Here is a 121,896-nt window from a genome sequence, read left to right as displayed (position 1 = left end):
AGAATTATAGATGCTAAAATAAGATAGGTGAAAGTTCAATTCTATTCTGGACCTAAAATGTCTATTTATTTCAGGCCACCAACATTGAAGAGGCATGTACAAATGTGGCACAGTATCAGAGGAAGAGGAGCCAATGCAGAGAGGTCATCTGATTGTTCTCGCGACTTTTCTCAACTGCCTGATAGAAGTATTCTGTAAGATTCTGAGCCCAGCTGACACCACGTATCAATTGGATAATTGTAGAATCTGAGGCAAATTTCTTCACTGTCATTGTCCCAATGATTATTATCAGTCATTAATTTCCCAAATCTATATAACTTTCTCAGACCTTTCGCTGAGCTTCAGATGCTCAAATGCCTGTTGAGTATCTCTGCCTGATTATCTTACAGAGACCTCAAAAGCAGGACTTTTTCCCAATGCAGCGTTCCATTTACAGCAGTGCTGTTCACCCACTAACAAATCAAAAACTGAAGAGATTTGTGTCTTAATCCATTTGGGCTACTATAACAAAATATTACAAACTGGATAATTTATTCACAGTAGAAATTTGTTTCTCACATTACTGGAGACTGGGAAGTCCAAAATCAAGATGCTGACAAGTTTCGTGTCTGGTAAAGGACAAATCTCTACTCTAAGGTGGCACCTAGAATACTCTGTCCTCACCTGGCAGAAGGTGGAGGAGCAAAAAGAGGCCTAGTTAGTTCCATTCCACACTTTTAATAAGACTTTCCATGAAGTTGGAGCCCTAAATGCCCAATCACCTTCTAAAGGACGCATCTCTTACTACTGTTGCATGGGAAGTTAAAGTCCAACGTGAATTTTGGAGGACACACAAACATTCGAACAATAGCAAGATCTTAGCTGCTTCTTTCTCGGTCCCCAAACCTACAGAAGTAATTACTTATTTTTCACTTCCTTGGAGCACACCTGTCTCTAATGCCACCTTCTCTTACCCAGCTATCACTTCCTAAGGTTTAGAAAAGCAGAGGATTAAGTTGTCTGGATTTTCTAGAAAATAACAGGTAATTAGAATGTGAATGGGGCTCTCTGGATTCTCCCACGGTTTTGTAGTACAGCTTACAACAATAAATTTAGTCATGTTCATTTTGTTTGCTTTATTACAGTTTCTATCAGACCAAGCTATTTCATGCCATCATGCTTTTACTTACGTTGTTTCCTTCTCCTGTAATACCCTCCTAACCCCACTAAATCTCTTTGTGTAGAAAGTTTCCACTCATCTTTTAGGATTCATCCAAATCACACATATAAATATTATCTTTGAATGTAAATTATCTAAATGCTCCACTTAAAGTACACAGAGTTGCAAGTTGGATTAAAAAAATAAGATCCATCTCTGTTAGTCTGCCCTGCAGATATTGAGTTTTCCAAGCCTCACAATCACGTGTGCCAATTCCTCAAAATATTTCTATATATATATGTATACACACACACATACACACACACACACACACACACACACATATGTCTGTATATATAAGTGTATGGTGTGTAAGTATATCTTTTCATATAACATATGTATCTTTATGTAATATTATTTTATATAATATTTATATATGTATAATTTTTATATTTTTTGTAGAGATGGGATCTCACTATATTTCCCAGGCTGGTCTTGAACTCCTGGGCTCAAGTGATCCTCCAGCCTTGGCCTCCAAAAGTGCTGGGATTACAGACATGAGCCACCTTCCCTGGCCTATAATAATGTTAGATTTTAGGAATAAGGCCAGGTTGTGTGCTCTTGCCACTCACTTTTGGTCCTGGGTAGCACAGTAAACCGTGAATTAGTGAATGAATGAATGAATGAATGAATGATATTGGAATTGAATATTTAAAATTATGACAGCACATATGATTTTCATATAGATATTTATTTCAATTTACACATTTATTATCATTAATAAGAATTTCACAAGACTGATAATTAAAAATTAAATATCCACATAGCAATAAATAGAAAACAAATTTTAAAAATTACAATTTCATTAAAAAGTATGCAGAAATTAAACACAAGTAAGACCTTCATACAGAAAACTTGAATACTTAGTTTATAGGCATAAAAGCAAACCCTAGTAGAGTGACAAATGAGCCAAGTTTTTAGATTAGATACGATGTTCAAATATATTTTATTCTAATATAGATACATCAGTCTTCTCTATTAGAATATCAGCAATGTTTTCAAGAATTTGACAGATTGATTAGAAGCCTCCTATGATCACCCTATTTAGAATTCAAACTTTTCTACCACACCATCTCAATCCCACATAGCCTTATCTATAATTTTTATAGCCCTTTTACCTTCAGGTATTATTTATAATATAATTTATTTCTTATTACTGTTTGTACCTATTCTTCCCCACACACATTAATTTGTAAGCTTCACAAGGATGGGAAGTTTGGTCTGTTTACTGCATGATGCAGCCAAGTACCTGCTGCATAGTAGTTGGTTGGCAATAATTGGTTGGATGATCTTTAAAACCAATGTAGCTGAGTATGGTGGCTCATGACTGTAATCCCAGCACTTTGGAAGGCTGAGGCAGGAGGATCACTTGAGCCTAGGAATTAAAGACCAGCCTGGGCAACACAGGAAGACCCTATCTCTGAAAAAATAATAATTAAAAATTAGCCAGGCATGGTGGCACACACCTGTGGTCCCAGCTACTTAGGAGACTGAGGCAGAAGGATCACTTGAGCCTAGGAGGTTGAGGCTGCAGTGAGCCATGATCACACCACTGGACTCCAGCCTGGCCAACAAAGCAAGACCCTGTTTCAAAATAAGATAACTGAAAAAAAAAATAAGTGAAAATGTGTATTAGGTTCCAACACAATTGGAAAATAATAGCAAAGTTACTGTTGAATAAAAATTAGAAAGATATCCTCCAGGCTTATAGGATTATACTAACTAGGATAGTGCAGTGTTTGGATAGGTAGAAATAAACTAGTGGAAGATGAAGGAGAAACTAAAATGGATTCAATTTATACATGTATGTGCACCCCTGATGTATTGCAGAAATGCCATCAGAGAGTGTTGGGCAAAAGAAGAGTCTTTAAAATAAATGGAGCTGGAACAACAAATTAAAAAACAAACAAAGACTTATTCAAATCCATTGTCTCTAAGAATGTCTTCTCTAATTATCTGATCTGACTAACCTTTCTTCATTTGTGACTGCCCAGCTCCCTGGGCATGTAGCTGTTGTGACATATGTGAAGCTGTGTTCTAATGGTTTGTCAAACCTGGTCAACTCCAAAATACCAAGCCTTTCCATTAACATAGAATTGAAATATAATGTTCTGGGGTAAATTCAAGGGCCTTGTCAATATTTCCAAAAATTTTGGGAAGGTAGGGAGGGGTGTTACATTTTGCTGGTCCCATCACAAGGAAATGTATCAAATTCGATGATAAAAATTTAAAATTTTTCAAAACTTATGCACACAAACACTCACAGACAAACACGGCGCCACTTGCAGTTGAGAGAAATTTAAACACACATAAAGATGCAGTATTAAATCATAACTGAATAATATGAACACTAGCACCTACTATACTACTGTAATAATTTCACAGCTACCTCCTCTTGCTGTTGTGGTGAGCTTGTGTTGCAGGTATTTGTTCAAAACACCATGTGATGTTAATCATCTCCTTATGATGGCACTATGAGATATGTATCATTATTAGCTCCATTTTACAAATGAGAAAACTGAGACTCAGAAAGTTTGGGTATTTGATTAATTTTAAAATAATCATTAAATGACACAGTCAAGAATTAAACCAAGACAACTTGACTCTGAAGCCTGTGGTTTAACTATTACACTGTACAAATAAATGTGTGTACCAGTTTTATCACATAGAATGGTTGCTAAAATAAATTGGCAAACTCCAGTGTTTCTAAAGACATTATATGAAAGGTCTGTTAGCCCATATCTAATACAGAATAAGTTAATAAAAATCTATAATGGAAACTTAAAATCTCTAAGAAACTAATCAATGCTTTTAATCATTCTCTGACAAATATATTAGTGAATTAAACTCCATATGCATGCTCAGAAGAAAGAAGAAAATTGCTCAAAATGTCATTTTGTCATCTTTTTGCTTAGACACATGAAATCACCTTATTATGATTTACAATGGAGACTTGCAAAGATAAACACAAATCTTCCTTTCCCCGTTTATTTACTGGAGAAGCAGCGATATTCTAGCCTTTTGCTGATTGGGTGGGCACAGTCAATGAGCCAGCTTCTAAAATCTGAATGGTAGTCAGCAAATTATAAGATAGGTTAGCAATTTAGGTAATGTACTTTGGAAATTATAGTATATAATACATGTAACATACAAAATATGTGTTAACCAACTGTGTTATCAGTAAAGCTTAAGCTTTTTGAGATCAAAGACAAGAGAAGAGGAATAAAACCACACCCACACACACACACACACACACACACACACACACACACACACTAGGCCGAATTCTTGATTTTGATAATGTATGCTACACTGTGGATTTTAAAAGTCCTGTTCAGAAAAATTATCTTGAAATTTCACTGGTGAAAAGTCAGCATAAGGAAGGGTGACAGATGACAGAGCTTTAGTGAAGTACACAAATGAAGAGAAAAAATCATGCAGTTTGGGAGCCTAGATCCTTCTCTGAAAAGTATGAATCTTTCAAAAAGGCATAGCTAGACCTTGAAGATCATCTACACCAACAACCCTCCTTTTTTTCCCAAGATGCAATATGGTACCCATTCAAGGGTTTTATATTGTGTGGAGGCAAAGCAACTTCATCTTGGATGCTAATCCACCATGTTGACTTCTGATCAACTCCAGTTCTGGGAATGTCTCTAAGATTTCTACTTTCACATACTTACTGTAAATCCAGCCCTTAAGTCAAAACAACTTTGATGTTATTATAAACGCATACTTATCATCAACTCTGCCCTTAAGCAAATTCCCTATGGTATATAAGCCCTGGGTCTGTGGGTAACTGGGTGGGGATCCAACATCTTATCCTTCGGCTTTTTGTTTGTAGGTCTTTATTTAATGTTTCTTTCAAAGAAACTGAATGTGTCAGCCTCTTTCTTCAACCTCTCAGTCCCCTGGGCCTTGGGAAGAAGGTGTGCATATCCCTGCCTACTGCAAAACACACTAGAATCTCAGTTGTACCATGGTCTACCCTTGTACCTTGTGTAATGATTTTTGTGAACTTTAAGCCTCTGGCAGAATTAAGTGGGACATTCAGGAGATATGCACAAAACACCTTAGGTGATGCTATTTCCCTTCTTCATCACTATGGGTGAAAAAAACTAAGACTTCTGTGGTAAGCACTCAACAATGTTGCCTCTTTACTATCTAAAATGTATGTTTCCTTTCAGTCACAGCTCTGGTTTAAAGGAAGCATTTCCACAAAGGGTTATTGCTGTGATCTTCCTGGGCTTATCTTACCTTATCTCTCCAGCTAACATCTGTCCCCTTCATTCAGTGTTCAATACATTCCTTTCATCCTTTCCATTCCATTGAAATTTTTCTCTTCGACTTCACAAAACAAAACCACCACTCTCAAGCTTCAGATATTTTAAGGGTTTACAATAAAATCATAGCTTATATTTCTAGCATTATCTTCCATAAGCCTTCCTTTCACTTTCAACCCTCCAGTCATAGTAGCCTTTCCCCTACTAAAATATGTCAGATTCTCTCCAACTCCAGGGCCTTTGCACATGCTATTTCTGCTGCCTGGGCTGTATTCATCCTCACTTATTTAATTCCTATTCCCATCCTCAGTTAGTTAATCCATATTACCTTTCAGTTTTCAGTGGTAAAGTCTGCTTATTCTGTGTTCTCATGGGCACCATACACTCCTGTTTTGAAAACATTCCTCATGATCATCACTCTGTACTTTGATCAATGCCTGTCCCAATGGACAATGTGAGCTATAAGGGTGGGGATTCTCTGCTTCTGCTAATCATGGTAGGTACTAAAACTATAGCTGATGTTTTAACTCACCAGTATCTGGGCAAAATGTAGCATTGCACTTCCCTGCACCCTCTAAGTTAGGAAAGGCCATGCAACTTGTTGTGGCCAATGGCAGGTAAGTAGTGATGAGGTATACCACTTCCTGTAGCATGGTCAGTGCAGGAGTCACTGTGTTTATTTCAGTTTTCTACTGCCTATCGTAAATGCCCTAACATTACTCCAAAATCTGATCCCCATCAGCCCTATCGGAACACTATTTAAGAGCTCAGTTACTTCAGCTGTGGCAAAATAGTTATGGCCCAGGTAAACAGAAGAAGATAGACTGCACAGTAACAAATTTAGTTAACAGGAAGCAATCCCAAATCTACAGGCACAGAGAAGAATAAGAGAGAAACTTCACCCTAATGAAATTTAGACTTGAGTTTTAGAAGATTTTCCTGGAAAGACTAAGTAGAGTCAAGAGTTAAGGTAAAGTGAAGGCATGAAAAGCAGAATGGTGTGGAATTTAAAAGATGAAGAACTGTAAAAGTTTAATTTAATTACGTACGATCTCTCAAAGACAGATCCACTGCAATCACGAAGAAGAATCACCCTTTTCTACACAGGGCCATTTTTCCACGATGCTACATTGGCCATCACAGAGCACAGTAAATTCATGATGAGATAATGCTGGAAAACAAATGACAGTAAAATCTTTGAAATGTCCATCTGTGTCTGTGGGGGAAACGAGCAGCAAACTTATGGAAAAGGAAGCCAGCTAAGGAGATAAGACTTCGACTTGAGAGGCTTTGTGATGATACAAAGATTCCTGGAAGGAGTAACGGGTAAGTCATTGCATCAGATTCAATATGTGTTGTGGAGCATGTGGAAGGAAAGGTAAAATAGTAAAAAAAAAAAAAAAAAAATGATTGCAGCTGAAAAGGTTAACAGATTGTAAATAGAAGTTTTTTGTTTTGTTTTTTAAGCTCTTTAGTGGAGCTTGAAAGTTAAATGTCATAGGCAATAAAATTAAAAAGCCAACAAAACCTACAAATTCTATAGGGACTGTGTGACCCAAAATGCAAATTATGCTCATGGTTTGCAGACAGCTTGAGTCCATCACAATCACCAGGTAAATGGATTTTAGAGGAGGAACAAAAATCCAAATAGGTACATTGTTAAGTATGGATCTTTCACAATTCAAGGATGCTGTATACATTACTCATCTCATTCCTCCCAAATCTTCACATGCATGAGGTTGTACATGATCTATCTAACCTTACCTTACTTATGTCAGCTAGTGCCATTAACCCACTGAGGCTTCATGATCCAGACACTGTAGCCTTGTTCAGTTCTTCAGATTCATGTTCCCTGCCTTAGAGTTGCACATGTGGTTTCCTCTGCTGAGAATGCTGCACTTCACCCATATCCCTCTGGATTAGTTGTTCTCCTCAGGGGACATTTGAAAATGTCTAGAGGCATTTTTATTTGCCACAGTTGGGCAAAAGTCCCACCAGTATCCAGTAAGTAAAGGCCAGAGATGTTTCTCTTTAAACATACTACAGTGCACAGAACAAATCCCCACAATAAAGAATTATGCAGTCCCAAGAATCAGTGCCAAGGCTGAGGCACTCTGCTCTATATAACTCATAGTTATCTGTCTTTCAGGTTTCACTTCTCCTGGGACGCCTTCCTTGATCTCCATGATTAGATTAGGAAGTTCAAGTCACCTTACATTTCTACTTTGTAGCAATTATTGCAATTGAAATTAATCAATTTTCTGTTTAAGTATGTATGTAATCCAGTCAAAAGAATAGCTGGAAGGACATAAAGAAAGACATTGTAATTCCAAGAGTTTGGGAGGCCTAGGTGGGTGGATCACGAAGTCAAGAGATCCAGACCATTCTGGCCAACATGGTGAAATCCTGTCTCTACTACAAATACAGAAATTAGCTGGGCGTGGTGTTGTGCCTATAGTCCCAGTTACTGGGGAGGCTGAGGAGCAAGAATTGCTTGAGCCCCAGAGGCGGAGGTTGCGGAGAGCTGAGATCACAGCACTGCACTCTAGCCTAGTGACAGAGCAAGATTCCGTCTACTGATAACTGAACAGGAAAATGATCAAATTCCAGGGAATAATGGAAACATTTTTATCATTTCCCTTAGTCAGTGCTATCATCTTTCAATGGATTCCCCAGTTCTTCCTTCCTTTACTTTTCTCCTTAAGAATCCAGATTCACTCAGAATGCCCTTGTCACTTACTCCCATTTCATTTTGAGGCTTCTTAAATCCAAGGCCCAAGACGGACATTTCAGTTTGTCCCTGGTCCTCCTGACATGACCCACAAACTCTTTTTAAAAATATTTCGCTAATAACAGTCACAACTTATGGATTGTCGTGGATGTGTTTCCATGGCCCTTAAACTTCCTATTTGAACAGGGATGAGAACAGAAATGAATGAAGTTCCAACAACAGTTCTTGCTGCCACATCCACTGGGAAGAAATAGATAAGATAAATTAGGGAGAAAGAAGAGTTCCTGTACCTGGAAGTCAACACACATGTTCAATCTTCACTCCCAAGTCCTAAATCCTACCTCACAATTTTCTTGCTTTCTCCCTTCACTCCAAATTACCATAGTACTGCTTTCTTATCTTATTCTATTTGGGCTCCTATACCAAAATATTATAGATTGGGTACTATAAAGAGAAATATATTCTTATAGTTCTGGAGAGTGGGAGGTCCAAGATCAAGGTGCCAGCAGATTTACTCTCTGGTGAGGGTCCCAGTTCCTCTTTCATAGATAGCCATCGTTTTCCTGTTCCTTCACATGGTGGAAGGGGTGAGGGATCTTTTGGGGGTCTCCTTTCCAGGGCATTAATCTCTTTTATGAGGGTGTTTCCCTAAAGTCCCACACTAACTAATCACCTCCCAAAAGTCCCACATCCCAAAACTCATGCTGGGGATTCAGTTTCGACATATAAATTTTGGTGGGAACCCAAACCTTCAGGCTATAGCACTTATTCTGAGCCTTATCCTTTCTTATTGCTACATATTTTACTTAGATGAACTTTCTCTAGGCTCCACAGCACAATGTGTCCACTCTATCCCAGCACCTATCATAATATGCTGTAATTGATATTTCTGGTGTTTCTTCCTATGAAATTGTGAGCTCCTGGAGTTGAGGAACCATGTTTTGACTATCTTTACGTACAACATATGAGCAAAATGGCCTTGTTTCTATTCTGAAAGGGCAAATATTTATTAGAGAAACTCACTCTATTTTAAAGCTGTAAGTAATAATCTTACTCATTTGTATTACAGTGAAACTCTGGTACATTTTGAGAAATTCTTTAGTTTTAAATCTCCAAAGACAATGATCTAACTATAGCACTAAAACTTATTTCATTCTTTGAATGAACATTCATAAAATTGGAAAAACAGTTGGTTAAGAAAGATATGGAAAAATACTTAACCTCATGAGTAATCAAATAAATACAACTTTAAAACAATTAAATACAATCTTTAGGTTTTTTTTAAATAAGATGAGACTATCTAGTGTTGGCAAGAGTGTAGTCACATAGCTATTCTTATTCATCTTCAAAGTGTAAATTGCTAAAAAGTCTTCTTAAAGGCAATTCAGCAGTAAGTACCAACATAACTGAAATACAACTGATATCAACAATAGAAATGGGTTTGTTGTGATTTTCAAAAAGTAATTCCGAAGTATCGCAGCTCTTCCTCATTTCCTTCCTTTCCCATTCCCTCTTCACTTTCCCTTTCCTCTCTTGTAGATGACATCACTAGAAACCAAGAAGATGGTAAGGCCTGGAGGTGGCAGAGCTGAAGAGTTCAGAGAAGGAAGCCTGATGAAGAAATACAATTCTAATGGTAAACCTAGGGAATCAGGAAATCAATTTAACTAAGCCAGCTTCAGTTATGGCTTCTGTACAATCCAGTATTGTAAACCCATTAAATAGAAAGTCATCATAAGAAACCATTGGGAATAGAGGTTAATTAAATACATAATTAGAATCTGGTTTCTCACAAAGTCCTGGGAGAGACTAAAACTAAAAATTTTTCACTTGCACAAAAAGTGGTCATTTGCTTTGCTTTGGGTATTCTAATACCCTCCAAATTTATCTTTTAAAACCCAACATAAGATCATTTTTTAAAAATCATTTTTTATTATTTAATAATTGCTGGAGACAATTCAGAATCTTTCTTACGTTTTACACAGTCATTGCCAGCTACTCTTTATCTCTGTGGCTCTTGATTCAATTCAATTTGGCAGGCATTTATGGAGTGCCTACTGTGTACCAGGCACCATGCTAGGTACAGTATGTAAACATGAGTGTGACACCATCTCTGTTCTTACAGAGTACATGACCCCGCAGAAGAAACAGGCACAAATACAAATGTTGACAGAAAAATAAGATGTATCACAATTGACTTAGATACCAACTCCCACAATGGCACAGAGGAGGAAGCGAGGCAGTGCTCCCTGGAATGACACAAACAAAAACAACAGTATCTGAGCTTGTTCTTGAAGGACTAGTAGTTTACCAAGCAAAATGGAAAACAGAAATTGAGTCCAGGTCTAGATATCAAGAAGCACAAAGAGACCCAGAAAAGACCATGGAGAATTCAAAGACCAGCAACAGGCTTCAAAAGCCTTACGTGAATAGGGCATGCAGGGATTTGTTGGAGGCAAGGGTGGGTTTGAGAGCTGGAGATGAGATTAGTGAACACCATGCCTCTCTCTTGTATTAAAGAGGCCACAGGGAAGACAAAGCTCAGTTGTATTCAACAAAGTCCACTCAGGTAGCACCATGAAGGAAGGGATGTAACAGAGACAGGGGAGTAGTGGAATCGGTCAAGAGGGAATTTCAAAGGTCAAAGATGAAAGGATGGCCCGGTGCGGTGGCTCACGCCTGTAATCCCAGCACTTTGGGAGGCTGAGGTGGGCGGATCACGAGGTCAGGAGATAGAGACCATCCTGGTCAACATGGTAAAGCCCCATCTCTACTAAAATACAAAAAATTAGCCGGGCATGGTGGTGTGCGCCTGTAGTCCCAGCTACTCCAGAGCCTGAGGCAGGGGAATCTCTTGAACCTGGGAGGCAGAGATTGCAATGAGCTGAGATCTCGCCACTGCACTCCAGCCTAGAGACAGAGCGACAGTCCGTCTCAAAAAAAAAAAAAAAAAAAAAAAAGAAAGAAAGAAAGGATGTGGGTCAAAAAGGAGTTTGGCATGAAGCATCAACAGGAAGCTGCTTCTATAGCAAATCTTAGGATTTGCTCAGAGAATCTGAGGGTCTGGGTGGAGGGTCTTAGTTTCATTTCATACTTGATATGCATGGACCCTTCTCCTCTCACCCCCAGCACATATGAAGGGGATGGACAGTGTTGGAACAAGATGGTCTTGGATTCAGAAATAAAAGGAGTCAGAAGCTGAAGACCTAAGGGTAACACAAGACGTCCAGGTTCTGAAAGCAGTGCAACTTGGAATTTTTGGAAAGTGAATTGACTTTCTGTCGCTGATTCTTTTTTATTTTAGGAAAATAAAAATTATTACTTTTTCTTTAAATGACAAAATTATATATATGTATTATGTACAGCATAATATTTTAAATATATATACATTTTGGAATAAGTAAGTTGAGCTAATTGACAGTACTTAATTTTTATTTTTAGTGGTGAGAATGCTTAAACTCTATTCTGTTAGTATTTTTTAAAAATACATATGTTGTTACTAACAATAGTCGTCATGTTATACAATAGACCTTTTGAACGTATACCTCTTCTCTAACTGAAAGTTTGTGTCCTTTGACCAACATCTTTCTAACATTCCCCCACCCACACTTCCCCAGTCCCCAGTAACCACCATTCTATGCAATTTCTATGAATTTAACTTCTTTAGATTCTACATATAACTGACATGGCAATATTTGTCTTTCTATGCTTGGCTTATTTCACTTAACAAAATGTCCTCCAGTTCCATCTGTGTTGTTGCAAATAGCAAGATTTCCTTCTTGTTTATGGTTGAAGAGTATTCCCTTGTGTATATATACCACAATTTTTAAAATTTATTCATTCGTTGATGGACACTTAGGTTGATTCCACATCTTGGCTACTGTAATGCTGCAGTGAAAGTGCAGGCATCTCTTTGGACATACTGATTTCATTTCCTTTGTAATATACGCCCAATAGTAGGGTTGCTGGATCATATGGTGGCCCTATTTTTAACTTTTCGAGGAATCCCGTAACTGATTCTAAGTTAGTAGGGTAAAATTAAGAACAGGTGTTTAATTTGTGTTCCTACAGAGATGTTTCTAGTAGTATGATTGTCACACGCAGCTGCTGGGGTCTGTGAAAGCACAGTTATAAGAGCTTGGGCATCAGCATCAGGCAATGAGAATCTGATTCCTGCTTCTTCCCTCACCAACTGTGTCATTTCCAGCATGCTATCTAACCTGTGTGAACCTCAGTTTTCTCCTCTATAAAATGGAGACGTGCATTAATTAAGTGTTGTTGAAGGCACAAATGTATAGCATTCATGAAGGTCTTAGTCTTCTACTTGGCATGTGGTATGCAATAAATATTGACTGGTTGATTTGGCCCACAAGTATTACAGTTCCTGATACTTGGAAAACTGATGTTTACCTTTTCAGTAGCTCTGATACCCATAGTTGATCCCCCTGATCCCCTGAATCCACAGTGATCCAATGAGTGAAATCAGACAAAGATGTTTATCTCCACTTTTACAAATAAGGAGGCAGGCTTAGGGGGCTACACAGAAATTCCAAAAGTTGCACAGTGAATACAGAATAAAACTGAGAATAGATTCCAAGTATTTAGACTAAGTTTTAATTGCCTTATAATGTATCGCCCATCCTTTGATATTTGTCTTCTTCCACAAATATTATTGAGTTACTGTGATGAGCTGATGCCTGTGGTGAATAGAGTATTCCATGTCCTGAGAGTGGAGGCTTAAGTATCTCACAATCCTGCGCTTCAAATCTCGCCCTCCTCCCATTTTATGATAAGAAATGTGTTGTATTCAACTCTCTCAGTGGAAACTAGTAGAGATCATGGCACAAAGTAAGTGCTCGTTAAATAGTCAATGAGATTATCGATCAATGGATTATTCTAATACAATCTGTTCTATGACAACTGTCTCTAGAATCGCAGGTACTGAGCAGAAGGAGGAAGCTTTTCTCTGCAGTGCCCCATAGGTGTGCAGTAATGCATGGGCTTTGAAGACAAATAGACCAGTTTTAAATCCCAGCACTGTGTGACTTTGGGCAGCATGAAACTCAGTGAACTTGATCTGGAATAAACTTTATTTGAAGTTCATTCGGAACTTCAATGTCTTTATCTGGAAAATGCAGCCAATAACACTTGCCTGGCAAACTTGTTTTGAGAATTAAATGAGTTTGCCAGTTGAAAGTGCCTAGGTTAGTAAGCTGTCACGCAGGAAGTGCCAGATCAATGGTAGTGATTATTACTTGTGCAAGGTACAAGAGGTGGCATCAACTTGAGATTCACAAATATACTAGGTATATAGTGGGACCATCACCCTAACCTGAATTATGGCTGGAATATCCCATTGGGTTAAGCCACACTCTGAACACAGGGTTCCTTCTCACATTGAGAAACCCTTTGTGAGCGTTCTCTTCACCACTGTACATGGGAAGGTAGGGACAAGTGCTGGCCTTCCACCACTGCTTCCTCTCACCTGGGGGGGTGGCTGAGTCATGCTGACTTGCACCCAGTACAGCTTGTGCCTGTGTCATTACAGTGCAGAGGTCTGCAGGCGCCACCAAAGTGAGTTCTGGCTTTTTATCCTCCTTGTTACAAAGGCCAGAGTCACACATACAACAGAAATGTAAACAAATTTTCCAAGCCTCTGTTTGTTCTCAAATTGGTCAATGTTTCCTGTCCCACTGCCCCCGAATTCCAACCCTCCACTCTAAACCTCAAAGACTAAAAATGCAAATAAGTGAAATCTTCAATAGTTATTGATTTGAAGAGAAACTTTGAGCTTGAAACCTTGAATTTTTTTTTTTTTTAGATTATTTGTAACACTTTAAGTAAAAACTTGGACAACAATTTAATTTCTGCCTATTTTTGAAAACGTTCATAGAATAATTGAACCCAGAAATATGAAGGATTAAAACCTAGAAATCCAATAAATAAAAAATGGAAACAATCTTAATGATAAATAAGAGGAAAATAATCAACTAAAATTGTGAAATTGTGACACACTTATATATTGTAATATTATCCCTAAAACAATGCTAGTTTTAGTGACATTAGAAAAATGTTTAAAATATAATGTTTAAAACAAAGACAGAAAACTCTGCATACAGCAGGATTCCAATTGTTAAATATGTTTAAAATGTACCAAGACTACTTCTATATATGATTATAATGATTATTATTTTTACCTGTTCTTTATGCATATCCACCTTTATACAACAAATGCTTAAAATCACATATATTCAAAAATGTTTGAAAAATGTAATAGTATAACTAATTTTCAATCGTCTTTGCCCTTGAAAGGGAGTTCTAAGACCAATCACTTCAGTAAGAACTTAACTAGTAAACACTTGTCTCTCATGAAGTTCTAGTCATTCTCATTGACATGAACAAGTTAAAGACTGGGCAACAAATGTGCTCATGAAGAGTCAAGTGCTGTCTGAGTTGCCGAATTTCTGGAGAACAGTATTGTATGGAATAAAATGAAAATAAAATCCTGGATTGAGAGTTAGGAAATCAAAGTGTTAATACTAGCTGTGCCACTAAATGGCTGTAGAGCTGGACTAGCTTACTTCCCCTCTTTGTTTTTGACTTGTTTCATTTGTAAAATGAGAAAAAATCATTCCTTCACTCATTCATTTATTCACTGCTTTAAGAAATGTTTCTCAAGGTTATCTTGTAGCTTGAGTACTGTTGTAGACACTGAGAACAGATCAGTGGAAAAAAACAAATGTAGCTCTTACCTTCAGAGAACTTATGGTCCAGTGGGGAAGACAAACCATGGATTACTAAGTAAGTATGTGTAATAGTGTCAGGTGCTGTGAAGGAAAATGAAGCCAGGTAAGGAGAAAGAGAGCAGCCTGCAAGGTCCCTAAGGAGGTGATTTGTAAGTAGATAACTGAGTGAAACATAGAAGCAAATCTTGCTGCAATCCAGAGGGGAGGGTGTCCCAAGCAGAGGGAACAGACTATGCAATATATGGGAAATGGAAGTGTGGCTGGAGTCGACACATTCAGGCAGAGAGTGAAGAAAATGAAAGTCAATTCTTTTCCCCTGCCGTTTAACCAAATAGAATCCATGGGAGAGCCTGTCAGCGGGCTCAAAATGCTCCCGGCGCACGTGAGCTCTAAAGTCCAAGGCCTTCACACAGGGAGTGCATTACAGGAACTTCATCAGTTCTGCCGTGATGCTTTGAAGGCCCGCTGTGCAACTATTAGCTGATCACATTTAACAAACAGTGACGCAGTCACCAGGCATGTTTGTGCCCAAGCAGGTGATGATTTTCTCTCCACTGACTCCAGTCAAGGACTTTTCGCTTCCAGGTTTCAGGCTCCAGGTGACGTTGGGCACAGAGGGTCAGGAGGAAAGTGAACAGGTCACGCACCGAGCAGGTGACATGATCAGTGCTCAGCTCACATTTCAAAGAGCCCACTTTTCCTCCTATGTGTCAAGCACACAGTTACTTTGAATGCTGCAGAGTAGGATGATTCATCAATTTCCAAACCCTTGAGAAAGGAATCATTGTTTAGATATTTTAAATGTTTTCCTACCCCTTACAGAGGTAGCTATAGCTCAGGAAGATGAACTGAAATGAAGGTAAGAACAAAAAAAGAAGCAATTGGTCTCATCTATAATTATAAGCCTTATCATTTATTGTGCACTAATAGTCGCATTTCCAAGCAGACATTATTAATTAGTGAAATAACGAGGCAATTTGCATTCACCCTGATTCAGAAAAATTCAAACTACTTCAACCGACCAAACATAGGTAACTCAGACTAATTGCTTTTTGCTTTTTTATTAGATGGGGAAACTGAGGCATAGAAATGGAATAGATCATGAAATGAAGTAAAGTAAAAGAAGTTTTAGTCAAAGCTTCATAGAAATCAGATTTTCATCAAGGATGAAAGTGAATTGGGATTATTTGTAGAGATGTATTAGAGTAGAAGAAGGTTAATCACTTTCTGATTAGGTTAACCTCTGAGTATCACCATCAGCTTTGACAGGTTATTTAAGCTCTCTGAGTCAGTTTTTCTTCCCATAAAATGGAGCTGTCAGTACTCGTCTGATATGCATGATTGTTCTGCAGAATAAATGATAAACCTGTGTGCTTGCAAAACAAAAGTGGGTTGTCATGTGAATGGATAGATATTGCCCAGAGCCCAGAAGAAACACCATTTCAGGAGCGGGGTGGGGAGGAGGCTCTGCATTAACCTAGAGTGTGTTGGGCTACATAGTTCTGGAAGAACTTCTATCCAGCAATCTGGGACCACACAACAGAAGGAAATTAAAATCAGCTTAAGAAAAGTGTGTGATGTCTAGTTGGGTTTCTAGTCTGAGGCATACGGAAGAATGCTGGCAGGTCTGTTTTCCACAAAAAAAAAAAAAGAAAAAAAAAAAAAGAAAGAAAGAAAAGAATACAGCCAGGAGGGTTTGGAACCAAGTGGTTCCAACCATATAGCCAACCATCCAATGAACTCATTCTGAAATGAGTTGATTTGTGAGAGCATTTGTAGGCCTGCTTTAACAGGATGGTAGGTTTGTGACACAGAGAAGCTCTCATGGCTAAAATGTTTAGCTCTGTGCAATTAGAACTGACAGCATATATCTAAAAAAATGGCATTCACAAGTACTTCATGCACTTTAGGAAAACATGTGTATTGGATAAATATAAATAGCACAGGTGGCCAGGAGTGTTTTCCTATGTTAGTTTCTTTTTGTTTTGTTTTGTTTAAACAAGGGTCAACCAGTCTTCTGAGGTAAAAGAGAAGAAACAATAAATAATCAGAGACACAATCTCATGAAGGCTCTTTGTTTTTTAAACTCAAAGAAACAGAAGCTGAGAGGTTTAGTCACTTCACTCAGATTACAAAGTGTAGACAGTGTTAAATCAGAATCCTGAGTCAGGGATCTTCCCTTCCAAGCAAGGTGTTTTCTTACTTCACCCAACATGGCTCTTCATGGATGCACCTTCCTGAGTTGCAGCCAGCTCCTCGGAGGGTAGGATGAATGTCACTTCTGAGTCTTAAGATCAGGCCATGATGTGGTTTGGCTATGTCTCCACCCACATCTCATCTTCAATTGTAGCTTCCATAATTCCCACGTGTTGTGGAAGGAAACTGGTGGGAGTTAACTGAATCATAGGGGCGGTTTCACCCATACTGTTTTAGTGGTAGTGAAAAAGTCTCACAAGATCTGATGGTTTTATAGGGGAAAGCAAAGCCTTTTTCCTTGGTTCTCATTCTCTCTTGCCTGCTGCCATGTAAGACGTGCTTTTCGCCTTCCAGCATGATTGTGAGGCCTCCCCAGTCATGTGGAACTGTGAGTCCATTAAACCTCTTTTTCTTTATAAATCACCCAGTCTCAGGTATGTCTTTATTGGCAGTATGAGAAAAGACTAATGCAGGTCACTCAGGATTCTCACCCCAACGAGAATAAAATGAAAAGCAAAGTGGTTAAGCAAAAGCAATATGCTGTTTGGACTTGGGGATCTGGCTGTGATCTCAGATAAGTCAATGAACTTCACTGAGTGTCAATTTCCTCATCTGTTAAATATGGATAATGGAGGCTACCTTGCTGATTTGTCTGAGCATCGAATGTTAAAAGAAAATAAGTGAAATACGTTAATAAAGAAGAAAACAGCAAAGAAACATCCCTGTTCTTTCTCGTTCTGTTTCACTTTCTTCTCTTCAATGCTATTATTTTATCATTTTACCCTCGTTCAATGGCATGAAAATAGCTTCTCATTTCATCTAGATCTTCATCACATATATTTGATTTGATTTGATTTTCTTTATTGGGCTCTAGGAGCATGAACACAGTACAGACTGCCTTATATTGGCCTTATCTTTCTTCAAGCCACACTCATCTTTCTGAATAACCTGAATGAAGGCAGGAAGCAGGATGACAAGAGGCTCTGCATCTTTCCCTATTTATCAGTCGGTAGGAATAATGTAAGGATTATATGTTTTTCTCCACCATGGACTGTAATATTCTATTCTATTGCCTTGAATTGCTTGTGATAAGGAGGGAGTGTTTGTTAAATATTATCTAGCTAATAGTACCCTTATTTGTATAGGGCACCTGTTATCCCAAGGTTTCACTTTACCCTACAAATATCTCATTATCTAAACGATACATCCCAGTGCCGCCAATAACCAAATCTCCTCCACAACCTTAGTTTCTAAAAGAACTAAAAGTTCTAGAAAGAATTCTTTGGTTGTGTTTCTAGGCTGTTTTCCCGCCCCTTGGAAAATATTGTGTCACATGTTGAAAGGAGACTTTATTTTTCTGTTGAGACCCAGGAAGCAATAAGGTCTGAGGTACTGGCTTGGGAGACAGGAGGTCCATGCTTTGATGGTGATTGTGGTGGTTATTTTGATGGTAACATACTTGATCACTTACCACATGGCTTGCGATTCTTATGTTTTAATTGATTTAATTCTAACCAAAATACAGGTTAGGGTATTTTTGATATAGGTAACACAAGAATCAACTAAGAATGGTATAAATAAAAGAGAATATTATTATCTCACTTAAAACACTCGTGATGGTAGGATGCTTTCAGGATTGGTTCCACACCTTGGGATTCTCCCCTCTTCACCCTGTTGGATTTTGCCTTCAGATGATTTCTCTCAATGAACACAAGGTGGCTATTGTAGCTCCGGGCATCATCATAACATGCAAAATTTAAAAAGGGAAATGAATATCTGTTTTTGAGCCCCTTTTTAAGAACAAGGAAAATTTCCTAAAAGCCCACTAGAGAACTTTTCTCCATGTGTCATTGAACCCATGTCCATTATTAAGACATTCACAGGCAAGAGAGGAAAGCTGCTGCACTTGGCTTAAATTGGCCAGTGTATGCCCACATGTGCGCGTGCACACAGACACACACACACACCCCATTCCACAGATAGCACACAGACTCTCATAAAGCAAAAGAATGCCAATTAACTCATCAAGATTAAGGTTCTATTAGCAGGCAAAAGCGGAAAGAACAACCATCAGCTAAGTAGCTATTGCTAGCCTGAGAAGCAGAGGTTCAGAGTAGTTATTAACTATATCAGTCAGGGTAAATTGACAACTGTGACAAAGGACTTTAAAATATTAGTGGACTAATAGAATGAAAATTTCTATCCTCCCATTCAGCTGGCAATAGAGAAAGAGAGGGAAAATTGTCCGTGGAAAGTTCTGGGTCAGGCCTAAAAGTGCTGCGTATCACTCAGCTCACATCCCATTGGGTATAACTCAGACCCCCGGCCACACAACTGCAAGGGAGAGAAAGAAAGGGGAGCACTCTCCCATGGTCACAGAGCAGGTGGCCCAGCAGAGATGTCATGCCAAGTAGGTCTTATGCATGGGTGAAGCCACGCTGCCTGTCATCCTGATAGTCCTCCTACCTGTGTGGCACTTTTAGCTATCAATGAATTTAATTTTCCTATCAACACATTTCCTGCTGAAACCATCTATGATAATTCCTGCCCTTATCATGGTACCTAAATTGTCCTTTTAAAACTCACTCCAGATCTTGCCTGAGGTCTCAATTTCCTTGACCTCTTGGATATTAGATATTATTGGCTCCCTGTTCTAGAACCATGACCTTTCCTCAGTTCTCAGACATTAACTATTCCTGTCTTTCTGCCAGTCCATCCTTTCCCATTACAGTTTTTTTTTTTCTCCTTCTTTCTGATCCCAGTTCTTTTCCCTCTACCCATCTCCCTGTGGACAACTCTGCCCATGATGATGGCTCCATTCTGATCTTTGTATTCACATCTGCAAAATGCACATTATTATTCTGAGCCTGTCACCTGACCATAGGCAGTAATTCAGATGCTAACATTATTACAATGACTACTGTTACCTATATTCACACTATCATTATTATTACTCCTACAAATGTCTTGGTACATATCAGATATTATGGTAAGTACTTTTCTCATTTTATCTTTTAAACCTCTCATAAATCCTAGGGATTTTTTCCCCACCCCTCACTTTTGTTTTAGGAAAGAAAGCTGAGGTTTATAGAGAAAAATAAAATGCTACTAAGTGGAAGAACAGGATTTCAAAACTAGACAGTCTGACTCCAAAACCAAAACTGTTAGCCCGTATGTGCAATTGCTTCTCAGACCTACAGGACTCTGCAAAAGATACTTAAGTTCCCTTCAAGTATCTCTGAGCTTGACCCAAAGCTAAGCACATAGTAAGTGTAGACAAGTGCTAAATACAAACTCATCACACCCAACAGCAAGTAGATCCTCTTCTGACAAAATCTGCATCTCCTAAATTCTTCTTTTCACTATTTTTTCTCTAATTATGTTTATATTGTTTCATCCTTGTTGATACATGCTCTTAGAGACATGGACAATGGCATCAGCTACAATTTATCAAACACTTATCCTGTTCCAGACAATGCTCTTCACACTCTAACCCTATGAGATTAGTCTCATTATTATTCCCATTTTACAGATGGGAAACAAGCTTAAAGACTGAATGGATGAGATGGGGTAATCACATAGAAGTTCAACTCTACCATCCACATTCCTATCCTTTAAGTTCTATTGCCTGTGGCAATGCCACTAACTCCAGTACATTTGTTTCATAGAGTCTCTTGAGGCTGTGTTTGTTCCTTCTTAGTCCTCTTGCCAAGACCCAGAGTAAATTCTCAAGTATCTGATTACAGAAACAGCCTCCTTGCTAAGCTATAACTAGTCCCCTCACCCTTTTAAATTAATGTTAGTAGATACCATTATTTTAATTGACCCCATTATCTGCTCTCCTGGTGTCTATTAATAGCATTTTCCAAAATCTTCACTCTGTATTAGTCAAATGATTACTTGTGTCTACATAGGACATATTTATCATTCTCTCCATTATTTAAGCTTAGTAAGGAATATTGGGTGGGGCTTTCAAAGCACCCTGCACATCAGACTATGAGGAATCCAGGCATCATCTCCCAGGATTATTCTCTTTGTTTCCTCAATCACTTTCTACTTTGTTGACTCTTAAGGGGCACCCAGTCAGTGTTTATGTGAAGTACTTAATCAGTAAAAAGAACACAGACTTTGCATTTATCCATTCATCCAACAACCGCCACCCAATAAATTGACCACCTGCTAAGTGCTAGGCTCTATCACATTACCTGGATGGATATCATCAGAATTAAATGAGGTAATAGTCAAGTCTTGGCTGGGCACAATGGTTCATACCTGTAATCCCAGCAGTTTGGGAGGCCAAGGCGGGAGGATGACTTGAGGTCAGGAGTTCGAGACCAGCCTGGTCAACATGGCGAAACCCTGTCTCTACTAAAAATACAAAAATTAGCCAGGTGTAGTGGGGCACACCTGTAGTCCCAGCTACTCGGGATGCTGAGGCGTGAGAATCACTTGAACCCAGGAGGTGGAGGTTTCAGTGAGCCGAGGTCATGTCACTACACTCCAGCCTGGGTGACAGAGCAAGACTCTGTCTGAAAAGAAAAGGAAAGGAAAGGGGAGGGGAGGGGAGGGGAGGGAAAGAAAAGAAAGGAAGGAAGAAGAAAGAAGGAAGGAAGAGAAAGAAAGAGAAGGAAAGAAAGAAAGAAAAAGAAAGGAAGAAAGGAAGAAAAGAAAGAAAGAGAGAGAAAGAAAAGAAAGAAAGAAAGAAAGAAAAGAAAGAAAGAAAGAAAGAAAGAAAGAAAGAAAGAAAGAAAGAAAGAAAGAAAGAAAGAAGAAAGAAAGAGAAAGAAAGAAAGAGAAAGAAAAAGAAAGGCGGGAGGGAGGGAGGGAAGGAAGGAAGGAAGAAGGAAAGAGAAAAAAGCCTTTAGAATAGTTCCAGGCACATAGTAAGTGAACTATACATATATAAGTATGAATCCCCATTTCCTCTGGAATAAATGAATATGTCAATGAATTCTCAAACTTACTGTTTCTTATCGTGTTGTTAAGCTGTGTCTCTTCACCTGGTACTTTGCACTGGCTAGTCCCCCAAACCTGCCGCTTGGTGCATGGAATGATTGTGATACCCAGCCAGTTTTTCTCCAGTATGGATCCTGCCAACTTTTGGTTTAGATTCTGCCTACCAGCCCTGCATTATTTTTACCTAACATCGATCCAACAAATATTTATCAAGTGTCTACGATATTCCTGGCACTGGGCTGGGCTCTGTAGATACAATGGTAAGCAAGATGCTTATGACCCCGAAAAGAAAGAAGCAGTAACAATTAGGTGTAAAAAAGAATATGCTTGTGAAGTCTAGGGTACAATGAAAGAACACACTCAAAGCAAAGCACAATCTATCCATAAAACAGTATTTGTCTTTCCTATTTGCCTGAGGAAACCTTTCCTTTTCCTTACACCAGTTCAATCCTACCCATTTTAGGATGCTACTGGGTATAGCTACAGAACACAACCCAAAACAAAACCTAAAATGACTTCAGTAGCATAAGACAAAGTTCGTTTTTGTTTTTGTTTTTGTTTAGTTCATGTGATTGCATAGTCCAGGGATAATTGATTTTAGGAGAAGCTTCATCTTATAACTCAAGGTAGGACCTAGAATTGCTTTCTCTCCATTTCTCAGCTCTAATTGTTCTGCATTTACTCCATTTTGGAAACCTCCTTCTCTACTGGTCTCGAAATTATTGTTATTGTCTGCCAAGGATGCACGCTTCCTGGTTCACAAACAGCAAGGAGGAGTGTATCAAATAAAAGTGCTGCGTTTTGTCTAATTAGCACTGCCCACCCCCATAAGTACTGTAGCTACTGTATGGGTAGACAGAAGAATGTATGTTGAGTAGGTAGTACTGAGCCACATGCCCCACCTCTAGACCCAGGGATGAGGTCAGCTTACCTAAATTATATGGTCTGCCTGAGAGAGGAGTCATGTATAGGAATCATGCACATTTCTTCATATTTAAACTTATTGCAAAATTGCCATACAATTTGAATTTCAATCTTAACCCCCACCAACAGCAAATGAAGGTTGTCATTTCTCCACATTCTCATTAACACTTGGTATCTTTTGAACCGTATTAATGCTAATACTTAAAGAAGTGAAATGGAATCTTACTGTATGTGGGTTATTCTTGTCTCCTTTGTCATAAATTGCCAGTTTAAATAATTTGACTATTCTAAAATTAGGTTTTCCCCCATCATATTTATTTTGCACACTTGTTTTATTTCTCTGTTGCTTTTTTTGCAAATAATTTTTATCAGTCTGTGTCTTTCCGCTTTGATGTTAATGCATTTATCATACAGATGCTTTGAATTTCAAGGTATCCAAAGTTATTAATCCTTTTCTTCACGATGTGGTCTTTTTGTGCCCTATCTAAAAACTTCTTTTCTTGCCAAAGACAGTAAAAATAATTTTCTATATATTTGCTTATAAGTTTTAAGGTTGTTTTGTTAGTCACCTCTAGTTTCTTCATTCACCTGGAATTCATTTTTGTGAATAATGTGGAGTAAGGACCTTATTTATTTGCTTATTCACTACAATTTGCATAGTCAATTTTTCTAGTCCTATTTATTGGCAGGTCTATTCATTCCTGATTTTTTTAATGTACTAAGTCTTTGCTTCTAAATGAGTCTAATTCTGGGTTCTATATCTATTAACATTATTTTGTGTTTTCTAACTTACTTTCTTCTTTCATGCTTTTTTTTTCCTCCTTCCCTTTTTTCACATTGGTCAGATTGTCTTTATTTCTTCCCCTTTCCTCATGCTCTACTGATCTACATTCTGTTCTTTAGAGCCATTCTTAACATCACACTTAACCTTGATTTAGCAATGTCAAAGTTCACAGCAGATATACCTATCCCCCAGGGCAATAATAATAATAATAATAACATTTTAGAACACTTTAACACCTATCATCCCCTTTTATCTTTCATGGTGTTGGTAACTAGTATTCTAGTTCCATCCTTTTTGCAACACTTTAGTAATCATTTTGCTGTTTTCTACAATAAGCCTTATTTAGATTTATCTATAGACTTCCCAATTTATTGGCACATAATTGCTACTTGAATTCTTCTTGTTCATCTTTTCAGCACTTTGCAAGCATTTTTTCACTGGTTTCTAATGTCCATTGCTACTGTCAGTCTAATCGTTGCTCTTTACTCTATGCTTACTTTTACAGTAATCTCTGTGTGTGTGGCATTCTTTATTTCTCCATGGTATGTCTAATTGAGGTTTGTGTTTGCTTTATCTTCCACAGAATTCAGTATGTTTCTTTATTCTGAAGACTCATATATATCTTCAAGTTGAGGAACTTCTAAGGCATAATTTTTCAAATGTTACTTTTCCCCCACTCTCTCTACTCTTTCTCTCTCTTTGACAACCTACTGGATACATATTGAACAAACTTATTCTGTTCTCAATATGGATTAGCTTTTCTTTGATCTTTTCTGTCTTCATTTTTGCTGAACCATGTTCTTTTAATCTCTTTAGGTCTATTTTGACTAATTCTTTATTCTTTTGTATCTACATGTTGTGTAACTCTTCCATTGAGTTTCTCCCTGCTGCCACAACTACATATTTTTCATCTTTAGAAATTATCTTTTATTTTCTTTTTACAATATGCATCTGTGTTTTTGCTCACAGTATATATTTTTTTTCATTTTGGTTATAATCCTTTTTTATTTATCTTTAATACATTTAAATAATCTTTACTTTATAGCCCCTCTCTGATTGTTCTATTATATTGAATTATTGAAGTACTATCGCCCCAGTGAGTTGTGTCTGCTGGCTTGTCCTCATGGAGCATCATTTCCTTAAATGGTTTATAATTTGTGATTTTGAGCTCATGTTCAGTAGAGATTGTTTCTTTCACCATTAGGATCACACAGGCTGAGAGAAACAGCTGGGAGGAAGGTGAGGGAACTGGTGACATGTAGCCTTGAGAACAGATTGGAAAGAGACATGGCAAACATTCACTCATGACCATACAGTGGAAGTAGACATTTTCTGTGATGCTTCCGAAATGCAAAACATATGCCATCAATTATTTAGCATTTTATATTTTCTTACATAGTGATAGCCAGTTGTTTCATGGGTCTAAACTAGTTTTTATTTCAGTAATTCTGTTTAGAACTTCTATACCTATGGAAACTGTAAATTTAGGCCCTTAACCTCAAGTGGTATAGCCTTGTGTTTTGATTTCTCTTGAGAGACATTTCTTTTCCATCCAGGGAACTGGGGAGAGAAAAATCTTTTGTTGTTTCTGTACATCAGCGTTTAGTTTTTCTAGTATCTTTCTAATGTAAGTGGAACTCCTTATAAGATCTTGTATCTGCAAGAATATGTTTCACCTCTGCACTGTACTCAGGCTCTAGCTTTCATCTTTTTGATCCCATAGAGACATTTAAATCTCAGCTATCAATCATGAAAGCCTATGTCTGTGCCTAGTATTCATTAACAAGTTGCCACAATGCCAACTCAGATACTTCCCACTGTGACCAATTTAAATTTCTTCTAAATTTTGGGTATTTTGAAATGTACACTTCTTTAGAACTTGGCTTTGTTTCTTTAAAAATGCTTATTTTAACCACATTTATATGAATTTTGTGTGAGGCTATATTACTATACTTCATTTTTATGTTATTAAATGTTAAATCTGAAGGTACATCTATCTATCTCTCTATCTTATCTATTTATCATCTACCCATCCACTTATCTATATCACTCAGGAGACTGTGAGTTCCTTATGGGCCTGAATTTTACCTTTTTTAAGCTAGTTAACAAACACAAATATTGCTAACTTCTTACTCTCCCACAATTAGGAGTATTATTAAGCAATAAACATTCTGCATTCCAATTTTCTTATCTAAAAATGGTGATACTAATACCTACTTTTTAGAAGTGTTACGCAAATGAAAGAACAAATTCATGAAAAAAATTGGCACAATGTCTAATATGTAGCAAAACAAAACAATAAACAGAAATGGAAAGAAAAAACTTCAATAAATGCTAATTTGTATTATTAGGAAGTTTGTTAAATGGGTAGATGAATAAATAAAAGGGTCTTAACAATTCACATACTAAGAGCTATGCATCCCAGATTCTACAAAGCAGACTTTTTTCTCAGTAGGGAGAAATGTGATTTCATTCTACAACCAAAGGCATGTCAGCCTCCCCTGGTATCCAAGTCCTAGAAAGCACTGAGGCCAAGTTGCCTGGCCTTGAGATCCAGGTAGCATTCCCTGGCTTCCCTCCACCCCATTATTGAGCAACTACTCTTTGATACTTTCTTGCTTGTCTTGCACTTCTTGCAAGTGTGCTAGAATTACAGAAATAATAACCTCCCACTCTCCTTTGGGAATATTGTCACCCCGATATAATTTGCCATGCTACTGATACGTAATCACAATGTCAACTTTTTCTTTTATTGGAAGAAAAGGAGTAATTTGGGTTAACAGGTCTCAGCGTAGAGAAATGAAGCTGAAGAGTAAAAGAATTTGAAGGAGGCAGCTCTTCTGGGGAGATCTAAAAACCCACTTCCCATTGCATATGCAAGGTGCTTAGGTTGCATTCTAGGTGTTACCTGCTCATCAAATGTTTCCACGCCGTGGCCTCATCCAGGTTAAATCTTTCGGTTTAAATCTTTAAAGTTGTCTCTTCTTAAAAGAGAGGGGAAAATCAGAGTCGTATCTCATAAAGGGTGTCTCATTTGGGAAATGGAAATGAGGCTTTGTGACCAGGGGGTGGGGGCAGTCAGGGCTTGGAACAGGCCTGTGACTTTCTCCTTTGGGTTTTTCCCACAATGACCCCGGCAGCCACTCCATGTGACCTCTGGCTAAAGACATGAGAAACAGCTGGGAGGAAGGTGAGGAAACTGGTGACATGTAGCCTTGAGAACAGATTGGAAAGAGACAGGACAAACATTCACTCACAACCGTACGGTGGAAGTAGACATTTTCTGTGATGCTCCCCAAATGCAAAACATATGCCATCAATTATTTAGCAAGCATTTACTGAACACTTTCTCTGAACGAGGCTCTGTGCCAGCAATGGAAATACTAGAGAAAATGTAATACGAAGTGAATATTATATGCCCAGTGTGCAAAGCGTTTTATTTTTACTCTGTCACTTAATTTTCACAATACTGCAAAGACAATATTGTCTCATATAGGTAAGAACTGTATTATGCTGCTTTCCAGTTGCCAGAAAACCAAGTTTTGCCCTGTGTGGAAGTTACCGTGATTTAATTGAAGACAGTTCAGCATTGTAGCTAGATAAGCATAGGTTTGTTGCCCCCCTCTCCTACTTATTAGTTTTGTTACCATCGTCAACTTAGTTCCAATTCTTCTAGGCTCAATCGGCTCATGCATAAAATAAGGAAGATAATAACTATTTTGGAGGATACTCACAGGATTAAAATAAGATATATTAATACATAAGCATATTAAAGGTTAGCATTTATTGACCACTTTCTTTAAGTCAGACATGTGCTAAACCCGTTATAAACATCTTATTTAATCCAGCACTTCTAAAGTACAAATAATTCCAATTTCTTTTAAAGAAACTAAGGTTCATAAAAATTAGTTTTTTGCCAAAAGCCATAGTGCCATAGCTGGCATCCCAAGCTCATCTGCCGTATGCTACTGTGTCCTTACCACTGTCCTCCAAAGGACTAGAAAAGCCTGAAAAGTAGTGAAAATATTCACCATTTCTTGAGGTTTTGTACAAGTGGTTCTTGCATTGTAAAGGAAGTTAGATGAGGTAGTTTCAAAAGTCCCTTTCAACTGTGAATCATGTTTCTATAAAACAGATTTCCCAAACCACTAGGTTAGAAATAAGCATGTGTTGGCCAAATTTGTCTTGGTATGAGTTAAAAACCACAGAGTGCTGCATTGCTTATGACAGAGACATATTGGTACTAAGTCTTCATAAAAAAGATGTCTCGGCCCAATCTCTAGACCTGCTTCTTAGACCTTTGCATTTCCATTCCTGACCCATCACTAATCTCTGCCCACACTTGTAAGCACAGCCTCCTGGAAAGCTCCAGCATGCTTAACACACAGTGTCTAAGTTCTCAGCCAGGGGTCCACACTGGCCCTGGACACTGCCTCTTCCAAAACTCCACCCTTGAGTCACTAGGAATTTGGTCTCATTCACTGACCATTATTACTTCTTATCCATCCAGGCACCCCATGTCACTCACCTCTATGCCTGTATCATTAGAGTAGGAGGAGTTAACAATAGAGAATACATAGTTCTCCCAACCCCAGTCACCACTCAAGAAATGCATCCTAGGAAGACATGCTCACCACAAAATAACTTTGTTTCAAGCCACAGGCTTCCCTATAGAGTAGGCACCTGGAAGCCATGTCTATATTATAAGTGACCCACCTGATTTTCTTGCAGATTTGAGTTGGCTTCAAGAGAAACAAGGATCTTTAAGCATAAGTGAATGATGGGGAAAGGAAAACAGTCACTGCCTTCACATAGAGAACATTGGAAATTCTATATCCAAAACTTTCATTTTACACTTGTAGAAACTGAGAGCCAGAGAAAGAAGAACATACTTGTCTAAGTGTGTCACCCTTATTTCCTACTTATTTTGTTTTTTTCTCTGCCCTACACACTGATAGACACACATTCTTGCACATGCACTCAAAGATTCACATACACACAACTTGAAATTATACTGTCTAAAGAATCACTTGGGTAAGTAAGCCTCAAGTATTAAAATGTGATTATTTTATATCAGGTTAAACTGCCCATCAAATATATATTTTTAATTAGATGAACTTCCTCCTTACAGCACATTGCAGTTGGGAAAAAAAGGAGAATTTTGAGCCTATCTGATTTTGGTTTGAATTGACATTGCTGTATTCATTCACTGTGACCTTGGGTGACTTATTTAATGTCATTGGGTGTCATTTAGGACTGTTGAGAGGATTAAACAAGTTTCTATAGGTGAAAGTGCCTATCCTCTGGCTAACACATAGCAGAGTATGCAACAAATATAAGTGTCTTTCCCTGAACAGAGGTTCAGGACTCTCAGGAAATAGGGTTTTGGTAAGTGCTGCGGTGAGGTGAGTTGAAGTAAACAGACAAGAGACCAACAAACCCTCGACAACAGACCCATATTTGGGCTAACCACACCCGAATTCACAGCAGCATACAAGTAAAACACACGAAAGGAACAAAAACATAGCTTGTTGACCTGCAGGTGATGGATATATTTCTAGAAATCCAAAGTAGAAGGCTCTCTAGGCTCCAAAATGTGGAAAGGTATCCATAGAGGGTATTAGACACAGGCTGCCACACGTATCTGACCCCTTCAGCTCTGCAACTACGGCTCTTAGAGATGCAGAAACCCCAGGACCTTCCTTAAGGCTGAAAAAGAGCAGGAGTCCCCATTGTCTTGTAGAACCTGGGAATCCAGGGGTCACTAGTAGCCTTTGCCAGGGTGATCTGAGTTGGGATGAACAATGATATTGAGTTCCAGTAAAACCCACAAAATGTTCTGAACTTGTGACTAAACCTGAGCTACATAAACAACCCCCGACATTCACCTCAAGAAGGTTCGCTCTGTGTGGTGTGGCCTAGTAATCTCTTTTCTCAAAAAAATGTAAAAAAGAAAGAAAGGAAGAAAAAAAACCAAGAGGTTCTACTTTGTAATTTTCAACATTCTTTCAACAGTGAAATGTTCAGTCCCTATTTCATACCAGTCATTATGTTACGAGCTCTGCCTAATAGGAACAGTATTAGCTGTGCTCTCTGAAGCCCGGGGCCTCTTCAGAACCACTGTGGGGCTGTGGGTGCAGCTGAGCAGAGAGTGAGCCTGCCTGCTACTCCACTGAGTAAACCAGAACAGCTTCTCATTTATTGATTTTATCGTATCAGATTTCCTCATATTTTATTTTCAAAAAATATGAAAGGGTCCCACTTCCATTTTTTTAAGTACAGAAAGAATCTAGGGCAATGATATTAAGTTAAAAGAATGAAAGCTATAGCATTGAATGCTGAAGGAGAGGGGAAAAAGCCCGGCTGATATTTGCTATTTGTTTTGTGCTACACACTGTTTTCGATTAATCCTCACATGACCCTAGACGTGAGTACTATTATTAGCCCCGTTTCAGAGAAGAGTGAACTGAGATCCAGGGAATTTGAGCAACCTTCTTCGTCAGACAGCCACTAAAGAACCTGGTAGATATTTAGTCCCAGGGGCATTGATGTCAGAGCAGGTGTTCTTATCTGCCACACAGTGCTGACGCTTTCCCTGCATCTCACTTTGTGTTTGTATTATCTAATGCAACCACTGGGGGCCTTTGTCACTTCCCACCTCTATCCCTGGACTTCAGCCTCTGATCAAACATTATCCCTCAGAAGGGCCTTCCCTGGTAACCCTATCTAAACTAGCTGTTCTAGTCAGTCTGTTCTCCTTTACTTGGCTTCATTTTCCTTCTTAGTGCTAATACAAAACAGATAAATATCAGATATATATTTGTTTATGGTCTTCAGTCTATGGAGCCCTAGCATATTAGATTCTCGAAGTTGGGGGCTTTGCAAGCTGCCAGGTTGTTGTACATCCCTGAGAGCCAGATGAGAACAAGGCCCGTGGAATTAAGTGTGGAAGGTGGTGCAACAGTTGAAGAGGGAGGAAAAAAATCTGGGTTGAAAAAGACAACACGGCATAGGGTGATAATCCTAAATGTGCATCAGGCAGCTAGAACGGGAATCATAGCTCTGCCACCCATCAGCTCATGAGACCATATGCAAGTTTTGCTTTCCTCATTTGTAATAGGGATAATGACCTCAGACTCACAGTGCCATTGTGAGGATTAAATGAGGTAGTATGCATCAATAAACAGTTCTTCATTGTCTACATAATGCATTTTTTCCCAGAATTTGTCCCGAAAACATAGCTAAGCACATAGTAAGCACTCAGTAAATCAACTGGATAATAGAATGCTTGGTCAGAGTTAATAATTAGAGAGACCATGTAGTATTATGAAAAAAAGCACATACAAAACTCTCAACGGATGCCCTGGGACAAAGTTGCCTCATCTCTTGGGTCTGTATTTCCCCCTGGGTTAAAGAAAGCAGTATGGTAAGATGACATACAAGTTGCCTTTCATCTCCGAGATCTGTACAATTGAAAACAACATCCCATAGTTAATCTAGCTTCCCTTAGATTTCCAGTAGCAAATTAGCCCACACTGATGGTTGTCAGGAAGCTGAGATGATCTATTATGTTTGTTATTTGTTTTCTAGGTTCCAGTTCAAATAAAAATTCTTAGTACTACTCACGTTAGAAAATAACGGTTGGTAGCTTGGCCAAAGGATACCGATATTTACAATGGACAATTAATTCTCTCTCTTATCTTGGTTTCTGAGGGTCGTTCTGGATTGGTAAGCCTCTTGACTGACTGAGTTGAAGGAATTCCATCACCCCTTGTACTTGCCTTCAGTGAATGGGAAGGAAATAAGATGTATCGAGGTTGTTTTGGAGACTTCTGTTCCAATTCTACATTGGAAAGTTGAGTGGTTTTGTTCCTCTCCTAGAGGGAAGGGTCATTGTTTCTTCTGACATGCTGATTTATTGGAAGAGGCTGTTGCCAAGGATTTTCCTGGCTTAGGAAGGCTATGGTGACCAGATGTGAAAGTTCTGTGTTCTTTAACCATCATTTCCTTAGCCATCATTTCAAACAAATATTTTACCTTTGCCCTGTATTCAAAAATTGACATAGCCATAATAATACTCAAGTATTCAACAGATTATCAGTTTTGTGAATTAGTGCCCTATGGCCAGTAAACTATCGAATAGATCTCATTCATAAAATATGGATTATCTGAACACTTATTATAAGCCTCACCTTTGGTGTTGCATACCAATACAGGAATATGTGTAGCACTTTTCAGTTTTCAAAGCATTTTCCCATGTACTGTTTGATCCTTATGAAAGCTGCATGAAACTGGCATTATTACAACCCCATTTTTCACGTGAAGAAGCTGAATCTTAGAATGCCTTTAAGACTTCCCTAAAGACACAGATTAAAAGCTGGATTTGCTAATTTAAATCCTTGATTCAGAGTTGAAGGAGAGCAAAGGAGTTTGGAAAAGAACCAAGGTAGATATCTCTACGTAGAACAAAAAAAGAAACAATGCTGTTTGCAGCATCCCCCCAACTCTCTCCCCTCCACAAGGACACAGAAAATCCCCAGGAAAGGAGAGTTGTCCACAGTAACAAACAATCCAATAGCAAAAGTATCAGGGAGTAAAGCCTGAGCTGCTTTCTCACCCTGTGGAATCAAGAGGTAAGAAGGAGAGGCGACTAAGGGACTCTGAAGACACCTGCTGAGGATCAGCTGAACCCGGATATCAAGACTCAGCCGTGCCACCTGAGAACTGTGTGACTTTAGGAGAACCACTTCCTCTCTTAGTACCCCAGTTTACTCAGGGATAACTAAGAATATCTCCCTCATAAAGTTATTATAAGAATCAAAATAGTAATTCATGTAGAATGGTGGGCAGAGCCCCTGGAACAAAACGGTAGCTACACTTATGTGTGATTGTGTACAAATCACTTCACCTCATTGGGTTTCAATCTACTTGTTTATAAAACTAAGGTGGTTGGACTAGATGAATTCTGTTGCTTTTTTCTTCGAGCTCAACATATGATTTATGACTATAATCCATGGTATAGAGAAAGATAGGGTTGTGATGGATTGATAGAATGACATGTCACAGATATATGTTAAGATAAGGAACAGGCCCTTATGACTGAGTGGAAGGTGGCTGTGGTTATTTATTATATCTTGTTGATAATAAGGATAATAAAAGCCATCTTTTATTAAGCACCTGCTGAAATATATATTATCTCATTAATTCCTCATGAAAACCCTATTAAGCAGAAAATATTAGCTCATTTTACATATGTAGAGAAATCAAAGCTTAAGCAGGCCGACCAACTTGTTCAAGGTCACCTGTATCATCAATGGTAGATAAAACCTGGTTCTGTCTGACTCTGGCTGTCATGCTCTTTGGAGTATCCTGTGCTGGCTCTATTCATTAAAGTCGTTATTTAATCTCTATCTGACCTTTGTTTTTCTTATTCCATGTCGACTTCGCTTTCTGTGTTCATCCTTCTACCTAATAACAATATAATGCATATTTTAAAAATGTACCCTCTGCCACATGGTGTGCTTTTGTAAGTATGTGATCTATTATTATCTACTTAAATCTATGTCTTTATTGCATAATTCAGCATTTTAATATTCACTTTGAAAAGTGTTTTGAGTCACTTCCATGCAAAGGTGCTGTATTAAATTACATTCATTATTCTTGCTAAATGTAGACAAGTCATGGTTCAGGTGAACTAGAAAGTAACTCCCATTATCCTCAGCACATTCCATCACATTCATTATTCTATGTGACATTTATCAACACAGCATTTAGACATTTTAAAGAAAGAAAAAAAAATCACTTTAAATTCCAAAGCATTTAATGAACACTGAGCCAAATTCCTCAGGTGAAAAAGTCACTTCCTTGCTACAAGTTCCACACGTTGCCTTAATGCTTCTGGAGCATAAGAAGAAGATGTAAAAGCCCATGCTAACTATTAAACTTACCTACTGAGATTTATGTGTGAACTATTAAACTTACCTGCTGGGATTTATGTTGCATCATGCTTATAACTATGCTCACGTTATTCATAATATAAACAGCTCCTTGTGTATCAAGGACACAGAGGTTATGTTGACATTCCTCCAAAGCTTCCCTTTGCCACCTTCACATGTTATTCTTCCATTCTTGTCTCTTTGTCTTCTAAGGGACGTACCATGTAGGCTATATTACCTTTCAGCCATACCCTTGGCTGGCATTTAGGCCAACCTCACTTCCTATTTTGAAGGAGAAATTGCTGACTTACTATCTACTCCAACTTTAGCCACTGTGGGTGCTGAGAGGAGAGTCAGCACCCATAATAAGGGTCTCCCAGAAGCAGATCTAAGATGAGAATTCAGGTGCAAATGACTTACGAAAGCACTGCTCCTGGGAGAATCTGATAAGGGAATGGAAGACGCAGGGCAAGAGGGAGATCTTGGATGATGTCCTGAGAAAGGGAGCTTCATCTTTATAGTGCAAGGGATCTCTTGAGGGTAGGTTCCACCTCAGAGACCAGAAAGTGGGCGAGTTCTACTCCTGTACCCTTCAGTCATTGGTCAAAGGCCACTGGGCATTGGAAGGGAGGTTGTAAACTTCAAAGGACTGTCTGCAAGTAAGAGAAAAGTTGCTCCTTTCTGAACGGCTGTCATCCAGAAAGAAGACAAAGCCCAGAGAGGCTCATAGAAATGGTAAAAGGCATCCAAGGGAATAAGTGCAAGGCACCAACAGTAGCAACTAGCGGCAGCCACATGGATCAACCCTCCGAAGCCTAACATCGTAATTCCTTGACATTTGTATTCGTTTTCTATGACTTCCAGAGCAAACAACCACAAACTTGGAGGCTTAAACAACAGAAGTTTATTGTCTCACAGTTCTGGAGGCCAGAAGTTCAAAATCAAGGTGCCAGCAGGGTTGGTTCCTTCTGAGGACTGTGAGGGAAAGATTTGTTCCAGGCCTCACTCCTTGTCTTACAGATGGCCACCTTCTCCCTGTGTCTGTTCACATCATTTTCTTTTCATACATACCTGCCTGTGTCCAAATTTCTCATTTTTAGAGGGGTGCAAATCATATTGGATAAGGGGCCTACCCCACTCCAGTGTGAACTCAATTTTACTCATTATATTTGTGATGATATATTTCCAAGAAGCATTGAAGTACTGGGGAATAGGACTTAAACATGTGATTTATGAAGGGACACAATTCAACCTATCACAATATTTTTCCATTAAAAAAACTTCATTATTATTATTATATAAGAATAATAATAAAAAATAAAAATTAAAAAAAGAAAACTTTATTAAACCTCAGTTTAGTACCTGATATGGTTTGCCTGTGTCCCCACCCAAATCTCGTCTTGAATTGTAGTTCCCATAATCCCCACGTGTTGTGGGAGGGACCCAGCAGGAGGTCACTGAATCATGGGGATGGTTACCTCCATGATGTTCTCGTGATAGTGAGAGAGTTCTCATGCAATCTGATAGTTCTATAAGGGTTTTTTTTTTTTTTTCCACTTCACTCTACACTTCTCGTTGCTGCCACCATGTGAAGAAGGACGTGTTTGCTTCCCCTTCCACCATGACTGCAAGTTTCCTGAGGCCTCAGCCCTGTGGAACTACCAGTCAATTAAACCTCTTGCCTTTATAAATTACCCAGTCTCGGGTATTTCTTCTTAGCAGTGTGAGAATGGAACTAATATAGTACCCAACTTGTATGTTCACAGTCAATATTTTAGCTCCTGATATTGCTCTCTGGATTCATTAACACTTTACTCTCTATTCCTATTACATCTGTTTTTTGGGTTTTTTTTATTATTATTATTATTTTTGGTCGTTCTTAAACATTTTAGTCTTATACTTTTTAGTCCTTGATGAACACAGCAAAAAAGACAATAACTATAAATTTAAGAGGTATAAGAAAATGTTCTGTCAATTGTAAACTCTTATATGAGTTTTTAATTGCCATTTATTAATATTTCTTTAAGAAATATATATTGAGCTCCTAGTCTTATATTTAGCACACATTCCCTGGTATTTCTGATTTTAGAAAGCTGTATAAATGAAGGATGGATTATATAAAGGAGAGAGTAATTGTGAAGCCTCTGGAGTGATGAGAATTCAAAAGGATGGGAGTTTAGATTAGGGAACCACAGAAGAGATGAAGGAAATAAATAAATGTGAGACACAACCCCAAGGGTAATTGTATAGACTTGATAACTCGTGTACTATTGACAGGAACATCATGTACAGAAAAGGAAGGTCTTGATAGATATTTTTGTGTGTGCATCAAATGCATGAATGTGTCACATAATGATGGGGATATGTCCTGAGAAATGCATCATTAGGTGATTCCATTGTTGTGCACACATTGCAGAGTGGACTTACACAAACCTAGGTGTTATAGACTACTGCATACCTAGGTGATATGGTGTACCCTTATGCTCCTAGGTTACAACCCTGCACAGCACTTTATTGTACTGAATGCAAGGGGTAATTATAATGCAATGATAAGAATTTGTGTATTTAGACATAGAAAATGTACAGTAAAAATATGGTGTAAAGGATAAAAAATGGTCTGAGGCACTTACCACGCATGGAGCCTGCAGGACTAGAGGTTGCTCTGGGTGAGTCAGTGAATGAGTGGTGAGTGAATGTGAAGGCCTAGGATACTTATCACTGTACACTACTGTAGACTTTATAAACACTGTACATTTAGGCTACCCTAAATTTACTTTAAATGCTATTTCTTCAATAATAAATTAATCTTAACTTACTGTAACTTTTTACTTAATAAACTTTTAATGTTTTTAAACTTTTTGACTCTTTTGTAATAAACATTTACCTTAAATCACAGATTGTACAGCTGTACAAAAATATTTGCTTTCTTTATATCCTTATTTTATAAGCCTTTATTATATTTAATTTTTTTTTACTTTTAAAATTTTTGATTAAAAATGAAAACACAAGCACACCCATTAGCCTAGGCTTACACAGAGTCAGGGTTATTCCTACCACTGTCTTCCACCTACACTTCTTGTCCTACTAGAATGCCTTCAGGGACAATAACACGCATGGAGCTGTCATCTCCTGGGATAACAGTGCTTTCTTCTGAAATACCTTCCGAAGGACCTGTCAGAGGCTGTTTTACAGTTAACCCTCTTTATAACTAGAAAGAGTATACTCCAAAATAATGATAAAATATATAATACAATAAATTTATGAACCAGGAATTATCATTATGAAGTATTATGTACTGTACCTCATTAAACTTGCTATACTTTCATACAACTGGCAACACAGTAGGTTTATTTACACCAGGATCACCACCACCACAAGTAATGTGTTGTGCAATGACTTAAGATGGCTAGGACATCACATCACTAGGCCATGGGAATTCCTTAGCTCTGTTCTAATCTTATGGGACCACAATTCTATATGTGGTCAGTTGTTGACCGAAACGTCATTATGAGGTGCATGACTGTATTGTGGTGCATCCAAATAACACATACTGTTTGCTGCTATGAGTTCTTTATTAACTGCCAAATAAAAGGGGAACTATTCAGCAAAATCCCTTTCTGATCTTGCCCCTGCCTACTCTCCAGGCTTAAATTTCTCCCCACAACCTTGTTCATGCCTTGCCAAACTACTTGGAGCTGAGCTTCTTACCTTTGTTTCTTACTTTCCACCTGTGATCCTCTATTCCTGCATAGGTTTCCTTTTTTTTTTTTTTTTTTTTTGAGACGGAGTCTCACGCTGTTGCCCAGGCTGGAGTGCAGTGGCGCGATCTCGGCTCACTGCAAGCTCCGCCTCCTGGGTTCACGCCATTCTCCTGCCTCAGCCTCCTGAGTAGCTAGGACTACAGGCGCCCGCCACCGCGCCCGGCTAATTTTTTGTATTTTTAGTAGAGACGGGGTTTCACTGTGGTCTCTATCTCCTGACCTTGTGATCCGCCCGCCTCGGCCTCCCAAAGTGCTGGGATTACAGGCTTGAGCCACCGCGCCCGGCCTCCTGCATAGGTTTCTTGATGCACACTTGACGAATGGCCAAACCACTGCTTAAATAGTCCCTGGAGGAGATTCAGCATCTCTTGCCTTAACCTATCTTTGCACCTTGTAAACTCTTCTATCATTGTTCTTTCCACAGTTCATTGCAATCCTTTCTTACGTAAGTGTCTTCTTCATTAAATCAGAATCTCTTTGAAGACAATAACACATTAGATTTGTCTTTGTGTCCAGTTTTTAGCACAATGTATTAGCCTTGAATTGAGTCAATGAGTGTTTTAAAATGACTAAATGAATATAAACACAGACTAAATCAAATGCTGCATAATGCATACTTAGGTAGGAAACTTACAATGTCCCTGGTCACCACCGTGGATGCCCATGGTCATCTCCATTGTATATTCAACCAGCTCTGAGAGATGTGGCTCCCAGGATAGAAAAGGCTGGTTATTACTATTAGCAAGACAAACTGCCTGCCAGCTAAGGAGCAGCTTTTCACATGGCTTCGGCAGCTAAATTCAACAATTGTCCCATAAATTAGCTATTTTTCTCTAACCAACTTAAATATTTCTGTTCAAATTATGATATGGGCATCTTGACTTACCCCTAGTTTTCCATTTTTCAGAAAGACTTGAACACTAGTAGCTGGATGCTTGTAATCAAGGAAGCAGAGTGTAGCAAAGAGAGTATTAATTTTAGAGACAGTAATCTGTTCATTGAAACCTGAGCAATACCTACCCATAGCATTTTGACGTTGGGCAAGTTATTGAAAATTTCAGTTTCCCCATCTGTGAATTAGGGGTAATAATTACTGGCTTCATAGCATCTTTAGTAATGATTAAAAATTATGCAACCAACAATATAGTACCTAGTTGTGTTTCTCAACAAGGGAAACATAGGGGGTACATTCCCTTTGTGCTAGCCTGATGCATACACTATAAAATATTAAGCATTTCAGGAAGCTGAGCTCAAAATGTCAGCATAGTGCCCCCAGTCATTGAGGCAGTCAAGAATGCTCCCACACACATTGCAAATAAGCCCCATCATAATAAAAATTAAAACTTTTCGAGTGCTACTACATGCTAGGAAGTATTCTAAGAACTTTAATGGACTAATTTCATTTAATCCTCATAAAAATTATATGATGCACTGGAAGGTTAAATAGATTGCTAGCTTATATAACTGGAAAGTCCAGGAGCTGGGTGTGTAGGCTTGTGAGTTTGGCACCTGAGCAATACCGATGGAAGCATAGGAGGCTTTTCCTTTCTTCCTCCCAGTGTGGTTTCATTGCCAATGCCTTTGGCTAAAAGCTACAAGTAGATCTTGTCCCCAAACATTTGTCTCAGGAGACCCCAGATATGCAGACTTCATTGGTTTAAGTCCAATCTTGACAAGATGAAAGCCACCTTTTTCTTTTTCTAGAAGTGACAGATATATGAAAGCCAAATTTGTCTTGCTCTAACATGGCATATTCCACTAAGGGTTTTCACTGGGGACAAATGTGGAAAATATTAGCCCACATATTTTTCCTCTCACTTGATTCTCCTTTTCCTTCCTTTTCCTCAGGGCCTTGCTCTGCTTTGGGGAACACTCAGTTGATTTTTGTTACCATCGCATTTGGCTGGAGAAGCTTTCCGAGTAGAGCCAGAGTCATAAAACCTTGTAAATATATCAGAAATTTATATCCCAGCAGCTTACTAGCCCATCTGATATAATTCAGAAATCACCCAATCAACTGTAATATCTTTAGACAGCCATGCTCATTGCCACCTGCCCCCTGCAGGGAATAGGTGCTGCAAAGGTGTTCGAAGTAGTGAGAGTAAGCGATGGGTAGCCTCCCCTAAAAAGGGTGCTGGGTTGTGAAGAACCTTGCACTTCAGGAAAGAAAAAGCTTTCTCTGCTATCCACTCACTTCATGAATTCAGGCTCCTTCTTGTAACAAAAAAAAAAGCCTTCAAATAAATGTTTCTTAAGAGCTTCTGCTTCAAGATTTTGGTAAGTTCCAAAAGGTAGGCTTAAAGTCAATAAAGAGGCTATAAAGACAAGAGCTAAGAAGGGTATTGGAAACAAGAGATGAATGGTGTACAAGGAAAGCTCCATTCAAGGTAGCATGCATTGAGTGCCTGCCTGTGCCTCATGGTTGCCAGACATAGGGAGTACAAAGGTGAGTGACCTCATCCTCCCCAAAAAGGTCAATGTGTAGTTAATTATTGGGTTAAATTCATAAGACAAGTTATATTGTAGGGTTTTGTTTGTTTTTGTTTTTGTTTTTGTTTTTTTTGGTCTGTGTTTGTCTAGACTCCAGAAGACTTGGGCTAAGAAGACAGTGTTGGAATAATTGAGGGGCTGGCAGGAGAATCAAGGTGCCTTAGGAGGGCCCCAAACATTCCCATATACTCCATTGTGGTTGTATCCCTGCAACCATGAACTGTTCAGTGGATCCACATGGTGTCTTGGTGGTCTCCCAGATCAGGTTCGCATCCCAGCAGTTCTGCCTTTCAGTGTTGTGACCTTGAATGACTGTTTGCTCTCTCCCGACCTTAACTCCTTCCTCAGTAAGTGAAGATGATATTATCTAATTCCCAGGGCAAAGTAAATATTAAATGGGGTAATATGGGTTGGGCACAGTGGCTCGGGCCTGTATTCCCAACACCTTGGGAGGCCAAGGTGGGAGGGTGACTTGAGGCCAGGAGTCCAAGAACAGCCTGGCCAACATGGTGAAACCTTGTCTCTACTAAAAATACAAAAATTAGCTGGGCGTGGTAGCACACACCTGTAGGCCCAGCTATTCAGGAGGCTGAGGCAGGAGAATTGCTTGAACCTGGGAGGCGGAGGCTGCAGTGAGCCCAGATTGCACCACTGCACTCCATCCTGGGCGACTTCTGGGTCCAGGGCTTCCTGGACACAGAAGGCAATGATCCTTAAAAGTCAGAAATGAATGGGCTTTAAAAATGTGAATGAGACTCCATCTAAAAATATATACGTGTGTGTGTATATATATATGTATAAAATAAATGTATATACATACACACATATATATAAAGTACTTTGCATATAATTTGTATATAATTACTACTATTTTAAGGACTTTCAGAAATCATTTAATCTAAGTTTCTCAGAATACAGGTGCAGGAACTTGGGTACAGTCATTTGCCCGTTGATGATGCAGAGGTGTGGTTATCTGCCCGATATTCTACTTATTCAAAGTTTATTCAACTAAAGTCCAATTTCCAAAAGAGTCAGACCCAGGCTGAAATAACATCATGAACCAACTTGTGCCACTGACTGTGCTAGTTCTCTTCACAGTTAACCTCTGAGGCTAAGGATTTTCATCTTCTTTTTCAAATAAAACTGAGTCTTAGGGGGGTGAGGAAGGGCCTGCCTCTCCAAGGTCACACAAATAGGAAACGGTAGTGACAGAGCAGAACCTGTTCTTCCAGCCTCTGTGCCTGTGCCTGTGCCTTTTATTTATACAAATGACCTTTTATTTATAAGTTCGATTATTTGTCTGCCCAAACAGACACATCCTCAATTTAAAGAGATAAACTGATTTTGTTCATTTGTGTAGGTGGATTTTTCAAAAGCCTTCAGGGAGGCTCCGGCTCATCCTAGACCCATATTTCTGTTAATTGCTCTTGTTGCAGTTTCAGGGTCATGGAAACTAAATTTTATCCCCATTGCATTAAAATGCCCGGAAAATAATTAGAAAAATGGTGGTTTTCTTTATTTGCTTAGCTTACACAGAGTTATCTTTGTTTTAGATAAGCCCCTTGGAAACATGAATGGCCATTGAGATTGCATTTATCTATGAGAAGGCAGATAGTTTTCTGAAGGAGGAAGCTGGATCCTCAAAACTTCTTCAGGGAGCAGAAAGCAGTAGAGGACAGTAGAGTCAACTTCCAACTCTGTGAATAGAGATCTAAGTTTTTAATATTTTGTCAAACCAGGAGGCTCTGGAAAGGTTTTAAAGCCCATGTAGGAGAAACTTGTATCTGTCAGCCAGGGCTTCCTGGACCCAGAAGTCAATGATCCTTAAAAGTCAGAAATGAATGGGCTTTAAAAACCATCCTTTTCTAGAATGTCTAGAATGGACACTCAGGTGCATCTTGTCTTTCCTAACAACAATGACAGGATAACTCACACTCAGTAAGGTGGGCACTTAGTTGCCAGAAATGGAAATGAACTCACTCATTCAATCAGCCCATGCATTATTAGGCCTATTGCAAGTTTCAGGCACCATGCACAGTTTTCGTCTTCTGAGTGACCATTTTCACCTTTGCGCATATTTACAAAATGAAAGTCAATGGCTGCAAAGCTGAGCAAATTGTGTGACCATAGGCATGGCGGTTCCCCAATGCGGGTTCAGTTTTCTCATCTGCAGTATCATGAGGTTGGACTAGGTGACTTCAGACCTCTTCCGGCTCTGACATTTAAGGATATACAACATGGTAGCCAGGGGAGAATAAAAGCATGACCATAACATTAGGTGCTGTGGTCTAGGTCAATGACAAATACATGGCTCCCATCTATCCATCAGTTCCTCTTTTTCATACTCTGATGGCAGACATGTACCAAGTATCTCCTTGGTGTGTCTTAGGTATCAGAGAGCACCTGGGCTACTCAGCAAGACAGAGCTGTATGCAGATACTAGCAATCTAGGGAGCTGCAGTATCCTAGAGCACTCAAAACGGCCAGAGGCTGAAAAGAATAGAGACCATCTTTGTCCAGATAAAATAAAATAAGCTGTTCAGTGAAGAAAGCTGCCAAGGAGATAATGAGCCTAGCAGAGAACTGGGATTGAGGCAAATCTCAGCTATCTCACTTACTAAGAGTATCTGAATGTGTTTCTTATCTCACTAAGCCTGTTTCCCCAACTACTCTATGAGGGTGGTGATAATATTACTTTAAAACAATCATATCTGCTGTGTTTGGGAGTACTCAATAAGGCAATCAATGAGGAGATACTTGTTAGACTGTAAGGAAGTCTGAAAAACTTTTTTGTTTCATGTCCACTTCCCTCTTTTCCTGATCATTAGCACAAAATGCAATACTCACCAAGTGTATATACTTAGAAACCCTGAGTTGACATTCTTTCTTCCCAATTGTAATGCTCATCTCCAGCCCCAAATAGTGAAATTGCTGGGAGATTGCAAAATCTCCCTACTTTTTTAGGCATCCCTTTTACAACCTCCCAGGGTGTACGGGAGGATTAGATTTTATCTATGACCACCAATGAGCCTGCACATTTGGAAGGCTGAAGCTGATAGAGCAAATCCACAGCAATTGATTTTCTTCCCAACTTGAAATTCACAGTGCTCTATCTTCCCCACCCTTGTGCTCTATCTTTCCCACTTCTCTGCATCATCTTACAAAATACTTCCTCATGATAATTTAATACCTGTGGCAGAAAAGGACAACAGAGCTGAAATTAGCATAAGGTGTTCTCAAGAAATCAGGAAAGAAAGAGGAAAGAAAGAAAAAAGAAAGAGGAAAGAAAGAAAAAAGAAAGAGGAAAGAAAGAAAAAAGAAAAAGAGAAAGAAAGAAAGGGAAAGAAAAAAGAAAGGAAAAAGAAAGAAAGGAAAAAGAAAGAAAGGAAGGAAGGAAGGAAGGAAGGAGGGAGGGAAGGAGGGAGGGAGGGAGGGAGGGAAGGAAGGAAGGAAGGAAGGAAGGAAGGAAGGAAGGAAGGAAGGAAGGAAGGAAGGAAGGAAGGAAGGGGAGAGAAACCAGGAGTCAGAACTGGGGAACCAGGTTCAAGATTCAGTTCCAGCCACTGATGAGCTGTGTAAATTTGGCTAAGGTCCTTAGTGTCATTGAGCCTCAGTTTCTTCATCCAGTTTTTTAAGAATGCAGTGAGGATCAGATGAAAAGAGGTGATCAATATAAAAATATTTTAAAATGCTAAAACCCAATACAAATATTAGCTGCATAGATAATTAATATTAACATTAATAATAAAATATATTAACACTAAGCTGTATCAAGCAAAAACACCAAAATAAATTTTCTTCATTCATTCCCTAGGACAAATCTATGGGATAATATGGAAGACAGTGAGCATGCTTACTGATGCTCCCATTGTAGAAACAGAACACAGGGAAATCTGGACCACACAGGCTCCTCCCACAATCTGATGATATAAAAGAAAGCAAGTCCCCTGTTTCAGTGCTTTTCTAACCTGTTGGGGCATTCATGTTTTGCAGATGGCATTGATCCTTGAACTTCTTAATACCTCCATGGGAACCAGAGAAGCATTTACATTGCTTATTTACTGGTTCATGGATAAACTATAACTGAAAACAACTCAAGCTGAATCTCAGTTGCCATCATTTCCCCAGCACTGGGATGTCAGTTAGCCCTAAATTCTGAGCTAACCCAGATAGACATTTCTTCCCTCCTCTGCTCTTCCTCTATGTACTTTATATAAACTTCTGTCATGATACCCACAAGATGTCACTGCATTTATTAATTACTTGTTAATCCCATGATGTTAGACCCTGAGTCCCTCGAAGGCACAGGCCTGTAATGCAAGTCTTTGACTCATAGTGAATTATTAATATTTACTATGTGAATATATAAATGAATGAATAGGTGAGGGGGTAGAGAAAACACAATGGGGGTGGAGATAATATGCATGACTTGGATCCTGGATAAATGGATGAATGTGTTCTGTCTGCTTAGGACACAGGGAAAAGAAGCATATGACATCTTTTGATGTAATTTGACTTTGGTGTCAGAGAAGAGAGTTAGGATGACTTCTACCTCCAAATTGACCCCTAAAGCCCCACCACACACCACTACCACCATGGTCCTTTGTTATTTTCTCTTCTCTTCCATGTTTGTTCAACCCAGTATTCTGACTGAACCAGGTTCTGACCTTTACCACTGAGATCCATCCCTGGGGTTCTCTCTAGATTTAGCTCCACAAAGGAAGTTGGTCTTGACTCTGGTTACGGTCTTCACCAATGAGCATCCTTTGTGTCACATAACACAAAGATCAGAGAATCTGGAACTCTCTAGTGACTCTAACGCCAATCAGATGTTTCCCCAGGCAGTTTCTTTTCTTTTGTCCTATCTGCCACAATCTGTGGGGAGACGCCAGATTAGGTGCTTAACACTGAAGGTATTCTAGTACGTAGGTCAGCAAATCTTGACCCACAGGTCAAGTCTGGCCTACGTCTTGCATTTGTAAGTAATATTTTATTGGAACATAGCCTTGCTTCCTTGTTTGTGGGTTGTCCATGGCTGCTTTCACAGACAAACTGCAACTGAAAACAATTTAAGCTGAATCAACACTGCAGAGTTGAACAGTTGTAAGAGACTGTGTGGCCCACAAAGCCTAAAATATTTACTATCTGTCCCTCTCCAGAAAAGGTTAACCAAAGTCTGCTTTAGCAGATCCTCCTTTGTAAATCAGTGCAGATGTGTAAGTTATTTGGGTAACATGCTGTGATGACGTGCTTGGCTCTGGATTTGGTGTTGAATGGACCACCACATTTTTCATCACCCTCACTTCAAATCCTGACACCAACAAAAAAGAATGACTGTGTTGCACTGGCTAACTATCAAGTAGCAGTCAGACAATTCTTAATTCTGAAAGGACATTCATAAAAAGAAAAGAGGAAAAAATCAAGGGAGGGAAGGAAGGAAGGAAGGAGGGAGGGAGGGAGGGAGGGAGGGAGGGAGGGAAGGAAAGAAGGAAGGAAGGAAGGAAGGAAGGAAGGAAGGAAGGAAGGAAGGAAGGAAGGAAGGAAGGAAGGACGGGGAAAGGAAATGAGAATGAGAAGAGAATGCAGTCAACACTCCTGACACTAAAATATCAATTCAGGGCTCATGAGACCAGCCTAGGAGAATGACAAAAATATGGACAGACTTGGATTCTCTGCCCAGTTTTTATACTGCCTGAGTGGCTGTGTGCAAGTTCCATGCCCATGTCTCAGTTTCCTCACCTGCGGAATGGTTACAATGATATTTACATATAGACAGTATTTGAAGTGAATGTGTGTGAGGCAAAGAGGAGAGGATATATATGCCTTGGATCCTGAGCAGAGGCCTTCCTAAGGTATTTTTTCCAGGGCAACCTGACTTCTTCAGGCCCCACACTCACAAGGAGTTTTCACTACGGGCACTTCCTATTTTATGACATTTTGATGTCAGAATGACACCAGTCACTGCAAGTTAGATGCCAGTATGTGTTGTTACCAGCCTGAAAATGTGTGGATTAAGAGTGGCAGAGAGTAAATCACTGCATGGCAGGCACAAATCACAGCTGGAGTACAGCAGAGGCTGGAAACCTAATTGAACTGAATGGCATTCACACAAAGGGAAATCTGGGAATCCTGCCAGCATCTTCCCAGAATAGTAATTTTTCATTTACATTCACCCCAATTCCCCCTCTCCCTCAAGGCAGACCTTCTATATCATCAACTTAACTCCCTAACTTTTCCTCCCCTCCCATCCGTGTGGCAGAAACAACTGGATTCTTCCTGGGCCCAGAGATATTATTTGTAGGCACCTACAAATCAACGTGCTGAGCACTGTCCCATCTACTTCACAGAGAGAGGCCAGAAAAATAGTCCTGGGTCAGGAACATGGAGAGTTTTACCTAAGCTGTCAGGGTGTCATCAGGCCCTTAGGGCCAAGGAAGAATAGAGAAGGTTTTTATGCAATATGGCCCTAGTGTTTCTAAGATAGACTGGTTGATCTAAGCTCAGTGATGAAATAATCCCTACAAGAGAGGAAAGGAGACTTATCCTCACTACCATTGATCTAGTACAGAGTGAGTACAACTGTGTTTCACAGTTTTCAGCATTTAGACACAGAACATCATCCATTAGGATTAGAAAGTTTGCCTGAAGTTTAAAAGCCTAAAATACCATTTAAATTAAAAAGAAAATATAATTGAGACTTTGGACAATAATGAATTTAACCCATAGTTGACTACTAAGCAACACATATAGTACCATGTTGTACAAGCCTAGATATTTGCCAACAATCCTAGAGGTATGATCTTTGAATTAATTCGTTCTGCAAACACATTTTGAGTGTGTGGTATGAGTCTTAACGATAATAATAAAAAAATAACATTTGTGTGAAGCTTTAAGATTTATAGAGTACCTTATCTCATTGAGTCTCACAAAAATTCTTTGAAGGAGAATTATTTCAATTCTTATTTTACAGATTAAGAAAACAATTCTTCACAAGCAAGGTCATTTGTTCCAAGTTACATGTCTTGAAAGTGATAGACCTATGGGAAAAAAATGTATGCCTTTTGATCCCAAGTCCTTGAATTCATGCCTATCTTTTTCTCCTTGCCTTTACTAATTTTACTGGAATTGCATCTTAGTTCTAGATCTTCAGACTATTTTTTCTCACATTCTGATGGAAAATGGTACTTTGTTTATTGTTTTCTCAAGTCTAATTTATTTCCACAAAAATACTTCTAAGTTCAGACTTTCAGGGATTTGTCCCATAAAGTTGTCTCAAGAGATTAACTCTTTAGATCGATGTCAGCTAACATTTTCTATAAATATTTTAGACTTTGTGGGCCATACAGTCTGTTGCAACTACTCAACACTGACACTGTATTGGAAAAACATCTATAGACAATGCATAAACAAATGGGTGTGGCCAGTTCCAATAAAACTTGATTTACAAAACCTGGCAATGGATCACATTCGGCCTGCAGGTTTGCCAATCCCTGCTTTAGATTCATATTTCTTTCCAGTAACCTTGCAAACTAGTAAATGTCCTCAAACTAGGATTTTTATTATCTGTCAAGTGTCCTAGGCATTTATGGGAAATGTTCAAGTTTTCCACCCTTTAGGTCAAAGAAAGCCCATGTCAATTAGAGGAAATAAAAAGCCACACAAGCTGACAAGATAAGTGGCTACCAGCACACAAGCAGAACATGAGCTCAGTACATTCACAGCATAATGTAGAAAAAGGACTTCATGAGTACTTTTCTGTCTTGAGTAAGAAGTTTAGGGTGTAAGGAAGTAAAGCAAGGAAAAAAATATCATTTTAAGTGCTTATTACAAGCCAAGCACTGTGCAAGATATTTTATACATATTTAATTCCCAGACCATGTCTATACAACTTTTATAGATGGAGAAACAGATCTGCAGATTACTGAGCATCTTGCCCAAGTTCATACAACTGGCAAGAGGTAAAACTAGAATTCAAACTCACTCTTGTCTAATTCCAAAATGAGCATTATTTTGAGTGTCTATGGGGTCCACCCAGGAATGAGCTAACATTCCTCACTGATATGAATGGTATTCTTATACATCCCCAGCCATGAGCACAGAAGAGTTACTAGGGGCAAGGTTCTTAAACATATCATTGGATTAATTAACATTTTGCTCAACTTTTACCATGAAATGAAAGATAGAGATAAATATGTAAATTCCAGAATCATTTATTGAAAGCCATTGTCTCTTCTGCTGTTGACCAACTCAATTAAAAAGACTTTACAGTCATTAATGGGGGAAAATACATCATTGACCCATGTGATTAATGAGTTAGTAAAACCAATGTCATGAAACTGTGAGTCAGCTCTGAACTATATCAGAAGGCAAAGCAGGTTCCAGGACAAGTAACACATTCCCCAAAGCTAATAAATAACGACGTATGGCTTTATAACTTTGAGTAGGATGTGGGGAAGATGTCAGTGACATCCCTATTGCACAGTATCTCTATATCTTCTATAATCTGGAAAACAAAGAGTTCACAGGGCAGGAGGTGGTAGACTCTTTTCTGAAGCAGCCGTTCTTTCTGATGAATTTTTATAATTATATTTCTTTCTTATAGTGGTGTGGGAACCTTGATCTGAAAAAAATCATTTGTCTAAAGAGTGTCTATTAATATGATGCTGAATAAAAGACAATAAACCAAGCTCTTTGGGGCTTTAATTCAAGATCAGGATAGAAACAAAATTTTCATTTATTATTATTTAGTTTGAACTGTTAGGGAGATTCTATTATTTAATATCTTATACCATTATTTCTCAAACTGTATTGACTGGAGAGATGGCATCTTGAAAGAAGAAAATAGGTGACCCATTGCGGGGTGGGGAGGGTGTTATGAAGTGAGGGTGCAAAGTGACTTCAAGGGTTGAATATTTGAGGAAGTTGTATTAATTACCTATTACCGTGTAACATATGGCTCCAATGCTTAGCAACATAAGGCCACAAATGTTTACTGCCTCACAGATTCTGTGAGTCAGGGATCTAGTCTCGGCTTAGCAGCATGCCTCTGTCTTAGGGGCTCTCGTGAGGCTCTCAGTCATGGCTATAGTCATCTCAAAATCAACTGCGGCTGGAGAATTTGTTTTGAAGCTCACGTACATGGCTGTTGGCAGCCTCAGAATCTCCCTTTTAAACTGTACTCATGTGGCTGCACATCTTGGATCCTCACCACTCAGGTTTCACTAGATGCTTCCTGAGTGTGTTCACAACATGGCAGTCAGTGATCTTAGAGCAAGAGAGAACCAAAGAGTGTCCCAAACAAAAATGTAGATTTTTTTATAATCCAATGTCTAAAGTGACATCCCATTATTTCTGCCGCATTCTATTCATTAGAAAGAAAATTATTCAGCCCAACCTCTACTCAGAGGGAGAGGAATGAGTACACAAGGCCGTGAATAGCCAGAGGTAGGAGTCATTAAAGGCCATCTTAGAAACTGCCTACCACAGAAGTTCTGGATTAAACAAAATTCAAAGATGTGTTGAGTACTAAACTTCTCAGAGTTTTTAGCATACAAATGTATTTTGAGTCTCTCTAAAAGAGCATTAGAGTAGGGAACACTGAACTTCTTAGAGAATCAGATGGTAAATATTTTAGGCTATGGATCTCAAGATATCTGTCCAAACTATTTGATCCTGCTGTTCTGAAAGCAGATCATCCATAAGCAAGTTGATATGGCTGTGTTCCCATAAAACTTCATTAACAAAAATACCACATTTTTCAGACCTCTAAATTAGAGGATACAGCCTTAGCTGATAATATTTAACCACGCTGACATTTTGTCATGCAATCCCTATCCTCCAAATAGAGTGAACGGCTGCCACCCATGCATCTGCAATTTTGTCAGTAAAGGCAAAAATGTCAGCAACCATGAAATGCTTTAAGCACACTTGCTGAAATATTGTTGTTTTTTCTTGCTTGTTTAGAATCATGGCACATTTCAGGGTCTCTAGGATTCTTGATTATACAGATTATTGATTTCGTGACTGTGGAATCCATGTCTGCCGCTACCACCGTATTTGCCAAGTCTACCAGAGTTGGAGTCTTAATAGGCTCTTAATATCTTTGAAGGAATAGGTGGATGATTGAACGAATCCCAACATTCTATGTTTCTATTTCCTTCTTCTTTGTCGTTATCTACATTGTACCTCCCCAAATGCCCACATTCCAGAAAACAAAGTGCTTTGACCTGTAGTTGACATCATCCCATGGAATCTACCTGCTTTTCTGCCCTCAGTCATGCCTGAGTCTGCAGGTCAGAGTTATAGTAATGGCCCCAGATGAACTCAGCATGGGACTGCTCACCCTTAGCCTTGGCTCTACCACCAGAAAACTTGAGAAAGGCAGGCTGGCAGGAAGAAAGGACCAGAAGAAAGAGATGAGAAAGGGATAAAACCAACATGTTTGACAAGACCTCAAGGTATCGTGACTGAGTTAGGAACTTCATATACATTATATTATTCAGTACATAAAACACAACTTTGAAAGTGGTATTACTAATTACATTTTGCAAATGAAGAAAGAGATTTAGAGAGGTTCTGTGACTTGCCCAGAGTGACAAATCAAATGGCCAAAGGAGAAACCTCCTCTACACCGACTCTAAAGCTCATTCTTTTATAGCTAGTCTGACCACACATCCCAGTTTGCCTTGGACAGTCTTATACACCTGTTGTTTTGAAACAGTTTTCAAAATCATCCTTTGTACTCTCTAAAGTGTCCCGTTTTAGATAATAAATTATCTCATCATCTGCCTATGATCTTTTGTTTCTCTGGCGGTAGCTCTGGCTTCTACCATGGAAACAACTACTACTTTTGGTTAGAGGCCATGGCTGGGAATTTTACCCCAGAGCCAGGGGCATTCCAGTGGGCAGAATAGCAATTGCCCAAAATAGTGTGTAGAACTCTTGCCAGGCCACTGGGTGTTATATTGTACATGTTGGGGGACAGAGGGCATGTAGCATGAATACCATCAAAAAGGAACACACAGGTGTGGGTAGACAGACACAGGCATGTGGCATTTATTTTTAAGCCATCTTCCAAAATATTTTGCTTTCATTTGCCTCGTGGAAAGAATTTCAAATGCAGTCGTTTTTCCATATGGATTTTTATAAAATAAAATTTTCTGCCTTTCTGTCTTAAAGTCCTCATTACTTCTTTTGTTTTGAGTTAATTCCATCTGCTTGCAAGTTCACATAACAGATTCCTCATCTGGACTTGGCTTAAGGAGTCCACCCTTCCTTGGCACTTAATGTGTACTTATTATTCAGTCTAACAATCTTAGCATGTTGTTAATAATTCTCTTCATATTGGTCACTTTCTATCTACATTTGTGATCCTCCTCTCTCCTCTAATCAAGATGCCTAACATTCTTAGGATACTTCAGAGTTTGCGCAGAGCATCACATACATTATCGTGTTTGATCCTTACAACAACGCTGTATGATTGCTGAATTGATCCACGTTTTAGAGATTTAAAAATCTGAGATTCAGAAACATTCAACAACTCAATCAAAATCTTATAGTTCCTAAAAGTTGACAAAGCTGGAACAACTTGCAAAAAACGATCATGTCTGATTCATCTCTATATCTTGTAGAATGCCTTGCTTATAGCAGGTAAGCAAGATATTTATATGTGATGACTAACTGATTTAATGAGCAAGTATTTAACATTTAGCTTTCCTAATAAAATATAGTCTCCGTCCTAAGACAGTGTTCGAACTCATGTCATGTGAGAAATGATGGAAGAATATGTTTAGACTGGGGAGAAGTACCTTAAAGAAGACAGTCGAGAAGAATTGAGAGTTCTCATGTAGAAGAACTATTGAATTTGGGTACTGCATCAATGGGGATTGTTGTATGGAGGTTACCAAGATTTCAAGTCATTATAGAAACACACATTCCAGCAGGTAGAATTTTCTAGATTTTAGAAGATTTTCATGAGGAAGAGAGATTCCTATCCCAAAGGATATTTCAAACAGGAGCTTGGCACATTCTTGGCTTGAAGATGGTAGACAGGATTCAACATTGCATGTGGCAGTTGAAGTGACTGATTGTTATTGAATTATCCTGGCTGTAGGTGTCTGCTACATTCTATTCAGATTCATTTTGATTTCTGAATTCTATTGAACTGTCTCCCTAATGTGCCCAAAAGCTGTTTGAGTTGACACGCTGCTGAGCATTCTGCAATACTGACACAAGTGTCCATGAATGCTACATCTTTGTTCTGTCTCCCAGCAACCATTCTTGTTTTCATGTCAAGGCATCCAAGCCTTAACCACACATATAGTAACAACAGGTGTAAACCATTTAAAGATGGCTGCATCATGCTACAAAAAAATGAGGTTGATGTCACTGTGACATGCAGCCCAAAGACTACTCACTGCAAGGGGGCTTGGTCCCTTCCTCAGGTCCAGAGTCAAGGGATCACACACTCTGCAAAACACTTTTCCAATATGAGGCCCATAGGGGAAAAGCTGACGTTAACCCCCAGTATATCTGTATTCAGGACACCTGAACACATAAACCAGCTCATTGATTATTAAATGAGTAGTCGAAAAGATAGAGTTTATAGGTTTTTCGCTTCCACTACATAGGAGGTAAGATATGAGTGACTCAAGAAACAAAGTGAGGTAAAACTTTTAAGACATTTAGAAATTTAGAAAAAATTATTAATTTTACAGATGAGGGAACTGAAGCACAAACAGAGTAATTGACTGGTTCAAGTCACACAGGGTAAGTGTTAGAACATGAACTCCTCATTCCTATGCTCTCCTGTCTCCCACTTGTCTATGTAAAAGTGGAAAGTACAAGGTACAGGAGTTTACCTAAGTCAGGTCCCAAGAACTGCACTGCTTATCATAGTGGCATGCACCCCAAACCACAGAACTTGGGAGGATTCTGCAATTTCCCAATATCACATATGCTCGTTTGTCTTTCCTAAATCGAATTTTCTTTCTCTGCAAAAGCAAGGCTTAATAGTGATCTCAGTAAACTCACATTTACTAAAAACCTATAGAAGGCATAAGGTTCTGTGATGAACAGGGCCACTGAAGCCAAAGTGCTGCGTCTACACCACGTACACAGGAGTTTTCCTTGCAGCAGCCTCTAAGGCTTGCTGAGCCTCAGTTTGTTCCTGAATGCTCACCATGTGCGAGACTGTGTTCTAAGCACTTTGTGTGTATTTTTTTTCTTATTAAACCATGCCCATGCTCTGAGATAGTTCTGCAATTTTCTAGATTTTACATAATCAGAAACAGAAACACAAAAGTTAGGTAGTGTGCTGAAAATTGCAGTGGCTATCTCAGAATATGAATATTAAATCACTTAACTCAATCAAATCCCTAAACAGAGAGCAAGTTTTCAGTAAATATTACCTTCTCCTATTAATATTCCTTCTTCCTCTGCCACCAGCACCATCAAGACCACAGCTCTACCGCAGTATTTCTCATCCACTGCCAGGTGCTAGGGATATGAAAGGAATTATCCTCCTTACCCTCAGGAGTTCACATGCTACCAGAGAGGGAAAACAGTTCCCCCAGCGAGAATGACGGTGTGATGTATAGTCTCAAAGTGAGTCTGTCTGCAGATTTTCTTAGAGGAATTGGGACCTGTGGTTCATTTACCCAGCCTGCTCATACTGACCACCAAAGCCAACAACAGTGACAATCACATATCCTGCAGAAATAAGTGCTACCTGCTGTGTTTCTCAGAGTCATCAACTAAGAAGGACTGTTCCTCAACTAGAAGTAATGATGTTATCATTATTATTAGGATTCATTAGAAACATTCTAGAAGTTGATTATCTGCTAGGTCCTCTCTTTAGTCCTTTGGGGCTGCTAGAACAAAATACCATAAACTGTGTGACTTCTAAACAATGGAAATTTATTTTTTTATAGCTCTGGAGACTGGAAGTCCAAGATCAAGTCACCAGCAGATTCTATTGCTATAGGAATGGACATGGTTTCTGGTCCAGATAGCTGTTTTCTCTCCATGCTCTCATGTAACAGAATGAGCAGGTAGCTCTCTGAGGCTTCTTTCATAAGGGCACTAATCCCATTCATGAGAGCTTCACCCTCATAACCTATCACTTCACAAAAGCCCTAACACCAGTACCGTCACATTGGGGATTCGATTTTGATGTATAAATTTGATGAGGGCACAGAAATTTAGTCTATTGCAGTCCTCTTTAGGATTGGCTAATGTAAGTGTTATGATTCTTTGAGGCAACTAGACTTGCCATGATTAAATAAATGGGAAAAAGTCCAACTTCACTATGCTAGCAGCAGATCCCAAATTTGAACCAAAATTTGTCTGTCTCCAAAACCACCATACTTACCTCAAAAATAAATATTAAACGTTATTGCTAATGAATGCTAAAAATAAATTATATGCTATTCAGTAAATAATATTATCATATAATCAAATTAGTCATCAAATAATAATTGATATGGTTTGGCTGTGTCCCAACTCAAATGTCATCTTGAATTGTAGTTCTCATAATCCCCATGCATCATAGAAGGAACCTGGTGGGAGGTAATTTAATCGCAGGGGCAATTACTTCATGCTGTTCTTGTCATAGTGAGTGAGTTCTTACTAGATCTGATGGTTTTATAAGGGGCTGTTCCCCCTTTTGCTCAGCACTTCTCCTTGCAGCTGTCATGTGAAGAAGAATATGTTTGCTTTGCCTTCCACCACGATTGTAAGTTTCCTGAGGCCTCCCAAACCCTGAAGAACTGTGAGTCAATTAAATCTCTTTCCTTTATAAATCACCCAGTCTCAGGTATGTCTTTATTAGCAGCATGAGAATAGCCTAATACAATAATATTAATATGTCATAATAATGTATACTATAGAATATGATTAACCTATTTTTAAAAAGTAGTGTAAATTTACTATTAATACTAATATAAAGAAGTAAATTAATATAAATTTAGAGAAAATAACCTATGTAGATAAATTAAGCAAAAAAGTAGAGAGCAACTATAATAAATGAATACATTTATTTCAAAAGAAGATATATGCTGATTTAAGCATATTTATACACTGCACTTTTCTACAAAGGTGTACGTGAGACTTCCATTTGTGTATACTTCCAAGGAGTGGAACACAGGCATCAGGGGCAGGTAAGGAGGGATTTATTTTTTACCATATATGTGTCTGTTTAGTTTCAGAAATGAAGGCGTATTATTGTACAATAAAAATAAATGTGTATTTAAAAATTAGATACATTTTTAATAAATAGATTTCATTTCATTAACTAACAAATAAGTACATTTTTGGCCCAATCACCGTAACGACTAACAATACAGGAAAATGTGCCACAGCTCATTAAGATGCCCTTGGACATATAAAGGAATGGAAGTGAGGTTTACTGAACACTCACAAGCTAGGCAGCTTTCGTCACCCACAGAAGTGGATGTGATGACTTGGATCTGATGTATGAGGCCATTGAAAAACTGAAAGCTTAAGAAATACGCCCATGGACACACAGCTGGAAATTTAAAACTGAGCTTGAATCCTAGATCCTTCTCATCCTGAAATGTGTACTGCTTCCACCTCTCTACCAGTGATAATTCCATAAGCACTTTGAAAACCACTTTTTCTTACTCTTGGCAATACCATGTAAAGAAACAAGCTGTTGGTGAGGCTCTCCACTGGCAAAGAATAAATGAAACATGGATGCACTGAAAAGGTATCGTTATTACTAACAATAAAAAGTTTAAAGTGTTTTAGGAGGCATTGAGGTGCTTGAAAGTCATCAGTATTATTCATTTTAAGGAAAGATTCATTCCCTTGTGTTTCTGGGCAGGGAGCCCATATGAATAAGATCACAAGTGCTGCGGCTACTCTGAGGTCACTGTGAAAAAATAACAGACCTTGATGATAAAGGAACTAGTTAGTCATCAATTCCATCCCCTTTGCCAACAAAAGAGACAATATTTAAAGAGTAGTAATCATTTGTATTTAACTCAGGCTCAATTCTTCTTTGGAAGCAGGCCTCCAAACACTCTGGCTACTAACATTATGTGAATTCTTATAGTTTTTAGAGAAATGGAAGCCCCATAACTATTGTTTCATAATTTTAAAAAATGATTATCTACAAAGTGGAACCTATCCTTTTGCACATCACTCTAAGGGAGCTGAATGAGAATATGGGTGAGAGAATTAGCTGGAAGTGGTAAGATTTCTGGTTCTTCCACATACAGTGTATGCCTAAGAAAAACCACAGATAGCTGGTTTGAATCCCAAGACTGCTAAGAATGTTGCCTGGAACTTAGGTCAAAGTTGCTTTCACTACTAAAGAAGCAAACAATCCTTGTGAAGGGCACACAAGACAAAGATACAGATGAACAGACATAATTCCTTGTGCTTCCTAGTTATCCATGGAAATGGGCCTGAGATTGAGTGGTTGTGTGGGAGAAGGTGAGAAAGTTATAATGTCAGAGCACTAAGAAAGTCACGTTGGGGGTTGCTAGTGTTTATAATGTTAAGTTGGAGGAAGGGCAGACCACCCTTCCAGCATGACTACCAACAAATAAGGTAAACCCTGTGGTTCCAGAATTCACATATTTCCAATTGCTAAGTTTCTTTCTGCATCTCGGGGACTACAGCAGGCCTGTCCACAACCTACAACATCTAGGGCAAATTACTTACCCTCTCTGAAACTTAGTTCTTAATATGTAATAGTCTAATTGTAACACTTCTTTCACTGACTTTGTATGTAGTAAAATTAAATGAAATCACCTATATAAAGCAATCTAGCATCAAGTAGGTGCTAAAAATATCACTTTTATTTCCACTCTGGCTTCATTCTCGCCATCCACACATATGCATATCCATACATCCTTACCTTTCAAGGTTCCAAGGTGCATATGACCAACCATGTCTCCAAGATCGTTTTGTTGAAGAAATGAAAATTAATTCAACCCTGAATACCTCTCACAAGGCTCCCGCTGAGGCATGTAAGAGCCCCTACCTCAATTTTGTGCAACACTTCAAAACTCTTACATTTATATAGTGCTTTTTCACCTCCAAGCAACATTCACATACGGGATCCTTTTTTGATCTTAGGACAGATGCAAAACAACTGTTATTACACCCATTTTATAAAGTCCAAAACTAAGACACCAAGAAGCAGAAACAGACTTGCCTCTGTCTTAAGGGACTTCTGAAGGATTCATCTCAGCTCTTTATATATTTCATCTAACCCATCAATTCCTGGATTTGAAATCCACCCAACCATTCAGGATGAATCATATTATGTCGGGCTTTCTTCTTATTGATATGACAACAGATGGTTTTGTCACTTATACTTTACAATAAAATAATTGATCAATATTTACATAATTAACAGCAAACTTAAGAGAGAAAATACGAGGAAGGACTAAAATTGTATTCTAATGTTTACACATGAAAAGACTTTGTCCCAGAGAGATTAAGTATTCCAGGTATTAACTGATAAGTTAAGATCAGATTTTACAACTCAGCACTCTTTCCATGGGAATACATTTCCCTGGGGAGTTGGTTGTGTGTTTCCAGCAACAGGTGCTCACTGCCTCAGGAGGTTTGCCTGGTTCTCGTAATTTTTATTAGTGTAAACCAAAACCTACCCCTGTGCCAATGAAAACTTTAGACCATTAATTAACTTTGAACTTCTTTGCAAATATCTAGAGACAGAACCATTTTGGATGAAAGTATTCTGTTATGGGTCTGATATAATAGAATGCATGCTAATTAAGATTATTTGGGGACATTGCCTGTTAAAGCTTGTACCTGCTTTGACGATCATCTAGGGATATTATACCTACTAAATGACTGGATTTGGAACTGGAACAAAGGATTTACAACTTCCAGTCCAGGACATATTCTGTATACAATCAGTTGGTAAACTGCTTCTCAAAGAATCACAGGGTTCATATGCATTCATTAATTCCAGCAAAAAAAAAAAAATATTGTCCATAATGGGACACTTTTAAGAATCAAAAGAGTAATAATAATTAGAACAATAGGTGTGTGCTCGGACAGTCCAATTTACCAGGACTGGTAAATGAGGTATATAATCAACCAGACAATGCTCTTATTTTTGCAGAGTGTTCTAGAAGGTGGGGAAAGGCAGGCAATACATAAGTAAAAAAGCAAAGTTATGAGAAGAATCTTATAAAATAATATGATGATGTGACGAGCAGTGGCTGAAGGAGGAAAGGCTGCTTTGGAAAGAGTAATACATTAGTAGGGAGGCTTCCTTCACTGAAGAAATAATATGTGAGTGGAGAACTGAAAATTAAGAAAGTTGTCAGTTGGAGAAAACAATGAATGCAAAGGCCTTTGGGTGCGAGAAAGGGTTTGCTATGGTGAGGATTCAGAGAGGAGACCATCATGGAAGATGTGAAAGGTGAAGTAGACAAGAGCCAACACAGGTAGGGAGGTAGAGACAATAGGAAAAAATTTTCTGGGTGTGTGTTGGAAGTTTCACAGTATTTGACTCAATGATCGATTACATATGTACCATTTTTTAAAACTATAATAACATGCACACTCACACATGTTACTTAAATTTTAAAATCTCGGAGACCATCTAGTGTGTTATATTGGGTTAAATTAACCAGTTTTTGAGCAGAACTTAGAATAAAGCTTCTCTCCCTATCTCTGTACATATGGTTAAAATTCATGGAAATATGTTATTATTTAGAAAGTTTTTCAGTTGGCATTATTTCTTCTTGGAATTCAGGCCTATACACATCTGCTTGCATGAAACTGCATAAATGAGTGTATATACCACTAATACACACATATACTGCACTTAAATGCCAGGAAAGGCTGCATATGCTCAGTGCATACTTTCATCATAGTGTGGTGTAGGTGGCCCAATGAAAAGTATATGCATTACCTGGAACACCAGAGTATCATATTTTTATTTTAGTGCTTGTTTTTGGATCTTCTCGCTGTTGTATTCATAAAAAGAAATATGGCCCATAGCTAGATATTATTAGTGATTCAAGTTTGAATAAAAACGACCCAATGTTCTTGAAGCTCTTAGTCAATTTAACAAAAGAATGCATAGAGATTGCAAGGAAAGTCCTTACCTAACTGTAACTTTCACAATCTATGCTCCCATGTGAGTAGACACTTACTTGATACTGCAAATTCAAAACAAGAAAAAAACACCCACAATCAAATTGAGAGCTGACTAATATGAAATAATTATCTCAGATCTGCAACTCCACATATTTATTCCATCAAAACCGCTTCAAGGATCTTTTTATTTATTTATAGTAAAATAAGTGTAATAAATTAGAACTTCTAAAATAGGGTCCTGCCAATGGTTTTAGTGGGTTTAATCAATGGGTTTCCACATAAGACTTTGTCTGAGAAAAGAGTTCGTTGCTAAATATATTTAAATAAAAGGGAGATGCACCTCCTTTACCATTTGTTGTATCTTGTGGGGAAATTTCATCTTGTTCAGCCTCAGTTGGCTTATTACCAAATGGGTTTAATAATAGTTTACTATCTCAAGGACAGGGAATCGCACCAAATAAATGTTGACACTCTTATTTGAAAGTCAACAATTCTACATTCACATGGTACTGAAAACGGGACCCTCTAGGACTTAGGGTGTGGTAGTTGACTTCCAGTGATTAGAACTATGTCATCGTGTGAGACCCACATAAATAAAACACATGCAAGCCAGAGATTCCTTCCAGAAAAATGTGGCTGTCAATATCAAGAGACAAGTAAGTGCTGTGCTTCTGAGCTTCATTGAAAGAGTCACATTCAATCCACCCCTTCCTTCAAAACTGACTTTATTACTGTGGCTTCAAGTTCCACAGAAGAAAAACCACAAAGTATGTGCAAACTAGATGAACAGTCTGTGCTGATGAGAGAAAAAAATAGAAGACCATTGAGGTACAGGGCAAGCTAGACAAAATATCTTCTGTGCATCTCCTGGAACCGTCCATAAGAACTAGGTGCTAGAATCCAGACCTTTGATTGGCAGTCTTCAGCTAGGTGGGAGGGTGACAGGGTCCCTCCAGGCCTGGAGATGAAGCAGGGGCCTGGTTTGGATTTAGGAGTCCATAAAGGAACAGGGAAATTTTGTAATACAGTTTCTGGAGCCCAGGAAAAGAATGCAGAGAAAGGGGAGAGATTTATCCCCTTCTCTTACATTTGTCCTGCATGGTGAACAGAAAGGTGGCTACATATTTGCCTGGAAAACATTAATAATTCATCAAATTGGTGGGGTTTTTTAAGAACCCAACATTGATTGAAATTTCAGACAAGTCATTTAACCCCCTGTGCCTCGGTTTCTCCCATTTGTAATAAAGGGGTATAAAAACGTTAATAATATGATATCTGAGATATATATGCACACATATACTGCATTCAGTTAAATGCCAGGAAAGGCTCAATGTGTTCATTCAGTGAACACATTCACACTGGGACCTTCTAGAACTTAAGGTGTAAAGTGAGCACATTCAATGTGTTTGAAAAGTAGATCCTTGGAACTCAAGATTAATAAGTCTATGACTTTTGAGAATTCCTGAAATTTTGACTACCACTCTCATGTAATTTATTTCACAACATGCAGTGAAGTATAAATGAAAAATTAAAGTCCATGATGTGTAGATACTTGGCAAGTGTTATGACATATCCAAAGTTGAGAAATAAACTTCTGGGAGGAACCCAGATTTATTATATATACAAGTGAGTGGCTCTCAGATTTTCAGATCCTGTGAATGAGTAAAAAGTTTTGTTTGCTTTTTAACTAAGAGACTTTTATAAGGTTTTCAGGATTTTATTTTAGCTAAATAAAATAATTAAAAACCCCTACAACCTCTGTCTGCCTCATTTCATGAAGGAAGATCTTCTTAATTAAAAAAAAGTAATTGAAAAGACATAATCTCAGGATAAAAGACAGTTTGGTCCAAGGAAGAATAGTTGGTAAAACTAACACAAATATATGAAAACACAGAAAAATCCCAACAAGCATTGACAGATGATAATATTAAGGAGCACAAAATTTTTTATACCTGTTTGAAAAGTTTTATACTTGTTTGAAAAAATTTTTATACTTGTTTGAAATGTCTCTATAAACATTAGCACAGGAAGTAGAATTAGAATGTACAACTTGATCTGACATGACATTGTTGCAAATCTAGTTTCATGTGAAGGGAATGAGAACAATGCCCTGGATGCTATTTGTTCAATTAAGTTACAAATTTCAGCTCAGCTTCAGACTCATGATATGGGTCTTGGTCATGAACGACACCAGCATTTGAAATCATTGTGATCTCAGTGATGCTCCCAGCTCACAAGCCCCATGATTCAAGCTGGACCCACTACAAAATTAGAAAATAAGCCCTTATGAGATGTTACTACTAATCCAGTGTTTCACAATGAGATGGTAAAGCCATACAGAGGTTAAATAAGTCATTCAAATTCACACCATCCTAACTGGTACTAAGTGGTATTTAATTCAAAACCGTGGTGCCTGGGTTCCTAACTAACATAATCAATACAACATAATGATAGTTAACATTTTTGATCATTTATTATGTACAAGGCATTATGTGAAATATTTTACATTCATTATGTTAGTAGATTCTCCCAAAAATCCACAAAACAGGGTTCATCATTATTCCCATTTTATGAGAGAATAAAAAGAGGCCCAGTAGTTAAATCTCTTGCCTGAGACCCAATAAGAATGCGAAAAGGCAGCCTAATTCCAGCCCTGCCCTCTTAAACCCTTATATATGTCCCTGTATCAGGTGTTTAATTTCAATGTTAACAAGAACTTCAATTTCTGGGAAGGTAGAAGCAACACGCATTGCTCCTATTAAAATGACTAGAAAAAAATAAAAATAACAGATTACAAAAAGGTCATAATTTAAAAAAGACATTGGCAAACTGGAGAGACAAATAGGACTGGATGACCTAGAACTATAGAAAAGAGCCCTCCTAAGGCAAATTGAGATTCTATCATTTTCTTCTCCGAGGGAATATGCCAATTCTGGATACAAGCTAAAGCTTGGGCTTGTGGGGATTTGGGGATTGGCCTAGGACAAGAGTCTCCAGTGAGGTGTGTGGGGCTGGAAGGAGAAAGCCATAGAGGTTTGGCAGCCATAGGGACTAGTAGAACATAATGGAACCTAGAAGAGCCCCAAGGAGGCATGGAAGATAAAATCCTGAGAAGTCAGGGCAAAATCTCCTGCATTCTTGAAATATTTGGCAGATGAAATCCCTACAGGGAAAAAAAAAATCCTGCAACAAGCATTCAATAGGCTTACTTCTTAAGACATTTGCCTTATTTTGATGCTGCTTGGGGTAGGAGCTTAAAGAGAGAAATTCAAACCTCTGAGAGATAGATATATTTCCTCCAAAAGATATTGGAGGTAAAATGGAATAATAAAAATGCACTCCATCAATCCAGAAGACGGCAAGAAAAGAGGAATAAACAACAAACAAATAGGGCAGGTAGAAAATAAATATTAAGATATAAATGTAAGCCCAATTTTATTCGTAATTATATTAAATATAAATTGACTACTCATTCCAATTCAATGAAACTGTCAAACAAAATTTGAAAAAGAAAAATATAGATTCAATGATATGCTGTTTATGAAACACACTAAAAATTTGGAAGATGTTGAAAGTTGGAAATAAAAAGACAGGAAAAGCCATATTGCACGTATAACCAAAAAGTCGATGTGGTCATAGTAGTTTCAAATAGACACAGAGTTAACTTTAAGGCAAAAAGTATTGTCAGAGTTTTTTTTTAAGGAAAATCATTTTATGATGATAAAAGTTTCAGTTTAACAAGATGACACAATAATTCTAAATTAATGGACACCTAATACCATAGCTTCGACATATGCAAAGATAACGGCAGTAGATAGGCACTAGAGAGCAAAAGAGGTCGTAACACTGTAATATTTGCAGAAATAGACCTGTCTGGCTCCTGAGCCCATCCTTCTCATACCATGCCAATACTGTGCCTACTTCTCACCCTCAGCCTCTCAGAGGCTGTTATTATTGGCTATGTCAGTGGCAACTGTGGTCATGTGAGCCATTGCACAGTTCGTCTTAAGATGCTGTGAAATGTGCAATTGGAGAGTGGAAGCTGCCCCAAGCAAAAGACCAGGCACACTGTGTCCTTCAGGATTTATCTCTTTTACTTAGATCAATAGTACTTGGCTTACTACTCTTTGTGGTTGTGGCAATAACCAATAACAGCTCGTATTTACTTTGCAAAAGGATAAGTTTTCTGTGAGCCTAACTTTCGGCACAGTTTGATTAGCATGTGCACAAATATCACACTTTCCATCCTTGGGCAAGCAGCTGATTAATAATCTTGACCATAACAGTTTATGGTTTTGTGTTGACCGTTTTTGTTTTCTGTGAACTTTACTCCTTTTAAAAGGTTCTTAATCGTGCCTAGAGATTTGCTATCTCCCTTCAATTTAAGGGTAATTTAGAACAGAGGCAGTGTCAAGGCCAATCCTCAGCAAGATTATGAGGAAGGCAGTTTCTCATTGGCCATGGAGTGGAGGGAAGCAGTTTACCGTGTTGGAGATACCCCTTCCCCTCCACATCTCCTTAGATGATTACAAATCTCCCTGTATCTGTCCTTACATCCACCGAAACCAGCACTCTATGACTTTAATTCTTACTTATATGTAGGTGTTTGTGACTAAAGACAGTCGAGAATGTATCCTCTTAAAAACAGTTGATTCCTAATAAATGGAAAACACAAACTAAAGAATGAAGCTTGCATAAAGCAGGTTTCAATAAAGCATGTCCTTGAAGCTGACAGCAAAGTCACACAACCGGGAAGTGCTGGAGTGATTTCAAGTCATAAAGCTGGGTCTTTGCACACCTGAAAGACGTCCCAAGGCAGATCTCTGCCTCTTGTTTTCAGTGTTCTGTCACTTTTAGTCTATACTCTCATCCTTGGATTTTTCATTCTGCCATTTATCCATTTGTTTAACTGATTATATTGTGTATCTACCCTGTGCCAAGCACTATGCTGAGATGTGGGTGAATCTTTGAAAAAGAGCATCTCAGCCCTCCAGCTTACCACCTAGAGGGCAGAAAAATGTAACTAAATAGTCCACCCCAATACATGATATTCACAGAGGGCAAAGAAAGTATTGAGAAAGTACCCATCATAGACTGTTTGAGGAAAGCTTCAAGGAAAAGATTACATCTGAAAGAGAAATAAAGGAGGGTGATTTCGCCAGAGGAAAGGGGTGTGGGTAGCAGGACATATCAGGCCCTAAGGACCTCATGGGTAAAAAAAAAGAACAAAGCAAAATACTTGCTTTTTTTTTTTTTTTTTTTTTTTTTGAGAAAAGTATGAGCCACTTGGAGTAGCTTGAGAGAGAATGGCAAAAATGAAGGTGAGGTGGTAGCAGAGGTACTAGACCATTACTATCCTCATCCTCTTCATCAACATCATCCTCTTCATCAACATCATCCTCAAAGAAACTAACATAATTGGAAGCTTACTGTGCACCAACCACTGTTCTAAACAGTTTTCGAGTTTCAAATCATTTATTGCAAATCTCTAGGCACAATTAAGAACCTTTTAAAGGAACCAGTTTCACACACTGTGTAATATGTTAATATGCCCCTGAATAATGCTTAAAGTTTGTCCTGTAAAAACAAAATTAATCACACCCATTAGGACGGCTACTATCAAAAAATCCAGAAAATACCAAGCGTTTGCAAAGATGTGGAAACATCAGATTTTGTGCACTGTTGGTGGGAATGTAAAATGGCACAGCCACTGTGGAAAACAGCATGGCAGTTTCTAAAAAAATTAAAAATAAAATTACCAAATGATCCAGCAATTTGTTCTGGGTATATACCCAAGATATTTTAAACACACCTGTGTTCGTAGAAGCATTATTCACAATAGCCCAAAGGTGAAAGCAACCCAAGCCCCTGTTAATTGATAAATGGATAACCAAAATGTGCTATACATACAATGGAATATTATTTTGTGTTAGAAAGAAAGTAAATGCTTACATATGCCACAACATGGATGAACCTAGAAGACATTACTCTGGATGAAACAAGCCAGACACAAAAAGACAGATACTATATGATTCCATTTATATGAAGTGCTTTGCTTGGAGTAGTCAAATTCATACAGACAGAAAGTAGAATTGTGGTTGTCAGGAGTTGAGGGGAAGAATGAGGTGTTTTTATTGAAATTGGGTATAGAATTTTTACTTTATAAGATGAAAAAATTGTGGAGCTGGATGGTGATGACTGTTGAACAGTATTACGAATGCATTTAATATCACCAAACTGTACACTTAAAAAAGGTTCCCAGGGTAAATTTTGATATATGTATTTTACTTCAATGAAGAAGTAGAAAAAAGAATAAAAACGAATTTAATGGAATAAAAAAAGCCAGCTTTTTATTTTAATGAATCACACTGGTATCTACAGGAAGAATAGATTTAAAGAAGGAGAACCTGAAAACTGGGAAGCCAGCCTAAAGGCAGCTAAAATAGTTGATGCAAAAGAGTAATAATTCCATAGTTAGGGCATATGAGAATAGAGAGGAAGGAGGAGATTCAGGAAATATTTATGAAATAAAATTTTGGATCTGATTATTGGATTTTGGAAGGTAACGGGAAGAAGATAAGAACAACTGGATTGACTCTCAGGTTAATAGCTTAGCAGTCCAGGTTAGCGGTGTTACTGCTAATTGAAAAAGAAAATACCAGAGGGTAGGTTGCTGTGTTCTGATTTAGATGACTTAAGTTTGAGTGACTGAGGACATCCAGATGAAGATGTACCACAGATCATGCAATCTAGAAGTTGACAAGAAAGTGACCCACCTACAGGTCATCACTGATGCCATAAGTCCAGTGAAATATCGTGAAACACCAATAATAAAAGAGTGGAGAGGGAAATGGGAGACCAAAAAGGAGAAGGCCTATGGCACGCATGGAGAACAGAATAAAAAATGACAGTGATTGAAATGCGGAAAAACGATCTGGTGGGCTGAGGATGAAAACATACCCGTTTGATTTGACAAAATAAAAAAAGAAAATCATTGGGCATTTTACAGAGAGCAGCACCAGGAAACAAAGGAGGGGTCAAATGTCAGATTGCAGTCAGTAGTTAATGAATGAATTAGAGGGGAAGTCAAGAGTGAATGGGATGCAGGTAAGAGACTGGAAAGTGAGCAAGAGCACAGTGTCAAGTGTTCTATTTGTATGGTGGTTGAGCCTTGAGAAAGGAAAATGGTAGAGTAGAAGGAAGCAACTGGAAGGAAAAGTTGGAAATCCAAGAAAGGGAATCATCTACAAAGCAGCTTCCCAGAGCTGAAGGTAGGAGGGTTAAGGTCAAGGCACATATGGAAGAATCAGCCATGAACGTGAGGAGGGAAATCGCACATTCTAAGGCTGAAAGAAAAGGAAGAAAGAATAGAAGCAGATAAGAATAGATATGTAGGTCGTCAAGGAAGACCACTGAAAATATTTATTTCTGCTGGTCTCCAAAGTAAGGTGATCAGCTGAGAAGAGTTTGATAAGGTGGCTGCAGGGAGTGGTAAAGGTTTGAAGAAGTCATGAAGGAACGAGAAACAGCTGGCAAAGGACGGATGGGAAGTGAGAAGGCTCAGCAGGGTTTGGGTTGGTGCTGAGTTTCCCAGGTTTAGAAGCTGAGACAATGCACTGCAAATCGGTTTCAAGGCTGGCATCTTGCTGGGTGGGAAGGCAGAGGAGTAGAACGTTTTTGGCTCCTCTTTTTTCCATCCATACTCTCCCAAGGTGTCCATTACTTTGATTTAGCTGAGTAATTTAATAAGATAGAAGACAGCTACAATTTGGTCACATGGAGTACTGGGAATACAGTACGTGATTATGAAACTGCCTGACAATCCTAGGATTCAAAGGCTGACTCCTCCACATATTATTAACCACCTGATCCTGGGGCAAGGTAGGTAATCACTTTGAACATCTGTTTAATCATTTGTAAAAGAATTATAAGCTTTACATAAGCTTGTATCTATACAGCCCCTGGTTCATCAAAGGCATGAGAAAATTCCAGTTTCTCTTTCCTTTATCAACGCCTCACAAGAGAATATTCTTTGTCAGACTGGACCCAGAGGAATACAAACCTGAGGAATTTCTTTCTTATTGTTGAATTTCCATTGCAGCAGAACAATTCACTTGCAAAAATAAAGACCTATCCTGGGCCAACTTGATTGAGCCCTGGAGAGTCGGGGTATTTCTTTCATAAAGTAATCCTTACCCCAAACTTCCATTTTTTTTCAGGGTCTTAATTCAGTATGAATGAGCGTCTGCATGACTTAACACCACCATACAATATACCATTATATCCACTCTTCGTTTTCCAAGGAGGCACAAACTGAATTAAGTTCATGTAATATCACCACTCCAAACCTCTGGCTTAAACAGGGAGCTTGACATTCTTAGAGATTATTTTACTCACATTTTTAATAAACCAGAGCTTCAAATATTGAAGGGTAGGTAAGCCACTCTGAAGCAAAACTTTAAACAAAAATAAGTCCTCACGTTAATTACATAATAAAAATCTTCTGTACTCACCTTCAGCATCCATCATTTCCCAATGTCAGCCATTGGTAGCGTGAAGGAGGACATGACTAATATTTTCATGAATAAACCAAACTGTTTCTTTCGATTAGTGCCACTGAAAGTATCCCAAGTTTTTTCTCTCCTGCTGTTTGTATTGAAACAAATCATCTTGTGGATTCCCCTCAGCTGTGTGATCTATCCCCATGTGAGTCACGTCTATTTCTTCAAATGCTCTGAGTGCTGTGTTGACCAAGGAAAAGAACAAAATCCATTTGGTATTCTTTTTCCTGCCCTTCTTGTCACTGCTACCTGCTACAGTCATGGATACTCTGTTCTCATTTGCTTTTTGGTGCCTGGCTTGAGTTCCTGATACCACTAGGTGCTCAGAAGAAAAAGCCTTTATTGAATTGAAATCCTGACCTGGTTCAGCAGGGAGGAAGGGGAAAACAAAAGAGGTTTTCACTGTTGCAGAGGGACAGTTGTAGAGGGACAATACTACCCATTGTTAAGAGGAAGTAAACGGTGTTAATCAGGGTGCCAAGAGTCAAGGAAGAATTAAGTGAGATAATTGAAAATATATAAAAACAATATATATCAAAGGACCTTTAAACTCTCCATTTCCATACAAATATTGGCAGTCTTTGTAAAGGTGGAATTATGTATGGGATAAGGGTGGCACTTGGTAGCTTAAAGAAAGCACCTAGGATGTAGCAGTTTCTATGCTGAACATTGAGGATGTGTCAGTGTATCAAACACAGTCTCAGCTGTTTGGTGGACTATAATTTAGCATTGTCCTTATGTCATCTTTCCGTTGCTCTCTGATCCTGGACTTTACTATGACATCAGTCTGGAGAGGTGGGGACAGTGCCCATCCTAGAGCTGGAGGCTTGGCACAATGAAGAGGTCAGTGTCTTTTGCTTTTGTCCCATTTGTGAATCCTTCTGCTTGTTGATCTGTCCCAGGGTTGTGCCTGGTGGATTTACTGTCATCCATGCAGAAACAACTCAGAGCATTTTTTCCAACCTGTTGCAGTGATGTAGAACAATAAATGGCGGCAACTAGGAAAGGGAGAAGAGGACCTAGGAAGAGGAGAGAGGGCATATGAAGCAGAGCTGTGGAGAGGGGAGCCGTGGTGCTAATTAGAGCAGACGAGCCTTGTGCATGGTAACTAGAAGAGCCCTGAAGGTTTGTCTCATCAAATCCCTCCATCGATGAGATTGGTAAATCAAGGTTCGAGACAGGAAGTAACTCACCCAGAGCCTCACATCACACTCACCAAATGGCCAATTTCTTTTTACCTGACCATTAAATGGTGATACTTCTTTTGATATTTTTCACCTTAAGTGGAGCTCCAACCATCTTGTATAACACAGTGGTTAAGAACAAGGGTGTTAGTGCCAGGCTGTCTGAGTTCAAATCCCAGTTCTGCTTCTTAGTACCTGAGTGATCTTAGGGAAACACTTAACCTATTTGCATCTCAGTTTCTTCACTGCAGAAAAGAGATTGTCTCTGTGCTTTTAGAACAAAATGTGTTAAAACATATAAAACCATAGAACAGTGTGCCTAGAATGCAATATGTGCTATGTAAGAGTTTGCTATCTACATATGGGTAGATATGTGTAATTGTTGTCAAGTCATCCCTCAAATATTACTCAAATTAAGCAAGCAAATTTAATAAACAATTTATTTTCTCCTCATTTATTACTCAACTGTTCTCTTTTATCTGTTCTAAATGTTCATTCTGTTAAAGTGGTGTGTTTATTAAATACACTTCAGGAAGTGGGCTGGGTTTATATATACAAATCCATTCAACAAATAGATTTTTATCAAGGTTGGAGGAATGCCATCCCCCAGAACACGTCTGCATTAACACCTACTTAGGACAGTATTAACAACTCAAAAAGTTTGTCCCCAAAGAAGTGCTGACTCAAGACAGGGAATGCCAATGAAATTAGGATGAAAGCTGGGCTTCCGAGCTCTCTGGAAAGCAATATACATTCTTACTGTAGTCACATGTTTTCCTCTTGCAGGACAAGTTGAGTTTCACTTTAGCTTCATTGAAAGACAGAGAGAATCAACAGAAATCGCTAAATCAAGTGAAGTATCTCTTTTTATTTTCAGCCATTCAAGTTGAGGGCAATGTATTCTCTCTCTTCCCTGCTGGAGGCACAAAATGGCCCTCACTGCTGCTTGAGGGGAAAGAGGGAGTAAAAGGAAGGCAGGCCCCAGGTCCTGCATAGGTGCACCTTAAGTGGAGCTCTAACCATCTTGTATAATACAGTGGTTAAGAATAAGGGTGTTAGCACCAGACTGTCTGAGTTCAAATCCCTCCTCTCCATCAGGTGTCCCTGAGAGCTCCTCTCCTTCAGGTGTCCCTGAGAGCTGCTTTGTCTTGCACTCCCAGGGTGACACTTGGCTGGGAAATTCAGTTACCGTGATAATGGAGGGAGTGTTCCGGATTGAGAAATGTCAAGTGGTAATAATAAGAACTGACATGTATTGACTACTGACTCTGCCAGGCAGTGTTCTCAGTCATTCACATACATAAACTCATGTCACCTTTACAACAACCCTCTGAGGGGCTACTATAAGTATTCCCATTTTGCAGAAGAAGAAATTGAGAGCCAGGATGTTAAGAAAATGAGTTCAAAGCCACACTGCTAGGAAACGGTAGAACTAGAATTCAAACCCAGACCAATGGACTCTGGAGTCCATCTTATAAATTAGTTGATCCTCAAAGTATGACATAAGGACTGGTGCTGTCCCCATGACCTGTTAGCAATGTGTGATGGGATAATATAGAAACTTAGAATAAGCAGTAGAAAATTTTTATAGCAATTTGCAATTATCCTGGCATCCAAGACTGTGACCACTAGATTCATCTCAGTGAATATGGTATAGGGCCATTCTCGTGTGTGAAACTCACATAATGAGGTACATGGGGTGTAGGCCACATGTTAATCATGCACAGTAGGATGACATTGTCCATGAGCGATTGGAAATTTTAAAACGAGTCCTTCAGCAGAGATGGTTTTGCTTTAAAACATCATGCTATACAGCCCGCAAAAACTCAGCCCTTGCCATGGATGCAGTGAAGCAGTTAGGCATAAATGCATGTAGTGAAAGGAGCATTGAATCGGGAATCAGAAGGTAAATGATGGGCATGATCAATAATGAGATGATATGGCATGTTAGAAGTTAATAAGTGCCATGGAAAAAACTTACAGAGAAGGGCAGGGAAAACAAATCAGGAGACAAGGAGGGGCGTGTAGTGTTCAGCAGGGAAGTCGTTAGGACAGTGTGTGATCATTTCCCCCAGGCAGATAAGCCTCTTGGTAAATGTTTAATTTTGCCTTGACTTCTCCCTGCCTTTCCCTATCATACGTCCTGGCTCTCCTATTTTCTTTCTGAATCAAAGCATAATAGGCAATTCATTCTGTGCTGACCAGGAAAGCCCAGTCCATCCTAATATGTGCTCCAAAGCTAAATTATGGGTTTGGAACAGATGGTCTCCAAGATCTCTTCCAGTTCTGAAACCCTATGACTCTGGCTAAAAGAGCTATGATATGTTACTCTCAAGGGACTAAACTTTTATGTCAGAGAGGTTATTTTGATGTGATTCATTCGTTCATCCATTCATTTGCTTAATGTACACTTATTGATCACCTTTTATGAATCAGGCACCGCCTTACGCCCTGATGTTGCGGAGACACATGAAGTACAGACTTTGCCACTGAGAATTTCAGAGTTCGGCGAGAGAGCCAGACATTTAAATAAAAATGACACCGCCTCTTAAGTGCTACAATAGATGTCTGTACAGAGTATTGTAAGAATACAGAGGAGGGAGCATTTATTCCTCTGGGTGGCGGGAAAGTGATCATCAAGGCAAGATTGAGAGGTTGTAACATGTACTCCAGGTTTTGAAGGATGAAGAGTTGACCTTCTTGACTAGGGAGGAGAAAAGCCAGTTCAGGCAGGGAAGTAGATGTGAAAACATCACAATGGGTGACATATTTAGGGAATAGATTAGTAGCTTAGTCTGCTTGAAAGGTAGTATGCAAATACAGATCCTGACTGGTGAGAAAGTGACAGGGCCAGATATGAGACAAGGCTAAAAATATTTGTTTTTGTTTTTTGTGGTTGTGTTGTGAATATGTTTTTTCCCCAGGATGTGATTTAGGACACACACACACACACACACACAGGTGTGCACAAAGTCACCATTGTCCCTCTTCAGTCTCCAGATCCTCATTTATTACAAGGTGTAGGATCCCTTGATCATTAAACTGTAACCTCCATTAGTAGTTCACCATTAGCCTCCCAGAGCATAGTTGACTGCTGGCAACATATAAGCACTCGAGTTTTGTGAATTAATAAATGGATCAATCAATAAATGAATTAATCAATTACCACTAATATTTATATCTCTGTTACTTCTATAATCTTTTATTTTTCTGTTTACAGTTTTGAATGAACCATTTGTTTGCATCCCCCTGACAAAGGAATATTTGTGGGTTGATCATATCTAAGAATATACTTACATTTTTTGTTTTAAATAGGCCTGCAGATGTCAGAGCATTCAGGAGTCATTGGTGGGGGACCAGAGCAGAAAATAAAGGAGGGGAAAAAAAAAAAAAACAGAGAAAATCTTGACTTTCAAATTGTTTTTGGTGATGGAGGACCAGCTGTCTGTTATTCATTATTTTTTCCCCACTTCCATATCTATGGATTAGAATTGAATATATTTTTCTAAGACATTACTTCTGCAGTGATCACGTTTGGATTTTATCTCTGTCATACTCACAAAAATAGAAATGGGCTCTAGAGTAAGGCACAGCAATCTCCTTCTTGGCATGAACGGCTTATAGTAAGTTTCAAAAAGTGCTCAATTTTCAAAAGCACGTTCTAGATGCTCCTCACTCCCAGAAATGACTTCATCCTCTTAGATGGCAATTTTTGTAGTACTCTTTTTATGAAATTTTTTTAACATAAAGAAGGTAGAACAAGTAGTCCAGTGAACCTTCATGTATCAGTCACTCAGCTTCAAAGATAATCAACATTTTGCCAGCATCACCTCCTACATATTAGCACCTTCCCTCAATTTTGTTTGCCTGTTTCTTTGCTTGCTGGATTTCCTTAAAGCAAATCCCAGATGTCATGTAATTTCATATGTAAATGCTTGGTATGAATTTCTGAGTGATAATGTCATGTTTTCTTTGCATAGCTTCCCCAGCACCATGACAGTAATGCACCTAACAGAATTAACAGCAATCTCTTAATTTTGTCTTACATACAGTTCATATTCAAATGTTCCTGATTATCTAGAAGACATCTTTTACAGTTGGTTTATGCATATCAAAACTAAGCAAGACCCACCCATTGCATTTTAACATAGCAATTTTAGGCTGTTTATTTGAGATATTTACTTTTTTCCCCCTTATCTAAAAGCTAAGAGGCTGAAATATGCAAGGAAAGGGGAAATAAAAGCTGCCAAAGCACAGCCTGCTGCAACAGCACCATTTTTTTAATAAAGATTTTCACTCAATGCCTGCTGGTGGCAATCCATAATATGCAAATAGGAAATGGAGTCAATATGTCTTAAGCACAAGACTTCACATTCTTCCTTCTAGGAATACAAATCAAGGGAGACACACTCAGGTGAATACTCAAAAGGGGATCACTATGATCATCTCTTTTACTCTGGATTCATTTCTATTTTCCTTGATAACTATTATAAAAATAATGCCATCTTATATTCTCATATAGTGCTTTAGTGTTTACATGGTATTCCCATATCGATTCAATTTACTATAATATATACCAATAGTTCACTATGAAAAATACTTCATCTCATGGTATTCTTCAACTGAGCCAGTGAAGGAAGACAGAGCAAATATAATCTTCCCTTTTCTACAGATGTGGGGAAAGGCTCAGGAACAAGCAACTAAGGCCTCACAGCAAGTTGGTGGGGTGGAACATTTGATTCCAGTTCAAGCGATATCAAGAACAAAAACCTTTCGATCAAATACACTGTGTCTTAATTTAGTGTAGAAAAGCTCAGGACCAACCTCCTGCAAAACACACTTCAGCCAGCTGCTGGATGGTGAAATGTTATTTATTTCCTTTAGGACATCATCCAACTTTGGTATCACTCTATGTACCCATTACTGAACAAAGCCTTGTCCCCATATACCCTTTCCAGGGTCAACGTGCCAGGTGCCTTCCCCAATCCCAAATTACCATTGAAAGCACTGTAAATGCTTAATTTTTTAGCAATTTATCCCACAAATCCAAAGGGGAAATTTGTACAAATTAGGTTAAAGCACTCATGGTAGAGCTATCTAATGCTTATTCATATTCAGTTTTGTTCCATTTCTGTGAACATGGAAGAATTATACTTTCCCATTCCCCTTATAGTTGGGCAAGGCCATGTGACTATCCTTCTCAATGATTCTGGAGAGAAGTATTAGATGTTCTTCCTATCACCCCAATTAAAATCTAACATAAGACCCTCCAGCATGTTCTTCCTCTGCATCAGTGAGTGTGAAGGTGGCTTTGTATTAAAATGACAGCAGCAAAAATCAAAGCACCCTGGGATCATGAAGTACAAAGGATTGTAACTCTAGGGTCACCTTGGACCTGCAGTATATGACAGGTGAGCGGAAAATAAGCTTTTGGTTAAATCACTAAAATGTATGCTTTTCTTATCACTGCAGTCTAATGTAACCTATCTTCATTAGTACAGGACTCATTCTTCAAGGCACTTTACTTGTTATCGGCTGAAAAAGTGTCATTAAAGACCGTACCATTCAACAATGACTATGAGACATAGAGTGGCCCCTAGAGTTGAGTAGTACATAGTGGCGAATCATAAGCAACAACCCTATCAGCAATTTTACTAAGTGATATCTTCGGAAAATATTCACTTATTTACCCATTTAACAATAATTAATTGAGCACTTACTATGCACCAGGCATAGCTTCGGGCTGAAGTTACAGTTGAGTATAAGGCAGTTATGATCTTTGACCTCATGAACTTTAAACTCTATGCAGATGAAAAGATAATTAGAAATACAATTTAAATATGCGGTTTAAAGATCTTGCTTTGGGATCATATAACAAGAGAACTTAATCAGTTTATCCCAAAGATTATAGAAATCTTCCATCCAAGGAAGACCTACTTGAGTTGGGATTTAAAGTTTAGTGAAGAGAAGATTGAACTCAGAAAGGATGGAGAATCCAGCCAGAAAGAGAGCACAGCATATGGGAAAGTTCAGTTTAGTTTATGCAGAGGGAGAAAAGAACCAGGGTATCTGGAGTGTAGGAGGTAGACTGAAGGCAAAAACCCATGAGGGTGGTAAGAGATGAGTTTTGAAAGGAATAAGGGAGTGAGACTGTGCAGAGAGCAATGCAGATCAGTTAAAAATGTGGGTTTTACCATAAAGACAATGGGAAGCCAATGAAGTGCTTTAATTTTCATAATGATATGAAATGTTAACCTTGCTGCCATAGATAATAAAATGGAGACACCAAAAGAGGAAGCAAGAACCATTTGAAAAGTCATAGTAGTAATCCAGATGAAATAGAAATGGTGGCCGGGCGTGGTGGCTCACACCTGTAATCCCAGCACTTTGGTGAGGCCAAGATGGATGGATCATCTGAGTTGGAGACCAGCCTGACCAACATGGAGAAACCCCATCTCTACTAAAAAGACAAAATTAGCCAGGCATGATGGGGCATGCCTGTAATGTCAGCTACTCGGAAGGTTGAGGCAGGAGAATTGCTTGAACCTGGGAGACAGAGGTTGTGGTGAGCTGAGATCATGCCACTTGCACTCCAGCCTGGGTAACAAGAGAGAAACTCCATCTCAAAAAAAAAAAAAAAAAAAGAAAGAAAAGAAAAAGAAATAGTAAGTTAAGTTAGAAATGAAGAGAAGTAAAATTATTTGAGAAACATTTAGGAGAAAGAGATAGGGTGATGAATACTCCCTGCATGCCTGGGACAGGGGGATTGCATGCCTGCTAAAACTTGGATAATTCTGGGCAAACCAGGAAGAGTTTGTCAGCCTATATAGACACAAGTGAGCTGATGGTTGGCTAGGCATGAGGATTGAGGAAGAGGATGGAGTCAACTTGGATATTGAATGAATGGTGGTGCCATTTACTAAGATAAAAGACTTGGAATAAAAAGCAGCTATGAGAGAAAAGAGATGATTTAAAATGAGTTTAAGATATATAACCATGTGGAAATGTCAAATAGTTTAAAACATGGGTAATTCTGATGTACTATTATTAATTATAGATAGCATTTGAATACCTTCTTTGTGCAAGGAACTGTTATAGCCTCCTGGCACATTATATGAACTAAATATTTGTGTCCCTTCAAAATTGCTATGCGGAATTCCTAACTCCCAATGTGATGGTATGATAAGATGGAGACTTTGGGAAGTAATTACATCATGAGGGTGGAGCCACCAAAAACAGGATTAGTGCCCTTATAAAAAGGCACCAAAGAGCTTGCATATTCTACCTCTACTCTCCACCATGTGAGGATACAAAGAGAGGATGGCCATCTGCAAAACAGCAAGTGAGCTTTTTCCAGGTGCCAGAACTGCTGGTCTTTCATCTTAGATTTCTCAGCCCCCCAGAATGGTGAGAAATAAATTTCTGGTGTTTAAATCACCCAGTCTATGGTAGCCTGTTAGAGGAGCCCAAACTAATACAACATAGTTCGACTTTATTATTCCTTTCAGTAGCCAAGAGTGTGAAACTACATTTCACAACAGAGGCAAATAAGTTACTCTAGTTAAACACTACTTAAAAATGATGGAGCTGGAAGTGAAACACAAATTAACCTGGATTTAAATGTAACCATTCCTGTTTTCTAGTTATGTGACCCCAAGGTCAAGACTCAGGGAATTTGGCCAACTGAAGCAGAGCAGATCCAGGCCAGGTAACACCTTCAGCCTCGTTCACTCCCATTTTGTCTTTGCTGTGCTGCCCTGGGCTACAGTTTTCCCAAACACACCAAGCACAGTCTTCTTCATTGACTTCATGTTAGTATCCTTCACCTTGAATACTTTCCTCCCACTTATCTGTACAATTGCTCCCTGAGATCAGTGGGTCTCTGCTTACCTGTCACCTCCTCAAAGGGGGTCTCCCTTCACTTACTTGTTTATTTTGTGTATATAATTTATACATTTATTTTTGTCTCCATTGTGTAGACTTAAAGTTCCTTGAGATCATAAAGTTTCTGTGTCTTGTTTATTTCTGTATTTCTACCACCTTACCTAAAATAATCTGGCACATAGTAGCTACTCAATATATTTTTGTTAAATTGAATAAATATTCACAGGTAGCTAGAACTGGGGCCCCAAGGAACTAGTCTCCGAAGACACGAGGATTCCGATGCAGGGGAAAAAAAGGGGAGCTAGGTGCCTACAACCAAAATATAAATTAGAACTTAATCTCAGACTAAGGTGGAGGCCCAGTTACTGGGACTGAAGACAAAAGTAAGGGTGAAGCAAGAGAAAGTTGCTTCTGTATCCCCAGAAGGACTAATCTGGGGCTTTTAAAAACCCCTTGAATAGCGATAACATTGGTGCAAAAGCCTGAGACTGAGCAGAGCTTTTGGATGAAAGACAAGAGTCTTCATTAGTGCTAAGAAGCCTGGCAGAAACAGGACACTTTCAGTCCATTACGAGACAGAATGTGAAACATGAAAAACATCTTTAACTTTCTTCAAATGCGGGCATCTATGACTCAATCTTGTAGTATTTCGTTTATTTGGTAAATAAGATATAAACATTTTACTGGAAGAGCCCAGTAGAACAGTGTGTAAAAATAACAGAAAGCACTCAGCTCCTTTAATTGTGCATCTTAATGTGGCATAAGGACATTTGTCACTCCAATGCACTTCCCTTGGTGCCCACCCCAGTTGTTTCAGGAAGTCCGGTCAATCTTATGGGAAATCAAGCAGTGGTAAGATTCTATAGTCATCCTAGTCTAGACTCCAATATTGATCACAGAACAGACAAATTGGAAGAATGAGGTAGAGTGGGCTTCTTGTGTCTTCGACATAAGTGCAAATACTCAGTGGAGAATGACCTTTAACAAATGCAAATCTGTTTTATAAAGCATCACATCTGTGACTGTTTTCAGAGTGTGCGCTAATGGTCAGCTAGATGCCTCCTTCTCAGCTTCCTCTGATTCACTTAGGAAAACTCCTGAGAGCCCGCTGAAGAGTTTTATATGTTTCTCATTGATGTTTGCTTTTCAAATGTTCGTCAAGGTCAGGCATTTGTGTTACTCTTATTAAATTTTCAAAGATTTGAGAAGTGAAAATGGTCTACAATAAATGACAAAAATAGAGACTTCTAAAGACTGTATGTGTATCCCTTTTGCTGATGAGAAAAGAGAGAAATGAAAAAACAGAAGGCTAATATGTGATAAAGTCAAGCCCTGTATCTATTCCTAGAAAATTTGTGATGAAATAGGTGTTTAGTGTACCATTAACAGAAAGGTTCCTAGGGTCCTTACTACTGATACACGGTATTTCTTGGTAATTCCTACTCCCAGGAAAAGCAGTTCATTTTTTTCAGGCTCTTCTGTTGAGATTGCAGCTTAGGAATAGTTAATGTCTATCTTACAACGAGGTTACAGTCTGTGTTAATTTCCTATTGTTGCTCTAACAAATCGCCACAAATCTAGTGACCTAAAACAACACAAATTTGTTATCTTAGAGTTCTGAGGATCAGAAGTTTAACCCACAAATATTTGTACTATTTCCTTTATTTGGTAAATAAGATATTAACATTTTGTTGGAAGACCTCAGTACAATAGCATGTAAAAATAACAGGAAGCACTGAGCTCTGTTGTTAATTGTGCATCTTAATGTGGCATAAGGACATTTATCACTCTGTTGCACTTCCCTCAGTGCCCACTCTACATGTTTCAGGAGTCCCAGATGGGCTAAAATCAAGCTGTCAGGAGGGCGGCGCTGGTTCCTTCCTGGAAGCTGTAGGGAAGAATCAATTTCCTCGCCTTTTCAAGCTGCAAGAGGTCGCCACATTCCTCCCTCTTAGTGGCCTTCCTCCACTTTCAAGCCAGAAATGCTGGATTTACCACATATTAGCCTTCTGTTTTTAAGTTGCTCTGTTTTCTCATCAGCGAAAGGAGAATAATAATCATGTTCTTTGCAGCATCTTTACATTCCAATACAAGGAAAGAAACAATGTATTCTTCTTCTTTTTTTTTTTTTTTGTTTTGTTTTAATATCCTGACTACCCTTATTGACGTAATTTGTGTTTATCAGCTCATTAAAATCTATGTTTCAAATTCCTTGGATTTTTCCCAAGTTCCAGACTGGTAAAAGTATTTTTGCATACACATTTGATTCTTACATTAGATGCTTAATATCTATAAACTTGAAATTCGTTTTGCATGGGTTTATGACTTTTCTACTTTTCAAGGCCAAAGTCATATATTAAAATGCAAACTATTCAAAAGTAAATAGTTGTCAAGAATGTGGTTTCTGAGATAGATCTTACAGACAATTCAGACTATATTATGATTTCTTTGAAAACAGAAAGTAGTGTATTATACTGAATTCTGGTATAAGGTGCACAGGAAACATTACATACAATCCTTTATTTTCATAAGGTAAACACCAAAGTATTTCACACGTATATTATAACCATATCTGGTTTAAAATTCACAAAATGACTACACATAAATATGGAATACAAAAAAAGTCTAACATATGAGGGAAAAACATGTCTTATACATTGTAATATAATTGTTTACAATCTAGCATAAAGGAAGATGCAGCTTGTTAAAAAATTCAATCCATATATAATTATAGAAAAAAATTAGTCAAGCCACCTAATACAACCAATTTCACAGATACCACTCATTTAATATTATGTCCAAAACTTTCCATGTAAGTGTCTACATATTAGTTAGAATAATGACCACAAGGATCTCCAAACTACAAAACATTAGCAAGTAAATGTAAATCACACATTTCTCTTTGAAAGAATGAAGCTTGACTATGAATTAAAAGGCAACAACTATGAACTAACTTTCTTTAAAATGGCTTAAATTGGCTAATCTAGAGCAATGCACGTTTTCCCAGCTATACATGCAAACTATATTGTTTGGTAAAAATGACTCTGTTACTTAAAAAAGCAGAAAAGATCCAAAACAACCAGAGCTCAGCCAAGCTGGCAAAACCACAGAGACACTGAAGCCAAGCAACTCCCAAGAAGATAAGGACTAAGATTAAAAATAAAATCTGGAGATTTAATCCCACATCAACATTCTGAATTTATGTTTATTGTTAATAATTTATATTATTCTTTTCTTTGGGTGAAAAAAATGTTTTAAAAAGAACCAATATGTTGGAATAAGCAATGTAACTTTGATCATTCTGCCATGTGACTACTAAAAAGGCTGCTGTTCTTTTAGCCCTACCACTTGGGAAGATAGAAAGCTCTTCCCACACACGGCCCAGAGAAGGTTGATTTCACAAGTTAGTGTGAGTTACACTGTTCTCATGCAATGGAGCTACTAAAATACATACAGTTGTTCTTATGAAAAATTACAAAACTAACAAATCTATTTTTCTCCAGAATTATAAAAGATAGAATCTATGAATCAGTAATCTAATGTGATCAGAGAAAGACAGCAAACTGAAATCAAACAGCACAGGCTGTCCATAATATAGTCCCCAGTCTATTTCCTGCACTCCTAATACTTTCTACTTGTCCTGAGGATGGAGCGTGTCAACACCTTAGAAAACCATTATGGTCTTTAAAACTGGGTAACGAATCACCCCTGTGGTTAGGGCAAATGTAACTTTGCGTATTGCTTACACACGGGAAAAAACCTGCTTCATTTTCCAGGATATTCTTTTAAGGATTACTTGACAGTGGTTCTTTTAAAGATACCAGAAAGTGTCAAATAAATAAATAAATAAATAACCAAAAAAAAAAAAAAAAAAAAAAACAAGGAAACAAACAAAAAAACTCTTTGGAATTCTCCCGGAATTCCAGAAAGATTATCTGGCAGTTCATTTCTCCACCCCGTCGAAAGTTTTCCCTTGAAAAATTACAATTGGCAACTTACATAAGGTTTAATTAACTTAAAATAAGGGAGGACTTCTCAATAATGTTTCCCCATTAGAAAACTGAAACGTTCAGGGATACTCAGTGCCAATAATTAAGTGACACATACCATACAAATTCAAAATTGGACACAGACATGTCACACCCAGAAAAGATTTTATACATTTCTAAGCTTGTGCTTTCACACTTTATAAGCAACGCAGGTTACTTTCATCTTCGGTTTTCATTTTTAGTGAGTAACATGCATGTTGTATGAGGGATGGTCATCAAACAGTCTCTCTTATGCACACTTTACTGTTTCATCAGAGCTGAAAAAGAAACACCCTTCTCTTTTTCTCTATGAAGGGCATCTCCACTTTGGAAAACAATTTTCTATGCACGTAAGTCTTGTTGAATTATGTAAAGAAATCATACAACTGAATAAAATTTTAGAGGTCCATCAGGAACTAGAAGAAGAAAACCATGATGTTGATGAGTCCAGCAGTTCCCTTCCCTACAACCACTGCTTCCAGGTGACTCTTCAACAGCACATAAGCAGCACAAACTTCAGACCCAGCAATCTGCTCTTCCTCATTTCCACCTTTCAAACAGGAGACGCACTTTTCTCTGTAATAAAGCAAATGATATTTCAGGGGATTGGACAGAGAGAGGCTCAGGACCTTGTGGCATAGGAAGTTCACCAGGTGGGGGGCGGGTCTGGCTTTGAGAAACAATGTATTCTTTTTTCACCTGGGTTAACGGGCAGTTCCTCAAATCTTGCCCTTGTGCTGCTCCTGCCTGCATGTCCTCCTGCCTACTGTCCTCTCTGCATGCTGTGCCTTTTCTGTTTGCCTTCTGCTTTTTACTTTTCCCCCTTATCTTGGAAGACTCTTCTGACATCTTAGTCAGATTTAAATGGCCTTTGTTAGTATTTCCATGTCACTAAAATCCAAGGTAATAATTGCTGTAAAATAGTTGGGCTTGTTTCTGTTTGCTCTGATGTATTTAATATTAGAAGAAAAATCTATAAATGAATATAAATAGCTGTAAAAGAGTAAAAATAAAAATTCAGTGGCTTAGCACATAGGCATATTTCTTACTCACCACATGATCCTATGAAGATCTGTGGCTCTCCTGGGTAGCTCTCGTCTAAAAAATGATACAGTGATCTCATCTCCTTTCAGCTTGTGATGCCGCCATTTTCAATATGCGGCCTTCACCATGACCACTGGAGGGGGAACAGAATGAGAGATTAGGCAAGGGATTGCATGATCAGGCCCTAAAATGGTGCACACCACTTCTATCCAGATTGCATTGTTCAGGAAGCAGTCAATGACCTCAGTTGAACTGCAAGACAGAATGGGAGATACTGTCTTCCTGTGTGTCCAGGAAGTAAAAACAGGATAGGTGAATATCTAACTAGTCTCTGCCAAAGCTGACTTGAAAAAAAGAGAAAAAAGAAAAAAAGATTTCATATTTCTTTTCTTTGTTTTCCATCTTCAAATAAGTTTTCATTTACAGATCGTGGTAATTACTGACTAGTTACCACATGCAATCCACAAAGCACTAATTTAGTTAATTTGATGAAAAATTGTGTCCTGCTGAGTCGTCATCTGAATCTCCTGTCTCTTTAGGAAATGGCCAAATATTGCACAGATTCTTTACAAATTCCACATTTGCTAGCTACTTTTAATCCGATTCAGTGTTTAAATGCCTCTTAAAGTTATGCCATAATTAGCTTGGGATTTGTAAGTGCAACACGGCTTTTTCCCATCTAAGATAGAATTCATAATATAAAATTGGAAGGGAACTGCCTCCTAGTATATGAGCAAACTGCAGCACTGCATCACATTTTAGACAAATACCCAAGGGTAGAAAAGGTTCTCTTGTTGAAAAGAGGAAAATTGGCACTTCCTATTTTGGAAAACATAATCAGGGATTCCATGCTGAGTCCAGTGTGAAAATGCTGCTATAGAATTACTTCACTTCTCGTTTTTGCTGACATGTGGGGGTACAAAGAGACTCCTTTTCACTTTGCTAAGAAGAAATTAAGTGGTTAGGGAGGGAGAATGCAAAGAACAGCCAGTGACAAATTGTATAGCTCAGTAGCCAAAGAGTCAAGGATTAGTGATGTTGACAGCTAGACAACACAGGACAATGACACTCATTAGGCACTTTCTGTGTCCAGGGACTAGTCTATGGCTGCAGAGATTTAAAATTGTATGCAGTTCCTAAAATTCTAGGGTCTTATGTATTAACACTCAGAAATCCAGCAAGTTATTTATGCCAAGTAATCTGTTTTCCTTTCAACTGGAAGCTTTAAGAATGTATGTGCTATTCGCCACCAAACGCTGACCTCTCTCTCTTTGATTCTCCCATAACAATGACAGATACTTTGGATGATGGCTGCCCCCATTCGCCTGCAACTCTGAGTGAGAACAACAGAGGAGTCTCTAGCCCATCCACCATAAAGCTGCATGTAAGCTAGGAAAAGGAAAAAAAAAACAACAACTAGTAGTCTTAAACCACTGAGATTTCAGGATTTTTTTGTTACCATAGCAAACAGTAACCTATTCCGGCTACATATTTACCCTGGAGAAAAGTGACTTTAGGTTAACTGGTAATCAGTAACACTTAAGGTTTAGTAGGCAGCACCTGCGTAAGATCTCCTTGATTAGCAAATAGTAAAAGCCAAATTACTGTGGCTCATACAAAAGAGGGAGGGTTGCCAGGTGCGGTGGCTCACGCCTGTAATCCCAGCACTTTGGGAGGCCGAGGTGGGTGGATCACCTGAAGTCAGGAGTTCAAGACCAGCCTGGTTAACATGGTGAAAACCCGTCTCTACTAATAACACAAAAATCAGCCGAATGTGGTAGTGGGCACCTGTAATCCCAGCTACTCTGGAGGCTGAGGCAGGAGAATCGCTTGAACCCGGGAGGCGAAGGTTGCAGTGAGCAGAGATTGTGCCACTGCACTCTAGCCTGGTGACCAAGTGAGACTCTGTCTCAAAATAAATAAACAAATTTAATAAATTAATTTAAAAATGGAGAAGGTTCACACACCTGGACCTCGATGCTAAAATGAGGCCCCTGAGAATCATATTGTTTCCTTTATTTTTTATAGCTTCATCCCACTATAGTGGTTTCATTCTCAAACACACTTTTCTAAGGTAGGCACAAGATGACTTTATGCTAATATAAAACCAGCTTAGCAAACTTCAGTGGAAAAAGAAAACCTCTTTCCTGATAGATTCAGAAAAAATCTCAGGTGTTGCCCTTACTGCCCTGTTTGGGATCATGAACTTGTCTCTATAACACGGGTGACCAAGGGATGCAGTTTTCTTACTCTCCAACTCTGGGTCATGTCCTCACCCAGGGAATCAGGATTGGGATTGTCTCTACTCAAACCGCACAGGCAGAGAGTAGGGGAAACACAAAGGAAAACTGAAATGCCAGTGTCAGGAGGATGAATAGATGCTTGGGAAACAATAAACATGATTGCCAAGATACATAAAGCCTAAATGAGAGCATGGAACGCTATTTTGTCTAAGTGTCTTTCAACTTCAATTGTCTATATCCCTGCTTTTCATTGCTTCAAAATGTATTCTAGTTTTTCATTTATGTTTACAAACATGGCAATTAGTTAATCTTTGTGAGTAAATGTTCTTAATAATACAGTTTAGGTTTGTGGTATAATGAAGTGGAAAAGCATTCCATTATCTGTTTTCTATTATTATTCTCTTCATTGTAGGCATCTTTCCACACCCAATGGCATTATATCCTAACTCAAGCAAAGCAATTGGGGGGATGTAAAGTCTATTGTAGGCACTGGCTTCATGAACTCAAAGCTGCAAAGTGACCACAAACCACAGAGGAACATTAAACTTGGTCCCTTCTTTCTATTCAGGGGTATGGTGAGAACACGATGTGTGTAAACTCTCTAAACTCTACTGAGAAAAGGTGCTATATAAATCTAAGTGATTATTCATACCATTATCCAACACAAATTGAACCTCCATCCCTTTGAGACTGTTTCATTGCTAATATCACTGACAGCAGTTGATAAAGTTGACATTTGGTTTTAATGGCATCAGCTAATAAGCTGTCAGAAGGTTTCACAATCTTATCAAGTCATATATTACATTACAAATATTAAGAATTACTGTTGGAATTAACATAATCTGCTTTGGACACTCCACTGAATTAATCGGATAGGATATGTCAAGTTTTGTTCTTTTCTCTTTTCACCTTAGGGAGACTTACATATTCGTTGGATACGACGGTGGAAGTTTATAGGGTCTTGTATGTATTTGTGTGTGTTTGTGTGTGCTTTTCAGGTATGTACTTCTGATGAAGAACAGTCTGTTTTAGAGTAACTAGTCTTTTTGGCTTGATGCTTTGAACTCTTAAAAATGCACACAAATTCGCAGCACCTGGTTCTGCTTAAGTCCCATTATAGCTTTCAGTTTTTGAGACCACTCCAATCGTTATCATGAAAAGGCTAGTATTTAAAGGAAGCTGAAAATGAAATTGCAATAATTGCTTCTATAGTGAGCACCTCCTCTGGATTAGTGCTGTTCATCATTATTAATTTCATCCTCAATACAACCCTTTAAGACAATTTGATCAATTTAAACTCTTATACTTGCTAGTGAAAGAAAACTCAGTTCTGCCAGGCTGGAACCAGAAAGGGGATTTATTAACTTGCACTCAAGTCCAGTGTAGAATTCAGGGGCCTCAAACATGGCTCAGTCAAGGGCTCAAAGGATACCCCCAGAACTTGTTTTTCAAGCTGCATCTTTTAGATAGGCTCAATTTTTAGGGTCATGATGGTGACTTTCATTAGTTCAAACTCATGAAATGCAGCACCTGCTCCAGCAGTGGATATAATCTATTTCTTTCTTTAGCTAAGAAAAGATACACCATAATTAGATTGTTTTGGTTCTGATTGGCCTGACTTAGGTCATTAGCTCTTTCCTATAGTGCCATCTGCAATGCAATTTACCTACTCTGTAAGCCATCCATGAAGCTGGCTCAAATATTCCCAGCTTTAAGCCAATCAGCAAAGCCTGAAGTATAGAATGTGCTGATTTCTACTGATTAGATAAAACTTGGCATTTGTCACTGTTGCACCTGGAGGGAAAGGATAGACAACTTCATTTAAAGTACAAGAGCCGAGAGGGTGAGGTGGTACCATGAGAACAAAATTGTGATATGATTGTCATAGGGTGGAATGAGGGAAAGGATGGATGCAGGTCAGAATATCAATACATATCCATTACGGATTGGCATCATCATCGTTTTATCCATGAGGAAAAAGAGGCTCAAATAAGTCAAGTGGCTTGTGTGCTGTCATATATCCAATGAGCAGCGGAGCCGCAATTTGAAACAAAGCACCTATGATTCAAAGCTAATGTTCACTGTTTTCAGGGACACAGCACAGAAGCAGCATATCTAACTGCACCTGAGAAAGGCAGGTCCCAGGTGCTCAGTTTCCTTGTGATAGAGAGAGCTTTTTAGCTCTTTCTAACAGTATCTGCAATTCAGTGTAACTACTCTGTAAGCCGTCCATGAAGCTGGCTCAAATATTCCCCCTTAACAGCTCACAATGTCAGTCTGAACAGAGGAGGAGGTCTCCATGTTTGTGAATTTAATTTAATTGATTAAATTTCTTAACACTTGCTGGGCACGGTGGCTCACGCCAGTAATCCCAGTATTTTGGGAGGTCGAGGCAGGCTGATCACTTGAAGTCAGGAGTTCAAGACCACCCTGGCCAACGTGGTGAAACCCCATCTCTACTAAAAATACAAACATTAGCCAGGCTTGGTGGCAGGAACCTGTACTCTCAGCTACTGCAGAGACTGAGACACAAGAATCACTTGAACCTGGGAGGCGAAGGTTGCTGTGAGCCGAGATCCCATCCCGCCACTGGACTCCAGCCTGGATGACAGAGTGAGACTCTGTCTCAAAAAAACAAACAAACAAAAACAAAACACTTACAAATTTACTACTGTCCTGAAATATCAGGGCCTTCAGACATACTATAAGAGTGACACCTTGCTGTTTCCCTTTGTTAGCTCATCTTCCACTTGCCCTCACAACATTGCATGCCCCGTCTGGGCCTCTTGTCTCTTGAGTCCTGCTTCCTAGATTTTCTCATGTCCTGGGTTCTGTATGCTCTATGTGTCAGTAACCCCAGCTGTGTGTCTCCGGCCCTGCTTTTTCCAGTATCTGCATCCACCTTCCAGTGTGTCATCTCCTCTTAGGTCTTAATAAGTGTTCCTATTTAACATGGCTAAAACAAAATTCTGAATTTCCATTCTCATTCTCTTCTCCCAGTCTACTGCTTCCTTAGTCTTTCAGTGAGTTTATTCTGGATTCCTGTCTTCTGCATGTCCCACATCTGAAAATTCAGGAAATCCTGTTGACATATTTTACCTCCAAATCATGGCCTGAGAGTATCCTCTTCTCTTCTGCTTTACTACCATTACCAGCCCAAGCCTCCAGTATCTTCTCCTTTATCCCTACAACAGTGCTTTAGTAGGTTTTTCTGTTCTCCCTCCTCCCCTCCACAGTCCAGAAAGCCAGAGTAATGCATTCAAACTGTGCATCAGATCACTGCATTCCCTGCTCTAAACCTACCTTTGCCTTCCCATCACCCTTGGATGGGCTAAAAATCCTATATGATCTACCCCAAATACTTTTTGAACTTCTATTTTATAACTGTTCTCCTAGCTCGCTATGCTTTAGCTTTCTCAGTTTTCTCTCACATCCTAGAATTCCTGCTTTAGAGCCTCCACACTATGGGAAATTTTCTTGCCCTTGATTTTCTCATAGCTGATTCCTTCAGACCTGCAGATCTCAGCTGAGACGTAAACCTTACAGAAGAGTTCTTCCTGGCTTCCCAAATTAACAAAATCACCCATCAGGCTTTATCACATCACCTGCTTTCATTCTCTGTATAATACTTATCACTACCTATTATTTTTCTTGTTCATTTATTTGTTGGTTTATTTTTTGGCTCCCACCAGGATATAAATTCTGTGTAATGAGGGACTTTAGATTATTTACAGCTGCATTGCCCCAGCCTCCTTGTCAAGCACTGAGCAAATTAATAAATGGAAAAATAATAATATGAAAAAAAATCAATGGAAAAATAAATAAATGAGTGAATGAATGATGATAAATTATGGCTTTTATTTTAAGGCTGGGCCCCCCACATGGTAACCTTTCCACAAATGATTGAAATATATGTGAGATTACTAACCCTGTGAGGTTAGTAAGCTCATGGAGAGATCACCCAAGGTTTCCTGTGGTTAAGACCTGTACTTCTGTCTGGAGTAAGAGAATTGCATGGTGTTAAAGAAAAAGCTTGGACAGTTGGATAGGCCTAGGCTAGAATTCCCTTTTTGCACCTATAGACGATGTGCCCCTGTATTAAGTTGCTCAACCTCTTTTTTTTTTTTTGAGACGGAGTCTCGCTCTGTCGCCCAGGCTGGAGTGCAGTGGCCGGATCTCAGCTCACTGCAAGCTCCGCCTCCCGGGTTTAAGCCATTCTCCTACCTCAGCTTCCCGAGTAGCTGGGACTACAGGCACCTGCCACCTCGCCTGGCTAGTTTTTTTTTTGTATTTTTTAGTAGAGACGGGGTTTCACCGTGTTAGCCAGGATGGTCTCGATCTCCTGATCTCGTGATCCACCCGTCTCAGCCTCCCAAAGTGCTGGGATTACAGGCGTGAGCCACCGCGCCCGGCCTGCTCAACCTCTTTGACTTGCTGTTTTCTCAACCTGTAAGATGGCTATAATCATAATTCCTCTCACCAAGTTATGTGAGATTCAATAAAACTAAACACCTGGTAACTGGGAGGTACCCAATAAGTGTTACTTTCACTTCTCTTGCTTTGTAACTTCATTGATCATTGATAATCATAATTCACATAGTTCCTGCTAAGAATATTATAGGTACCAGACCCTACAGATATTGGGGGTAGGAGATCACATCGATTAAAAAAAAAAAAAAAAAGAAAAGAAAAAACTATTGACCCTGTGCAGCTACCTTCCATTTGCCCTTCTGCATTCACTCTGCCTCCTTCCCTGGATTATCCCTGATCTGTGACTTATGTGTGGATCTGTATGGACTTTATCAATGGGTATTTTGTGTTTGGGATTCTGGTTGGGTTTGACCAATGAGGAGCATGAGGAGGAGAAGGAAGAGATCGTGGTCAACGCATTTATTTCCTTGGCTCCATCTCTTCAGGGTCAAGAGGTCTAAATGCACCCTTCAACTGAGTCATAATCCTCTCCTGCCTTTAGTTTCTATAACTATTCCTTTTCTCTCAACAGGCCCAGGAATTCTAAAGGCTCCCTTTTCAGTAATTATTCCTTAGAGTTTCCACATACCCTGCTAACCCATTTGAAAACAGATATTTAAACTTTCCTCAAAGTATCCAATTTGAGGGTGTTATCTGTTTTCTTCCAAGATCCTGTCTGATACAGTCCCTGTCCTTCAGGAGTTCACATTCTGAGAATTCATCAAATCAGGGGTCATTGATATTAAATGAACCAAAGCAGCAGTTCTTTGCCACCATTGCAGTGACCTCATGATGCATCAGTTCAGCAGAATATACTGACCTTATTTATTGTCTATCTTCTACAAGAAGCCATGAAAAACATCTGTGTGTTTATTAAATAACGGACAGAATTGATAAGTGGTATATGTGAAACATTTTATTTTTTGGATCAGTGGTTTTCAATGGATCAAGTCTCCTGAGGAGCTTTTAAAAAATATTTGTGTCAGGCCATGCCTGGGCCAACTTAACAGAAGTCTCAGGGGATGGGAGGCCAGACATCTGTACATTCCAAAGCAACCCAGGTGTTTCAAATGTGAAACTAGGCTAAAACAAATGGTTTTATATACACCTGGAGAGTTCAAAGCAGAGGCTGCCACTATTACATAAAATGCCTCCATGATCATCTGCGTTCTCACACTGAAATTATTCCAGACTCATCTCTCTACCTACCTCCAAATTCCTCTCTCATCTTGGTCTCTATTTCCTTTGATTCTGTACTAGGACCCATTCCTCTAATAGTTCCAATTGACTTATCCACCAATTTGTCTTATAACTTGTCTGTTACCTCCCTTGATTGTATTCAACAGTGGCCTGTCGGCTTCAGCCTTCCTCTGCAAGGACAAGAAACGCACTGCCATGGCACCTGCTCAGAACACCCAGTCCATAGCCTGCCAAGTCCAGCAATGCCTGGGAATCTCCATCTTTCTGGAATGGGAGACTAGACAGGTGGGGGGATACACTGCACCACTCTAGAAAAACATTATTGTCAGAAATAGATCTCAATAGAGGTACATTTTTTTCACATCTCTCACCATATTGGGAATGTCCAAATTGGCTTCATATAATTACCTCTCTTTAAACAGATTAAGAGACCTTGGTAATGAACTTATCCAAATCTCTTAATGCACATGGATTTGTACTAGAACTGTCCCTACCCTTGGAAGCTAATACATGGGACAGTTCTTTGCAAAATATAGAGTCTTATCCACATGCATGCAATTGTCATTAGTGTTTCTATGGTTATAACTTCAAGCCAAAACTTTAAAAATGCTACAAGCAAATGCATTTAAGAGCATTTAAGATAGACTAAAATAAACAAAAATAAATCAAATGTATTTAAACCATTTAACAATACTGGTCAGAAATAGAATAATACCTAATAATTATACCAGGCTAATAAAAACCTTGCAGAACACAATATTATGATTCTGTGTAGATTTAAGTCTGAACATTCAAAATTACATTTTAACCAAATGTCTGAACCATACTTTCTGGTAAAGAGGTTAGGTAAATAGAACAAGGGGTCAGTGGGGTGGTTTGTGAAGAGGGAATGGTGGGTATTGCATGTTGGAAGCAATAACCATGGTTCTACTCATTTGACTAATACCAAGATGACATAGCTATTGTTTACCGTCTAAGTGGCAAACCCATTTTGATGAACTTCTAGTCAGCCAAACCAGCCAAGATCTATTCTACTGTTGACTCCACTGTATCATTGTGGATTTGTAGACAAAGCCTGTCTCCAGGTGAAATAGAGAAGGACGAATATTCTGCTTGTATGACCTTCAATCTAAAGAAATAATTTGATGTGATTAGAACATATGATCCTTTCTAAATGCTGATATACTCTGGATCTTCATATATAATCATTCATGCATTCATTCAGCAAACGTTGCTCAAGCAGCTAGGAAGCCCTGGGCACCATGCTAGGTATTGGTGCTATAGAGAGCTGCAAGGCATAGACATCACTGTTATAGCACTCATGGGCTAATGTCAGAGAAACAGACATGATTTTTAAATTAACAATATATGGCAAGTGTTATGATAGACATATGAACCTGGAAATGGGGACATAGAGAAGGAAAGGATTTGATTGAATGGGAAATAACCAGATTTGGTTATTTCTAACATTCCTTCTCAATGTGTCATTGCTTCTAGTCTAAATTGACTATTTGTACTAAATCCCTTGCTTACTCCAACTTTCCAAACAGCACCTGTTTCCAAACCAGTCTTGCTAGACTCTGTAAATTCCTGATGGACTGCTAAGATTCTGCCCTCTTTTTTTTTTTTTTTCTGTCTGGATCTCACTGTGCTGCCCAGGCGGGAATGCAATGGCACAATAATGGCCTACTGCAACCCCCTGACTTCCAAGAATCCTTCCACCTTGGCCTCCCAAAGTTCTGGTATTACAAGTGTGAGCTACAATTCCTGGCCAATTCTGACTCTTGTTACCTTCTCAGACTCCATGAGGCAATGTGACGGCTTGAACCTGACAGTGCTGGGTTTGGCTCTTGTTTGTGTCAAGTCACTGCCTATATAGCCTTGTCCCAAAAGACTAAACCTCCCTGGGTCTCCATGCCCTCAGGTAACTGGAAACATTCAGAGTGTGGTTAATGTTGGAGGAATATTTGAAAGGTAAGTGGCACAGTGCCTGGTATATACAATGGACTTCCAGGGAATAAAACGCTTTACTATTATTTTCACTGTTATTATTATTCTCAAACCTTTCAAATCTTGCAACATATTTGGGTTTGTGCTCTGGGTCCTACCTCAGCATCTTTGACTTATCTCTTTGTGGTTTTGAAAAAATAAATATAGAAAGTAATTAAAAGTGAAAAGTTAAGTAAAGATTCCCCTTTCCAGGAAGTGAGGCTTAATTCCTACTCCGCACCCTCCACCCCCACATTTTGGGCTGAACTTAGAAACCCACTTCTGAATAATAGGGTATAGAAAGGGGGGAAAATGGTAACTTTTCAGTAGAGAAATGTGGCAAACACCACCTTAAGCAAATGCTCATGATTGACATCGCAATGATAATTATGTTGATATCATGTACCTTGATATGAGGTGATGAAAATAGCATTTCACAACTACGTTATTCTTTCCAAGTCTCATTACCCCAGTAATCATGTTGTCTAACAAAAATCGAGGGATTTTGTACAAAATACCTGGTCAGTACTCCTTAAAATTGTTGCAGTCATGAAAAACAAGGAAAGAAAGCAAAGGAAAGAAAGAAGACATGGCAACTAAATACAATGTGGCACCCTGGGTTAGACGGAAACTGAAAGAGAAAAAATAAATTTCTGAGAAAAAAAAGCCTGAAGTTTAATTCATAGTAGTTTTCCAGTATTCACAAATATGCTATGGTAACGTAAAATGTCATTAAATTTGGGCGAGAGGTATATAGAGCTCTATTATCTTAGCAACGCTTCTGTACATTTACAATTAATCCAAAGTAACACTTATTTTTAAGTGAAAACTGTGATCCTTCAGTGGAATTCCCTCTGCAAAACCTCTTTATCAGAACTTGACGATTCTGCCTATGAACCAGTCACTGCTCACTCAGCTCCAGACAGAAATGTTTCTACCACTCGCCTACTTCTCTGAAACATAGTCATAAGCAAACCTATGTTAAAAGCCTACTATTTTGTTTTCTCTTCAGAGGAAATAAATGTTTTTTTATCAATCAATGTTTTCCTTTGAGTTAAATAAATTAATGGTTTTTGAACATCTTCTAAATGAGTGAGTCGGTAATTGGGGAAATACATTCAAAGCCTGATCTGATTGTCCATGGCTCAAAATTCTTAATATAGGTGTTATTTTTTTTTTCATGAACAAAACACTTTGCAGATACCTAAACAACTGTGTAAAGGATTGGTTAGTATCTTTATCCCCATTTCAGACCAGGCATGGTGGCGCACGTCTGTAATCCCAGTACTTTGGAAGACTGAGGAGGGTGGATCACCTGAGGTCAGGAGTTTGCGACAAGCCTGACTAACATGGTGAAAACCCGTCTCTACTAAATACAAATTTTTAAAAAAAATACATTTATATATATATAGCTGGATGTGGTGGTGCATGCCTGTAATCTGAGCTACTTGGGAGGCTGAGAAAGGAGAAACACTTGTACCTGGGAAGGGGAGGTTGCAGTGAGCCAAGATCGCACCATCACACGCCAGTCTGGGCAACAAGAGTTAAATTCCATCTCAAAAAAAAAAAAGAAAAAAAGTATCTTTATCCCCATTTCAATGAGAAAACCAGGTCAGGGAAGGTGTGCGCCACCTGTACCGAACCCAGGTGACAAAATCAGAAGATTTTCTTCAAAGATTTGTGTCCCAATCCCAGTTCTTACTACACTCCTCAATGATATTATCTGGCTATAAGGACTTTGATGAGTCCATTAAAGATGGACATTTCCAGGGTCTTACAAAAATGAGTCATTACACATTTATGAATTGTCTCAAACGTTTAGTCAAATAAAAAAGCTCATAAGTCAGGTGCATTGGCTCACGCCTGCAATCCCAGCACTTTGAGAGGCAGAGGCAGGCAAATCATGAGGTCAGGAGTTTGAGAGCAGCCTGGCCAATATGATGAAGCCGTGTCTCTACTAAAAATACAAAAATTAGCTGGGCGTGGTGATGTGAGCTTCTAGTCCCAGCTACTCGGAAGGCTGAGGCAGAAGAATTGTTTGAACCTAGGAGGCAGAGGTTGCAGTGAGCCGAGATCGTGCCACTTCTCTCCAGCCTGGGCGACAGAGCGAGACTCAGTCTCAAAATAATAATAATAGTAATAATAAAAAGGAAGTGAAGATGTAGAAGAAACTCTTCACTCTAATTCGTTTTGTCTGTGCATGTCTGTGTGTGCATATCTCTTTTCTTTGCTACAGTTTGTTTTGCATGTGCTGTGCATGCCTATCTTCTATGTTAGAATGTGAGATCCTTAAGGGCGGGTACTAAGTCTCTTCCCCTTATTGTTCTCAGGACTTAGAACGGGTTCCTGAAACACAACATATGCCCAATACATGAAGGGATGTTTATTGTTATCTGTAGCCTAATTTTTTTTAAGTTCTCTTTATTACAGTATTTCTGTATCTAGTTGCAGAGACACAGTCACAGGTGCAAGAGGCTTATGGGTAGAAGGCAAGCATGGGGGAGATAAAAGGAGGAAGGAGCAAGGATTGGCAGGGAGGGAAACAGAGGAGCCCCACTGCCACTGCCCCCTATTTGGGCAGCAATGACCAGGTTCTAATTCTCCAGAAGAGTGTGGTCTCACTCAAATGCTGTGGCCAATCCCAAGGGTGCTTCAGCTAGAAAATATCATCTGACTTCACTTTTTACACCCGATCAGCAAGTTATTTCCTGAAGATGTATCTGAGTTGTGCACCTCAATGCTCACCTCCAATTCTCTAGCACTTGCTTTAATGCCATCCTCTCTCTAGTGATGACTGAGTTGACATATGGATTGATATACTTCACAATTATGGAAAATTGTGACTCCAAATTGATCTCTAACTTCTAACGTTAAGCAACCTTACCTACTCCACATTTAAAAAAAACTGAAATTAGTGAAAATGCTGTCAGAAAAAGACTATGACTATAAAGTATTACTATTTTATATGCACAAACACAAAATTACTCCAGTTTTCCCAATGAGCTATTGGTTTGAGATCTGTGTTAGCAATTATTAAAGCATTTATTATGTGAATCATTTACACCTTATCATATCGTAATATGAGGGAGATGAGACAACAAGGTTCTGTAGTGAAAAAAAAAAGTCAGACAAAGCTGAATTTGTATCTCAGAGCAACCATTATCAGGTAATGTGTCTCAGGCAAATTAGCATATTTGAGCCTCAGTTTCCTCACCTGCAAAAGAGAGAGAATAATCATCTTACTTGCAGGTTGTACATAAAGTACGACAATCTACATGACATATTAAACAAACGTGTTGATTCCCAGTGACCCCTGGTTGTGCCTGATGGTCCTGCAGCTGTTCTCTACCTAACAATGCTCAAAAGAAAGACATCACTGTCAAGCTCTGAGTTTCAAAATAGAGTGTTGTTTGCTTATGTTTCCAGGGAGATAACAGCCTTGACATCAGGCTGATTTGAGAAAGAGAAAAGGACTTATCAGAACTTACACAGCTGATTTCCTTTTTTTTTCTTTTTTTTTTCTTCTCATTTCTTTCTTTCTCTCTGTTATCTGTTTACTATATTAAGAACTAGAACTTGAAGGAGTGACTGTAGAGAAAATTATAGGGTAAGGAAGAATAAAGGCTGAGACACAAGGGAAGCCAAACCCTACAAGGAAAAGCAAAAGCTTCTCTGTGATTACAGAAAGTAGCTTGGGAAGATTTTGAGCAGATGAGAGTATATGCCTTGTGGATCACTAAAAAGTGAGCTGGCACAGCCCACCCATACTGGGACTTGGGTAGGGTAACAGAATCACAGGATTGTGACCAGGTATCCAAAAACAAAAGACTCAGGGATGGTGATGTCTCTCGGTGGTTACAACCTCCAAAATCTGGCATGGGCTCTTGCGGATGCCTCACCTTGTCTACTCCTTTCTAAATAGTCCCTTTATTAGACCCTACTTAAATTACCCTCATGCCTATGCACCATCTGGTTTCTTCTGGGAACACTGACTTTACAGATGTTAATATTATAATATTATAAAATCACACCTACACAGGAAGATAACGGAAACCAGCTGCTTTTACTTGACCACTAGAAAACAAAGAGATTAGACTCCTTTTGGAAAATAGAAATCCATGCCAGAATACCCTAGTTTTTTGATATTCAATGTCTGACAAATATGCCAGAAAGTTATAATGAAAAAGGTTTTAAATTGTTTATTGATCCATAATAATTATACATATTTGTACATATTATACACTGTTTGTACATACAAAGTACAGGTGATATTTTGATACATGCATACAATGTGTAATAATCAAATCAGAGTGTTCAGAATATGCATAACCTCAAACATTTGTCATTTCTTTCTGTTGGAAACATTTCAAGCCTTCTCTTCAAGCAATTTTAAAATATAAAATGTGTTGCTTTTAGCTATCATCACCCTACTGTGCTATTGAAAATGAGAATGTATTTCTTTTATCTAACTGAATGTTTATACTCATTAACTAACCTCTCTTCATTTTCCCTTACCTACACACCCAGCCTCTCATAGTTATCATTCTATTAATACTTTCTACCTCCATGATATCAACGTCTATACCTCCCACATAGGAGTAAGAACAATATTTGCTTTTCTATGCCTAATTTTACTTAATATAATGACCTCTAGTTCCATGCATGTTGCCATAAATGACAGGATTTTGTCCTTTTTGTGGCAGAATAGTATTTCATTATGTATACAGTCCATATTTTATTTGATAGACACACATATCCACACAAAGAAGACTGCATTCATTTTTCCAGTTAAAATTTTAAAAATAGTAACAATAACTTCTAAAAATTATCAAACAGTTTCTCTTTCTGTTTCCTTTCCCAATAATTCAATGTATTGGTGATAAGATGGGGTTGATCAAGGCAGGAGCCTGTGGGTGGAAGGAGCAGAGGGATCTAGCCCTGTGTAAGAGTTGGAGGCTGAACTCAGAAAGAGGGTGTCTACGTGCCAGGATAGTACAGTGCCAAGGGTTATAGCCTAAGCGAGATGCTGGAAGGCATCCTAGGGGAAGAAAAACAACTGCTATAGAGTGTCAGAGCCAGAGTGGCATCTGGAAGACCTTTGTGTGGGAGTGTCACCCCGCAGGGTTATTGGAGCTTCAGCAGGATAAGGAGAACATGCACATAGGGCTATCTTGTATGGGGTATTAGAGCCCAAGAAAGATGAAAAGACATTTATGTAGAGGGTATCCCAGCACGGTATAAGAACCTGAGAAGTTAAGGAAAGTTTCTACATGGGGAGAAGGGAGCAGCCTGATGCAGGGTACCAGAGCCTGGGCACAGTGGAGAAGGCATCCGTGTAGAGGATGGAAAACCCAGCAGCAAGAGCAGCAGCGACCCACCCTGGAGTGTTGGAGCCCAGGTGAGGAGAGGAGGGCATCTGTGCAGTGGGAAAGGGGCAGCAATGGTTGTGGGCAAGTGTGTCAGAGCCTGGGTGGGTTGAGGAGGGTGTCCATGAGTGATCATAGGGTTGGCAGTGATAGTTTGAGATCAGTGGTATGAGAGGCCCAGGGGAGAATATGACAACCCATGCAGGGTGAGCCAGTGGTCTTTGCAAATGTGAGCAGAGCTGTGAAAAGGGACTGGTCACATACAGGAGGAATGCTCAAATAAGTAAATATATTAAGGATCATGGAAGTCAGGATTCTAGAAACTGGAAAACGGAGATAGAAATAGAAAGAAAAAGAGAAAACCAGAATGAACCCTGTGGTACTCAGGTGGAATTGAAGGAATTTATGTACTCTTGGGATTTTCAATATATAGATAGATAAATACACCTATTAAGATGGAAACGTGTGCATATGCATAACTGATGTATATAAAACTGCGTATGTTCCCTAGCTCTGCAGTCAGAGACGACCTGGGAGCAGGAACCCTCCAATAGCAATGAGCACAGATAGCATCCACATCCTGGCTTCAAAATACTGTTTTCAATACTGTTTTATATATATATATATAAATAAAGAGATATATATATATCTCTTTAGAGAAATGGCCGACCCCAAGGCTGGGACAGGGAAAGTACAAAATGACCCTGGATCATCTATCTTGGCCTGAATATAAAGAAGTCATCAAAGACAGATGGGGACACATCAAGAAGACACATAAGCTAGCTTGAAGGGGCTCCTATTGCTCAAACACAGACACTTAAAGCATCAGAAAATACAAAGAGTAATGAATTGTGACTTACTGAGTAAAATGAGAATCCAAGTGTTTGTATTGACATAAATATATCAATGAATAAATTGAAAGGCCAATGAATAATGGTATATTTACATAGTTTCATACATAGTACATTTTTCAACACACTCATTAACCACAAAGGGAAACGAACAATTTTACAGTGGTGAAGCCTGTCAGAACCCACTTAATCAAGTGATCAAAGTTAACATCACCAGGAATAGGACAAGTAGAAATCACACGTTATTAGAAAGCATACAATGAGGAGGACAGAGCGTCACTTCAATGATATCCCTGCCAAAGGTGCATACCATGAAAATAATTTTTTAAAGTAGATGTTTCACAAAATAACTGGCCTGTAATCTTCAAAAAATGTCAAGGTCTTGAAAGTCAAACACTGAGGAATTTTTCCAGACTGAAAGAAACTAAAGAGACATAGTATCTAAACACAACATTAAAATGCATCATTTTGGTAGGAAGGACATTATTACAATACTTAAAGAAATTTAAATGGGGTCTGAGGATTAGATCATAGTAATGCTAACTTCTGATCTTGGTAGTTGTTTTGTGATTACACAGGAGAATGTTTTTGTTCACAGAAAATGAACACTGAATTATTTGAGGGTGATAGGACATCATCATGTTAGTAAATTACTCTCAAATGGTTTAGGTCTGATATTAAAATCACCTTGAAAAAGTTATTGAATGTTTTTTTCACAATCCAACACTAAGTATTCTAGTCCACAGTCATTTTAAATGTGAAACTTTGTGCTTAATGAGTATCTCACCTTTTGTAGCTTTTTCAGCGAAGAGAACTCAAACCTATTCCCAGCAAGATAATCGGGACCAAATAATTTATAGGGTAACAGTTGGCAACATGACAATCCTAGTGAGGTTTCTTTCTCTTTTTTTTAGCTAACTGCTGCCACTTAGAAATGAAACTTTAAATATTCTGCTCTGACCTTTTTGCCTGGGAGAAGAGTTTAATTACCTGCCCAGTTTACATAAATTATGTCGCCTGTTTGTCTAAAATTGAATCCTGGGCAGAGATCAATATGGCCTCAGAAAAGCCAGAGCAAATGACTTATCTCAAATGCCATCAAAGGTCACCAAAACCTTTCCTGCTTGGATGGGGACACATTCTGTTCGACAACCTGGATCACGTCACGGGCCTGCTTCATGCTGCCTTGGGTGCCAACCACAAGAGCACGATTGATCATCGGTTAGAGGGCATTGGATACAAACTCCCTCAGGAGTCAGCTGTGTGAAATTAATTGAATACCATGATGAGTCTGATTCATCATTCTCCAAAAAGGAAGGGGGAAAATAGCACAGAACACACCCAGAGCTTGATGCATGAAGCCTCGTGGAGGTAAACTGCAATTTATGCTCAGGATTCTGACGGTCACAGACCACGCATGTTTTATTCGGTTGCCGTTTCACAAAATTATTCAGGGAGAAAAAAATATAACTCTGAATCTTTCTTTCATTCCTTTATTCTTCCTTTCAGAAGAAAAGATACTTGGTAAGGGCCAACTATGTGTCTGGCTCTATTCAAACAACCCATTATAAAATATTTCATGGTAGAGGTATAAGATATAAAAAGATTTCAGACAAAGATACAGTTTGTTTTTACCTGGGACATTCAGAGAAAGTTTCATAAAGGGCATAACATTTGATTTTTAACTGGAAGAAGGTGTACGATTGCAATAAATATTTGAAAAATGAAGGTAAATAATAATGACAGTCATGTCACGGAAACTGTTCAAATGTGAAGCCTAGCAATTACTTCAATATGACTGGAGCAGTACGAAGTCATATTGGAAAGAGAGAACAGCTCACACGTGCTGAGTCAGGCTCTTAAAGAACACATAATTTTAGCATAAAGGGAGAAAAGTCAGCTAATAAGAAACAGAAACATGTAGAAAAGCTGGAGTTCCATTAGCTTAAAGAGGAAGGTGATGATCCATTAAGAAAAAGAAATTAACAAGATCAAAAGGAAGAGAGAGGTCAAAGAGAGTGGAACTGAGCTCTAACAATCACTAAAACTGAACATCACTAATAATGTGATTCTGATCTTTACAAGAGCCATTCCGATCTAGGACAGCATGGAGCACATCAGACCTCAAGGGAAAGGAAGAGTCCCTGTACTGAAAGTCAGTGCAGCAGGTGTGGGTTGACCTTTCTCACAATTTGGTGATGAATAGAGATAAGTTTGAGGTAAAGAAAGCAACGACAAAAAGAAAGAAGGAAAAGGAGAGAGACGAGGAATGACTGATTGTGAAGAAAAAGCATGACATTGTGGTAGACAGAAGGACTGAATGCAACATGGAAAGAAGGATTGGTGCTATAAGAAAAACTGCAGATAATTTTTATGTCAAGTTATATTGGAAAGTGAGGGAAGGTGGAATTGACAGTACAGGTATAAAGGTATCTCTTCTGGCAGAAGAAGGAAGAAAGAGATAAGAAATTTTAAGATAGGTGTGATGATGACTAAATGAGAGAGGAAAATGAAAGATAAATTGACTTATGATTTTTACATAAGCAGTATTGAAAGCTGAGATAAATGTGCAAGAAGTAAATGAGGTTTAAGTAAGGGGAAGGACTTGAGAAATATAGAATTAGTTGGGAATAGCAACTGTTAGGAGAGTTTCAAACAAATGCAGAAAAGTGTGGTAATCAACAAAACCTATAGTAGGGTAGGATAGGTGGTACAAACCACTGTAAACCACTGAAACAAATAGAACTCAAGATTCAATGGCTTAAAGAGGAAAGATGTTTACTTCGTTTTCATTGGGATGCAGAAGCTATGTTTGCAGTGGTTCTTCTCCACTCAATCACTTAAAGACTGGTTTGTGACAGCTCTGTCCTGCATAACATGTGACTTCCAAGTTTGCTCTGAGTGTCACTGTCCCGGTGGAAAAGACCTTAGAAGATTGTGCGTGGGAGGTTTTATGCTCCAGACACGAAGGTGGCACACATCATTTCTGCTCTGATTCCATTAGATGGGACTCACTTCTACAGCTCACACTGATATGCGTGAACTGTGAGCGTTTCTGTGAAAAGATCTGCACCTCTATTCTAGGGGATAAGGACCAGCACTAATATGTCAGATTCCTTATGGCTTAGAAAGTTCTTCCCTGAAGACAGAAGCAAAAACAGACAGTATTAAATTATTCAGGATAATAAACTTCAAAGTGTGAAGGACATGAAGGACTACATGCTTACTGGAGCTCTCCTTGGTACTAAGCACTATAGCTGCCTGAAACCGTTCCAATAAGATTCCCATAAAAAAGGGTAAGGAGTCTTGTGGCATACACACCTGCAGATGCGATATACAAAATAATTTTGCTGCTCATACATGAATTACCTTGGACATTCTAAGGGCCACCCACTTGATGATGATGATTAAATCAAGGAGTAAAAGGAGTCTTGGACTGAGAGGTAGATAATCTGGAATATAGTCCAGGTTTTGTCGCTAATTTGCTGATAATAGGGCCAACTCACTTCTTTCCTCTGAGTCTCAATTTTTCCTCTTTCAAATGCTAATTTTGGTCTCAGTGGACCTTGTTGGCTTTCCTAGTTCAAAAGTAAACACGTTGTGAGGCCTCTTCAAAATGACCATGTTTTCTTGCTTCTTCAGTTTCATGAAACGGGAGCCCCAGGTGAATGTTCAGAGGTAAGGCATTCTGAAACACTGATGTTTGGAATTCACATTATGACTCCTTCCCGGAAGGAAATTTGGTATGGACTTCAAGAGCCTGAAGTAATTTCATGCTGAAAGAAACATGATGAATCTAGGTGTCTGCAGAGAAGTGTATATAATGATATATAATAGAGAAAATTAGCAGCAATAAAAATGTCTGAATTTAATAGGAATATTGAATACAATGAATATATGCAGTTACTATAAATAGGGTTTTTAAAGTTTACTTAACATAATGGCTACTGAGGATCATTAAAATGTTTGGTTAATTATTAAGATGATGGAAATATGCTTGTGGTTTCCCTCTCTACAAATTTCAGCTCCTCTCAACATTCTCTTTTATTTCAACTAGCTCCTATCACCCACATAAAATCTGTGTGTTCTCCTTATCTTGTGTCTTGTTTGTCTCTCCAAACTGGCATGCATGGTCTGTGAGAATTATAACATGTTTTGCCTCTTTAATTCTCTGCTTAGCCTCCATTTCCTAGAAAAGTATTTGTGGATAATAGGTTTTTAATAAATACATGTTAAATTAGTAATTTAATATCAAGTGAACAATTGCACAGAATTATACGCATAGCATAACTATTCTAATTGTATACAGCTAAATATGTGTGTATATCTGGGTCTGAATATGTCTTGGATACTTATTGTAAATTTATTTCATCTTGAAATACAAAAGTACAAAAGAGATATAAAATAGCCACTCATCGGCTGGGTGTGGTGGCTCACATCTGTAATCCCAGCATTTTGGGAGGCCGAGGTGGGCAGATCATGAGGTCAAGAGATCGAGACCTACGTGGCCAATATGGTGAAATCCTGTCTCTACTAAAAATACAAAAATTAGTCAGGCATGGTGGTGTGTGCCTGTAGTCCTGAGTACTCAGGAGGCTGAGACAGGAGAATTGCTTGAAGCCAGGAGGCAGAGGTTCCAGTGAGCCGAGACGGCACCACTGCACTCCAGTCTGGTGACAGCCAGACTCAGTCTCAAGAAAAAAGAAAGAAAACACTCATTTTTAAAAAAGATTTTGGTGATTTTATTTGATTTTAATTTCAGTATGATTATCAGTGAGATTTAATTGTGTGTGTGTGCATGTGAGAGTGTGTGTGTGTGTGTGTGTGTGTGTGTATGTGTGTGATAATGTTAGGTTGACAATTCCTGGTCTCTTCTTTCTATTGTGTGGCAGTCTTAAATACTTCCACTTTTCTTTGCATTGCTTCTTCTATAGTCTAAGCTTCCAGCATTATCACTCACTTGAACTGCCACAAAGCCTTTAAACAAGTCTCCCCATAGTCACTCCCAGTCCTGCAATCTATCTTTCATATAGCTTCTACAATTTAAAACTGTAAAATTGATCCTGTCATTCTCCCATTAAAAACCCTCAGTGGCTTTCCATCAGACTCAGAATAGAATCCCAGCTTCTTACTTACCATGGCCTGAAATCTCTGGCCATCTTCCCCAGCCTCATCTTTTGCCAAGTCCTCCCACACTCACCTCACTTTATTACTTTTTCTCTTCTCCTAAATTTAAAAAAAAAGAAAGAAATAAAGAAAGAAACATGGACTTCTCTCAAACCTGTGTACTGTGCTTACCTCTGCCTGAAATGCTCATTTCAGACAAGTGCTTGGATCCAGGTCCTTGGATCATTTCAGTCTGGCTGCTTGTCATTCTCCAGGCTCAACCTCAGTTCCTAGAGAGACCTCTGGGACCACTCAAGCACTCCAATTCCATCTGAGTCACTTTCCACATACTACCCGGCTGCATTGATGTTAAAACATTTATCTTTGTCAGAAATTATCTTACCCATCAGTGTATGCATTCATTGTATGTATCCGTGTCTTTCCCTAGAAAATGCACTTTTTACTTTCCAGCAGGAAAGTTGTCCTTTTTCTTTTCTGTATTCTTAAGACCTAGCACAGTTCTACATATATGGGGTCACTTGAAAACTACTTGTTCAATGAATTAATTAGTGATTCTGACCTTGAGTCAAATCTACTCCAAGGTGTAGTGTTCCCTCTTCTCTATTCTTAGCATCTTCCATTCTGCCTCTTACCAATAAAGTTAGTTTTTGCTCCTTGACGTTACTTTCAAACAATTCTGAAGCAAGGTTCAAACTTCAAAGGATAAAGGTTTGGATAAAGATATGTGCAAAGGACACTTTAGGATGAGAATCTATTGGAGCAAAGGGACAGGAAAAGGTAGATATTTGATGTTGTGTGTTGAAATATACAGTAAAGTCTACAGGGATCATATTAATCAAGACTGTGTTAATATGGAGCAGGCACCCAGTCTACTGTTTATGTTTTTTTTAAAGGGAGGGGGTGGAGATTTATTAGTTCATGTTACAAGAAAGTCCAAGTATATACTGGCTTTAGGCACTGGTAGATCCAGGTGCTCAAAGAATGTTATCGGAAATGTGTTTTCAAGGCTGGGCATGGTGGCTCACACCTGTAATCCCAGCACTTTGGGAGACCTAGGCAGGAGGATCATTTGTGGCTAGGAGTTCAAGACTAGCCAGAGCAACATAGCAAGACACTATCTCTACCAAAACTCAAAATAAAATATTATTTGGGCGTGGCAGTGTGCGCCTGTAGTCCCAGCTGCTCGGGAGGCTGTAGTGAGAGGATGACTTAAGCTCAAGAGTTTGAGGCTGCAGTGAACAGTGATTGTGCCACTTCACTCCAGTTTGGGTGACAGAGTGAGACCCTGTCTCAAAAACAAAATAAAATAAAATAGAATAAATTAAATAAAATAAAGAAATGTGTTTCCATAATCTTTTATACCTATTGTTTATTTGTTCGCATTTTTATGCAAATTATTCTCAAGTAGAAAATGACTACCAACAATTTCAGCTTAAATCCTAATAGCTTAGCAATGTCAATAAATAGATATCACATCTTTCCCAATAGCTACATCCAAAATTTCAGAAAGTGTCTCCTAGCTAACAAATCCCTGTAGAACTTATAGGTTAAAGTAGTGATAATTTATCATTGCGCACGAGTCTGTAGGCAGGGTTTGGTTCTGTTAGTCTCAGCTGGGCTCATCCATGCATCTGCAGTCAGCCGTGGGACAATTGGAGGCTGCACTGATCTTTTCCGGATTCTTAGCGTCTTTGAGCAATGACAGACTGGCTGTTGTACATTAGCTTCAGCTACAGCAATTCAATTCTTCTCCATGTGTTTCTCATATTCTAGCAGCTCGACCCATACTTTTCTCACGGCATTGGCATGGTTCTAATAGAGATGGTGGAAATTCACAAGACAACTTTAGGTCTAGACTTAGAATTAGCACATTATTTTTTTCTCCATTCTATTGGCCTAACTCAGTCGTGAGGCCAGTCCATATTTAAAGGACTGGGATGAACTTAAAGGGAAGAGCTGAAAAGTCACACTGAAAAGGGCATGAATACAAGGTAGGTGGAAAATTGGAATCATTTTTACAATCAATCTAATACTGGATTTGGGGCAAAGGTCCATCATTTAATCAGTTACTGTGAGCTAAGTGTGGACAGAAAGCTTAGGAGTAATGGTTTTTGAAAGAGAAGTAAAGTACTATTCCCATATGAAAGGGTGATGAGAAAGCAAAACCAGAAATTTTCTACTACATGGTTGTATAAGCAAGGAATCAGTTTATTATAGTCATTTAGAGTCTAAGGTTTTGATTCAGACTACTTTCTATGTATGTTAAATGCATTACTTAATGTGTCCAGTTTTCTTATCTGTAGTAAAGAAAATTTTTTGAGTATTAAATGAAGCAATACAAGTAAAGTGCTTATAGAGAGACTAACACATGGTAAGTCTTCACTAAGTCTTAATTTTTTTTGTATTATTCTTTGGCAATAGGTAAGCCTTTGAAAAATTATGAAGAAAAAATAGACATGTCAGGAATGTCATTTAAAGAAAATAAGCTTGGTTTTGTTTATAATGATGGAGTAAGAATCCCCCCTTTTATCTCTACTATTCCTGCCTTACTGATTTCAGTTTCCAGTATCATGTTAGAGTCCTAGGGGAAAATATTTTTCCATAAAGAAATTAAGGTAAATTTTAGCTTAAGGAAATAGAAACTATAAATATAGGCCAGTGGAAAGGGCACAAACCTGTGTCAGCATGGTTCCAGGGTAGTACTGAAGTCCATCATCAATTATTAAACAAGGTCAATATTTGTGGCACAGAAAAGCATTTTAGCATATATTATTTATGCAGATGGTTGTAATAGGTACTCCATGCTTCAATAGGGAGCTTCAAGAGTGGAATACTGTTAACAAGAAAACTAGTTGGCACAGAAAATAGCATATATTCTTTTCTGAGAAAGTCTCTCTCTCTCTCTCTCTCTCTCTCTCTCTCTCTCTCTCTCTCTCTCTGTCTTTCTCACATATTACCATTTTATTTCTCTACAAGGAAATAAATGCTTTTTATTATATCTGTGATTACTTTGTTTCTCCATACCTGATATTACACTGGATGCTATAGGGAAGATGACGAAAGGTCTAAGAAAAAGAAATACTGTTCCTGGCCTTCAAGAAGCCGACAATCTGGCTGGATAAATATAATTTCAAGGATGAGGCAGGGAGGTAAATGGTCTAGATTAATACATGTCATAACGTGGGACCGAGACAGATGTTCAACATGAAGTTCAGAAGGCAGGTGATCAATGTGAGTTATCAAATATGATGGGAATAACATATGGTGTCACATTTCCCCCAAAATTTGAAACATGACTTCCTGGGGTGAGGGGAGGACGCCAGAGGTTGCATTAGAAGATCCGAGATTGAATGAGAGTTGACAAGTTTGAGAAGAAAACAGCTTAGAGGTGATAGTGAGTCAGTCGGCTGCATTTGGAGAGGCAGGATGCTGTTAGAGGAGATTCACTTGCATTAGAAGAGGTAGAAAGAGCTGAGTATTCAAGATATGACCCTCTCATTCCTCCATCTGTGAGGAAATGTGACAGCCAAACTGAGGCCATTAAACTTGATCTTATAAGCATTATGGAGCTGCAGCAGATCAATGTGACCCTTTTACTGACTCAGCAAATAGTGATAACATTTTACTGAATACCTACTGTGTGCCAGTCCTGTGCTAGAAGAAATGGCACCATAGAGATGGACAGACTGCAGATTTCCTTCTTAGTAACTTTTGTGAGCATAAGATGCACGCATATACATACACACATGTGTATACACACATACCTCTACTACCATCACTAAAGTGAGAACTGCATTAAGAGGGGTAAAAATGGCTACTCCAAAGCCTGATAGCTTTAAACAGCAGAAAATAGCACATATGAGTGAATGCCAAGTTTTAAAACTTTCACTGGCGTGAACTCAATTCACCTCTCTGACTGCAACAAGCAGTTGTTGATTTCTAGGTTCAATTAGAAAACTCTGGTTTTTTGTTCAGGTCATGTCAGGCCTATGAGCCAAGTAAGAACGTTTATCCTCTGCTCTGGAAGTGGTTCCAGCTCCACTTACCTGTTATCCAGGACTCTCCCTAGTATCTTGTTACCCACTCAGCTCTGAAAGCCTAACATGGATGGTATTCAGGGAAAAGGACATTTCTAGCTGTTTGGAAACAGAGCAAAGTTTCTTGCCCACCCGGAGTGCTGGCTTTGTGCTAACAGATGAGGGGCACGTGGAACAACGAAGCAGACAGCACCTTTTCTAATCCCATTCACTGGGGCTCTGTGCTCCTCCCTGAGAGAGATAATGACATGAAGAACCTGGAGTTGTAGCCAGCAGATCTCCAGAAGAAAACCATCAGACAGTAATCACTGCTAGGCAGCTGCTCTCACTACCCCCACCTTAAACAATAAACGTTAGCGGGGATTAAGGACTTCCAATGTGCCTGAACTAAGCTTTTAACTTACAAAATATTTTTTAATCCTTGTAGAAACTCTGTGAAGTAGGTATCATTATTATCTCCATCTTACAGATGAGATTAATCAGAAGTTAAATAATATACTCAAAGTCACTTATCTAGTGACTCCTGGGAGCTAGGATGTAAATGAACATGTATGGAAGTTTAACCATGAGAAACAGTGCATGGTTTTCTGAACTTACCCCAACATAGGGTTCATAATAAGATGCCTTTTGCCACAGAACCAGGAGAATACGTCACCTTTAAGGATTGTCTTGTACTGTAGCAAATGCTCAATTAATGTTTGTTGAATAAATACATACAATTTGTGTCAAGTGTGTCATATATCCAGGTAGGTTTATATTTACCTATCAAAATCCATGTACCAATGTGCAAATATGTCATAGGTAGATTCTAAAAAGGTACGTATAGGTAAATATCTGTTTATTCTATCCCCTATTAAATGATAAGCTCCGTAAGAATTACACTATGTGTAGTTACTGCTGCATTACAGCTCATCATAAAGTGCTCAGCTCATAATTAGGCTCTCATTACATATTGGTTGAATTACAACATAAATATCTATCTATACTAATCAAGGAATATGCATCCAACTATTTAACGTATACACAAGCCGACATATATACATATCAGAATATATGGTGACTTTCTTCCAAGTGTTTTCAGTCATTTCTCAATGGGCTAAGCCTTTCTATAAGATAAATCCTTAGACTTATCTACATTCAAAAGTGAAGAAGGCACAGGCAACAAGCTATAAAGAGCTATAGTCCAATGACTCTGGAAAAAAATTTAATTCAGTTTCTGAGTTCTTGTTGTATCAGCTTGTTGATGGATGGTATAAGGGAAACACAAAAGTAGAAGACAGTTCCTGCCTCTTAGGCCCTCAGTGTGTTTGGGGGTGATGAATCCCGCCCATGAAACAAGCAGAGGGTGATATAGTGCAAAGTAGGATCATGTCACTGTTGTCCATGAGAAGAACAATCATTGTGGTAGTTAATTGACAACCAAAAAGTGTAGAAAACCTACAGAGTTTTCCATAGATATCCATCAAATGACCAGATAGGAGATTTGTTCCGAATGTTTCACATTTTAGTATAATTTAAAACAAGTGAAAAGAAGAGACAAGGGATAGAATTCAGAATGCACCAGGGTTTAGAAACATGTACATTGGATGCCTCATTTTACCCTATACATCTTTCTGTTGAATTTTATCAATCCTCAGTATCCACATCTGTAAAATAGACATTGCAATATTAGCAACTGCATATGGTGACCATGAAATCTAAATAAGACACCATGCATGACGTGGTTAACATGATGCCTGCCAGAGAATAACTGCTCCATAAATGTTAGAGCTATTACCTTCTATTATTAATATAATTTGGGATGTAAAGAGTCAGAATGTGGGTCTGGAAGAGATGTGACATCATCAAATCTAACTCTGTAGGTTCTAGAGGTAATGAGTTTCTTTTTACCATTTTATTTCTGAGAAGAGGTGGAAATTCAGCAAAGCTAAGCAGGATGTTTTTATTTGTGTTTATCTGCTGAGATACATCTATTGATTTCCTCCAGAGCAGGGCTGCAGTAGAGGGCCTTTATAAGACCAACTTAAATCAGCATGTTTCCCCATTTTCATCGGGGATTGAAGCCAAGGTCACTCTGTATAGAGATGAGCTTTCAGCAGAAACAGAAATTACATTATGCTGGTTTCATCGAAATGGTTTCATCGAAAAACTCTTCCAGATAATGACAAGAGTAAAATATGCCCATGTTCCTCCTTTGTCCCTTTATTAATAAATTAGAGTATACGGAAACTCAATAAAAGTGACAGAGAAGGCTCACAGGCATCATTGGATCATCCTTACCACGGGCAGCTTGCATCTCACAAAGCTACTTTTCCACTAAAAGGCCTTACCCAAAGCAGAAAGCCACCATGGACTGAGTTTGTTCTATGTGTGGTTGCAGTTGCTCACTGGACAGGTGGTAAAGTCCTATGAATGCAAATTGAGCCCTGTTGCTGTAGAGTTTCATTGGTTTTGCTCTGGTCTTGGCTCAGTCCCTTCTTGGTCCAGGCTTTTGACCAAGTTCAAGCTCTCATTGTCTCTTACATAGACTTTTGAGAGAGTCTTATAGCTGGTTCTCCTGCCCTTCTTTCTCTATCACCAACCAATTCTCCCCAGAAATGATTAATGTATCTTTCTCAAACACAGACCTGCAAATTCCCTACTCTTGTAAAGACATCTGCTGGCTCCCCATTTGACATCTTAGTTCTAATTGCTTCTGCTGCTATTACTGATGTTGTCATAATTATTATTATTAATAATAATTACTATTATCATTATTATTATTTCTATATAAAGCCCAACCTCCTTGGAATAGATTTCAAAATTTTCAAAATCAGTTCAACATTCTCAGCTTTGTAATAATCAAGACTGGCCTTTATTGAAAGTTAACATGTCCCAGGTAATGTGCCCCGTGGTTTACTTTCATTAAGTTATTTTATGCTCACAACAATCCCGAAAGGTAGTCATCGTGCCCTTTTAACAAATGAGGGCACTGAGGCAAGGAGAAGTAAGGATATCTTTCTTTCGGCCACATAATCAGTAAATATTCAATAAGAATTGAAACCTGAATTTGTGTCACTCCGAAGCCCACATTGTTAATCATCATTCTCTCAGCTGCATCTCCTGTCACCTATCCCTCACTCCCATCTCACCCACACCTGACTGCTGGCCCCTCTAAGGCAAATCAGTTCCACCCACCAACTCTCTTCAGCCTTTGCACATACTTTTGCTACTCCATGGAACACTGTATCGCCCTCCAACTCATTGCAGCAAATGAACCACTTCCAATGTCACTGAAGCGAATGCTGGGAGTGCCCCGTCCAGTTCCTACTTATAGTGCTGGTGAACTGACTTATCAGCTGCCACAGATATTGACTGAGAATCACTCATATATGCTTCCTTCTCCAAAGAGGTTTTCAAGAGTCACCTCCCCTGGAGATGTGTAGGAGATGACCACATACTCCCACCTTCCCATGGCAAGTGACTGACTGATGAGGAGGAATGACAGCTCAGGCCTCTTGCCTCTGGGTGAAGCAACCTTTGTGGTACAATTTGAAAGCACATCTTTGCATAGCTGCTTCCCCTGCCCTATCCTGCTTCCCTCACTATCAGACTCCTCTAAGAGTATACCCTAAATAAATTACCATCTCAGGCTCTCCTGCTTGTATCTGACCTAAGACAGGCACAACCTCTGATATGCCATTCCTGACTTCCCCAGGAGCACCTACCATCTTCTGGAGGGATGGTCTACAAGCAATGACCATCCCTCATAGAGGGGTGTTCATAGACCATCCCTTCACTGTGGCATTTGACACATAATTCTTATATTATTGTAATGAAAGTCTCTTTCCTCCTCTAGATTATCACTCTTTTTGAGATGGAGTTTTGCTCTTGTTGCCCAGGCTAGAGTGCAATGGCACGATCTCGGCTCACTGCAACCTCCACCTCCCAGGTTCAAGCAATTCTCCTGCCTCAGTCTCCCGAGTAGTTGGGATTACAAGCACCCACTACCACGCCCAGCTAATTTTTTGTATGTTTAGTAGAGACAGGGTTTTGCTATATTGGCCAGGCTGATCTCGAACTCCTGACCTCAGGCAACCCATCTGCCTCAGCCTCCCAAAGTGCTGGGATTACAGGCATGAGCCACCGTGCCTGGACCAGATTATCACTTCTTTTAAGACAAGAATTGAGTCCTTTGAAGCTCTGTACCTCTCCACATCACACAGTGGCAGCATTTAGGTGGCACCCCATACCTCTCAGCTCAGTTTAAACCCTCCTGTCCTGCTCATCAGACTGGAAACTTGCTGTCCTAAGAACCTCGCTGCTGTTCTGCCGGCCCCTCCTCACAGTCCTGCTCCCCCACCACCCAGGCTCACATCATCACATTACATTTAGTTCATCTCTTCCTATCAGGGCCAGCTTTGCCTCTGCTTTCTCACCCAGACTCCCAATCCTCTGCTTCCTTCTCTTTCTACATCAGTTAATCATTCTTTCTCTTCCCCTTACTTCATAGCCATGCAGGACCTATGGTTGCAAGAGCCAGCCAGATAAGACACTTGGCCAAGTGCAAATGCATGACCTTATTAATTTATGCATGTGAAACTTAGGGAGGGAGAAGTATTCCATTAAGTGGTATCTATCTCCCCAGTTCCATTAATTAGTTAATAAAAGAGTTAAAGAGAATTTCAGGGGGATAGACTGGCTTCTGTGATAGAATATCAGCTAAGTGAGATATTAATAAAAAGACAACATGTGACTCTATCAGACTCCTCAGTGAGGTGACGGAGGCTGAAACTGACAATGTAAATTTTCTCTCATTTGTCTGATGTGTGGATTCAGTGTTGTTTTTATCTGGGTTAGTTTCTGCCATGATGAAATAAGCTTTAAAGACACAAGCCTGATAGCTAGAAAGAAATAATTCATTGTGAAGCAGGTGCTATACATTGCCTCATGTAATAGCTCAGCCAGAGGCTAAGTATTTTGTAAGCCTGTTTGCTATACAGGATACTAATGCTCAGAGAGGATGATATGGTTTCCTGGGGTCACACAGGTAACAAGTATCCAAGCTGGACTTTAATCCTAGTTGATCTGACCTAAAAGTCTACTCTCTTCTCACTGCACCGTATTTTATTAGGACATGCTGTAAGTAAGTCAAGACAGGGTGTGAAGAGGGAAGTGACAATTGAAGGCAGACAGAGAAGATCAGGAAATTTCCTTTCACATTAAATAAGTTCATGGAATGAATGGGGGAGAACATGGAGGAGGTGGGCTAAATTCCTGCAATTAGAGAAAGTTTTTCAGCCAACTGAGTATTCTATTTATGTGGGTTGATACCACACTAGATGTGAGGCCAGGTAAGCGGTCAGCATTAGTTAGTGTGAGGGAAAATTGATCAGGAGTATTGTTTGACCAAAGCAAAGGAAGGACAGGGTCGGAGGGTGGAGCATTTCTGAACAGGTGAATTTAGTCCAAGAAAGAGGTAATACAATTTATCACTAAAATTCCAGGCATGAACTGGGAGAAGGCAAGTTCTCCGTAGAAAGAAAAGACTTCCGTTTGAGAAACCAAGACATTACAACACAGGGTCTCTTGAATAAGGGAACAGGCATAGATCCAATTACTATGACTCTTGAGGCGGGGAAGAAAAAAGACATGAAGTGAGAGCCAGATGAATAGGTATAAATAATATGTAAACTGTAACAGCTTTGATTGACAGGCAAAGCAGGGCAATCCCTTCTCCCACAGCACCCCACCCACAGTGACTTTCTTCCTGCCACAGGACCTTCAAACATGCTGCTCTCTGCAGAGGACATCTTCATCCACTTCCTCATTGGGATGAGTTCCAAACACCATTTAGCACTCTGCTCAAACATTTTACCCTCAGGGACACCTTCCCCAACTGACCCATCCACCCTCACCATATGTTAAATCAAGGTTAGGTCTTCCTGACACATGCATTTACAGTTCTTTTTCTTTTAATATGTGGCAGTTACTGCTCAATTAATTAATTAATTAAGCTATGTAGTTATTTAGTTGATGTCTGTCTCTCTCATGAAGGAGTTCCCTGTGTGACAGGAAGGATAGCATCCTTACTCAGCACCACATCTTTGGTGTAATGCATACTATTTAAAATATAGTGAGCATCATATTTATAAAAAGTTATAAATGTAGAAAATAAGTATTTCTGGGTGCAGGGAAGGAAGGAAAGAAAGAGAGGAGAAAAGTTGACTGGCTTCATCAGATTATATTGCAATAACTTGCTTAGAAGTCTTTCCAGTTGAACTTTAAGCACTTTGGTTCAGGGAAGGTTTCTTATTCGTATTTATAGCTCTAGAACCCACAGCAGCTTGCAAGTAGTAATTAATAAATGGCTATTGGAAGGATAAATGTTGAACTTGGACTTCATAGAATTTCACTCCTTTCTCCATTCTCAAGAAAACGACTTGTCTCAGATCCTGAAGTGGGTCCCCAAGTGAAGTCAATGACTCCAACTCAGGCAAATAGGTGACCATTCTCATCAAGCAGGTCCAGGCATTAGAATCAAAATGCAAAGGGAACCAACTTGATGGTATTGGTTTCTTTAACTTGGTTCTTTTTATATACTTGTGATGAAGGACCAGTATTTTGTTGGTTTGTTTATTTGCTGTGTTTTTGTTTTTAAATTTTCAAATAGTTACAGATATAGCATGGTTCCACTTCATGTAACTAGTTTAGGTATCACGGCAACATCAATATGCTCTAAGAGTTTCTAAATGCTTACTTTCAATTTCTGTGCTCTTCTCATCAGCATCAGTCTACAGAACGTACTTTGAGCAGCGTGGTTCTAATGTATTGCCTTCTATTGCTCAAGCGGGCTTCAATGGTTAATAGGTTTTACGTTTACATGACATATCTGAAAGAAACATATTAAATTTTTCCAAGACACAAGTTGGAAACCTGCCAACAGATGAATGGTGTTTTTAGTCTGACTCCTCAGGCCCAGATGTAAGACTGAGCAGGCAAAAGTAGCCCAGCAGAGGAGCAAGTCTCTGATTGTTTCCCTATAAAATATGTCTTTGCATTAAAAGCATAATATAAATTGTCTGTTCATTACTAGCATATATAAATTATACATCATAATTTAGAGAAAGATTTATAGAAAAGTGAACAGGCTGGTAATTTTTCTCTATAGTAACCTTCAATTATCATAAATCATAGCTTAATCTAGCTCTGATTCATACATTCTCTCATTCATTCTTGATAGGATCCAGGCTTTGTGTGGTAAACAACTTATAATTTTCTATGAAGAGGGCCTACCCCTCTATCTATGCCAGCCTAGTCTAGTCCCCTGAACCATGTTTTACATTATAGAGCTCCTCTATTGCACAAATTTTAATATACATCTTAATTTGACTTATATGCGACCCATCAGATAGAAAGAATCTTTCCTGCAATTCAATTTAGCCCCACTTATTTTATGAAGTAAAATCTTTCTATCTTGTTTGCAAATTTTTACTTACTTCCTGCTCCATGGACAGAGATAATTTTAGTAATAACATTGGGTTATGTAATGTTCTTTGGGATCCAGCAGAAAAAAAAAAATGCAAATAGAGGATAGCCTTGCTCCAACTGAGGAAAAAAAAAATGCCGTGGCATTGAGTTTTTATATCACTGCAATTGTCTAGCCATCCTTACTTTATCGAACAATATCTCATTATCACTCAGAGTACTCTTCGTTGAACCAAGATCCAGCAGCTTTTACGGCCTGTTTTGATCCCCTAGACCCAGTTGATTTTCTCGTAGTGGAAATAATCCTTTTTTTGTTTATCTTAAATGTTTAAAAATGCATTTCAGCAAAGTGAACGATGTACAGATTTTATGCAATGTGGATTATTTCTTTCACACTGGTTTCTCATTGTGTTTCATGGGTGGGTTCATGGTAGGAGACTGCTGTAAGCTAGAAAATGAATTTTTGAGTAAGACAAAATAATAGAACTTAGAGCCGGAGGCTAGAGATGGGAAGATGCATCAGTGTCCAAGTCCACTTTAGCCAACAAGATTTAGCTGAGATATTGGGGAAAGAAAAAGGAAACTAAGTGAACATTTTATGAAAACTCTTTCTAAAGAAATTCTTTGTCTCACTCACCTCCACCACAGTGACCCCATGAGTCCCTTTTTGTTTCCAATTCAATCAAGCCTTCTTTTTCATACCTGCAGAGACAGTGTGGTTTCCTGAGGCTTTTGAAGCAGTAGAAAGCCACTTTGAGTTGTTTGCAAAACATTTTGAAACTTCCAAGTATAGACTGATCACAAGGGTATCTCTAACTTTTAACTTGAGACTGAGTCAAGACTTTGTAAAATTGTTGAAACTCCAATGCTAATCGTATAATCTATTCAGTTTTCATTTAAAATGAGTGCTTTAATGATCAAAATATTCACACTTGAGATCTCATATTATTTATCAGAGGAGAGTGGCATGGACACTGAAAGAGTGGAACATGATGTTCAAACCTCATACAAGGCACTACGCAAGGTTGTTATAAAATATCATCTCCATCAAGTTGTCATCATCAACTTGTGAGCAATTTTTATAACCTCCATGTTATGGTGAGAAAAATGAGATGTAAAGAGATTAAGAACCTTGGTCACAAAGTACACCTGGTGTGCTCTCTGAGCTCAGGGTTGGACACCTGCCTTCTCTCTCTAGGGAGCTCATCCAGTCCTTGGATTTACATACAGTTTATACATGGCTCACTCTAAAATGCATCTTCTCCCTGAGTTTCTCTCTTGAGTGTCACCCTAAAACATATAGCCTACAATTCAGCTTTTCCATTAGAATGTTCTCAAACATAACATAACCACAGCAAAACTATGGGTTTTGCCCTCACTCACCGAAACTCATTCCCCATCAAATCTTCCTCTTCTCAGTAAACAGCACCACAACCACCATCCTTCACAAGTCAAACACTGGGGATCATTCTGGCCTCCCCTCCTCAGTATCATCATCTAACCCCTTAATGGGTTCTATTCATCCACCTAGAAAAAAGGTCCAAATATGGCTATATTTCATCACCCATTCTACTAGAAAACTTCATTTAAGCCGCTCTCATTTCTTGACTGGCTTCTGTCTCTTCCTCTATTGGCTATAGCTAATAAGTTCCTTATAGGGGTTTTGTCAGGATTACATTGAAGTATGGCATATGCCTTTCTCAAATTAGCAGCTCAATAGTTTTAATTATACAAAATTTTATTTTTTAGAAATAAGACAATATCCATGTATTTGAGTTAGCTGATATTTTAAACACTTATTTTTATATGGATCATACAGAACCACAGCTAGGGTTACTGTGGCAAATGAGGCTGACTGGCCTAGGCCAGATATTTGAACGATGCCATTGGCAGTTGGTATATTGAGAAGGAAGAAGCACATAGTCAAAATATAATTTTTGTATTATAATACAATTTCATATTTGCAAACTTAGCCATAAAACTGAGCTATTGCCCCTCCAGCCCTGCTTCTTGATATCTCTACTTGCTATTGCTGCTGACTCCCAATCCCATTTATTACAGCTTCCTTTGATGTTCACTTTAACCTTGGCTTTCACGACTTTGGCATTATTGATGTGTTTTGGAACTGATAATTATTTGTTATGTGTGTGTTGGGGTGGTATGTGACCTAGCTGCCTGCCCAGTGTATTATAAGACATTTAGCAGTATCCCTGGTCTCTTCCCCCTAGCTGCCACTAGCACCTCCTCTTCCCCCACAAATCAAACAGTGAAATATGTCTGCCGACATTGCCAAATTGTCCCTGAGGGGCCAAATAGTCTCAGTTGAGAATCACCACAGTGATATTTAAACTATCCAAGCACAGGAGAAGTTTGCATTGGGCTTGGGTGTTGTGCACTGAGGTGTAAACTTCACTGAGAAATAGCCTTGACTTGCAGATTACTTGGATCCAAGAGCCCAATTCTTTCTTTGCATTCTCAGTAGAATGCTTCCACTGGGCCAATTGTTATCGTCTTTGAAAATGAGCTCAAGTCCCCACACGACCTGCTCAGCCTCATCTTGCCCCCTCTCCTTCTTACTCTCCAGGTAAAATGATCTGCTTTTGGCTCTTGGGCAGTCCTAAACTTCTCTCTTTGCCCAGGATATCACCCACCCTACGCTTCTCGCTTTGCCCTGTCTGCACCTCCTTTCTTGGTGATCTAACTCTCTTGTCCCCACTTCTTCTGCCAGACAACATTATAATTCCCTGTTTTAAGATCTCCCAGCACTCAGCACTTCTATTTTATAGCAGTTCTTATCATTGGAATTAATGCCATGAAGAATATTTGCATAAATCTTAGTTACTCTGCTCAGTTTTCAACCTTGCTGTGTGCAGGGGCCATGTCTGATCTAGCCTGTGCACTATCCCTGACATGATACCAGTGGCTTGGCATGAAAGCAAATGCTCAGTAAATGCTAAATAGTTGAAAAAATTAATTTTGTGAATAGAAAAACTTAAGTAAAAACAAATGCTTTTATAGGAAGTAAATAACTTGTTATTATATATACTTCTTACCCCATGTCTTTTAAGAGAAGCCCTGTATGTCAAATAGAGATCTGAACATCTGCAAAGCTGGCAATTGCCAATCTTCCTTCTCTCAGCTCCTCTTTTTTGCTCTCTAAATTGAATTGATGAGAAAGGATCAGAAACAGGAACACATCTGTCAGTCCCAGGAACATCACAGCCTAGTGCAGGTGTTAGAAGTTTCTGGAAATAAAATTCACAATACGTTCATTTCGAAGTTTCATTATTTTAGTTTTCTCTGAATTGTAGTATATAAAAAGACCTCCTTATTCAGGTATATTATTTACACTTGATGTTTTCCAAGAATTCTATAATATTTGGATAATAGGATCAAGGAAAATTCTTCTAAGGTAGTTTTTGTGAAGTTTTTGTTTCAAAACAGAACTTGCAAACTGGAAGTCTCAATGCTATTTCCAGCCAACGGGGTGTTTTGTTGGTGTTTAACCAGATTTAAACTGCTCATGGAGACTATTAAATCAGTTGTCAACATTAAAAATTAGGGGTTTCCATATGAAAGTCTAGATTTCCAGCTTTTCATGGAACATCAGAAGATCTAACAATACTGGAACTACTTTCTTTTAGCTAACATTTGGCTGGACTAGAGACCAACTGCTGCCATTTATCACAGCTGGCATACCAGTTCTCCCTTCCAAGTCATTGCCTCTGCATATGTTACCACCTGGCTCTTATGGGTTGTAGCTTCACAACCTTCGTTTTCTGCCTTATCTAATTCTTATCTCTTTGAGGAATATATGTTGCTAATACTTATCTCTCATATCAAAAACCATGCAAATCTAAATTCACATTGGGTATGTTATTCCAAATCTCAGGAATGTAAGCTATTTATTTTTGATGAGTAATTTGGTCCAATTTCCCAACGTTTAGAACTATGAAATCCACTGTGGTAGCCACTAGCCATATACAGCTATTTACATTTAAATTAGTTAAAGTGAATTACTAGTAGATAAAATTAAAAATTCATGTTTTAGGGGCCACAGTAACCACATTTCAAATGAATGGCTACCTTCACTACAGGCTGACATATTGAAGAGCTAAGACAGAAAATAATGTCTTTCTCACAGAAAGTTGTATGAACAGTGCTGTTCTAGAATGTCTGACAAATGGAGAAAGTAGAAGAAAGAAGGGCACACAGAGTTTTGGAGACTTTATTCATTGTTATGAGTTTTATTGTATTCCTTGCTCAAAGTTCATATGTGAAATTCCTAACACTCAGTGTCTCAGAATGTGACCTCATTGGGTGACAAGGTCTTTATAGTGGTAATCGAGTTAGTGTTACCATTAGAGTGTGCCCTACAATATGACCGTTGTCCTTATAAAAAGGAGAAATTTGAACACAGAAACATGGATAGAGAGAAGACAACAGAGAGAGGCACAGGGAGAAGACAGTCATCTACAAGCTAAGGAGGGAGACCCAGAAGAGATCCTTCCCTCACAGCCTGCAGAAGGAACCAGACCTGCTGACACCCTGATTTTGGACATCTTGTTTCTAGAACCCATGAGATAACAAATGTCTTTTGTTTATTTTCTCACAAAAAGTGGTAAAGCCTCTCAGTTTGTAGTACTTTGCCACTTTGCCAAGTCAGCCTTAGCAAACTAATACAGTTACTGTTCATTCATTTGTTGAATAAAATAGTGGCTATCAAATACTTACTCTGTACTAAGAATAGCAGTGGGCATTTTTTTTTTTTTTGAGACGGAGTTTTATTCTTCTTGCCCAGGCTGGAGTGGTGCGATCTTGGCTCATGGCAACCTCTGCCTCCCTGGTTCAAGAGATTCTCCAGCCTCAGCCTCCCATGTAGCTGGGATTACAGACATGTGCCACCATGCCGAGTTAATTTTGTATTTTTTGTAGAGACAGGATTTCTCCATGTTGGTCAGGCTGGTCTCAAACTCCTAACCTCAGGTGATCCTCCCACTTCAGCCTCCCAAAGTGCTAGGATTACAGGGATGAGCCACCGTGCCCGGACGCAGGAATGGGCATTTTTAAGGAATACCCAGGTAAGTTGATTTTTCCTCCAAGAAACTTATCGTCTAATTTGAGTAATTAAAAATGTATTAAATGGGCTGGGCATGGTGGCTCACTCCTATAATCCCAGCACTTTAGGAAGCCGAACTAAAAATACAAAAATTAGACGGGCCTGTTGCAGGTGCCTGTAATCCCAGCTACTAGGGAGTCTGAGGCAAGAGAATCACTGGAACCGAAGAGGCAGAGATTGCAGTGAGCCGAGATTGCGCCATCACACTACAGCCTGGAGGACAAGAGCGAAACTTCATCTCAAAAAAAAAAAAAAAAAAAGTATTAAATGTATTTTAATAAGTAAATGTGAAGTAAAAAAGTGATAATTTATTTGTGAAAGGCCTTCTTGTTTCTTGAAATTACTAGAGGAATTAAAGGGATGCCAGATATTCCAAACCCTTCTACAAGGATTCATTACAATGAAGGCTCAATATCAAGCCTCTAAAAGTAAAAGGGCACAATTGATTATTTCTTTTAGTGGGTAAAGCAAGAAATATTAGTACCTTTTCCTTTGCACCCCAATTTCCCACCTTGGTCACAAGCCAGGGGACCCTCATTGTCCTGACATTCTCCTGCATGGAGGATGTAGCTGGTGACAAATTTGACATTAGTGACTTCACACAGTTCACAGCCTGGCTGCTAGTAGGTTCCTACTACCAGTGTTTATTATTGGAAAGACCCCCCAAAAAATCAAGTGGAGTCTTCAGAGATCATTAAATCAGGAAAATGAGCACTGCAGAAGCTGGTTATGACAAATGCCAAACCTCAGATTCCCTTGCAGCCCCTAAACCTTATTATCAGAAGCTATAGACTGATGCTCACTAGTCTCATTTCTCCAAGATTATTTTATCAAAATCAGGGGCTTATTTCTCATTAGCTCACTTACTTCCAAGACCAACTCTTTAGAGTTAGGAGCATAATCATCATTGGTTCAATTGCTTGTTTCATTTAGAAAGACGATACACTTTATTAACAGAGTATGAAAGTTCATAGTTTGATGCTCATTTACTTTTTCCCTCCAATTCTCATACATAATCACAAATAACAGTGTCACTTGCTTAATTAAAGTCCTTGTATCCTGCTCAATCTCTCATTGTGGGCAGGGACCATGTCTGAAATGGTCTATGTATATCTCTTGCACAAAGCCCATAGAGCAGGTACTCAATAAATACTAAACGGTGGAAATAATTAATTTTATGAACCAAAAAATTTTAATGCAGAAAGTTTTTTATGATTAATAAATTAGTTTTATGGACTACAAAAGGACTGTGTTATTTAAGGGGATGGAAAAATTGCTTCTAAAATGTTCTCTAAAAGCTCTGCAGAGGAGATGGTAAGTGAGCAGAATCTTTAAGGATTACAAAACTTTATATAAGTGGAATTGGAAGGGGGCAGTGATACAGAACAGTGTAAGCAAAGTCCGGAAGGCAGGAATGTATGAAAGAGAGTTATAGTAAAGAAAATTGAAATAGTAAATTGTAGATCGAATTAGGAAAGACTTTTTAATTTTTTTTCCAGTGAGTAATGAGGAGGTATTGAAAGATTTTGAGAAAGGGATTGATATATTAAAAGCTGGTTTTTAAGAGAATAAATTTGGCACTAATGCTTGAGACTGAGGTAGAGAAAGTTGGAAACAGAAAGAATGAATATGAGAGTGGAATGTTCTTATGCTTCTATGTTTATATATTATTTTTTAAACAGATGCTATAGCTACTGTGTAATATTGCTATATTCATCTTTTAGATTAGAGAAAGCTAACTATCATAGTATAAGTATGATGTTTTATACTTCATTTTTTAAATTTCCCTTCTGTTTTGTATTTATAGAAGTCTTTGAAAATTTCCGTCCTGTCTTGAGGTACAAAGGTTTTTTCACTTTTCCAGCAAGAGTGGTGGTGGTGGAAATGTCAATCAAAAACAGGAGGAAAGTGGGTCCTCTTGGTCTAGTTTGGTGGTTCTCAACCTTAACTACACATTAAAATTATGTGGAGATGTTTTTAAAAACCTCTGATGCTCCGGGACACATCCTGGATCAATTAAATTAGAACCTTTGGGAGTAGAAGCAAGGCATGAGTGTTTTCCAGAGTTATTCCAGTAATTCCAATAGCAACCAAGGTTGAGAATCACCAGTCTAAATTCCCCCTTCTCCTCCTCACCTGAAAAGTCTCCATCAAGAGAAGAATTTTGAAGATCTGATTTTGCTAAATAGAGAGTCATGTTACCCTTATGGCT

At 38.7% G+C, this 121,896-nt stretch overlaps 3 long non-coding RNA genes across 4 annotated transcripts; 1 reads left to right on the top strand and 2 right to left on the bottom strand.

The window, feature by feature from the left end:
- Positions 1–3,781: 3,781 nt before the first annotated feature.
- LOC114680334 (uncharacterized) lies at positions 3,782–68,028 on the bottom strand. Of its 2 annotated transcripts, none has more exons than XR_013396971.1 (3): positions 67,628–68,028; positions 6,531–6,652; positions 3,782–4,262 (listed from the first exon to the last, which is right to left on the bottom strand). It is a non-coding gene; the product is annotated as an uncharacterized LOC114680334 (long non-coding RNA). The 2 variants fall into 2 exon arrangements; XR_003732536.2 differs by lacking the exon at positions 67,628–68,028 and adding an exon at positions 14,965–15,097.
- Positions 6,659–16,345, top strand: LOC144330638 (uncharacterized). The gene is made up of 3 exons (XR_013396973.1): positions 6,659–6,807; positions 9,752–9,848; positions 11,342–16,345. It is a non-coding gene; the product is annotated as an uncharacterized LOC144330638 (long non-coding RNA).
- On the bottom strand, positions 18,727–22,891 carry LOC144330636 (uncharacterized). The gene is made up of 2 exons (XR_013396970.1): positions 22,119–22,891; positions 18,727–21,522 (listed from the first exon to the last, which is right to left on the bottom strand). It is a non-coding gene; the product is annotated as an uncharacterized LOC144330636 (long non-coding RNA).
- Positions 68,029–121,896: the final 53,868 nt, after the last annotated feature.

This window comes from Macaca mulatta, chromosome 8 (genome assembly GCF_049350105.2).
Source record: "Macaca mulatta isolate MMU2019108-1 chromosome 8, T2T-MMU8v2.0, whole genome shotgun sequence".
Lineage (NCBI taxonomy): Eukaryota > Metazoa > Chordata > Mammalia > Primates > Cercopithecidae > Macaca > Macaca mulatta.
This window is presented reverse-complemented; position numbering and strand designations above follow the sequence as displayed.